The following is a 130,118-nucleotide window of genomic DNA, read 5'->3' on the forward strand; positions in this document are numbered from 1 at the left end:
TCCGTTGCCCTTTGCTGGACACGCTCGAGTCATTCAATGTCCTTTTTGTAGTGAGGGGCCCAAAACTGAACACAGGAATCGAGGGGCGGCCTCACCAGTGCTGAGTACAGGGGTAAGATCCCTTCCCTGTCCCTGCTGGCCACGCTATTGCTGACACAAGCCAGGATGCCATTGGCCTTCTTGGCCACCTGGGCACACTGCTGGCTCCTGTTCAGCCGGCTGTCAATCAGCACCCCCAGGTCCCTCTCTGACTGGCAGCTCTCCAGCCACTCCTCCCCAAGCCTGTAGCGCTGCTGGGGGTTGTTGTGGCCCAAGGGCAGCCCCCGGCATTTGGCCTTATGGAAACTCCTCCAGTTGGCCTCAGCCCGTGGCTCCAGCCTGTCCAGGTCTCTCTGCAGAGCCTCCCTACCCTCGAGCAGATCAACACTCCCACCCAACTGGGTGTCATCTGCAAACTGACTGAGGGTGCACTCGATCCCCTCGTCTAGATCATCAATAAAGATGTTAAACAGGAGTGGCCCCAAAACCGAGCCCTGGGGGAGGTAATGCTCCTAACAAATCTAAAATTCAAGGTTTGATTTTACAGATTAAATTTGAAGTTATGGAAATGAATATGTTTGAAGGAATTATTGGTATGAAGAGAATGACTACTGAATACAAGGAATCTTCGAGCAGGATGCCATCTTTATGTTTAAAATGAAAAATATATAAGGTTACGTCATAATCAAGGCTTTATCTGTTCAGCTGAAATGTGTGAACCTACATGGGCAAAAATGTATGCATTTTTGCATTAAACTGATGAAAACTTTCCAAATTTACCCTCTATATTTTTTCTTTTACAGATACATATCTGTCAAGCTCATGGATACTAAATGCAGTTCTGTCACATTAAAAAAATGTATCTGTGACAAAGATGAGATGACTGTGAACAAGGCCAGTGACACTGAGCTACAGCAGGACAGAATAAAGCAGAAGGTTTGATAATGAGAGATTACACTTTCCAGCTATTCTTGAGGACCAGAGGGAGGGAATTATTTGTTTTATGCTGGCAGCAATTTCCCTAAACCATGTGAGATGGCATACCTCAAGCTGTTGCAAATGTAGGCAGAACAACCACAGGCCATGGCTCTTGGTTGGATCTAGATTCCCTGGGGTATAAAATATATTGAAAAGGCTCCTAAATAGGGGCTGATCACTTAATTTGACTGTTTGAATGGAAGTCCTACATATTCTTCAATCACTAACACTTGTTCACAGCTCCCTTGAAGCTTAATAATCACTTCTGATTTTTTTTTTAAATTAGATTAGCTGCTCACGGTTACAGTTTTACAACTGTAACATATCAAATGTGTTAAGCAGTACTTATGCACTGTCCCCTTTTCTAGGTTCTGTAAAGCTGCAATGAACAAAGGTTATTAAGTTCCTGCTGTGTTTAAGTTTCCTACAGGTCAGTTTTAATAAACTGTTTGTTTCTTCAGAAATGTACAGTGGCCACATTAATCCCGAGTCCTTAAAACTTAAATCAAGGTTTCCCTAAAAATGTTAGAAAAGAGAAATATATTAGCATTCCTTTGTGGATATTTAAATATCCCATGATTTATCCTTTTTCTGTAAGGAAATTGTGGTTAATTGCAATGGTTAAAGATTGTGTTGTATATTTTTCTGAAGCAACAATACTTATAGACTTTTGTGCTTTATAATGTCACTGCAAGAAAAAATCATTCAAGGTTTTCAGTTGTAGTGAACAAGAAACACCTTTATCGAAATACAAAAAACATCTATTCTTATGCAAATTTTGTGTCAGACATATAAATAACCATTTTTGTCATTCCTCTACAGGAGTTGATTGATTCATGCTACTAGTCTAAAATATACATACAAATCACAGCACTAAGAAAAATTTCTTTTCATAATGTCAGATAATGTAAACTTTATTACAAAATACTTCACAATTACATATATTGTATTTCAATTTAAATCCAGTCAGGTGTTCTGTAAGGATAATATGCCTTAGACTGAAGTAAGGCACTTATACTAAAAATGTACTGACTTTATCCACCTAATTATGTTTAGATAGGTAAGAATGTAAATGTGTGTATGTGTGTCTGCTTGTGTGTGTCTTGTACAGACCATTTGCAAATTGCCATAAAGATTAGTCACCTAATTAGTTGCTACTGTATATTTTTTTAAAAAATATCCAGATAGAAGATACATTGGCAAATGTTCAGACCATCTTTATGTTATTCCATCTAATTGTAAACATCAACACATTTAATTATCATGCAAGCATGAACAATTATGTTATTACTTTGTAAACATACATGAAAGGTTATGCATCACTGCCATATATTATAAAATATTAGTAATATCATGAAAGACAACCATACCAAACTTCTTCCCCAGTCTTTGGTTTACTCATCAGTTGAGAAAGCCACAATAATGGGGTTCCTAACACAGAAGATTGTTTCTCTGATGGAGAATATGTATCTATTCTATCGGAAACATTGGGAGGTATTGGCATAATCTTTCCTTTTATATTCTGTTGAAGTTGCCTACACAAGTTTAGACATCCTTGACAATATTTAGTCACACACATGCCACCACAGAAAACAGAAGCAAACAGCCATTCTTCCTCTGAAAAGGTCTTATGAAAGCTAACTTAGACATCTTTAAAGATATAGGTGAGAAATTAATCTAGGATCACTGTGCTTTTTAATTTGTTTGAAAGCAGATAAGGAATAGGGTAACAAAAATGTAATAATTTTATATTATCATTTTTACACATGCTCCTACACATGAAAGACACTAATTTTAGAAAATGTCAAGACAAGGTTGTCTAACACTTTACCATTGTAATAGTCAATTTTGACTTGCATTTAAATTTGCTGAATTTTCAAACTCTGGACTGAAATTTTCATGTCAGCTGTTGGATGCTGAATATTTTTCAAAAATTTGCTAATATTATAAAAGCCTTTTATAAGGAATTCTTAACTCACACTTGCTTTGGAGCAGAAACCTCAATTTTGTCCAGTTAAATACAGTCAAGTTATGAACTTTTAGATATTACAGTTCACCTTGTACTAAGGAATATCACATACTAGATCTTAGTAAGAAGCTTTTAGAATTGAACAATATCATTTCCTGAACACTAGTCATGCTTAGCTCAATAGTGCATGATACTTTGCACTAGGCAACCTTCAACTCTACCCAGCAGCCAACCCATTCTGTCTGATGTACTCCGATTTTATTAAAGAGTCTAGGTCAAGTCTAAAAGTTGTTTAGACATGTCACCAACAAACTGCATCCATTCTGATAAACCTGCTAAGACCACAGAAATCTGCCAACATAACTATATTTTCCACTTAACTGCTCCAGAACTCTTCTGCTGTGAGAAAAATACCCATGAAGTATACTGAGAAAATGGCTGTAACATCAGTTTAAAGACAGTGGCCTACTAATTACCCAATATTTTTCAGATATACTGCTAAAGTTCTGTGCTGGTGATTATGTACAAGATTCGACATGGTTACTATGCAGCTAATTTTTTGCTATTTCTTTTCAGGGAAAAAAAAAAAAATCAGAAATTGTGCATATTGCAGTGCAAGAATGTTAATTTTCTAAGTTAGAAACTCAAAACTTAGGAAACCAAAGAATTAACACAGATTTAGTGTCCTGGTTTCAGCAACATTAATTCAGCCCTCATGCGTATGTTTTAGGCTGTAGTCCTTATTTATCTGTTCTTGTAATAATTTTTTCATATTTTGCCTAACTGAATAGACTACACTATGTTCTGGAAGCATATCAAGGATAAACTGTGAGGGTAGTAATGACCGAAAGAAAACTGATTCATCCATCATGTAACGGGGAAAGTCTGTAGGAGCAGAGTGTCTGGAAATGGTAGGTGAAGAATAAGGGATTTGAATTGTGACAGTGAGAACTGAATCTACCACAAAGTTCTAATGTGATGGCAATCGAGACACTTAAACCAAAATTTTCACATATGGCTGCTAATGGCTGCTAAAAATGGCCACATTTTCTGGGTACCTATTTGAGTCATCCTTGGCAGATACATAGAAGTGCCAAGTGATCACAGCTGTGACTGAAATGAGTTGGATCTATGCTTGTTATTTAAAATGCACTGAAAAATCAGGTCCAAACTCTTTCAAATTAGTGAAATATTAGTGAAAACTTGATCATTTTACTTTCTTTCAAAACCTGAATTTCTTGTACAGACTTCCTAAATACTGGCAGAATTATTTTACGAGTTCTTGAGATTTTAATCATTTTATGGTTTTAATACAGAATTTTTTGTTGTTTTGATGTAACTTACATAGGTATACTTAAATGCCCAGATTCAAATTACGTATATTCCACCAAAATATCTTTACCTAGTGTCAGATTCAGAAATTACATTAATGCTTGCAATACTGTCTTCACTTGCAATTAGCCAATTATCCTCTGAATGAATTTAGCACTGTAATGTTAGACTGACTGTAAACCTTATCTGCTTAAATGAAGTTTCAGATGGGCATAGAGATTCTATTTCCATTGCATTATCCAGGAAGTTCACTTCCTTGCTTGTTTTCACTGTTCCTACACCCACTGGAAATGTGGAGTGTCTTCATCATTTTCAGAAACTTACAGACAGCACCATGCAAGGACATATGTTGAAGACTGAGATAATCAAGCATACATCAAAAAATTCAGTTTCTGACCTCTGGGCTACTTCCAAGCTAGCTTTCATCTGAGACGTGTTTTTATTTTATTTAATTAATTAAATTAACTGACAGTTTATTTCCTGGTGGTAACAAGATCATATTTATAAACAGGATATATCCTGTACATCCTACTTTGCAACAACAGAGTTTTAGTGGGAAAACATGGCTTTTTCTAGCTAGTGGAAGAAATTAGGCTGGAAGGATTGTAGAATCACAGAATGGTTGATGCTGGAAGGTTGTTAGTCCCATCCCTTGGTCAGGCAGGGTGAGCTAGAGCAGGTTGCTCAGGACCATGTCCAGCCAGGTGTTGATTATCTTCACAGATAGAGACTCCACAACCACATCATACTAACACACTTGTATTTAAGTTAGCTTATACTTATACCTACATTTTATTTCCTTCTTGAATTGCCCAAAAGTCCTCCCTACTAAATGGTTATACCATCACAACATAACAGGGATGAATATTCGTCAATTTTCATCGACCTCTAACTTACTTCTAGGACAACTACTTTCAACAATACAAATTGAATGCAAATTAAACACAGTGCCTTCCAAATGTAATAATCCTATCAAATAATAGAAGCAGATCAAAAGATCAAAAACTTATAGAATGAAAATCACAATGATTTTGACTGAATTCAGTCCCGTTTTTACAGCTTTTCCTCCACTGTACAGATTTAAACTGTATAGTCTGCATTTTCTACTGAGGCTGTAAAGATGTAACCAATGCTTAAATTTAATGGCTTTATCTCCATTTAATTCCAAATCATTAAAGTTTTCCATGTTGCAAAGTTTCCATGTTTCACATGGTTGTTCCATCATTGCACAATAGCTGGTGTTTGTGGTCTGAGAATCAGTTTTCTGCAGTTTTGTTGAATATCATCTGTTCTTCCTGATAATCAAACTTTTGAGCACTTAGAATGTATGACCACTTATAAATTCATAGTATCCTTGTTACTGTGATGGCTTGCCAGTTACTTTCTTTTTAAAGTCTAATATATTTTCCAGGTTATTAGTGGAGAAACTCTTTGGCATTCCTCTTCCATTATTGATCTAGGCGGGTTTCCTGAAGGATAATTCTTTCTTTGCTGCTTATTTACCTTTTGCTCAAGAACATATTGAAATTTGGTGATAAACTTCTTCCTATAAATCTGAGAATTATTGAATCCAATGAAATATTGCAAAAGATATTGCAAGAGTTCAGCCGAGGATGGGGGATAATGAAGAGGTAGCAAAGTCTGCTTCTAACTAACACAGGCAATCTCTCTGGACACAAAATTGCCTTTATGCTCAGACTTCTCAGTCAGTAAGAGGTAGTGCAGGACAGGGGGTACACACGTATGAGATGTAGGGGTATGGTTGGGTGCGGATATTATTATAAAGAAAGGTGAGTTTTCAAAGGAAAGGATTTGATCTTGGAAGGGAATGTAGGAAGGGAAAGAGAGGAGAGAAGAGTAGTATCCTGAACTTTAAAGTGTTGGGTAATGGAATTTTCAGTGCTGAAGTGTTGCTCCTGAGTGCAGAATGACCAAACACAAGGAAGAGGAAATCAACATGAAATGGAGCAAGTATTTCTGAAGAATGAGCTTAAGTTTTCTTAGAGATCTTAAGTTACCAACTGCAATATTATGGGAGATTCTGAATGGTTGAAATGCACTGTTGAAACAGAGTGCAGAAAAAGTAAAATAAATCATGTCTAGAATTGGTGGTGTGCATGTTGACATAAGAGGGCAAGACCTGAGCTAGATTTGAATGAATGAAATTGAGAGTGGAGACAGGGGAGAGGTGACACAGTGATAAAAATTTATCCCAACCTGTCCTTACTACAAAGTGTCCCAGTTTTCTATTTTAGCACTGAAAGTGAGATGAAGAGTGCCCCTTTTTTTTTTTTTTTTTTTTTTTTGCCTTTCCTGAATTTCTGGCCAGCTTCCCTTTCCCTGTGCCAGAAAGTTTCCCTGAGAACCCCTGAACACAACACCCCAGTTTTTCGCTTTAAAAATATGATCAGTCTGCAAGGAGATAGAAAGAATCTGCAGATAGCTACTGACTTAACGGTTATTTTGGCATCATTTTCCACATGACCTATCTTGAGAGATATTTTAATTCACATTGTGAGTGATGCTGCTGAATGGAAACCTCGATCTTTAATGATTGATTTTGCAGCACCAGCCAGTCTCATAATTTTGATCTGAGTAACATCTTGGTCCAATGTTTTTCAGATTTGCTATCTTTGCTTTCAGTTACGCCAGTGTAAATAGACTAGTATTCAGTTAAGAGTTTCGATCTACGGAAGTACAATTTATTCTGAATTTTGGTCTACCATATCATGAGGAAAAATATAGGTTCAAAATACATACCAGCTTTCTAGAATGGGGTTAGTCTTTTGGTAACCATCCACCTTCATTAGCTGAATGAATATTTAGTATACCTATATGACAAAAAATTACTAATTTTGAGGCAAAGTGATTCCAAATATCTGTCATAATGGCTAGAAAACTAGAATCTCACCAGAAGTCTCTGGATGTAAATGTAGATTTGATGTTTTAAGGATAGGAGAGGTTGGTCAGAAAGGGGAATAAAATCCTTGATGTTTGACAGAAAAGATAAAACAGATTCTGACTTCTTCATCCCTACTTATCTGAGAATGACTTGGGAATTCCTTTTCAGCCTAAGTCCATTGGGGAGGAAACAGCACAATCTGCATTCTCTTGGATTCTCAAATATTTGCCATACTGCTAGGATGATGGTACTTCTCCGTCTTTTTGGCAACAGAGGAAAAGAACTTTTCTCATCCATTTATATCAGAGAATATATTCCACTACAATTTAAAATGCAGTTTTCCTCCATAATGAGTAAGCCGTAGTACTTAGCTTCCTAAAACAGCCTCTGGATGAAAGTGCAATGTGTTCCAATACAGTTTGCTTTCACATGTGCAATTTGTTTGTGACTCATGAATCCCCATCAATATGCCTTCTGTAGAAGACGTTATAAATGCCATCAATCCTTTATTTGTATTTGAATCACATCTATAAGGCACTGAGATTTCATAAGATACTAAGCAGATTTTGAGAGGACAGCAGTTTTCATCTCCAGAACAACAACAAAAAAAATCATTTATGTGCAAGATTTTAGTGAAAAGTCAATGTGAAAGAGCAACAGAAATTCCTGACAAAGCCTCCCCCCCCTTCAATCCCTCCCACTGCCTCTCCGTTGTCATCCTTCTTAAGTATCACCTCTTCTTTCCATCAGGACTGGCACTCAAGGATACCAGATGGCAGCCTCAAGATTGTAGCACCCTTTAATGTCTGCCCTTTACTGTCTGGCAAAAGTGTTGACATTTCTGCCTTGAATGAGAACTGAAAACATTTAAAAATATATTCAACATGAACAGTCAGTGTCTAAGATGTTGTTTACACATTGCTAATGGGCTTTGACTTTAATAGAATGATCCTTAGGTCTGCACAACCCACAGTCAGGTGTGAACTGGATATTTTCTTCCGTTATTTCCATTACATTGGAGAAATAACCAGCTTTGCTGCCCATGGAATTAAGTGCTGCGCATGCTATTTTCACCAGCAAATATGAAGGTACTGTTGCAAGAATCAACTGAGCTATGAGAGCAAAATCTCCTAGAACAGTCCCCAGGAAGCTCTGCCTCCTCTGGAGGAGGAGTTGTGACATGGGTAGGATCAGGAAGAGATCAGGCTCATAAGTTTAAGGGGCAGAAATAAGAAGTTCATGTGCTATTAAAACACTTGAGCCTCAAGCAGTTACTGAATTTTAATACTCACCATCACGGGTTTTGGCCTTAGTTGTGCACTGATGTTCAGGTGGTAAATGCCTCTTTATCACTGAGAGAAAAATTAATGTATTTTGTTGGTTGAATTGAGCAAAGAAATAATAGGGTGAATTCTTCATTTCTAAGAGCAAGCTTCAGTGAAATCTCTGGAACTCTTTTTTTCTTCAAGACTCAAAATAGGGACCTGAATCCATAAGACTGTATTTTCTCTAAAACATTAAAGGGTCTCAATTTACAGTAGAGCAGAGTTACAAGAAGCTGTTAGTATGTCATGGTATTGAGCACTGGCTGAATGCACCCCTGACACTTTTAAAGAAAGAGCTGCAACTCCTGCAAGTAATTTACAGCACAGTATTATTTCTGAGGGACATTAAAAAAAACCCTGTTTGTCTCCTCTTCATCATAAGCTATTAGATAGCTCTTACTATAAAGTTTTTGAGATGGCATTTCATGTTTTACATGTTTGCAGAGTCGTCTTTTTTGTTGTTAATTTGTCTTTAAATTATTCCCAATTGTTAACAGGCAGAAATTTCCCATTAATAATATATATGGCCCTCTAATCCTCAAATATGTGGAACAATTCAAGACATATGGGTGACAAAATATAGGATGTAATTTACCAACAAATCCCTTGGATTAATGTATACTGCTTAAAGATTTAGCACAGAAGGACTAGACATGTCTGGGAAATAAATACTACTTTCTGCTTGCAAACCCTGTATTTTGACAGGCCACATTGTCCTGAGATAGAACATCAGAAGAAGAATGAATAATTTAATCAGAAATAGATGAGACAAATCGTATAAGGGACAGTAATGTGGATTTCCTTCTTGAAAGCTGGTCTACCCATGCTTCACATGACAGGCCAACTACTCCACACTAAATGGTGAGCTGATCGGAAGCAGGTTTCTTCCTGCTAGTTTCCAAACCAAATATATAAAACATTCAGGTTGCTAGCAAATGCAGTGAGTTGTTCTGTGGATTTAAGGAAGCACACAGCTTTTAGTGCCCTTATTAAAATTCTGTAAGATCATTTTAAGATTACAACCACTACCCAGCTGATCTGAACATTTTAAATCGATTTTTTATTAAATAAAACTATGAAAAAAGTAAGCTTAAAAATATTACATGGATTTACTTTTTTACATCCAAGGCTTTATCTGGAATAACATTCTATACAATTTGTTTATCTGAAAAAATTGAGTACCATTGTACTTCATTCGACATCTCCCTTCTCTTCCTCAACAGCATGAAGAATGGTAGGACAGAATTATTTTTAGAGGCAGTGAGCAAAGTGAAAAAATCTGGGTCTTATTTATGAAAAAATATGTATATTAAGAACTAAATATGAATGGTCTCTTTTGATCAAAAGAAGTGGAACAAGCATGTGGGACACAAATGGCTTATGTCAAGGCATGCTGTTCCTGCATTTCCTTACTATTCTTTCATATTTCAAATGCTGGTTTGTTTCATCTTCACATTAGAACATGCTGAGTGATAGGGTTAGAGAGATCTAGTTTTTAAATTTGCACGTCTAAACCCTGTTTATTGGTATTTTGATGACATCTAGTGGTGACAGAGCTGTTAGCCAATTTTATGTCCTATGCTGATGTAACAGGATCATCTCATTACGAAGAATGCTTGTAAATGTGGGTGCAAGGCTGGCATTTTGTAAGCTGCAGAAGAAAAGGCTCAGCAACACTTCTCTCCTTCCACTGCCTAATCATAGGGAACAGCGAATTTCTGGTACTTTCAAATACACAGAAACTGTTATTCTTGTTGATTATTTTAAGATTTCAAAGTCAGGTTCCACTGGTATTGTCAAGAGTGGTAGCAAAAAAGAAGACTAGAACTGGGGTTAGATGATCCAGAGTGAAACCTTGATAGCCAGCCTCTGCTTCAGTCTCCACCCACTGCCAACAAGATAAAAATATTGTGTACAAATTTGAAGTGCTTGTATGCAATACAGCAATACCTGGTGCTGACAGAAAGCTGCAGAAAACATGGTGGGTTTAGATGTGTCTAAATGAAAGAGAATGAATCTCTGCTGCCCTGGTTGTGAATATCAAACCAGTTTTACATATGTTAGATGGTTGCCTTTGTTAGAATTCACATCCATATCTGTGAAATCAGTCTCAGGCCCAGTGTATGCAATAAAGTAAAAAAAGAAATCAAGCTGTGAGAATTCTCTTTTCTCTCCCTCAGAGAATTAGTGTTGAATAGAGATACTTTGGTTGAACAGCACTATTTTCTACAACACAAACATTTTATATTTAATAAATATTTATGAGGAGTTGGCAGGGGAGGAAGAGGTTATATTTTGTTGATTAGAAAAAACAGTGATTCAATAAATGACATTAAGCTACTGGCTTTTCTGCTTTTGTTTCAGTACTATGAATATGTAGTGAGAGGGTGCGAGTGTGTGAGAGTGTGTGTGTGTGTTTGAAAGAGAAAGAGTGTGTGAGACAGGTGGCAGTGGGGTTGCTATAGCAATTACTTGTCACTAATGATAGGAGGGTAATTACTGCAGCAAATTCCCACATAGCTATTCAGCACACAAGTTAGACTATTTCCCATCCTAAAATATTCTTTCTGTATTTGCAAGATTACCTTTTTCACCAGATGGCTACAGGCTACATTTCTAAAATTTACAATAGTGTAAAACTAGAAGTTCATTAATTATGGTGTCACTAGAATCAGAATTTAGTTACCTCATCCATTTTGAAAGAGGCAGTGAAGTTATGTCCTTTGGAGTCTACTTTGCTCGAGACACAATAAAAAATTTTGCTTTTCGAATGCTTTTTGTAAGTTCAATGTCAAAACCCTATTGAGGTCACCTTCAATGTTGCAGTCGAGTAATCGAGATTAGTGTGTGATTGAGTCTGACTCATCACTTAATTGCACAAGATGTAAATCAGGTTTTTCTGCAGTGAACTAATAAAATTAAACTATTAATAACTGTGCAAACAACTACAAATCAGGCCATGTTTGAAGGAAAATAGACAGGCATTGAGAAAGTCATTGAGAGATTTTCATTGCAACGTGTTCATTAAGATATTTTTCATTTCCTCTCTTTCTATTATTTGTAGCTTAACAGTGGCTTATCTCTTCATGCAAATAAAAAAAAAAATCTACATTGCATTTCATCTTTAGGTTGGTTCATTCTGCAGTGTTTAAAACATTTCTAAAGGAATAAATATAGATGCAAATTCTTTACATCTATATATAATATAGAATGAAAATTTTTGTTTTGTGTAATCATCACTAATAAAATGGTCTCAAATGTGTGTATCTCATTTCCACAAAAACATGATGTTACCTTGGCTACAGTATTTCTTAATGAGTCTCTTTTCCTTAATGATTCTCTTTATCCTTTTACCTGCCTTTTACTATTGAAAATACAGATTATGGACGTTACCTTTTAATTAACTGGTGGCAAATATGTGGTATTACAAGCTGCTTTAGAGCTCATTTTTTCCCCCAGATGGCTAGACTGTAATGATTTGAGGAAATACACAATATTTTCTGTCTTTTCAAGAAGATGAAATAATGGATTTCATAACTACAGGCTGGAAAGATAGCACCTAGGCTTCCTAGGTGGATGAGATTGCCTATTGTGCTATAATTAACAAATGTTTGATGCACTCCAACTTAAGTGTATTTCTTTCTGACTCACTTGTTATAAAATTTAAAAATGTGTATCTCTCTGGTTACCGGTATTAAAAATAGTGCAAATTCGCTTACATAGACTTATTTCACTTTCCATCCTTCAGGCAATTTACTGATAAATCCATTTTTCCCACTTTGGTTGCTCCAACATTGCATTTTATTAATGTAAAAAAAAAAAAAAACAACCCTACTAAACTGTTATTTGGTATACTAATATTGTTAAAAGAAACTCTTATAAAATGTAACTGTTTAGAGTTCTTTTTTAGTACACTTGAGTTATTTGAATTCATAGATAAAAACAGGTTAATATGCTGGAAGTTAAAATCCACTTGCCAGCTGGTGACCTTGTACAGTAATTAAAATAATACTTGCTATAAGAACATGAATAATTGTATGTTTAAATAATGTTTTTCACGATTTCCTTTCCTTTGTTTATGCCTCAGGTGAACATTTCATAAATGGGAAGGTTGATTTATAATCTGCTTCTGATGTGTGAATCAGTAAAGCTTATGAATCGGTTTCTCCTCAAAGACAGAACTTGAATTCCCAAGGATTTAATGAAAAGCACTTCCCTTTTTTTCTCACTAAAAATATATAGCTTGATGGCAATTAAAATTCAGTGCACAGTGTATCCAGTAACCCTGATAATCAGTAAAAACATGTCAGAGAGCAAGATGGTTTCTCCAACTGAATGGAAATCTCAACAAGCAGTTAACCTACAATAGGAAGAAACTCATTACTGGGATAGCTTGCTGCCTTACAGCACTTGAAAAGCTGATTAAAGAAATAATGACATGAAACTATATAAAATCCTGGCAAAAGCAGTAGGGAGGATAATGACAGATATTTCAGCTTGCACCAATACTTATTTTGGCTCAGAAAAACAAAAAAACCCATTGATCAGACCACTACATGTTATGTTAATGTACAAGAATGACAATTTCTTCCCCAAACCCCCACATTGTTTTTATTGTTTCAGCTCTTTGACTCTTGATGACTTGAGTTCAAGTCCCAGACAGACTTCTGATCAGCAGGGTAGAATAGAGAGAGAAAATGTGAAAACTTGGTGAAGTGCTCCACAAGCTCCAGCTTGCAAACCTGACTGAGATTGCAGCCCATCCAGCTCACAAACTCTCACCTAATACAACATGCTGTAAGTTGTGAAAAAATGTGTTTAAGTATAAATAGTCTCTACTGGCTTCAGGAAGTAAAACTGTTCCCTTAGTTTAAGTCAACACATGGCTTGCTGGGGAAGCTGAGAGGCCAATGTCCTAGGCTCACCAGTGATTTCTTCCTGTAAAATGAAAGTTAGCAATAATTGTGTGTATAATATTGTCTGTTCTGTGGTACATAAAGGCTTGCATTGTATGTACATACTGTAGTTGTATAGAAAACATTACAGAGTGAGCCTGCTTTTAGCTTGATGCCTCATACAGTGGTAATTAAGGAGAACAGTCTTTTGATTTGCTACTATTTGCAGTTCTGCAGGAAAAACTGAGTTTAGGCTATATCTTTTGCTGTGCATTGTTGCCATGTTTAATCTTCTGATTCTCTAGGAACAATTACATGCGACACCTATGGGGAATTTAATTGCTTAGCTCCTGCCTCTACAGCAATTGTAATTATGGTGCAGCACTATTTGGAGAAAAAAAAAAAAAAAAAAAAAGGAGAGAAAAAAAAAAGTGTGGTGGTTTTTAGAACATAGCACTGAATAATACTAAGGTTAGATTTATATAACAGCATAGCTCCAAGAATTAGCTTCCAGAATTAACCCTGTGTTTCTTTTGATGAGAGGCCAGACGAAATAAAGCATTGGTTATTGTAAATATCTTCATGCAAAGCTTTCCATTCAAGCCTATCAAATGCATTTATTATCCCAATATATGTGGGAGTTATCACAGCTTCTTTTTTTTCCCCTCCTTCTCCAGCTGAGGAAACTAAGGCAGAGAAATGTGCTGCCTGATTTGTCTTTATGAAAAATCTGAAGGAGAGAAAATTAGTATGTAAGAAATTTCGAATTTCTAGCATTTCCAAGCTCCTTTTACTTTTCATGGATGCAGCTTTGAAAGAAACATAATGGGCAAAAGACATGCCTTTTTAAGTTATAAGACCTTAAAAAATTCTGTGAAATGGAACATAATAAATAAACGAATGAATGTTGCTGCGCACTATTCTGCTGATAATTCCTGTTGAGCAGAATTGAAGCTGTCATTGTCTGAATCATCCTGCACAATCCCAACTAAAGGAAGTTGTAGACAGGATTATCCTATTGCATTCTGAAAGAAATTTTAAAGAGAATCCAAAGAGCACTACTGTATTAGAATTTCTTTTATTCCTGATAGAAAAGAAAGAATGATCACTGCTTCGTTTGCAGTAAGGCATTTCTATTTCTTTCGTCATCTAGATGATTTTCAAAACTGATCTTGATGGCAATTCAGTTAGAAATTAAACTCTCATTGGGAAGTACTCCAGTGGTTTTACAAGTTAACACTCTTTCAGAAGGGGTGTACAGATAAAATAAGGACCCATACTCCATAGAATAGAGCCCATTCTGGCTGAAGAACACATGACACAATAATAACGCTGAGGTTTATTTGTCTCAAAGAAACAATAATCATACACAAGTGAAATTCACTAATATTTGTCCATAAGTTACTTGTTCATCTTCAACATCAGCTATAGTCCCCTTTAAATGACATACAACATGGCCAAACATGTGACCTATAGATAGCAAAAAGGCAACCCACTCCTTTGGGATAATTATACTGTACAAGAAATATATGTTTAAGATAACTACTAGGTTTTTCTCTTTGCAGCCTATCAAACATAAGTTTAGTCATGCCAGAGAAGGTATAATGTTATAATTGCCTGTATGAATCTTTGTAGCATTTAGACAATGTGCTGCAAAAGTGAAGGTGCACAGTACATACTCCTGCAGAACTGCTGCTGTTATTAACCTGAGAAATTTTGTACGAGAAAGAAAGTAACTAAGAGAAATGTGTTTTCTTCAGATAATTATTAACTTCTTTTGATACTGACATCAACAGAACTGACAAGATCTCTTTGAAAGTCAAGATTACCTTTCTGGAAGTTTTGCATTCTTTGTCATTAAAAGAAAAAATACCTACATTGACATTTAAGCTTTTCATATTAAAAAAGCAAGGGAGTTGATGGAAGATCCTTTGAAGGCCAAGGGAACAAATCTCATGCAAGAGCTGCTGTAAGTTTTTCCACACAGTATATCCTTTTTTTTTTTTTTTTTCCATTAGTAACTACATAGAGTTATGACAATAGCTAGTCATTTCACTGAATTAGCAGTTCCATGTGTGAACTATTCATATCCATTCTCCCCAACTTTTATTATGTTGTAAAAAAAAAACCTTATCTGGACTGGTACAAGGTTTTCCACTCAGAACATAATCTGTGTGTTCAAAGCCAATACAATAACCTCCCTGAGAAGTCACTACATGGGAACTGTCATTTGAAGACCTGTATTTTGCCACCATCTGGCCAAACAACATTGGATAAGTCACTTGAAGTCTTTATTCTTTGAATTTCTCATTTGTAAAGTAAAGATATTATCAACCAATATTTGCAGATTGCTTTGTGCGTCTGTGGTAGGTTTAAAGTCATTTTTGTTTTTAGTGTACCTTAAAACCAAGTTCTGACTTTGTTTCCTCCAAATTTACATATCTAACCCTCAACCAACCTCAAACTGCATCCCTTGTTTTATAATGTGAACAGTGCAGGCATAGAACAGAAGAGAAGAGACTCCAAACAGTGAATCTGAATGCACTTTTAAACATGCTTTTCCACTGCAGATATTTGCAAATGAAACCCTGTGATGCAGCACTTAATTCCCACGAGAAGTGCTATTCTTATTATATCTTCTGACTGTATACAAGCTTCTGCTGTGTTACTTGTATTGCCATTTTCAGCAGGGACTCAGAAGAGAGAAAGGATAGAAACTTGGACAGAATTACTAAACTGTAACACAAAGATAATGAACTCTAATGCAACAGGACAGCAAATTAAAAGACTGGGAAGTTGTTAGCCCATGTAAAAATAGGAAGAAAAAGAGCTTTATTCCATACTTTTGAAGCATTCTTCAAAGCTCAGAGAGCCTACTAAACGAAGCAGTCCAGTTAATCTGCCTAGAGCTCCTCAGTTCGGCTCTCTTTACAAAAGAAATCCAACCAGACATTTTTAAGAGCAATTATTTTTTTATGAAAAGGAAATAACTAAGACCTAGAAAGGCACATTAGGGGCTAGAAGACACACCAATCAGGAAATGGTTTAAGATCCCCATTCAGCTCAATTTGTTTTAAAGTATTTCAAACCCCCTGAATACAGCAAATTCTACAAATAGCCAAGTGGCTGGGAGACATAGTGCATATTGCCAAACAGATTTAAATGCAAAACCAAGACTCTTGTCTCCCAAAGCTGTGGAGGGTGATTATAACAGTGTCTAGTCTTAAGGCAAAGCTAGTCTCTACTGTTTTTATGTATTTCCCTACCAGAGGTCTAATGTTCCCTTTCTGTGCATATATACCTAGAGAAGAATAAACCCATACAGAAATTTGGTTGTTCCAGAAATGGCATGGCTTTGACAAAATCGTGCCCCAGTTCACAGTATTATCAACCACAAGCATTCAAGCATCATAAAACACTCCCTGCCCTTTGCTTTGGGATCAAAATTATAATAATTTTAAAAAATGCATTTAATAATATATTTTAGAATTTTATTTACTTTTCATTTCTAAAACTCATGAAAATCTAATTCACATGTTAAATATTATTTGAGAAAGATGAAGTCTATAAATTTATATTTTTATTAAAATAAATCCTCAAATTCCCCTCTATACAAATAATTTTAGGAGCTGAAACATACAGAAATGCACCACGTACCACAAGGCCATGCTAAAACCTGAAAGATGCCAATGTTGGATCCATGGCCTGCAGTTTAGTTTTATTGCTCCAGGAGTTTATGGGTACTGTCAAAAGGTACTGTGAAAGGGTACAAACCTATTGTCATCCTGACCTTTCCAAGTAACTGTCATTGTGCAAATGTTCTAACACTTCTAATTTATGAGTCTCAGTGAATTTTCTTTTTTTCTGGAAAAAATAAACCATCTGAATTTCTTAGTCTGGATAGGAACCTGAGAATTGAAAGAAATGAAGGCAATATTTCCAGATTTTTGTGGACAAAAGCACTACCAGTCAGGAAATCAGATATTCAATTGTGTCTGCAGGTTATAGAAAGCTAAGACATAATCTTTCAGCAGAATGAGACAGACTCGCAAAGTCCTTTGCAAGGCTTGCATGACAGAATAATTCAGAATATTTCTAAGAAGACTATTGATTGCAAGGGCACATTTTCTTTCCACTTACCCACATTTCTGATTTTAAAGGCCTGCACAATAATGGTGAAGCTGAAAAAACACTTAAAGCTGCGTACAGAATCCCTGATATCTGATCAAAGACAAGTTATTTGAGAAATTTCCTAAGCAACCACAACTATTTGAAAGATAAATTAAAACCATCTACTGAGAGATAATATGTGAAATAATGTCTATTATATAAAAACTCATAAACGGACACTAAAACAGAATATGGATATAGTCAAATGGCAAAGACCAGATTTGTTCCTAAGTCACATGGAAACAATTTCAGAGATTTTCAGCAAAGCAGCACTGTGTCAGACATGCAGTGAAAGCAGTCAATTTCCACTTTTCAGCACAAGTTGCACCACACAATGCAAAGAAAAACAGAAGTGTATTAATAAGCATGTAACTGGAAGACAAAGGTGTTTTGATGACTGCAGTCATGCAGAAAAAGATTCTTTCTTGGATCTCATAAAAATGTACAAGACAAAAGTTTTTTTCAGATGACATATTTATGATAGTAGAAACATATTAACACTGAAGAAGGATTAGGAATGATGGTGACCTGGTGGAAAAAAGTATGAATTATGCATCTTTTATGTGTAGGTTCATGTTGCAAATTCAGCAGCCTATTTCTAGAATACTAGCGATCCCTCAGATTGTAAGACAAAAGTTTCTAAATGTAAAACCCAAAGCTGGGTTCTCATGATCTGAAGAAAAAGATTTTAAAAACTTAACTAACTTAATGACATCCAAAAGTTATGATATATCATAGGTATAATACTGAAAATCTTGGGAATCACCTGTATCACATGTAAGATCTCATAAAAATTCAGACCAAGTAAAAGTTGACCATGACTGAATTTTCCATCATGTGACTTGACTATCACTGCTTACCACAATAAAACAAAACTAAGTGTTATAGAATAAAAGCTTTAAGTAGGTGAACACAATTCCTCTCAACAGAAGTGCAGCTATTAAAGATAAAAGAATAAATATTCCACCCAATAGGTAGAACACAGTTGCAAGACACTGATGTGAAAACAGAACCATGGCAAGAATTACAATTGCATGTAGAAGAAATGTTCTGACTTCAGCCTTACAAAGTAATGGTTAAGTGATTCATTCCATGGTCATGACAGCTATTCCTGCAGATCAGTCTGGTCACACTCATTCTTGAGGATTATTCCTGCAAAAAGCACTGAAGCTAAAGAAAACTAAGGCTAATACAGTTTTCCCGTTCTTTTGGGATACTCAAAATACTACCACCTATGTTCCTTCACTGACAAATTTTTACCTAATCGCTAATAGTGAAAATCGTGTACTCAGAGCAAACAAACGCTAAGACAGAAGCCTAGCTGAATGAATTGTTTGGATAATAAAACCCTGGGATTCAATATTTAAACCCTATGAACAAATGTCCAGTGAGACAGAATCACTTCAGCTAAAAATTTGTCTGTCTCCCAGAGTGCGCTACTAAGCGATTTTTGGGGGTATTTATTGCTATTTTTATTTGGCATTACGTTTTGTTTTCATTTGCATTAAATGGTAAGCAAAATGAAGTCTCAACTTCAATGTTCAATTAGTTTTATTTAAGCATTAAGATAATTGACTGTTTCATGGAATCTAGCTTCATTTGAGCCAGATTTTGTAACCTTTTTGTCATTATCTTTTCCTATCCTTCAAAGAATGTTTCAAGAAAAATGTTTATAAAAAACTCTTTTTGTTCGGCTAACCCTGCAAACTAAACATGTTCCATTTATTTTTAAATTAAGTGAAAATTAGCCAGGTGTGATAGATAAGCTTTCTATACACAGGTCTAAATATTGACAAAAGGAGACATGTCACTGGAAAAATCATCAGTCTAGCAATTATCACGTTAGCATGTTAAGTGGAAAAAGATGCGAAACTTCCAAATGTGTCAATACAGATTATTTCATTTCCACCAGCTATCAGCTATACTGTGAACATCAGTGCCTCAATGTATAGTCAGCAGTAGGTCGGCTTTTGCAAGCAAATACTTTAATGTGGCATCCAGAATTGTCATATCTGTGGTGAAATCTTGTATATTCCCTTCAGCAATAGGCTGACAAGCAAATATTAGACATTTCTAGAAGGCCAGACAGTACAGAGAGAGACCCAGAGGAAAGGGACAGGAACAAGCAGTCAGCAAGGATTGTCTTTCTCACAGACGTGGAAGTGACTTTCAGGTCCAAACCTGGGTGAACTGGGAACAGAGAAGGAGCTAGTGACCATTTTCCCAGAGAGAAGATAGCTGCAGAAAAAAAAAAATGTTCTAAAACCCCTTTTAATAGCAGGTCCAAAGACCAGCTGTGATTTTAACAGCTGGTTCTGTGAGACTAAATCCAATCTCCTTCAATACAGTCCTGATCCATTTATAACTCCCTGCCCAAAACTTAAATGGGATTGGTAACTGAGAAAGAAAGCTTTTTCTTCACTTTCTTCCAACCTCTGCTACTCATTTCATATCCGTACATATTAATTATTTCTCACATAAGGAATATATTTGCTATTTTCATAATCTAGTCAACATCACATTACTTGCAAGTCAGTGTAACCTTTTCTATTGCTGCTGTCCATCAAAGAATTTTTCAAGAAGTTAAATTAAGGTGCCTTCATTAATGAGTAGCAGACAACGTGAGGAAGACAGAATAATGATCCATGAAGTTGAACAGGGTGCACGTAAAACATATATTTTTTCTTTACAATGCAAATAATTTCATTCATTCCAAGAGCCCTGAGTGGACTAGTGCCTACACTAGATTTGAAGCTGAAACTCTTTCTCTGGTGAATAATAGCACTGGTAATTTTGTGGCAGCTTATGAGAGCCAGAATCACAGGATAATAGCTCTCAGGATACATTATTTTGGAGGAGGAACTTACAGAAAGTTCTCACTCCAGTGTGACCTAACAGCATGAGATAAATACCCTTGAGACCAATTAAACTTTCTTTCAAGGATCTCATAAGATCTTTAATACATTAAAAAAAAAAAAAAAAAAAAAGCTTACTTTTAAAAAGACAGCATTATATGATGTGTGCTCAAAAGATAAGACATTTTTGGTAATGATTGATCTGGTATGTACCAATATAAGGTTAGCAGCATGGGCAGTGCCTCAAACAAAGCCTGGGGACGTCTATAGAGAGAATCACACCAATTTCAGTGACTTTGGATTCGACCATTACTGAATAACTAAAGGCCACACTGTGCGATTTGTATGGGTGGTTTTGTTAAGAGCTACAGTACACAACTATTGTATTCTGGTGAAATTATGTCCCACCTTTGCAGACTCCTCTAGGAGACACTGTAGAAGGCATGGGAGCAAGATAGAATTTATGTTGCAGCTTGATCACAGAAATCCAGTTACTGAGGTGCTAAATTTGATTATAACAGCATTCATTGTACCATAGCCTAACAGACCTTTTTAGGTGAAGATGAGCAAAATCTTCTTAAATTTATTTTCACTGATTTTTCCCTAGAAGCCTCTTTATGTGATATTTTAAGCATCTTTAGCCTCGGAAGTGCATTGTGCAGCCTGCTGGTGGGATAGTGCAAACATTATTCAAAGTGTGAAACTACTTTTCCACATAAAGAAATCTGCATATGTTAATTTTTTTAAAGTACTGGCAGATTATTAAGACGTATTACCTTCCCATCTATTCCCTTCAAGGATTTTACTATTCTTTGACTTCTAGGCAAGAACTCCCACATAAAACAGTGACAAAAAGATGAAATTCAGATAAATATCACCATTTTCATGTAAAACGCCTCTATGAACAAATAGGTTTTTCCTATTTTCCATGGCAAATAGTTTGCACGGTATTAAATTTAAGATATTGCAATCATACCATTCATTCTTTTTTTCAATGTTCTCACGAGTCCAGGGCTTGCAATCTCCCGAAACAAACAAGAAATATTTCAAGACAAAATTTCAAAAGCTAACGAGAAAGATATTTTAAGATTTCCTTTATGTCTTTTTTTACTTTGCCTTGGTGCTCAGCATCATGCAAAATTTGGCCCCAAGTCATGGAGATTTTAGGCAATAGTTTCCCCATGCTTAAATTTTAAAAGTAGTTGCCATAGCAACTGCCAGACACAGCATATGGTGTGTCTGTTACCTCCAAGATAACAGAGCAATTTCTAAAGAATTTTCTTTACAATATGTTACGAACCTTTGTACTTTTTACCATTTTTCAGAGTGCAGTATAAGGTACTGTTGTTCCCTGACATTCTCTTCAAGTTGAATGCTCATTTTGTAACTCTCTCTTTCATATTAGGCAAATATTTCCCTCTCTTCTTTGTCTTTTTATTCTCCCAATATTCAGCAAAACATGAAAGAATGAAGTGGGGGAAAGGAGACATCTATTAAGTTTTATCTAAAGATTTTACTTAGTTTTGCTGCAATGTTACCTTTCCTTCACAGTGACAATCCAAAAGACAAAAATACAGAAAAAGACAGAAATCTTCTTAAAACTTCAATATATAGGCACTGGGCAGTCAGACATGTTGCAGAACTATATGCAGCCTTCAACCCTTTGACTCCCATACTTGCTCAGCTTCTCACCTCCAATGAACAATTCATACCAGCCTCAAAGAAGAGGAACACAGAGACACACCTGTAACCTCTTGTTTGGTAGGTAGTACATTCTCCTTGAACAGCAAAGACCTATGTTGCAGACCCTCTTCCAAAAGGGCTTGGCTCTACTGTGTGTAGCTCCTGAAAAGAAATCCCCTAGGACAGCTTGCCAGTGGAATGACACTACCAGCAGAGCTCCCAACAGTTAGGCATTTCAGTGCTTGCCTTGCTTTGTAGAATTAACACGTAGATTTGGGAAATAAGGGAAATAGGCCTTTATTCCTTCTTCTGCCCCTTTGTGGTTGTATAGGCTGAGACAGGATTAAAAGAATAGTTACTAGGATACGTAATAATGTTCTGCTCTGTAATTCTCTGTCCCCTGAGTCCTTCATTCTGACAACTTTCTACAGTTAAGGCACCTTCTGCATAAATCTTCTAAAAAATTAAAAAATAAAACTCCACCAAAACAGGATGTATGAGTGCACATTTAATTCTCCCCCTGAGAAGAAGCTGAGGCTTAATGCACAACTACAAGGCGCTGACACTACCCTGATGAAGATAGAAAATAGTGTAAGAACAGAAGAAAATACATAAAAGGGGACTTGGCATATTTGGTTTTTTTTTTCCTTTATTTACTCTTCATTTACCATGGTTACTTCTCAGGGAAGAGGTAATCATTCTGAAATTGGAATTGCATGTGATAATCTTCAGGAAATACTTGGCCAAATGTTTTGCGAAGAAATGCTTATATTTAATTAACAAGTTGCACGGTTCACTGCAGCAATTTGTAGTGTAGATATACTTTTTTTAAATCCTCTTTTGCTGCCTGGGCAAGGGGAGAAAGACACCAAAGAGCACAGCAGCAGGTACTATTTCTGGGCAAGTGTAGCTTTCAGTAAAGGCTGAACGACTGTACTGCGGGAAAAACAGGAGAAATTTTTGCTGCTAAAAAGAGGCTAGTGACAACATTTTTTTCCTAGTAATAGAGTTGAAGTTAACTAATAACTATAGTTACAGGAAAAACAATCGTAGTAACTTCAGGTTTTAGCTGCTAAATGGCATGTAACAGAAAGAGGAGGGTCATATCTGAGTTTCACCTCATCTTAGTCATACATCATCAGTTTATTAGCCTGGAGCATTTAGGATAAGAAAATTACTTATGGTGCCCTGCCTGATTGAAGGATGGTGAGAAAATATGATAAATGCGTTAAATTAATCAGAAATACATTATATTTATTGTATATAATGTAAAAGTTGTGACAAAGTGAAAATTCTATAATGTAGGAAGATACAGTTGTTATACACTATGCCTCACTTTTATTTATGCTGTAGATAATATCATAGTACATATGTAGATCATGACTTAAGGTCACTTCAAAACCCATGAATGTAATGTTTCTATTAAACTGTAATTTCATAGGTTCTTATGGCTTAGTTTTCCTTGCCAGCTCATGGATGGCATTATCTTTTGCAGTAGACATACGCTTGACATTAGGGTCTTCACAAGTCCCTAAAGGAACAGCTGATCTCTCTCCTACTTAGTCACTTCCTTCTTCTGAAACAACCTCTTTCCACTTAATCCTGATTTTTTTCTAGTTCTGCTGTTACAAATCAACCACAGTCTCCACAGACACTGGCTCTCTGTACCAGCCAGCCACCAGGCCACATGGTGTCCAAGAGGGGCTGAAAGAAGTGGGTTCATTCGGTCTTAAGATGAATAAGCAGAGGCGAGATCTTTCTGATCTTATTGCTGCCTTCAGCTACCCACTAGGAGAGTATGGAAGAAGAGAGCCAAACTCCTTCTAGGGTGCACAGTGTTAGGATGAGAGGTGGTGGATATGAATTGCAACATGGGAGATTCCAATTAGATATTAGGAAAAATATTTTAACCATAGTCAAACAGTGGAACAGGTTTCCCAGAGAAGTTGTGGCATCATCACCACTCAAAACTCAATCAGGCAAGGTACCGAGTAACTTATTTAAGTTGGTCCTGCTTTGAGTGGGGCCAGATGACCTCAGGTCTCTTCCAACCTAAATTATGTGGTAATTCTGTGATTCTATTTAACTCCAGTTCAGGAGAGCTCAGCAGGCAGTGGTTGTCATTGAAGAAACTACTCTAACTGAAAATCTGAGTATGCCTGAGAGAATAGGTCCCTCTTATAAGTGAAAAGGTGTGATTTATCCAAAAGTATTTGCCATAGAGGGAGAGGCTGGTATTGTTCTCTTCTGGATGTATTTTTTCTATATTGGCATAGAGCATGTTGAGTTTAGTAGAGTTATTCCTGATGAAAATATAAATAGCAAAGAATCAACTCCTAAACACGAATGCACCAAAAATAAAATAACTGATAAGTTTCCTTTCAGTATGGCTTGTTCTATTTCAGGAAACACAGAACCCAATAAGTTATATTCAAAGCCCCTCTATAATTAAGTGTAAGTGAAATATATTGCTACAGCATATTAGTGACTCCATGTAAACATATTTTCCTCCTGAATGGTTATAAACAGGCACACCATAAGCTCTTTTTTTAGCTTTTTTTCCACATTATAAATTCATTTTTCTCTTTGCAAAATGTCACTTTCTTTCCATCAGGTTAATCCCAGGAGGTCTGGTAACTACAATTACTCCATTTAAATATTCCACATATCTGTCAAGACTCAAAAGAATTCTGTAGTGTCAGTTTAAATATAAATATATATAATTCTAGTTAATAATCATTGCTTCAAGTTCTGTTATGAAAACTGTATTACTCATTCAGAATGTGTGTGATGTTGTGTACATATGCAGCATTTGTGGCAGCATTTTCATTGATTTATTGGTTAAAAAACCAACTAACTGCAACACATCAATGATCTCATGCAGAAAACAATGCTCTTCAAAGGTAAACTCATCTGTTAGTTTTTATTTTAATTACTTAAGGAAGAAGCACCAGAAATTTCTTAGCTTTTTATGCAGAGAAAGCTGAAAATGTATACAATACTGTGAAAGCAAAGGCTAGCAAAAGATATTTGATGTTTTTCATTTTTATATTTCCATCTAAAGAAATTATTTTCATTTACCAGTGACCAGAACTTTCTTTTTTTCTTGTCAGGTGGTAGGAAGGTTTGTGGGAGTTGACAAGTTTCTGCCACCTTATAAATAGCCTGAAGCACTACACAATTAAAAGACAAGCATCTTAATGGCTTAGAAACTAAAATGGTAATGTTGATAAAAAATAGATCACAGTTAATTTTCCTTAAATTCAATGTGCTCATCAGGTCCTTATTTACTTAGCCTGCTAGAAGAGTCTTTGCAATACAGGTAAAAGTGTAACTGTTTTTACAATAAAAGTTTCAAAGTAGCAGAAGGAATATCCTGATGCCCAGCAAACTCAACTAATACCAATGAACAGCATTTCAAAGCTTTTAATCTCCATGACAACCCACCTCAGATTCTTCAATAAGATGCCACTTTACATGCACACAAACATACTCATTTATGCACACCTACCATGTGTTCATAAATATCACCAGTGCTGTGCATCTTAAAACCATATATAATACCATTGATGTCTTTCTCTTGGAAAACTAATTAGTCAGCACTCAGGGAAAACCTTAATTTGTCTCCTTCTGCTTATATTAACTGCTGAATAAACAAAAGACAAAGAGATACACACAAAGTATGGCTCAAACATATAAGAACATACCTTGAGTTTTGGCAAGCATCAGGAGAAATACCTGGTATATAAATAAATCGGAAGAATTACTTCAAAGACCTAACAGCAGAATCACAAATTGCATAGCACAGTTATTCACAGTACTTTTTCTGTCTCAGAAAAGAAATAGTTGACTTAAATATTATAAGCAGAGCACTCGCTAAGCTGTGTGAGTAAGGATCTAATTATTGATATGAGTCATCTACTGATGTAAATATGGCTCACATCTAATATGGGAAAAATCACGACAAATGTTTAAAAAACTGTCCCAAGACCAAAGTTCAATTTAAACCACCCCAGGAAATGAAGCGTTACCAAGATGTGCCCACATAAAGTACACAGATACCTGGTGCCATTTGCCCAGCTTGTAATACGGCATTCACAAAAATTCACTAATTGCAGACCATTACCTTGCCTGTTTTGTGTTTTTAGGACTGGTTCTCTGGACCTGTGCTGACACAGCTGTAACACACCTGCTGGAGGGATGCACCACATCAATGCAGACTGCAGTACTGAAATGACAGAAAAATATATTCTCAGGCCTGGAAGTGAGCCTGGAAAACTTCCACATGCCACACCTGAATAGATCACTGTAGCTGCAACTCACAACCTTCTCCAGCCTGTGGCTTCCAAAGGCAGCGTACCCCTGCCCTCAACCTTCTGGAGCCTCCGCTCCAGCAAATCTGGCCAGCATTTCTAAATAACACGTTTTAACAATCTCTCATATCTAACGTCACTACCCAAGCACAGTAGACTTTATTAGTCAGGGTTAATTGCACATGTTTCAAGTACAATTTGTACCCATTAAGCTACTCTGCAAGGTAATAGCTGACAAACTGAGCAGATCTCTTCTTCCTGCCTTCTCCCAGGGTGTGTCAAAGGTGATGCCTGGCCATCAGTATCAATTTTGGGAAAAGCACTTTTCTCCATACACAAAAAAGAGAAGAAGTCAGAAGCAGCTTTCAGCTGTGGGAATAGCCTTCTCTGTGGCATCCCAGGACATGCTTCACTTTCTCATGAGTCTGCTCATCTCAAAGCCTTTTATCCCAATTAGTATCGCCAGTGAACAGCAGATGACATAACACTCCTGTGAATCTCACTGCCAGCCTGGGAGCACAGGTAAGAAACTCAGCAGAGAGACCTCCGAAATACCACCACATATCTTTTGTGATAGACATGGACAGAAATCCTCAGCATTCTCCTCCTTCTCTGTTCCTTTCTACTGTCCCTGCACTGACCTCTACTACAGAACAGCACTATATGTGGTTTATATAGGAACAAAGGCCGCTTCAGCATACCTGTATTTGCATGGTATGTCACAGGACTTTAAGGTTTAGGAAGGGCTCGAGGGCATGTTGAAGATCATCAGTGTGCTTATGAACGGCTTGGCCCTTAACAGTCTCATAAGGCATTATGGATGCGGGTAATTAGCTCTTATGCTTTGCTAGAAGACACATAACAGAATTGTGTTACAGAAAATGTGAGGGGGCAGGGCAAGGGTGGCATTTTGCAGTCTTGGAATAACGACTGCTACACTATCTGGCTAGTCTGCAGGCATCCTTGAGCAGTAATCTATCAGATATATTAACTCTGCCTATTCCTTTAACTGTTGCTGTTGCCTTAAGTGTCCAGCCAAAAAAAAAAAAAAAGCTTCCTGCAGTCAAAGTATATTTTCCGTAATCTATCATTACTAATAATCCTACCTGTCCCAAAAGCCTCCAGTGTGACCACCCCCCTTCCTATGACTATCAATAGTGAAAACACATTGTGCATTCTAAAATGGCATTGCATTATACTATAAAATAAACATAACTTGCTTAAATTTTGTGGATGAACGCCAAATCAATTTTATTTACAAACTTCAGTACAAGAGTCTTCAGTTCATTTCACTGCAAGCCAACAAAATGAGTCTGTCAAGATGTATTCCTCAAAATCTTTTGCTCTGCCCTGTTATTTCTTCATATAATACTTTCCCTGCTTGAGAAACTTCAGTATTAATTCTTACTGAGAGAGAAACACATCTGCCTGTTAATTAGACATTTATGCTCATTTTAAATCTGGCAAAAGGACAGAAAGTCTAAAAGGCCAAAGTGAAATTCTTTCCCTAAAGAAGACTTAACATCTTTTCTCATAGTAAAAGGGTAGAGTTCCATGGTGACAGAAGTATATACGAGAGTTCACAGGGCAAAGTGAAACCTGTCTTCAAAAAAATGCCTTGAGATGCATCCTCTTCTAGCCTTTCTTCATTGATGGCCAGTTACATCACTTCTAGGTTTTCATTATCCTCCGTTCATTAAAATGACCATCTAAATTACCAAAAGAAAATTTATAATACACATAATCTCCTTTCATTCATGTTGAATGCTACATGCAGCTTCAAAATACTAATGCTTGATTGTACTATCTGTCTAGAATGAACATCTAAATTTCAGACCTAGAGCTTCCCTGAAACACTTTGTTTTGTAAGCTGGTGTTGATGGTGCCAAAAAGAGCTCAGCTACCTTATTTAAGTACTCATTACTCAAGCACAACAAAAGGTAGGAGTTACGTTTTATCTGCATTTCTAAGATAGAGAGAGCCCAAGGTTGGCCTGTCCACCTTTAGAGCAGGAATCGTAGAACAAAAACCTCAAGAGGTTAACTTTATTATTTTCTCACTATTTCTTTAAGGCAGTGTGAAAATCAAACTAAAAAGACAGCAAGTTGCACTTTTCATGGTGGCTGGGTATAGTTCAGAGTAGATTAAGGAAGTCACAAGTCTACAGATACCAATTCTTATTAATCACAATGATATGTTTTACGCTATAGCTACCACATTGGTAACAACTTCATTTTAGATAAAAACCCCTGTGAACAGGTAGCAAAAACTTTCATTGCCACCTGTTTTTCTAATGGCAATCTAATAGAGGGACCACAAGTTTTGCATGGAATTAGCAGAGCTTTCAAGCTAAGACCCAATGCAGGTTGTTAGACCTAGCCATGAAACTCATAGTAAGAGTAAGCACCTTCTTTCTACTGAACGAGTTTAGGTGTTAAACCAATGCTTCACTTTTTAAAAAAATGTTTTATATGTTCATTTTATAACAACTGCATCATGCAGTTAATTCTCAAGTCAAAAATACCATTTGTCTAAGATCCTAATGACATTTACAAGGCCTACAATTAAATAAACAAAAGATACTTTACCATCTCTCAGTGTCTTGTCCCTGTAAAAATTACATACTGTACTTGTACAGAAGTGTATCTTTTCTTCTGTTTAGTTTATTATCTACAGAGAAGTTTTAGGTATCCTTTTATGTCTTGTAGCTGTAGTTTCTAAACTGTATGTAATTACTTTAAGTGAAAAAAGATAACTATAATGGGAATAGCTTTATTGTCATATTTTTACTAGTGGGTGTGAGAAGTGATTTAACTTACAGGTACTGATTATTTAATTGTATTGATATAGAGCATACAGCCTACCATGACTAGTGAATCATTCAGACTGACAAGAGGAGGTGTAAAAACTCTTCTTGCTTCTATTCTGCCACATCCTTCCAGTTTTACAAAGGAAAAAGCTTTATTCATAGCTGGGGGTTAGTAAGCCATTAAAGTTCTTGGTAACAGCTATGAATGCATAAAGCAAACACGTCAAATCCATACAGTATAATTCTGAAATTAATTGGATAGTGAAATAAACTATTCCAAGAGATGACTATATCGTCAGATACACTGTACAGCTGATTCTGAGCCTACATACGGTTTAAAAATAATCTTTGTAAACTTTACAAAATTAAGCTGATATATAAATTGCTTATTATAATGTGTTCCATTTCATTTGTTAGTACGTGACCTTTATTCAACACAATTGTTGCATAAACCCATTTACTTGTTTAGATGTGAAAAGACACCACAAACTATTAAAGTCTTAGCTACATCATTGTGTATGAAAGTAATTGTACTGTGTATTTTTAAACCTATGGCCCTGCAGCAGTAGTTGATTAAAAGAACATTAATTTAGTCTGCAAAATAATTGTGATCTGGATAATACTTGACCAAAAATAGTTAGAAAAATTTAGATAAATTCTCAGTCTGGCTTTCAGCAACCTGCATAGAAAAAGATACCTATAGATAGGCTTGAATATGACTGTTTGAGTCCTACAGTAATATTATACAGGAATAATGGGGCTCAGATTTTAGATATACTACAAAGCACAGGCTTTTGGCTCAAAAAAGTCTGCTTTTCTTTTTCTTCCTCATCAGTTTTGTTGGTTTTTTCACTAAACACAAGACAATGAAAAGCAAGTAAGGGATTCACATAGGTCTCTCAATTTCTTTTCAGTAACAATTTTTGATGAGGATAATTAAAAATAAGATGCAAGTCATCTGCTTCAATAGTTATAATTTTCTATAGTTATAGCCAACAATAAAAAGTTATATTTTTCTCATTGTTTTTCCTATAGTATTTAATATCTATCTTTCTGTTTGTGTGTTTTTTTCACTATGTAGTATACATATCCAAAATTGTTACCTTCTGTTTTCAGTATCATTAATAATTCCTTTATCAGCATAAATGAATATTCTAAGAAGCTGAGTAAAATACCCTGAAAGCATTAAGTAATTTGCCTAGTAACAGAAACATGTGAAAGTGCAAGATGATATTTTCTTTTTATTACTTTTTTTCTTGTTATTACAGAAGAAACAAAAGAAGGTAAGAGCTGAGTTAGAAGACATCCAGCATTGGCAGAAGAGTTCTGAACTAGTGAGTATATTCACTAAACAGGAAAAGAGTTCCTTTTAAGTACTGCCACGTGCTTGTTTTGCCAGAAATGAAGTGGTTTTCTTCAACAAATTACTAAAAATCTGCCTGGCACTTGTAGTCCAAGAACAGCAATGTTGTTGAAGGGAAATCTTTTCTGCTTTTTTCGTTTTCTACAAAAGACAAGCACAATGGGTCTGCCTGCAGGGCAAAAATCTCAGAAAATGAAGAAGTTGGGAATGATTGTACATACAGCATAATTTCAGAAGTGACATGTTAGTAATGGCCCACGGAAAGAAAGCTGGCACATCTGGACAACTTGTTTGTGAAAACAAGTTACATTTTATGAAATAAAAATGAATGAAATTTTTGGCTGGCTAGCTATCTTCAGATAAGGGAGCCAGACTATACTAAGTAATGAAACATGAAAAAATTATTCCGGTTTCACTTGGATGACACTTGAAATGAAAATAATCGTGGTCTAAAGTGAAGTTCGCAGATACTGACAGAAGAATCTTTGTGCTTGTAAATTTAGCACATCTTCTAACAACTGGGATTTCATGATTGCTAATGATTTCCAAGTTGTTTTTCAGAACAGTGCATATCAGTATTTTTATTTAAACATGAACTAAAAATTATAAGTATGGCAATTCACCCTGTTTATAAATTAATAATTACTAAAAAGGATGAGACCACTAGAATTGAACTTACATTTTGAAATGATAGGACTGAAGAGAATCATAAGTACAACTTAGAGACCTGCATAGGGAACGTGAGCATTGATACAGGATGTTGTAAGTCTGATAAAGAATTGTATTAAAATATTGTTATTCAGTATCAAGTTGTAAAAAATATTTTTAGATGAGGTGAAAAATCATAGAATTGTAAAGCTTAAAGAACAGATAATGCAATTATAACAAGATACAGGTGAGCTACTTAAATTATCATATTCCACTTAACAAGTCAGTGATCGTAATCATTTTGCAACTCTATTATAGCAAGCTATGAAGAATAATTTAGAAAATCATTAACTCCATCTAGTGGTGCTTTTCTGTAATTTTCATTTGCAACCCTGCTTCGGTAGGGAACTCTATTCCAAGCTTTGATTTTGTTACACTTCAGGAAACAACAGATAACAACAGCACTCCACTTGATTGATATATGAAATTGAATAAAATATGATATATTTATATATATTACTTTTTATAGTATAGAAGTAAATCAGTTTCAAAACCTATGCTTAAGTGTATAAATTTTAATCTCAGGGAAATCAACTGGTAGTAATGCCCACATCTCTTCAAAGACCAGTGCTCAGAAGATCTTGCAAAGAAAGTCAACATACTTTTTCATGTACTACACCCTGGGAAGCTGATACAGGGAAAAATGAGACAATTTTGGCCATTGCCAGAAGGTGGAAACGAACCTCAGCCTGCCCAGCCACATGGCTCAGGGTTGTCCCACAGAGAACGAGGACAAGGGAGGCAGAATCTCTCTCCTTGGATGTCTTTGGCTTAGATCAACATGAGACTAGTGATGACTGGTATTCTGTAATGACATATGAAATCAAATGGTATTTTTTTGTTTTTATAACTTAGAAGAGGGAGCAATATCACTGCAGCCACCACCTTAGCCATTACAAGTAACCACATTTGCAGCCTCCTGAGATGATATAAAGACTCAGACTTCAGAACACGACCTGCTTCTTCAGTCCCCATGAGTGTACAATTGCATCAAAGTGGCAGCATGGCATGAAGAAATTTACACTGCCACTCCCCGATGACCTACCTTATTCCATAGAAAAAAACAAGGTCAAGTCCCCAGGGCAATATCTGTCATTTTTCAAAAGCATTTAATCCAGATAGTCTTTTTGGATATTCTTGTTTACATAATAACTAAAATGTAAGTCTTCTTGTGAAGTTTGAGAGACTTGAAAAGCAGTATGCACCAAGCTGCCACATGTTTATCCAGGGTCATTGAAAGGAAAATTAAGTCCATAGAGATCAGTATCAAAGAAACTAGAGATAAAAGTGATTTTAACATTGTGAAGGTTTGGCACTTTTGGGAAGTGTGGATATCAAACTAGATTAGTTTTTATTTCTATTTTTACAGCAATACTGTTCAAGCAATATGGTGAACCTCAGGAAGGAGACCCAGTATTCATCTCCGGTTTCCATGACAGGGAAACAAAAATGTCCCAAATACTGTTCTATTCCATATCAAGTCAAATACATAACACTTACCAATTAATGATTTGGAAAGCTATCGATAAATTGTGAACTGGTCAACAGTTATGAGAAAAATATCAATTACTGATAAACATCATTCCATAAGGAGGATGATTGGGGTTCAACTCTAGCTTGATCTGGCTCTCACCACCTTGTCAGTCATAGTCTACACAGCCCTAACACCTAGGACACTGAGTGAAGGATTAGCACTATAGTGAACTGTGCTTTCAAAGGTAAAATTTGAATGTTGAAAGCATTCACTGGTGAAATTATCGAGATTATTTTGAATGACTAAACTTAGCAAACAAAGTGCTCTCCTTAAAGCAGTATAAACAGTACATGTCAATAAAGCAGCTCACCCTTTGCTCATTTTAAGCAACCACAGCTGATTCACAGAATTTGTACAGCTAAGCCCTCTCCTACTCAAACCTATCTTCCTTTGACAAGAGTACTAATGAAAAATCACTGGACTGAAGGAATTCTTAGCTACTAGCACTCATTGTTCAATCCATTGCATGTGTTCAGTACACTGCTTCCATGACAAAGTAGTAGTCTCCATGCTGTCCTTGTCAACAGCTGTGGATGAATAGAGCATCTTTAAATAATTCTTTAGACAACTGAGAGAGACTCAGTAGCTAAACAGTTAAAAAATGCTAGACTTTCATAAGATGCTTATCTCTCAAACATAATTATCCAAACAAAAATTAGAGGAAAAGTCCTTCTTTTCCAGTTTTCAAGTGATGAAGATACAGGATGACTTCAGGTCTTCATATAGGAGCCAACTGCAGCCTAACAAGAAATCAGGCATTTACTATGTATTACATCCTCTACAGCATCTAACTAATAATTTGGTATGAGTAGTTTGATATGAGTAAGAGTTCACTTCTCGTCTGACTGTTCATAAATAAGATGCAGATCAATGCAATAAATGCAGAACTTGAAACAAATACAGTACTATCTTTTTCATGGTAAGCGATACTGCAAACAGAATTCTAAGAAACACAGCTGTATTAATTTATATAAAAGACCAGCATCAGGTACTGGCACTTTTCTATTTGCCTTTTAAATTATACACCAGAGCTGGTCCCCAGTGCACAGTTCTAATACTGTGGTCTATAGCTGCATATTAGAACCTTCTCCTCCTATAACACTCATACATTAGAGAAAGAAAAATGCCGAAACAAAAGAATAGATTTTTTAATAGGAATAATTTTCCATGCTTCTGGTTAAAAAAAATATCAATTTTATAATAAAATTCTTTATTTGTAACTATTTGCATATTTGAAAAGAATAAAGACTGTACTCCCTTGATAGTGATCCAGTAAAAGAATGTATTCAAGGAACTAAATAATCTGCTATTTTTAATCTTTTGTCTAGCTAATATTCAGATCTTGGGCAACTTACAGAATTTGTGAGAAGTCTGGATAATCATGGATTGTTGTAGTGAGTTTTAGCTCTGAATTTCTGCAATGACATAAAATCTATGAGACATCTCAACCAAAGAAGGTCTCCCTTGGTAGGATTTGAGGATAGTAGCTTAAACACAGAATGCTTATGTAAGGGTACCATAGTTGAATTCAAATGCAGAATATATCATAAACATTGAAACAATCAAGATTTCAAGTTGTCTAGCCATTTCAGAGCTGAGAGTTTAACCTTGTTAATAAGAAATAATAAAGAGGTTTAAGATCAATTTTCCTTTCTCTGTAAATACAAAAAAATACATTGGTAATAAATAAAAAAATCAAGATCCATACTCATTTGTCACCAGTGAACAATGCGTTCTTGGCCAGTGTTAGTTCATCTGGAATTTTCCTTACATCTATCCACAAATTTCCTGAGAGCACTGCAGAGGCCCTTCCTCCCCGATTCTTTCTTACAGCAAACAAAATGTAGATAATCGTAACCCAACACCTTCCTGCTTTTTACTTAAGTACCTGAGCAGAGAGTTCACTGAGGACTTCACCATTTTTCTTCTGCTTTTGTCAGACTCCAAACTAATCTTTCACGGTGAAATTTTTATATTAGCATCTAAATCTTTTGAAAAGAGATTAAGTGTTACAAACCAACTAAATTGCAACAGGCATTTTGGATCTTGGAGCTGGAATTTTCATTCATATCTAATTCAAAGGCATTTGTGCAGCTCAGGACAATGATGTAGTCCCTCAGGGTGCACAACAGGTTTCAAGGTTTCACTTGGAAGTGGACCTGTGTTTCTGTCTTATCTAGGTCTGATGAAAACAAAGGGTTTGCAGGGTTCACTGAAGGATGATCTACCATTGCCTGAGAAGCCAAAAATAGCATCTTGATTGTTACAGTTAAACCCAAAGGTCTTTAAAAAACATGTATTAAAAAGAAACAATGCCAGGGCAGCTTCCTTTTTGGTATGAGAAATTTTGTCCCTGTATCTGTAAAAATTATAAGGGTCTTATCCATCTTAGTTGTAAATGATGTTCAGAGTGTCAGTATCAAAGGAAAGGAAAACATAATTGACTGGATATTAGGTGAAAGCAACTCTAAATGACAATCAACTCTCAATGACTATCCAGGGATGTGTTCCCATGCTTTCCAAAACCTGGAGTTCTTTCTGACACCCTCATTAAAGATCAGCAAAACACTAACAAGTCCTCTTTTATTAAGAAAGACCAACTAGTACTCATCACCTCTCCAGTAGAGTTCTCAATGAGCTAAGGAGAGAACAGACAGAAACCTTCAAATAAAAAAAGCCATCATCTGATGTACACATTTGGTTGATTTCGAGATGCTTGAGAAATTTCTGTTTCTGCATCCACTGACTGCTCCCTCATTTGAGTCTTCCTGGATAGCTTAAGGTAATCTGTTTGAGTCTGCGCTGACACGTACTTGTTTAGTTATGACTCAATAAGTAAGCTGACTATATCTGACTGAAGTACTTCGGTTCAACAGATTTCCGTTAAGTTTGCTTACCTCTGCTTATTTATAAAAACTTTAAAATTTCCACAGTAAACTAAACAGAAAGTACCAGCCATTAAGGAATAACCCCTGCCCACCTTTAAAATAAGTATTTTATTTAAATGCTCAAAGAAAATGTTTTATATTCTACTTAATCTTTATAGTTAAGATTCTTGCCTGAGGTGGGTCAGAAACTTCATAAGGCTACCTATCTCCCAAATTATGTAGAATATTTGTATGCTTAAATGAACATCTCAAGAAACCTCAATCTATTTTAAAGATTTAAGAAACACTGTAAGACTTCAACATTAAACAAACTAAGTAGCAGTTCAATATAAAAACATTTTCCCAACTACTTTTTTTTCCTTAAAGTTACTTGCTGTACAAAAAAAAAGATACCATTTTGTTTTGGAATATTTCATAAATCTCTGAACCAAAAGTATTTCTCTTTACAGAAACTAATTCAGAGTGCTGAAGAAGCTATATAAGACCTTCTCCTTAAGGCCTAACAGTGTTCTCTCGTCCTTTAAAAAACAGGATGTAACTTACTCTTTGAAAATATATTGTGACTGGCTGTTTGCATCTTAAATGCTTCACCAAGTATCATCAGCATTATCCACAATCTGCAATTAATGACACTACAAAATCCTTTCTGCAAGGCAAGTATTAACCAGCATTTAAATATAACTATCAAACATAAACATAAACCAACAGCAAATTTACAGCTACAGGCTAAGTTTGTTCATTTGGATTGGGAGATGATAAGCGGAAGCTTTCCTGCTTCTTATTTACAGGATGAAAAAGGAAAAACTTTCTAAGTTTTTTAATGAACCTAAAAATCTCAATAAACAAGCAAGTAAAAAAACATAGATACACAAACTACAGCTGGTCTTCACATGTAGAATGGTAATTATAAGAGCTTTGTCAACGTCAGGAAGTGTAACAGATACAATGGTCTGTAATCACTTTCACCTTGATAATGCAGTTGCTCTCCCAGAGTTCATCTACGCAACACAATTGCCTTGCCCTCAGCAGAGTGCTGATCGTGGATCACAGTGTTCAGATACAGCAAAAGAGAAGCACCATTTCAACTTTTAACCCCGGAAGAAAAAATTATAAGCAATTTAGCTTATGTCCTGTCTGAAAGGCCAAAGAGTGGGATGGAGTGGTATTGCATTTATACAGAGACATTAAGTTCCTGACCCAGAATGAACACAGCAATGCAGGCAGCAGATAAACTCTGCGGGGTGAAGCCACACCATCTCACAGCAGGAGAAATATCACCGCTAACCACTGCTGCTCGCATACCTGCTTATTATCTGAGCAACCTGGTACCAGGAGACCTGAAATTGCTGTTTTGTGAGGAAAATCCTGCTGCCAAGAGGTGGTATGTTTGAGTTCAAAAGACACCGAGAACAGTCAGAAGTCATTTCAGATCAAAACGTTCAGACAAGGACCAGAAAATATAACAGGGGACAACTAGGAAAAAAAACCTTGTGTTTTATGGTAGACAGTGAGCTAGTACTGCTCAAAGGGTTATATGAAAACAAAGGAACCAAGGGAGCCCATGATTAAAAAAATAATTAAAAGAAATTAAGGTAAGCTGTCCACCTTTCTCCTAAAAACAATTAAAGAATAAGGACCTGGTTAGTTATTCTTTTAATTTTATTAACATAAAACCATGCAAATTGAGTAAAAAATGCTGCCATCAAGGTTAGGTCCTAAAAACTTAACAAGCTATTCCAGGACTGAGCATCTCCATATGTGATTTGGAGTTCCAGACAGCCTACCATACTTCAGATGTTTAGAGGAGGATGCTATTGCTTGTCAGAGTTTTACATAAATACAGAAAAATGTTTGAGGCTGTCTCATTTAAAAAAATTAAAAATCCATAAAAACCAGCAGAACAGACAGATACATTCAAATGTTAATTTTTCATTTAGAGCTTTTTCTCCCGTCTGGGTAGGACTACATGAATGACTGATAAAGACTGAAAGAAAACAAAAATGTTCAGCCTTTTTTTGACTGATAATAATAATTAAAAAAATCTAACAGAACATACCAGCTGACCCAAAATGGAATATTCTGTATTTGGAAATTGTCAGCATACAGCAAAGGAAATAATGGTATATATTGATTCGCGGAAAAAAAAGACTCTACAACTTGAATAGAGTTATAAAGCAGGTATGTTTACTCCGGCCAGGGTGCAAGGGTATTTCTCCACAAAGCTTGCACACCCACCGCACATTTTACCAAAAACCTATAGGGTGTGGATATCCATATTCATTGGCGTACGTAACACAAACATACATATGCATGAGTGAGGCTGGGTTAGATCGAAAGGCTGGTGTCAGCGGTTTATGTCATCTTTGCACCTGCGCATTGCCTCCTGGTGGTCATCTTCAGGGGTCTTTGGGAAGAAGGCTCGTAGTCTTTCTCACTTTGTTTTTTTCCCTGGAGCATGCACAGACTATCTTGGCCAATTTCTTGAATAACAAGAGTGTTTTTCAGACGGTTTACTTTTTATCTAAGAGAACCAATAAAACTTCTACCATTCGTATATGGCTACCTTTACTCATTAGCAAAATTCCGACTAGTTAGAGCCACCTGTTACTCAAGGACAAAAGTATAATATTTTGCTGAACATTGTAATCCTTGGTAGATTTTCACAGTGAACTGCTTTGTTTTGATGAACACAGTAGTCCTTGGTAAAATTCTACAGAACAGTCCGGGCAAGCAGGATTCTTAGCAATATTTTTAAATCATTATAACTTGCTATAAATAAGTAAATAAGTTGCTAAGCAGTTCTCTATAAGTAAGTAAATAAATCTCAAAACAAGTAATCATTTCTCTGTATCAATTCCCCCCTTTTCTTTTCCCTAAGCAAATTCTTTTGCCGTCAAAAGGGGTTTACTATATTTTATTACTGATATTTAAGATTTTGGTAGCTAATGGGGAATAGCCTGTAAATATATCCCACCAGTAGTGTTTTCCATCTGACTTCACTCATTTCGTGACTTGATGTATTCTTTCTGCATCATGCTGGACAGTAATTAAATTTCCATGATGCAAAAAGTTTTCTTCCATTCCAATAGGTGTGGGTTGCCAATCTTGGGCTAATTTATAATTAGATCTTAACAACTGATAAACTGTGACAGGAGCAGTATAACTGAAATCACATCCTGTAAGACTAAGGAAATTGCAGATACAGAAGCTCAAGGCTCTCACGGCCCCCGCCCGCCGTCGCCAGACCCCCCCCAGTCGAGTGCCGATATCCAGGATCGCACGTCTCCTCCCGCGGAGGCGAGGCGGCGAGCCCGGCGGAGGAGGCCGAGCGCCGATGCAACGGATGGCGGCGCGGCGCGGGGCGGGCGGGGCGGGGGTGCTGGCTCGGAGCTTCCGGGAGGGCGGCGGATGTTGGTATTTGAATTGTGTGTCGGTTACCGCCGGCGGCGCGGAGCCTGCCCGGGTGAGTAACGCCGCGAGTGGGCTGAGGCTTTGCCCTGCTCTGGCCTTGGCTGGGCCGGGGGGTAAGGAGGCGAGTGCCGCCTTACGAAGGACGAGGAGGGGCGGGTGGGGCGTTCAGTCGCCGAAGGGGCAGCCTAAGTCGCCGCGGCAGGGGAGAGCGGAGTCGGGCGGGGGAGCAGCGTGCGGCGGCTCCCCAGCCCGTGCCGTGGGGAGCAGGCGGTGCCAGTCTCCCGCCGCCCGCCTGGAGGCGGAAGGCAGCGGGGTCGCTCATCTAAGAGGGAGTCTCCCCGCTGCTGGAGGGCGCTAGCGGGAGGCGAGCGGCGTCCCGCGGGGGCTCGCCGAGTGCTGCCGCGGGAGGGAGGCGGGACGGGGGGGCTGCTGCCTCGGAAACTGCCGCGGCCGTTGTGCCCCTCGGAGAGACGCGGGTCGGGTGCCGCGGCTGAACCCGCGGGAGGCTCGGCCGCGGGTGGGCAGCTGAGCGGCGGCGGGGGCTCCTCGGAGCGCGGCGGGAGCTCGCCGCCCTCCGCCCGGGTGGTGGTTGCCGAGGGGCGGGCTGCTGTCGGGACACGGCGTCGTGTTAGAACCCGGGAGGTGAGCGGGAGACCCTGTCATATTAAATTCGGGACCTGCAGCGTAGACGGACGGGATCTGGGAGGGTTCCTTTGTTCGTATGCCAGGGAAAACGCGTACCTGAAACCGTGCCTCTTGAGTTGTTTTGGGTGTTTTCCTATCCTCTCGTTTAGAAAATCTTAACACAATTTACGTTCTGGAGTAGTAAAGAGTTGTAGAACTTAGCAAAACCTAAATATCGGCTCTGAGGAGGATTTCTTTAGCCTATTTAGGCAAAGTAGGTACTTTTTGTTTACGGGTCGTTTCTTATATATAACAGTGGATGCTAACGTGTTCCTGTCTGCAAATGGACACGGAATTGCTTTGTTCCTGTGGGACTGGTGCAGGGACCCTCAACGGTTGTTCTCGTCTATCTTCAAACTTGCAAATTTGAACTCCAGATTCGTTTCCCTGAAGGAGTTTGAGAAAACAGGAAAGGGGGTGGGGGGAGAGTCGCGATTTTTTTTTTTTTCTGTTTTGCTGGAGCCAGGGAAACGTACTCCAGTAAAATGGCTGAAGTGCTTGACTTGCAATAGTTTGGATTAGCCGAAGGTTTGTGCCTGGAGCCTGCACCTGGCGGCCATCTAAACTGTAAACAGCAACGCTCCGGCAGGTCGGAGCGTGCCGGGGTCGCGGCTGGGACGCGGGGGTGCTCGCCCCAGCCCGCTCCCTGCGCCCGTGGCGGGCTGGGGCCGCACGCCAGCGCCCGGGATCCTCGTCTTGCAAAAACTTAACGCGATGCTTTCTTCAGCTTCCGAATAGAATGCAAGTCGAAGATCTACAGATATGTTCCTAAAAGGGTTCTACTTTGCCCTAGAGAAAGAACAGTCCTCTTAGTGCTGCAGTGACGAAACGTGTGTCTGTTTTCCGACCGGGTGGGCGGAGGCATGGTGCGGCACGCGGCGAGGGCTCCCTCCCGCGCCACCCGCGTTAATGGACCTTGGGGATCTGATTTTAGGGGCATGCGATGTCTGAAGGAGATGGGGGTTAGGTTAGTGTTTAAATTACTCTCCACTTCCGAATGTAAAAGACAGTTCTAAATGGTGTAAATTCCCCTGTATGCATGTCACTGTTCTGGATTCCTCACTGTTTGGGGTTTTTTTGGTCTTGCATGAGGATTTTTTGACAAGGTCAGGATCCTGCATTTTCCCCAAACAATGGGAACCGTCTTCACAGTTACATCACTATTCTACCCAGTTAATTTCTCCTCTTCCAAGTTCCTCGTATTAATACAATCTTTATTTGAACAGAAGTTGCTCCTACTTCCTTGGTTGTTGTTGGATCATTATTTTTGATGATGTTTATGCAGATTCTTCTGTACAGTTAAGTCTATACATAACTAGCTGTTGCATTGGACTTATTTTCTCTTTTGGAAATAAAGTATCTTGTTTGATAGTTTGGGGAAATAAAGTTGCTACATGTTTCATTGGTCTGGGAATATTTTTTCTAAACATTTGCATCCTGCTTCCCAAACCCCTCTCTCTCACAATAACACTTGAATTATAATATTTTTTTGTTCTTGATCCTATTTTTACTTTACTGAGGAGGAGGGGGGAAGTTCAATTTAAAACAAAATGTAAAAGCGATATATAATGGTCATTATTAATGCACTAGATATATTTAACACCTCATTTCTTTTTCATGACAGACAGTCGGAAGAACTCAGGATGAGTAAAAACAATAACTTTGACATACAAAGTCCATGTAAGTAAAGTTTTTATTAAATAGTTACAGAAATCTTTAATCTCATGTACAATATCAATTTATTTGGGATTTAAGATCAGGTGAATTTTTAGTAATCAAATTGTGTTGGAACCACTTGTCTCAGGGATTGAATAAGAAATAACTTATAAACTTCCTTGGATTTGTTTGCTCTAATTGGAATATTTAAAAACAGTCATTTCTGCAGATGTTTTAAGAAAATAACCTTGGGAATTCAGCTGTCAAATCACACTTAACTGTGTTTGAGATGTAATGCTTCAGCCTAAGAAAATCTTGAATGATACATCTAGTCTCATCACTCCTGTGACTGTTCTTGATGTTAGAATATTGAAAATGTATCTTATATAACTCTTGAGAATTGAGGGGAAGATATTAAATGTCTGGAAGTATGTTAGTGGGCTAGGAACTGCAGAAATGGGGAAGTCCTCAAGGTTTTAGTTGACTCCAATGTTGTCTCAAATCCTTGAATATTTTGAAACTAGCACTCCTTTAAAAGCACTGGTAGCATATGACTTGATACAGTCAGAGTACCATTCATATGCTTTCACAAAGGTTATCACATAGGTATGCAATGAAACAGTTAAGTTGCTTCATGGGTTCTGCTATGGTGATATCTTTATGCACAGTACTGAGAACAATTAGATTACACTTCACATGCATCTGGACACTGTTGGCCATTTGATAATTATCTTTGGGTGTTTGGGGAAGAACATTTCAGTTGGGAACACAATCAGCTAGTGAATTTAGCTTGGGTGATAGCCCTCTCCTGAATCAGCAGACAGGTGGAACTGGTGAAGTATTTTCTTTTTAGGAACTAGAGAAGGAACAAATAGTAATATTTACTATGGAACTCAACCTTAAGGAGAGAGGGGTATCTACTGTTCTTCATCGAGGAACCTACTTCAAGATGCATGTGATTAAAAGAGATGAAAGTTACTGCTCTACAGCTGATCCATAGTAATTCCGATAAATTCATGGCAACTGTAAACATGATTCTGTATTTTTAGTCTGTGTTCTCTGTGGACGGACAGATGACTGCCCTGAAAAGTATGGAGAAAAAAGGATCTATGGGGAATACAATCTCACTGTTCATTATTACTGTTTGGTAAGTACTTGCTATTGATTTTCAAGCTTGTTTGTTGTCATCAAAAAATAAAAAATGAAAGGGCAACAAGTATTAAATAGTTGTGACATTCTCCATTTTTTTGTTGCTGTAAAGCTTGAACTGTCAGCTTAAACTTGTAGCCTTGAAGGCTTGTAATTGTCAGGTGCATCAGATGAAATAAAAAAATCCCAACAAGCATTTTTAAAGCTAAATTCAGTTCAAAATCCATTTAAATGAATTAGTTATTCCTCCTGACCTATCATAGCAATTAAGGTACATGTTAAGAGAAAGGGAACAGATTTGCACCTACATACTCGCTTCTATAAGAAAAGTGTAGTTTCAAATTTAGAATGTGAAAATTCTACCCTTTGGGGGAAAAGTAGAGAAAAGTTTTCATTCTTCTTATGTCTTGTTAGTTCTTGTCTGGATGTGAGTTATTGTCTGACATTACACAGGACACTGTAACACTTAAGAAATATTACTAATCTGAAAAATAGGACTGTGTACACTACTGATCAGATACAGCTACGGTATCAATATTTAGTGATAAATAAAAATAGATCATTAAAAGCTTATAATCTGAACAAAGTTATAGATATAAACTACGGTTGAGTATCTCTTGTTACCACACTTGACACTTCCCAAGATTCGTATTCTTAAAGATATACTTAAGCTACCATTCAAACTCTAAATTTTGCAGGTCTTTATGAGTACTTCAAAATTTTTTTTTGTTAATAAATACAGTTTGAAATTTTTTCCCATGTTTAAAAAACCAGGCTTGAGAAGTATCAGGAACAGTTGGGGGGGGTTGGTTTGTTTTCTTGACCAGTTCTTTAAAGATCATGTTGATTGCAGATGGCTTAATAGGTTGGATATTGAATCCTTTAAAGACTAGGCAGAGTGGAGGTTTTCTGAAGTTACATTAAGATAGAACTTTTTTTTTTCTTAAATAAAGCAACTGAGAGGAAACTTAGGTCTTTGTGATAATTTTGTTTCATTCATACGGCCACATGAAATGATAGGAAAAAGTCCTTTCCTGGTGGAGCAGAACAGCTAGGCAAGGGCATGCTTGCAACACTGAGCCTTATGATTTACAAGATATTTTACTGTGTTGAGGTTGCTGCAGTCATCTTTTTAGTTTTGGTCCCTGCTTTTTAAAAACAAACAAACAAAACCATGTGATTTTACTTTAATATAGTGAATATTATATAAGAAAAGAGTTCTAGAAAGAGGCCAGTTAGCAGTGCAGTTTCATTTTTCTTTGCCAAATGTCTCACACTTTTAAAAAATACATTCTTAATTGGTTTTGGTATAAAATTTTACATTTGTTTGACTAAAATATTGATAAAACTCAGTGGTGCTCTGTTGAAATTCTGAAATAAGAACTATAAAATGGGATTGTAAAGAATATAGGAGGCATCAAGTTGTGAAACTATTTAGTTACTTGAAGTTTGTGATGTAACTTCCTTACTAAGTAACTCTAAATTATCATCAGGCTCTTCTGACTTACCTGGTTACTCAATTCTGGTTTTAGTTAACTCTCTTCTAAAGTGAACTACTTCTCCCCTTAGGTTACACTTCAGTGCATATACTTCCTACTGTGTTTCATTATCTCCACAACATAAATGTCATTCACATTAACAAAACTTATTTAATTTTACTTCCTCTGAAGCTTTATATGCTGCAAGTAATTGTTTGATAATTATCTAAATAGTCTGTATACTTCAAAATGGACGGTAAAATACACCATCTTGGGCTCTACAGTATGAGAAGGCTTTGATGCTGTGAAATGCTTACCTTCACGTTACTGGTTACTATTCCCTATTGTGTCTTATCAGACAAAAATATATAGAAGTTTTGGATCCAGTTTTTACTCATTAAAATGTTTGCACACAAGCTTTGTTAAACTAAGCTTCTCTCTTACCTGACAAATGCAGTATAGGTAATTTTAAATCTTTGGGTAAGTGGATGTTATAAAATACTTAATTTGTTTTCACAGTTGATGTCAAGTGGCATTTGGCAGAGAGGGGAAGAAAATGAAGGTGTAGATGGATTCTTAATCACAGATATTAGAAAAGAAGTAAATAGAGCTGCAAAACTGGTAAGAATTAAGTCTTTGATACTTACAATGGGGAAAAAAAAGAACTTTTGAGTTGTCTTAGTATTGCTGGTGGGGTTTGTTTTGTTTCTCCAGTGGGCAGTGTGCTCAGCTCATTCAAGGATCTGAATTTTATATTTGATTAACAAGTATATTGAGTTCATGGAAGCCACAAGAAACAATAAAACCTACAAAAATTTGCTAAAATTTTTATTTCCTGGGTATGTTGCAGATAAATGAGTAAGAGCAAATTACATATGCATAATGCCTCATGACATTATGCTGTGCTTCAAGCTGACCTTATATAATTTTATAGATGTAACTAAAGTATAGGTACTGGTAAAATAACTTGTATTTTGGCTTACATGTCACATGCATATAAAACAATACATAATCAAAGTCTGTGAAATAGCTAAGTATCTTCACTCTTTGGAATAGAGCTGAAACACAATAGTCTTGTCACAGTTATAAGCTATTGGCCAATATTCTGTTACACACTTTATAATTTTTCTATTGGTTTAACTCCTGTAATTTTACTTGGATTTTACTTAACAGTCTGTTATTTCTCCAACTAATTATTTTTAGAAATGTAATATCTGTAAGAAAAAGGGTGCCTCGATTGGATGTGTAGCTCCCAAATGCAAACGAAGTTACCATTTTCCTTGTGGAATACAAAAGGAATGTATTTTTCAGTTCATGGAAGACTTCAGGTAAGTTCTGACTTTTATTGCTTTTTCATTTTCATTATATTTAAACAAGAGGTGATTTGTTTTTTTATGGGTTGCCACTGGATAGGCTGTTAATTATAAATGACATCCAAGTTATATGAAAAAAAATACCTGATTTTTGGAAAACATAAAGGCCAAGCAGTTATATTGCATACCTAGTACCTATAAACTAAATTCTTAACACTTTTAAAGATAAAATTTATTGCATCCACAAGTAGTTAAATTGTTTATGAAATTGAGTGTTAAATCCTAAACTGAAATAAACTGCAGAGTGGTTGGATTTGGTCTTTTCTTTGTCTACCTCCTGTGTCTTTGAAATGGCAATGGTTTGGCTGCCTGTCTCTCTCAGCAGTCAAAATACACTGTATGCCATTCTGTCGTGTTTCAAAGCACAAGACTTCTAGATCTTATTAGAGGTGGACTGCAGGGGAAATGTGTTCAATATTAAATGTCTAAACACTTTCTTTTACTATCATCTGTCCAGCATCTTGGCTGTAGTCAAAATACGAGTGTATCTGAGAACAGCTTTATTCTGCCTATTGTGAACTGAGTTTGTAGGATGGTTAGATTGAAGTCTGGCAGACACTTTAACTTCTTAAATAAATGACTTCTATTAAGTAAAGCACATTTGAAAATAATGCATATTCAGAGAGGTTTGTTCTAGAGCTGCAGTTCTTGGCTGTCTTACTATTTTGAAAATGTCTAAGTTATAAAATTTATCATGCTACTTAGACTTTGTAGAATCAATATGCAAACTCAAAATTGTTCCTTCAACATCTTGGTGATGCTGAAATGTAGGAAGAGCTTGGGGTTCTGGGGACAGGAAATTCATTAAGTTTTGAGAGAAAGGGGATATATGATCTCTGTAATGTACAGAGCATCAGTTGGCAGCATGCTTCTTTCCTACTATTGTTCTATTGACTTGTTCTGTTAGATACATAATTTGTTTACATGTGTGTTGTGGTTTAACCCCGATAGGCAGCACAGCACCATACAGCCGTTTGCTCGCTACCTGCAGTGGGATGGGGAGAGAATCGGAAGGGTAACAAGTGAGAGAACTCGTGGGTTGAGATACAGTTTAATAGGTAAAGCAACAGCTGCATGTGCAAGCAAAGCAAAATCAGGAATTCATTTACCACTTCCCATCAGCAGGCAAATGTTCAGCTGTTTCCAGGAAAGCAGGGCTTCGTCATGTATAACAGTTTACTTGGGAAGACAAATGCCATGACTCAACATCTCCCCTTCCTCCTCCTTCCCCCAGTTTTATTGCTGAGCTTGACATCAAGGTATGGCATATCCCCTTGGTGAGTTGGCAGCGGCTGTCCTGGCTGTGTCCCCTCCCAACTTCTTGTACACCCCCAGCCTCCTCACTGGTAGGGTGGTGTGAGAAACAAAGCCTTGATGATGTGTAAGCACTGCTCAGCAATAACAAAAACATCCTTGTGTTATCAACGCTGTTTTCATTGCAAATCCAAAACATACTACCATGCAAGCTACTATGAAGAAAATTGACTCTATCCCAGCCAAAACTAGTATGTGTCTTGCCTTTTTAGCTTGTTGCACAGTGTTTATTCATGGAAAACAGATCGACTAGCAAATTAATTTTGCTATCTTCAAATCTTACGATGAAGGTTCTTAAAATGTTGTTTTGACAAGGGAACCTCAAATTATTATTTTTAGATCTTACTGTTGGGAACATAGACCAGTCCAAAAGTTTCCAGACAAAGAATCTGGAGGAACATCACAGTGTACAATATGCCTGGATTTGGTTGAACAGCTTCCACTGTACACTGTATTGAAAAGTCCTTGCTGTAAAAATGCATGGTTTCATCGAGAATGCTTGCAGGTAACACAGGTTCTCCCTTTCTTTTCTCTTTTCATCCATGGAGATTGCATTTCTGTTGTGTTTAAAAATAATGGAACAATTCTTTAAAATTCTGTAAAATTGCTTAGGGTTAAGTAGGCAATAGGTACAGCAATACATTAGGTTTGAAGTACAATGCTAAAATTACGATTTGGAGACTAGTGTCTTGCAAGAAGGGCTTTTTAAAAAAAAAAAAACTATTGATTTCCCCCATGTCTCTGCACTTCATGCCTTTAGTTATTTTTAGGAACTGAAGTCCAACCTAGGTAGTTGCCACTTTGCAGGTCATTATGTGCAGAATTTAGGTGCTAAAAATGTCATTTATCCATCATGGGTTCTTTTTGTCTAAGTCCAGAGCTAGAAAAAGTTACAAGGTTATTTTTGTAAACTCATTCTAGATCTGGAGAGGCTGACTGAAAAGGATTGTGCTTTTGTTTATAAACCTGATTCTAGCATGTGAGCTCTTGTCCTTTAAAGGAAGAAAATGCTTGCCATTTGCTTCAATATCAAGCGACATTATGATTGATGTCAGCTTTAACATCCATGTCAGAACAATATTTATGAATGTAATGGTTATAGATATTAAGGCATTATTTATTAGCATCCTAATGATGGTAGTAATTCAATAATTGGTTTGGTTTTTTGTTGTGTGTCTTTTTTTTTCTTGATGCAGTATCAAGCTTTGAGTGCTGGGATATTTTTCTTTAGGTGCACAGTATGTAATAACAAGGACAAATTTCAGAAAGAAATGTTGAGAATGGGCATACACATTCCAGAAAAGTAAGTAATTTTTTAACTAATCACACTTTTATAAAAACTTTGATAGGGTGTTAAAACCATTTTTTATTTATTCTATAGAACTGCATCTATTAACACATGAAACCTCAGTTCTGCCTTCAATGGTAGAATTATTTAGTTTGGTAAAGAATAGCCTGTTTCCTGATTTTAGTTATGCATAAAATTGTCAAAGGCCAAATTAGTAATCTCAAACATAAAAGTTACTTTTCAGAGCCTCCTGCTTTAATGCCATGATTCAACCAGGGACCTATTTAAAAGATCAAAACACTTCTTAAATACAGTAATTTTGCATAAACGTAGAGATTGGTGAGAAGACCATTTTCTGTGCCCAGGTTTTTAAATTACCTGAATTTCTGTCCAGACAGTGTTATAATTGACTGATTACTCAGCCATACAGCTTCTGTCTTCTCCCAAGGGATTGCTAAGGATTATGTTTAGTATAACAACTGCTTCTGAAATTCTGACCTGTTTTTCATATGTTGCTACCATTTGATGGGGTCCAGAATAAGACAGAAAGTGATCGGAATGATGCTTCTTTGTTAGAAGTGGTATTCTTTAATAACTATTAGTCTCTTCAGAGACTACTATTAATTCTCTCAAGAGACAGAAGCTCAAGTTTTTGGGGAGTTAAAATACTTAATTAACTTTGCCATACCAGCCTGGAAAATTCTGACTTGCTTTTCATGAGACTGTTTTCAGTGGTGACTTGAGTAGACTGACAAAGCAAATATCCACGTCTGCTGTGAGAGAGTGTCCTGGTTCAGCTAGGATAGGGTTATGTTTCCCCAGCAGAGAAGGGGGAAGCTGTCTCCAGTGCTGTTATAACTATGCTGACATCAGGTCTGGGCACGGAAGCTTTCCTTTGTGGCTTTGGTCGCGGGAAGCATGGGGCTGTCTGTATCCATTGCGGTATTTCTCTGTATATCTTTTGTCTTGTTTACTTTTATTACTGTTTTTTGTTGCTATCACTGCTACTGTTGTTGTTCAGATTAATACAACAGTGTAATAAGCAGATTTCTTCTTATTTTAACCTGGGGTTTGTGCCTCACTTCCAGCCTGACCGGCTGAGGGTGGGAGAGGGGGAACAGCAATGTGGTCTCCGGTCATAGAAGGGCCTAAACCAGCACAGAGAGAAAGCAAAATAATATAAAACAGAGCAAACATGCACCAAGGTCATATGAAAAATAAAGTAACTGTACACAAGAAAATTACTGTGTATTTTATAGTATTATTTTTGTTCCTAGACTTTTTTCTTCCCCCTCTCAGTTGTCTAGTTGTTGCATGGAACATTACATGATTAAAATGCCTTCATGTGGTTATTACATACATCTTTTCCAAAGACAGAGTAACCCATTTAAACGATCAGAAATACAGCTGTAATAACAGATCTTCTGACTTGTTTATAGGGATGCATCTTGGGAACTTGAAGAGAATGCATATCAAGAACTACTGCAGTGTTATCAACACTGTGATATTAAAAGATGCCTCTGCAAGAAAGGAAGAGACTATAATGAACCTGATAGGTATGACACTTTTCCAGGAAGGTGTAACCTAGGATGGAATAGTACTTTGGGGTTTTTTTTCTGTATTTAAATGCTTCAGTACTTTTCAGCATCAGGTTTTAATGTCAAGCCAAGATACCATGTTCAAATAAAATGTTCGTTTTACTCCCTATAATAACATCTCAATACTAATTTTCTCTAATGCTGCAAAAGCCAAGGAAACCAAACCAATTGATTATCAGTTATCATCTTATTCTCATGTGATACAGAGCTGAAGTAGAATTTGTACATCCACATGCAGAATAGCACTTGCCTAAACTAACGTTGTGTAGCTTTCATTCAACGCCTAATTCAACAATTCAGTAATTGTTAGAATACTTAATACCTTTACAAGAAATTCATTAACGTACTAAGCTGAAAATTAACTAGCTGTGTAAAATCAAACTAAAATCAGTCTAGCTGCAAGCTATCCCTCTCTATGTAAGTGGTAGCTAAAATATTGCTGATAGTGAGAGGTTTGAGTGATCATGTAATGTTCACTCTACTATATGTAGTGTTCTTCTCTACTTGCTTGATTTTTGATTAACCAGTTAATTTTCTGTGTTACTTCTTGTTTTATTTGTGTTGCCTCTGAAATTTGTCTTCCACTGGCATGACTGTATTCAAAGCTGTCAGAACCTCTACTTTGAAGACTTGTTTCTGTAGTACTGTGGGAGGTTACTCCCTGTAGGCATTGTTGAGATTTGACCAAACATTGCTTGGTTCATTTATGGTATGTGTGCACCTCAGGATTTACTTTGTCTTTAAGAGTTGTACCTTAAGCTTCCAATATTTGAACTAATATCAGTCACATTGTTCCATTGTATGTTTAAGCAAAATTTAAGAAATCCAGAAAAAAACCTTACATACTTAGACACTTCATTAATGACAGTGTTCTATTCTGAATGTGTAAGAATAATCAGATATGATCCTTTAAAAAATTTACCATTTGGAAAAGCTGAATGAAAAAATACAGAGGATGTTGCTATCTAATAATGTGAGGAGAAAATATGGGCTGCAAGCTATTGATTTAAAGGCAAGGGAGCATACTAACTCACAGCCTCTTTCAATACAAGGAATGTAGAAGCTTTTTTTCCGTGTTGCAGTCAGGAATTGTGAGTACATTTTGTGTGAAGAAAATCTCTTGATTATATACTGTCCTACCAGATTGATACAACCAGGTTTTGTTAGTTTAGGGTCTGGATTACACTTACTGTTGAATATTCTTTGTTTTAACTAGCCTCATTGTTCTGTCTAATTCTAAATTTATAAGTTTTTAATTTTAGTAAATGGGAAATAAAGCGTTGTCATTGTTGTGGCTCCCGTGGAACTCACCTGGCCTGTTCATCTATGAAGTCAGGGGAGCAAAACTGGGAGTGCATGGAATGCAGAAGTATCTTTGCAAAATCAGGTAAAGATACAGATGTGACAATGATTTCTAAAAATGGAAAATTCTAATAATCTATTTTAGAGCAAGCAAATTCACTGTATTAATATAATTTAATCATACAGGAAACTACAGCAAACAGAAGAAGCGTTCTTTGGCTACCTCTGAAAAGACAGATGGGACAACTTGTTTGCTAGAAGAGCCATCTCCAAAGTGCCCTCGGCTGTCACCTGGATCTCAACGCAGTTTTCTTCTCCAGTGTGTAATTTTCTGTTTTCAAGCAGAAACTGATTATAACATAAAATAGTATTTAAAGATGAGGAGGTGATAGATTATTCTGTAGGAGAAGCTTCTTACACTAAATTGCAAGTTGAATAAAATTGGAATAAATTTTAGTGATTTAAGTTTTCCTAGTAAGCCGTGAACTCTGTAAATTTGCTGTTGCTATTTGCATTTGGTGGCATGTAAACCAGTTTTTAGTTTGACAAAATTAGATCATTGTAAAAGGAATATTAACAATTTTAGAGCTAACTTTGTACAAATGGCCAAAGAAAGTTACAGTTGCTTATCATTTTTTTTATGTTAATAGGTGCTAGAAATCTAGCTTAAAAGTATTTATATAAATAATGTTTTCCTCTGCTGTAATAAAAACTTTTCAAGTCTATAAAATCTAATATTTCTAGTTTTTACTTTTTGTATCAGTTGAGACTTCCATCTCATGTATGGAATGCAACTAAAAACAGATTCTAAAACCACCACATAATAAAATACTGAATTATTACTTTAGAATTGTAGTTCAGGCACTGATGGTTTTCATGTAAATGAACATACAAATGAGATTCAGTACTGAAATAGGAGGAAATTATATTGCTGTGTTTATACATTCTTCAGTTGTATCTCCTCTTAAAATACTGTTTTGTCTTATAGATCACCTAAGAGAATGTGCCAGAACAACTCATTGCCCTGCACACACCTAGAACTTCCATCGTCCAACAGAGTGATGATGTCTTTATCTCCACTGATGTCAGACAGAAACTGGTGCCTGAGGAAAAAGTATTTTCCTCTTTTTCTTACGTTGAAGAGTAATTCAGGACATAGCTTTATACCGTATTTCTTACAAAGCATGCTGTGTGTCTGTGTGTGTGTGTATATATAGTAGCTATATATGTATATATTTGTGTGTGTATATATAGTCACTGGAAGAACTGAATTGAGTACACTGTAAAGCTGAAGTCATAACTTGATACAAGGCTTCTGCTCTTTCTAAATGCTAGAGGGGGTTAGGAAAAAAGAATGATATTGAGAATTTTAGGTTAGTTAGTGAGGGGATCAAAACCCAGAAACACCTATTTGTCTTTACTGAATGGCTAGCCATTTTTTTAGAAAAGGGGGAATGAAAAGAGTCCTGATTACTTTCTTCAAATTAGACATGTCCTCAATTTTTGATATTTTTGGATTTGTACCAAAGGAATAGTTCATGATTATGCTAAAATCAGTGGTAAAATAACATGTTTTAATACAGACTATACAGTTTAAAGATACAAAATTCTGTGTCTTGTGAATACTTAATTTATGGATTCTACCTGTAATATGTGCTAAAAATTCAGAGGAGGGAATTAATTACTTCTGGTAGGTAGGGTACTTGAAATTGTTTTGCTTGAAAGTTAGAAAATAAAGAAGGGGTCTTATTTAGATTTGTTGCAGTTCTAATTTAAAAAAAATAACACATTTCTCAAATGTATTTTTGATTATAGTGACAGATTAAATATTAGTGAGTAACTATTCTAATTTGATTGCAAAGTATCTTTAACACAAATATAGTAAACTCATCAATTTCTTACTTGTTTCACATTGTTCAAACGTAGAATGATGGTGTGAGAATTGTTTGGCACTGTTGGTGTAATTGAATTAAGAAAATAACCATTAGTTTTATGCCAATGTAACTATTTCTACCTTTTTTTTAGTTCTTAGAGGTACTTTAAAATTTGCCACTACAGTTAGAATTTGAAAGATCTATACCACATACTTTGATGTAATTTGGGCAAAACCTAAATGTACCAAAGTGTTTAAAGAGGTGTTTTTCTTAATAGGTTTTTAGGATTTCCTGTTTCCTGTATAACTGTTGCTAATTATGAATCATAGATTTAACCTGAAAATACTTGCAATTTTCTTGTAGGCATTTAAGAAAGCAAAGAAGGGAAGCTTCTAATATACTGAAAGAGTTAAATCTACAAGTTAATACAAAAACTTCAAGGCTTCACATCAATGCAGAAAATATCTGGAATAGTGCTTTAAAAGGATTTAGACAGCGCAACTTCAGTCCTACAAACACCATTGAAATAAAGTTCACAAACTTCAAAAATAGGTCAAAGACAGATACTTCTCCTGCATCAAAACACCATTTCTTCCAGTTATTAATGCTTCACCTTCAGAATTCATCACTGTTTGAGGGCTCTTCTGCAAAGAACTTGTCCCTTGATTTTGACGGTAATTAAATGCTTTGTTCAAAAATACATCAGAACTGTTTAAGGTTTTTAAAACTTCAGCCAGCCTGATTGTCAGTTCACAATTATAGTCCTGATGGATAGAAATTGGGTTTTTTTAATTGTTTTTCAATTCTAAAGGGGTGCAGAGTTGTAATAACAAAAAAATGGGTTTAGTTGGAAAAGTTGATGACAAGCAAGAAAAAAAATACAGCCTATAATTAGACTTGGAACTTTTTAATTCATGTATTTGTTCTCTACAAGTGAAGTTCTTTCTTCCAAACTCACTTTTTCAGTTACATATTTCCTTTTCCTCAAATTTCTATAACGTTATCTCTGATAGCATGCTCTGTAGAGATCCAAAGTTGGCTTCTTTGAATTCTTACCCGTCAGAATTAAATGTGCATTGGGTACAAAGTGGAAGAGGATGTTACACCTCCTCCCAAACCTTGATAGTGGCTGAAGAGTTGGAGTAAAAGAATATGGTACTCCTGTGTAAAAAAAAAAAAAAAAAAAAAAAAAAAAAAAAAAAATCTGGTCTTACTGTTTTCAACCAGCAGGAGATGCAAACCTAATTTGTTGCACATCCTAAAATAAGAAGGAATTGAAAAATGAGCATCACATACTATTTTTATGCATGTATAGTAAATTTTCTTTTCTCATTTGCAGCTGTAAAAGAGGATCATTATTTTGAAGCTGGTAAAATGATTGCAGTTTCTCTGGTTCATGGTGGCCCATCTCCTGGTTTCTTTTCCAAAACACTGTTCAGTTGTCTTGTCTATGGTCCAGAGAATGTGAAACCAGCACTGGAAGATGTTGCTGATGTTGATGTAGCGCAAACAATAAAAATGGTAAATAAAACTAAACTTACTGACAGATTCTTGTTTAAGACTATATTTGGAGATTAAAGAAGGGCTTATTGAATATAACTTAACTCTTATCTTCTGATACAGATAAAACATGCAAATAGTCTGTCCAGCCTACAGTCTACAATACACAACTGTTATGAATTCCTTGCTGCTTCTGGATGTTTAAGACCTATAACAGCTTTGTGTGATAAGAATATGCTGGTGAATGACATATTGTTCCATCATGTAATCAAGAGAATTATTTCGCCATTAGAAAGGTTTGTTTTGAGTTTTCAAACTTCCTGGATATTTTCCTCACTGAAATACTAACTAATACATTGCTCAAACTAACTTTCACATGTTCTTACTTATTCTCCATTTAAACCAATGAAATGTACTGTAATTTTCAGTGGATTAAGCAGCAACTGTTAACTAGTTAGTTAAACTGAAAGACTGAAATTACTTCTCTATGTATCTGCTCTGCTCCATTTCCCCTTTGTCACTTTTTCAACTGTATGAAGAGGGCGGCATATTCACAGTTGTAAACTATAGCATGACAGACCTTTGCACTACAGAATTTCTCTATCTTACATTCATTTTTAATTCAGAATTGCTCAGATTTAGAATCTTTTAAATTTTAGAAGTGTTAAACATAAATTTAGAATTTAAATTAATTTTCCAGAGTTCTAGTTAGGGAGTTTGTGTGCCATTAGGAGGGCAATAACGTACGTAAGTGTAAATTGGCCCACTTAAAATGTAAGCATTGCGTTGGTGTTTCCATGAGGTGGCGATGACTTCAAATAGCTGGGAAAGTTGCAGCAGTTGACCATTTTCTGATTGGTCTCTCTGACCTTACTTCAAATTTGCATACTTCATCTGCTCACTAAAAAGTCATTGGATGTTAATTTTTTCCAACAAGTAGAGTTGGATTTACACTTTACACATTTATGGTGTTCTCTTTGACAAATTTGAATCAACTGAGTCTCCAAGAGCTATGAAACTAATTTTGAATGCAGTATTTTTTTAACAAAGTTGAGAGTAATTAGTCTTTCAGTCAAAGCCATCTATGGCATATTTGACCAATCTATACCATATTTTAAAACTAATCAGTTACTACCTTTCACCTTTTAAGTAATGTGTTTATGAGAAAATGTGGGGTTTGTGTGTTTTCTGGAGATGGGTTTAAAGTGTGCAAAAGTCAACAGAACAAGAATTTGCTTGTCAATATCAAGGACTAAGTAAATAGTGAGTTAGTCTCTTTAGCTGTTAATGTTCTACACCACTGACTGTACACTTTCAACATGTTTATTCTGAATTTTTTTTGTTTGGCCTATTGAGATCTAAGAAAACAAGTAAAACTTTAATTCTGATTTAACATGGTGGTTAAATTGTAAAGCTGGTAGCTTGAAATGTTCTTATCCAGTACACAGTAAGTAGTGAATTTTTTTTTCAACCTGCAGAGCTATTTAAAAAAAAAAATATCACAGCATCAGATTAGTGTTGAAAGGGACTTCAGGAAGTCATTTGTTCACCACCCCTTGCTCAAGCCTGGCCACCTAGAACCAGTTGCCCAGGACTGTGTCTAGACAGCTTTTGAGTAAGTCCAAGGATGGAGACTCTAGAACCTCTCTGGGCAACCTGTGCTAGTACTCAGTCACTGTCACAGTAAAAGTGTTACCTGATGTTCAGATGAATCCTCCTGTGTTTCAGTTTGTACCCACTGCCTCTGGTCCTGTTATGGGGCACTGCTGGAATGAGCCTGGTTCCGAATTCTTTGCACACTCCCTTCAGATAGTTCTACACATTGAGATTCTTCAGGCTGAACAGTCCCAGTGCTCTCAGCCTTTCCTTACAGTGTTATGCTCCAGTCCCTTTAAGCATCCTAGTGGTCCTCTGTTTGACTCTCTCCAGTGTGTCTGTATCTTTTGTACTGGGTAGTCTAGGACTGTACATAGCACTCTGTGTGGCTTTACCAGTGCTGAGCAGAGGGAAAGGATCACCTTCCTTGACAGTTCCTAATGCAGCCCGGGATACTCTTGCCTGCATTTGCCACAGGGAGAGATAACGGCATGTAAACACATGCAGACTGCAGAAATCGAGTGAAGGTTGTCTTTTAAGACACCTCATTTCGTGTAGGGACCAGGAATTTAAACTGTGTTTTCTAAAGGGGTGCTTGTAAAAAGGAAATTCATTATGTTCTTACAGAAAAATTAGAAGTAAACCATGCTCATACATCAAGTATCAGGAAATAAAGCTAATTTCTAAATATTGCTGGTATTTCCTTCATCTGCCCAAAAAGCTCTGCAGAAACACTCAGATTGTTAAAATGAGAATTAAACACACTTTCTGAGATTAAAATTAAATGGAACTACTATTTACACAATATTCATAACACTTGGAGAATGCAGATGGGGAAACTTTATGTCCAGTCTTACAGCTTTATAAGATGCAGAGTAGAGTTAAGTTACCTACTGGCTTTCTGATGCATGCTTACTCCTTTTCTTTTTTTTTCCTCCTAGTTTTAGGCAAGGTTTGAAAACTCTTGGTGTGTTAGAGAAAATGCAAATGTATCCAGATGCATTCTCTAGTATATTATGCCACAAACCTGAAAGACTTTCAGCAGAAACTATTTGTGATCTCTTTACAATCCATTCCTCATCAAATGTAAATAAAAGTGGAGCTGTTAATTTTTGGATGGGTTACTTGCAAGATGTAGAAAGTAAGTAATTTCTTTTTCTCTTTTCTCCCTTCCCCCTTCCCTGTTCAGGGTATTTAGCTCTTGGTATACATACAAGGTTTGTTTTTTAAAATTCAGTGGGGTAGATAAAGGAAGGTCTTGAGGTCCCTGTCAGTTTCTAATTGTTCCTTCTTCCTTATTAATCATATTTGCTGAAACTGTTGCCCAATTATAACCAAACTTGAGAGGGGTAAATATCTGAAAGATTGGTACTAGAACTCCTGTGAGGGTTGTTTTTTCAAAAAAACCCAAGCACCTGAATGGTACAGAAAAATCTTTTAATTCCCTCTCCTTAGCTTTCCTGTGAACTTAATTAGATAGTGTATGTCTCACAAAGATAGAAAATGATGGTCTCCTATTGCAGAAGAGTTGTTTATTTCTATACACTTAAAAAATTTTCAGAACTAACCCAAGTGGAGTTTTCTTGCTAAGATTTTTCTTATTTGACATATTAATCTTATGTTTCCTTAACATGCAGGATAATTGTTTGTGGGTAATAGGCAATAAATGACACAACCTAATTCTGCTTTTTTTAGGTGGTGAGTCTGTAGTGACATTGGAGGATATTCTGCTCTTCGTAACAGGCTCTTTTTCTATACCACCTGTTGGTTTTGATCCTGAACCTACTATTAAATTTTTGCATATAAGGTATCCTGTTGGAAAGCGTCTCCTTAATTGCTTAGAGCTCCCTATAACAAAGTCATACAAGCAGTTTAAAAACAAAATGGAGGTCACCATCGGAAACACACTAAGAGTTGAAAGAGAATAATACTTTTGCTGATAAACTGGATGTTGGAAACTTCCATTTTCTGCAGGAACGTCTGCTTGCAAATCGCTACTGTATTTTTGGACAGCACGTTCTCAGCTTTTCCCACTTTTCCCCAAAAGGTATGCTAAAAGTAGTAATTCTGCAAGATGGAAAACAATGTTCAAATGAAAATACACTTTATCTGTTGAATCGTCTTCCTGTTTGAAGTTGGCTTTGAGTCTTTTGCAGAAGTACTTTAAATGTCTACTTTTGCTGTAGACACTTAGGAAATGTTACCAAACTCTGTAACATTCTAGCTTTTTCCCACAGGTAAGTCTGTTGATTGTACTGCATACTTAAGTAACTTATTTATCAAAGTCAAATCAGGTACATTTTGAAGATAACTGATGTAGAGCTTTGTCTCAAGTAAAACTGTGATGCAGTTCTTCAGTTGTTCCATGTATATGTTTTTCAGTAATTGTTTTTAATATTGATGATTCCTACAAACCTATGAAAGCTAAGAAACTTGGGAGTTTTATAGTTATTGAGGTTAGTGCATTAAATATAATTAAGATCTGAAGAAAACCTAGGCAAAATAATAAGATGCAAAAGCAAAATCTGGTTGAACTTGAGTTTCTGTTGTTTAAACAATCTTTGACCTTTTCACACATTTCTGCATTCTACTGTTATACATTAGTTTTTAATTATCCATATAGCCAAAATAGTAAAATCTAGAAGTCTTGAATATGCAGCAATAAGTGGGCTTTCAAAATAAAATATGAGAGTTAGATTTAATGTTGTTGAGTATGAAACTGGAAGAATTTGTTGCTCATTAGAACATGTTGCTTCATCTTCCATGGAAGTCAGTATTTTCTGCACATAGGAATGTGCACTAAAACTATTTGTTAAGCTTAAGGCAGTCTACTGTCAAGCTTGTCAGTGCCTGACAACTTTTCTAGCTTTCAGTCTTAAACTCTTCATGTTCACATGGAGGTGCATTCTGAGCAACTTCAACTGTATAAAATATATTTTAATTCTGCAGTGTTTATATAAATACCATTAAGCTATAAAAGATCAGTAGTGAAATTACTATACTGTAAAACTTTAATGTTACTAAAACTATGAAACTAAAAGGACACGAGTACAGATTTTTTTAAATACATGCAGGTCTCTCTTTTGAAATTACGATGTACCCCCTATCAGCTTGACCATCTATACAATGTTCCAAACAAAGGTTGTGAGAGATATAGATAGATAGATATAGATATACATATAGGTAGATATACATCTGTGTATATGAATATATGTCCACAATGTTCAAAATACTGAAAAGTAATCATACACTTTTTTAATCGAAATAGCTTGGTTTTACTTGAAAATACAAGCAGTTTACTTTATAGCATTTAATTTTGAATGCCTGGGCAAGAAAGTACATTCACAGTTATTTATAAATTGTAAATGGATAGGTGCTTCTAAAAACAAAAAAAAAATCCAAAGTAATCTTGTTTCAGTTTCTGGTTTATGGTTCATTGCAAGTATTCCTCTAATTAATTAATTGTATTACTAAATGCTAATTACATAGCAGTGTACTGCAACTCAAGTACTGTGGAAGTGGCAGTCAAGACTCCCTACATTTGATGCTGTAAAGGGTTAAAGACAAAGACTCAGTTGGGTATTTCAGTTGTACAGTTCATTTTATAATATGCAGGTATTTTGAAATCTTTCTTAAACTGCTACAGCTTCTCTTTCTTTCTTGATCTTGGGAGAGGTTCTAATCTTCTTTAATACAGCCCTATTTCCGTCACTGGGTAACAAAAGCACGTATGCCACTGCTTTTTAAATTTCTTTTTAGAAATTCAAAGTCTAAGTATGTTATTGTGCAAAACTTCGATCAGGCATTTCTCACGACTTTCAAATAGATAAAAAAACCTAATCAAAGTCTTGCCATTAGAAATTAAAGGATATTTGAAATTAAGACGGGGCTAGTGGTATTTTTCTGGTGCTGAGCCAAAAGCATATTAAAGTCCCCTTTAAAATAAATATATGAGCTCTTGGAGAACATCATCTGACTTACTTATAAACTAAGCATTCTCTCATTCTCTCCTGATTTTTTTTTTCTCCAATAATATTCCTTGTTTGTTGTCTTTGTGTAATTTTTGAATGTTATACTGCCAGTAACTTCTTTATATTCTTACCTTTCAGAATGGTCTGTTACCATTATAAGGAATGTGGCTTATTGAAAATTTATTTGCATAATAAGGATTCACGTTGTATGTATTTTTAAAATATAGGAGTGAGTCTCCTGCACATAGTGTTGTGGTGTACCCAGTGCAGTATTCGTTTTTCTTGCCTAGTTAGAGATAAATGCCTTCTATAATACTATTTTTCTGTATGGTCAGTACAGAACTTACAACAAGCAGTGTGGATAATTTTAAAGGATAATTCTTGGACTTCTGGTACCTGCAATGGCAAGGGAAATGGTTTAGAACTTGGAACTAAATTAACTGCATTTTAAAACCTTCAATGGAGAAAGAAGTAATAAGGTAATGTGAATATAATGTTTCAAAAAATGTCTGAGATAAAAATAGGGTTCACACCTTTTACTGCTTATTAGTTTTGAATTCAGCAGTTGATAGTTTTTATATAAAGGTAGAATTAACCTATTTGTCAGCTGTAAGAAATCTTAACTTTAAAAGTATCTGCTGTACAATGCTATATCAAAGCATGAAATTTGTAAAATCCTCTAATATTGCTTGGAAAGATTTTTCTTACACTGAACTTGTTCCCATTTTCTAATACTGATGTGTACAAATTCAGGACAAGTTATCTTTCCTTTCTTGTTGGTTGGTTTGATCAACTCTATCTAGACATTCTAACATAATCCTTGATATATTCAAGTTGTATTCTGAAGAAGTGCTACTGTGGAGAGGAACTTCCTTTCTTCTACTTATTTTCAGCATTTATTTGCATAGACCAATCTTAAATTTACTCTAACATTCATTAAAATTCCATTGAATAAACTGACTTCCAGTCCATCAAAACATAGAAAGGTCTCTTCTGTCTGGAAACCTTAAGAGCAATTTCTGTAGTTATGATGTAGTTATGATTATGTTTTTAATTGCTATAGCAAGTCACTGAAGTGCAATATTAGCAGGTAGTTTTCATTTTACATAAACTTTTAATTTGAGGCACATCTGGAAATTAGGGAAGTTGTTTACTTTCAATATTTCTGTAACCCAAGGAGAATAACTGCATATACGTTAGCTGTTATGTATTAAATACATCTTCGTGGAAGTTACATCTTTCATAAGATTTGTCAGGCCGGCAGGAGAACTAGTGCCGTCCTCTTTGACTGTGTTTGGCCAAAGAACTTCACCCCACAGTTTCTGCATCAAACCCTAAGCTTCCATCTGGAATTAGCACATCAAATAAACTATTTAATTTCTAGAGTGATCATTTTCTAGTAAACAATAATAGATTAGTATTAGTTAGTATGGTCTTCTTAGTAAAGCACATACAACTTTAAAAAAAAAAAACCCTCAAGTATTTTTAGATTTGATATTTGAAAAATGAAGGGATAAGAAATTTCTGTGACTTGCTTTCACTCATGTAAAGGATGCTTACTAGAAAAAGCTGCTAGCATTTTTAACTGGTTTATGAGTGAAATATGCTCAAAAGGAGAATAACTATAAATTTATGTTTAAGGCCTAAATCATCATGTGCTGCAGCTTTGACTTTTCATTAAGATGTTCAGTGTTGTGATTGGAAGACTTGAAGATTTTGAGAGGTGTATTTAAAATGGAGAGAAGAGTATTAGTCATTAATACACGCTCACATTCTGCATGTGCATTTTGAAAATCATATCCAAAAAATTCTCAATCAAATAGAAGGAAATGCAACTCCAAAGGCTATGAAATAATTGTAAATGTTATCTTGATTTTATATTGTATGGTAAAGAATTTTAAAACACAAGCTTTACTGGGTTTTACTTAAAGGAATTGCTAGTTGGATACAAGAAAAAAATAAAATGCAAAAACCTCTGAAACGTCAAACCTTGTATACAGAAAATTGTCAAAATATTGTTTGTAGAAAAGCAATCTTCTGATTTTTGTATTGCATAAACAATGTTTTTTAAACCTATGGTAATTAGAATATTACACAAGGAATTATAATTTTGTAAATAGTTTTAGTTCTAACTTGAACTGCAGGATCAGTGCCTGAAATGTTGCATCTTCAAGCAACATTACCCTTGACAGGTGTAGCATCAGTGTTGAAATACGGGAAATAACTGTCATGTATATGGTCAACGTGCAATAAAGGGTTAAATTTCTGTTGGAATAAAGATGCAACTTTTTTCAGTGTTTTTATTTTAGTGATTTAATGAGTAGCTTCATGTGTGTACCTCTATATACATCGATAGCATGTTTTACCCAGATACCTTTGTATCCAAAACTCGAGTTCAGGTGAGCAGGGTTCCTTCCCACTGTAGGATTTCTGTAAGGGCACAGCTGTAAAGACATGGAGAGCTGAAGGCAGGCTCTGCCTTGGTAGTATGCTACTAGAGGCAGATGCAAGCAAAATTTTACTGTTTTCCTTTTCAGTAACTCACTAAAACTAACTTTGACTGAAACTGACTAACTTTGTAGGTAGCTGCCTGGTTTTGCAGTATCAGTCCTTTTCGTGTAGTTAAACTAAGCACCTCAGAGCTGCCCCTGGTTGCATTTAAGCGATCTTCCATAGAGTGTTTCAGTTATCTCTCGAAAATTGTCTGAGAGTAGAGCAAAAACTTTAATGAGACTTTTTTCTGGGGGAGTAAAAAGGTGGAAAAGAGCACCCCCCTGTTTGAAAGATCTCAACCTCTTCTTTCTGGGGAAAAGAACAAGCCCAAATTTTAAATCATAAGCTGCGCTTAATTACAGCTCCCTCACGAAGGGGGGCTGGTCTTAGGGCTCCCCGGGGCCGCCTTCCCCCCGCGCTGCGGCCCGCCGGGGCGGGGAGAGCTCGGGGCTGGGAGAGGGCCGCGCCGGGCCGAGGCGGCGGGGCGCCGCGCCGGGCGCGGCGGAGGAGGGCGCGCGGGACCCGCCCCCCCGCGCCCGACGGGCCGCCACGTCGTCCGGCGGCTGCGTACGCGGCGGTGGGCGGGGCGCCGGCCGCGCCGGGCTGGCGGGGCAGCAAAATGGCGGCCGGTATCCGGGAGAAGCAGACGGGTAAGCGGCTTCCCGCGGTCTCCGTGGCGGCGGTGCCCTTCCCGGGACAGAGAGGGGGCAAGGGGCCTCGCGCTGCAGCCGGGGGCTCCTGCCCGTCTCCCCCCGGCGGGGCCCCGGGGCGGGACGCGGGCGTCCCAGCGCCGCCCGGCCTCTGCCGGCGGATTCGCGCCCTCTCGCCCAGCTTGGGTCTCCCGGCAACGAGACGGCAGCCTTCTCCCTCCGCCCCCGGCGGCCGCTGGGGCGGCGCTCGGCTGCCTCTGCAGCGGCGGGCTCGGGGGCCTCTGTCCGCAGCTCCCGCCGCGGGGACCCGGCCCCGCTCAGGGCCGCGCGTGTGCCCTGCCCGGGCGGCGGCGGGCTCAGGCCCCATGGACGTGGCTGCAGGTGCCGCCGCGGTGTGGAAATCGTCCCCGGGGAGGGGCTTGCGCCGCGCCCAGCCTCCGTTGCCGTGGGGGCGGGTTGTGGTGTCCCTCTGCTTCGGCTTCCCTCTGCCCGTGGCGAGGATCAACGGGAAATGCTGTTCGGTGGTGCGGAAACAAACCTGCTGTTGTGGTGCTCCTGTTAAGACAAGGCGGGGCCCGCGGAGCCTGTGCTGACCCTCAAGAAGTTGAGAACGTGGGACTAACAGCCACAGTTAATTATGGAGGAGGTTTTCTGTGGGCGAAGGGTTAGTTATTCAGTCCCTCCTTAGACATTGCTACGAGTCCATAATTTTTATTCTCTGCCTTGATGCTGCTTTGTGGAGCCCTGAGCCACCCATTTGAGCATAGTCTTAAAGCGTAGAGCATGTCAGCTCCGTAGTCCTCTACTTCCCTCGCTTGCCGAAGTTTTTTTCAGTAGTTTGAGCTGTAATATTGTCACCATCTCCTTGACAACTGCAGTATCTTTCAGGTGGTATAGAGGATCCCGGGTGCAGTTATTTAACATGAAATGTCTAAAATCGTCTGCCTAAACATCGCAGTCTGCGTCTCTTTGTGGACTTTAAATATTTACTAGTATTCTCCATCTTTTTGTACCAGAAGTCTGCTTTCTTCAATCTCGTTCCTGTGGTCATCTGCCGTTAATACTGCTATTTGATGTTCCTTTTCAATCCTTTAGTCTTTTTTTTGCTACCTTTCTGATGAAGCCTTCTGGTAAAGTCTTTGAGCCCTTACTCTTACAGTTTTATTCTTTTCTATTGTGCTTCACCTTGTTACTTGATTGTTTCAGTCAACCTTTACCACTGAATCCATGTTGTCTTTTATTGGGGACGTTATTTGCAAGGAGATAGATTGAACAACTAAAAGATACTCAGAAGGAGATTTATTACCATTTAGTGTTTGTGTTACCACGTACATGCACCATCTGTTGTGACCTTTATACTGGTTCATAACCAGTCAAAGCATATCATTGTGCAAGCACAGTAAAAACCTGATCCTTGCCCCAGCAAGCATTCAGCCTAAATGTAAGTGAAATGGCAATGTAAATACAAAAAGGAAACCCAGAGACTTGCTGAGTGTTTGTTATGATTGTCACAGCACATCAGTAGTCTGACTGCTGTCTTCTTTAGTAGACAGGGTATGCCAAGCTTTAATTTAAATGGTAAACTCTGCAAAGCAGCTGCTTCAGGTCCAGGAGTACCAAAATACTTAACTGTGGAGCTTGCTCATATGGCTGAAAAGTATGGAAGGTGTCACTGGCAGTGAGGGAGTGAAGACACTAGGAGTAGTCTGTGATCAACTTTGGGGATTGTTCCATGGTGTAAAAAACAAAACAAAACAAAAAACCAAAAAAACCCACCGAAGAATAGAAAAGTATGAAGCAAGTGGAGAAGGCTGAATTCCAGGGAGATCCAGCACTCACTGCTAGCTTGTTTCCTCCCATGGTCAAGTTACTGCTGGTAATGTGATTTGAAAAGGCAGCACACAGGAGGAGGAAGCAGGGAGAGACTGTGAAGGACTTTAGAAACATTGCCTGGGCATGGGCAGATGGTGTTAGGAAAGCCAAAGCTCAACTTTGTAGCTTATACCAAGAGCAATGAGAAGAGCTTCTGCTGTGACCTTAGTAGTGAAAATATGAATAAGGAAAAATGTTAGATCATTGCTATATGGAGCCAGTAATTTAGTGGTGATGGACACACATAAGGCTGAAGTACCCAGTGCTGCCTTTGCCTTGCTCTTCACCAACAAATTCTGGGAGAGGCCTTTGGAGCCAATCATGGAGTGGATCCTCTAGGAAAATATTTCTCATTGTGTGAAGGAGAAGGCAAGCATGGATTTATGTATAGTAAATCATGTCTGAGCAGCATATTTGCCTTCAGGGATAAAATGATTAGATTTGTAGGCAACAGGAGAGTAGAGTATGCCACTTACCTTGTCTTCAGCAAGGCTTTAGACATCGTATTCATGTATCCATGTTAGGATGTTATAGGCTGGAGGGATGGACAACTAGATAAATAAAAAAATGGCTGGATGGTCAGGCTCAGAAGGTTGTGACTTATCATACATACTATACCTGGAGCCTGGTAACAACTGGAGTACTGCATGGGTCTGTCCTGTGATCTGTCCTGTTTAAAATCTCTATCAGTGACCTGAAGGATGTGTGAAAGTGCACTCTCATTAAGTGGGCACGTGACAGCAAACTAGGGGAATTGGTTAATATACTTGATGCAGAGCTGCCACTAAGAGGGACCTATATAGACAAGAGGAATGAGCCAACAGGGACCTTATGAAATACAACAATGGTAAATTCCTGCACCTGGAAAGGAAGAACCCCTTGCAACGTGCAGGTGACTGGCAGACTGGATTGCAGCTGTGCTAAAAAGGCCCACGAGGGCTCTGGGTGGGCAGCAAGCTGAACATCAGCCCTCAGTGTGCCCCACACAGCAGCATCCTGGTCCATATTCACAGGAGCACAGCCAGTAGATTGTGGAGTGTGATTATCTGCCCCCTGCTCAGCCCCAGGAGACTGCATCTAGATACTGTGCCCAGTTTGTGGCTACCAGTACAGGCAAGGTGTTCGTCAGTTGAAGGGAGTTCAGCAAAGGACTACAGAGATGTTCAGGAGCTGGAGCACTTGCTCTGTGAGGTGAGGCAGCAGGTCTGGGTCTTGTTCAGCCTGGAGAAACAGCAGCTTCACGAGGGAACCTAGCAGGACCTAGGCGGGGGGACATTGAGAAGATGGAGTCAGCCTAGTTGGGGTAGTGTATGGCAGGAGGGTTGAGGAACAACAGGCATAAATTGAAATGACATAGGCAAACTGGATATAAGGAAAAACTTTTTCACCACAAGGACAGTCAGTGCCACAGGTTGCACAGGGTGGTTGTGCTATCTCCGTCCCAAAGGTTTTCAAGACTTGACAGGATAAATCCCTGAGCAGCCTGGCCTGGCCTCACAGCTGACCGTGCTTGAGCAGGAGGTCGGACTGGAGAGCTCCTGAGGTCCTTTCCAGCCTGAGCTGTCCTGTAATACTGTAAACTCCAGGGGAACAGCACTGAATGTGCTCACAAGCATCATTCAGCTAAAGAATTAGAAGTTAACCATTTCTGCTGCTCTCCATTTATGAGCTAAGTGGTTTATATTGCCCTGATTTCTGAAAGTTTTTCCTCTTTGCAAAGTTTTGTGATGATTTTGTTTATGAGTTTGAAGAGAACAGCCACTAACTTACATTGATGCAAATACTCTTTTGCTTCTAGTCAAAAATGGGAGAACAGCAGATAGTGTATTGTTTAATCAGATAAATGAGGAAGGACTCCTTACTTAATAGATTTATAAGTCAAAGGTAGGTGAAGGAATCTGCTTTGGTTTCTGTGTTGAATGGGAGGTAAAATGAAAGCTTATTACTGTTTCAGAGAGTTTTCCTGCTGCAGATTGGAGGTATTTTTGTACCCCTTAAAGCAGCAATTTTTTCACATGAGTTCTCAAAATGTTTCAAAATGTGTATCAGTTTTAGTCAGATGAAAAGGTATATTTTGCTTGTGTGTGTACTGTTGTTCCTGTGGTGTAGGAAAAGCAGATCAGGGGAATAAAGCAAACTGGTTCCTAACTTGTACAGGAGGCATCTTCAGGAAGATACTGGAGTTATTTTTAAGGCAAACTGCAACAGAATGTAGCCCATATAACTAAGGAGAAAGATTCTTTCTTCATGTTTTGGGACTTGCTGCTTTTCTTTTTGTAGTATTTTCCAGAGCCCATAAATTCTAGCTGACGTGTGCCACCTGTCAGTCCAATCTGTGTAAAAAGAATGAAAATGTGACTTGTTGCATTTATATTTACTGATGGGTTTTCCTCTCAAATGAAACGTATAATAAAATCCTGGTAATGTGTGTATAGCAGAACTGTAAATAGAGTAAAGCATTATTCTACTTTATCTTCCAGTGGCTTTGAAACGTATGCTGAACTTCAATGTTCCTCCTGTTAAAAACAGCACAGGAGAACCAGTATGGAAGGTAAGAACTATTTGAACAGGAATAGGAGAATTTTACGGTCTTCAAAAAGGTTCAGATTTTAAAATTTTAAGGAAGTTGAGTATCATCTCCATGTTCTTAATTTGTACAAAATATTTTTTCCTGTGTGCAATGAATATACAGAATTGAATATCAGAATTGCTGAGAAAAATACATGTTCGAGATCTTGGCTGCTTGACGACCCAATGACTGATTCCCTAGGCAGTATTTTAATGAGCAGCTGAGGAGGACGTTTTTGAAATACACTTAGGTCTCATTGATAGCTGTTGGCAGAAACTTACATGATGCCTTACAGGTGAACTCACAGAGTTAGAAAGAAGCCCATAGAAAGGGAAGAGCTATTGATAGCCTTAAATTTAGGACAACTGAGCTCAAGCTACCTTTATTAGCTTTAAAAAGTAAATAATTTGTGAAGTTTTTGCTACCGCAAAGCATATATTCTGTCTCTTCATCCATTCTGTTGTCTTTTTGCCAATTCCTTTTTTTCCTCTCTGCTTCTCCTTTTGCTTCCTCCCAAATGCAGTCAGAGAAATTCTGCGCTTGCAATAACAAATTTCTGACAGCAGAGTCCTGTTTGACTGACACTTTTCAGTAGATGGAAGTGATTAATTTATTTTCCTTTATCATTGAGTTATTTTCATTCTTTCTTATTTTTTGTTTTTGTATTAGTAAGCACAAATGGAAGACCATGACAGATTAATGATGTATTATGAATTGGTAAATGTTTAGCACTTTTCAGTTTAGGACAGTACTTCCTCAAACCTGAATTCCTGTATCCACTGTATCCTGTATTCTACTGTATCCACTTTTTACACCACTTTGTAAAAAGATGTGTATCTATTTCAGGTTCTCATTTATGACAGATTTGGCCAAGATATAATCTCACCTTTGCTCTCAGTGAAAGAGCTGAGAGATATGGGGATCACTTTGCATCTGTAAGTAAAAAAAAGTGGGATTTTTTTTTTTCCAAAATAACTTTATTTAATATTCCCTCAGAACTGCAAACAAAACATTGAAAAACATTTGATGAATAACTAGTAAAATAAAGATTATACCCTTTCTTGTTTCTAAAATCAGCTGGTATTATTCAGAATCAGGGAGTGGAAAGGTCATTCCAAACACTGTTCAGTAGGATTTCTTACTAAGTAGAGCGGCCCCTGCTCAAAAATAAGAATTAAGTAAGTGTTTTGGGGAATCTATAATTCCCTCTGTATTCATGTATCTTGAAATTATTTTGGCACAAACTGTTTCATGGGACTGTGCATATTCTCTGCTAGTTGTATTGCACATAGATTTTAATTGTCTCTTGTCAACGATAATCTTTAAGTATTATTTTAAGAGATTTCCCATTTCTCTTTCTCCAGATTACATTTATTTAGTCATTGTCATTCCTTAGCTGTGGTAACAGTCATGGAGGATCTCTGAAAATACTTTTTTTTTTTTTTTAAGTTTATTAACTCTTACTAACTGAAGGCTAGAAATGGAAACACAGTTTAACACATTGATATATCGCCAGAAAAGTGATAGAAACATGTAAGCACCTTGCCTGTCTTTGTTTTAATGAGTAGAAAAAACATGTTTAATAGTATGAGATGTGCAGGGTTTTTTGTTATCATGTCAACAGTTAATATTTGGTATATGAACGTTGTGGATGCAGTATTTTACCTTCCTCTGAATGGATTCATCTATTTTTGAAGACTTGCAAAGTCTTTTCTCAAACTTTGAATAAACTTCAGAGACCTCTATTAACATATTCAACCAAATAATATACAAATATGATTTTGCTATTTTTTCATGTTTTGTTCTTGCTAAAATCTAGATGGGTATATGGAGAAATTGTAGGAAATTAAACATGTCTGTATAAATAAATAATTTCTTTAACTTTTATAATTTTACACAAATCAGAGAAGGAACGCGTTAGAGCTTTATTTTTTCTTCTTTGCAGGCTTTTGCATTCAGATCGGGATGCTATTCCAGATGTTCCAGCTGTTTACTTTGTAATGCCAACAGAAGAAAATATTGACAGAATGTGCCAGGTAACTTCCGTGCTTAATGTTTCAAATGAGCAGACGCAACAGAGGTAGAGTGTGTGAAGTAATCGTGTGCTCACTGGAGCGTGACCATTCTATATCTAGTTCTTGTGCGTGTTTCAACACCTTTGCTAGGATTTTTTTTATAGTTTAGCACATATTTGGCATAAAAATATTACCCAAAAGTTTTACATGCAATTTTTTTTTTTTTTTTTCCTAGAAAAAAAAAGGTTTTGCAGAAAGTAGGTAAATGTGTCTTCTGTGTTTCAGAGAGACAGTTTTGGGAGTGAAAAGACAAGAGGCAGTGGGCACAAATCGAAATACAGACAAAACTCTGCTTTGAGCCAGGGGGTTGGACTAGGCTAATCTCAGTTTTTCACATGCTCTGGGGGGAATTGATGGAAGGTTGACATCTTCACCAAAGGAAGGAAGAAGAGCAAAGGGTACTTTTGGTTGGTGGTAAGGTGTGGAGTAGTAGTTGCTATCTGGTACCTTAACTTTAATTTCCTAGGTTTTTCAGTTCTGTTTTAGGTTTGTTATATCTAGTTATGTAGTCAAAAACTGCGTACAGGGCTGTACAAACTAGCAGTTAAGTACTTCCAAAAATTTAGTCTGACTGTGGATAATTGCAACATCACGTAGTAAAAGCAAGAATGTTTTATATTAGTACTTATTCAGGAAAAAGATTGTGGTTTTCCTTCTTTTAGGATCTTCGAAACCAGCTTTATGAATCTTATTATTTAAACTTTATTTCTGCCATTTCAAGAAGTAAACTGGAAGATATTGCAAATGCTGCCATAGGTGCTAATGCAGTAACTCAAGTGGCTAAGGTAAGAAAACCCCACAGTCTCTAATGTTAAAGATACTACCATTACAGGTGTTACTGCATTCTTACATGACCACATCAGTGCCATACACAGCTTTTCTGACTGAATCATGAACAAAATAAATGTTTAGCTAGATACAATGTCAGGCATAGATTTACTGAGGGGAAAAAAGGGAATCTGTAGTCATCTCACTAATGCAGCTTATTACTGTGCTTCATCTTAGTCAAAAGCCCATGTGCTGCAAGACCTTTGTGCTAAATGATAAGAGGGAAAATACAGTGGTTTCAGAGTATTCCTGATCTCATCAGCTCAGTGAGTGCATCCAGTACATATATAATGGGTTGGAGGTTTTAGCTCCTAAATACATGAAAGGTGCAGGTGAGTGCAGTTGACATTTTAAAAATAGGCAGTGTAATGTAGAGGTGAATGTTTTATACATACACAATATTATTCAGTACTCTCCTATACCTTTATGATTTAAAGGCAGGTGTCAGGTATGTACCCTTTTATTTTTGTTGAACACCTGTACCAAAACCAGCAAATTATTAACTAATTATTTTCATATATACTTAAATACATTCACTTTTTGTCACTCCTGTTAAGGGAGTACTACGGGCATGAGAGAAAGAAACTGTTGTGAAATGAAATGAAAGCTATTAGTATTGTTTAAGCCTTAGGTCTTCAGCAGGACTAAGTAGGTGTAGCACTGTGAAATACTTTCTTAAATCTATTTTTCTGTTGTGATGTCCCATTAACAGTTTATGCTATAGAGAGGTTTGTTTTTTTTCCTGAATGTACAGGTACGTTGCAGAAAAATTAGAATTCATGAGCTATAATCTCTCGTTGTGTAGATACTGCCCTCTTTCCTCTCTCCTGCCTGAGCGTTCAGCACTGTTTATGTTGTAGTCCTTCATATCCTTCATATTAATAAAAATTAAACCCATAATGTCCTCCATATGTGTTTTTTCAGTGATGATTGGCTTCTAAAAATTTGTCCACAGCAATACTTGAAGTTGGACTGTTTTAGCACTTTTTGGTTGTTCTGATGTTTTGTGTTACCACTCAATCCTTACAGAGGCTTTTTAATTCATACATTATATCTTGCATTTCTTTCTTTTAACAGGTAGTTCTGTAAATGGTTCAAAAAGAAGTAGCAATAAATCACAGATAAGTGTTTTTATGCTTCACTCTGGACTGTTCTGACCATTATTCCTTGGTTTCTAGGTGTTTGATCAGTATCTTAATTTTATTACTTTAGAAGATGACATGTTCGTATTGTGTAACCAAAACAAAGAACTTGTTTCATATCGTGGTAAGTAAAAGTTTTATTAAAATTGTACCAGAATGTCTACAGTTGAAATTTAATTCTGAAGTTGTAGCTAATGCCAAGCAATGAGTTTATTTTGCTTTGATCTGCTCAGAATTCAGGATAATCTGTAAGTTGTGTAGTTTAAAGTCATGAAGAAAACAAGTTCTTTGATATTAATTTCAGCATCTTTACTACATGGTATTGTAATATTGAAAAATAATTACGTACTTTTAGATAACAAATTTAATAAAGCAAAACTGCAGTATAGACATGTATGGATAGTAGGGCTTTTTATAGATGGAATAATATAAGAAAAATTTTATATTGTTTACACATGTAAATAAACACTGGGTGCTGCTGTGTTTAGGCACCACTATTTAGTCATCATCACTTCTGCAGTTCCTAAGGAATTGAGTATTTTGTTTCTGTGTGAATGGTCGATTGGGAAGTTTCTGCAAGGAATGCAAAGCAAGAAACATTAACTGATAAGAGTTTCTTGTATCGTCTAGACAGTGACCATGGGTACTTGCTTTTCTTACTCAAGACATGAAAACATGTGGGGGTGTGCAAGGGGAGATGGTTAGGATCAGGGGCCGTAGCAACACAGGGAAGAATCTGGGAAAGGGCGTTCTAGAAAATAAGATTTGCTGATTGCTCTGCAAGCATGTGAGCCAAACATGTCAGCTTCTTCATAAAGTCTCAGAGTTGCAAGTGAAGTCAGCCTCGTGGAACTCTTTTTTTATTTTCTTGGGACTGCTGTTGGACCTGTTTTGGAACCTAGAAGGAACACCAAGTGCCTGCCTTAGGTCAGTTATCTCTACAGCTGTGGTGCTATGGCAGCTCAAGTCAACATATATACTAGTTGTCATAATTGTCCACAGGATTTTCCTCCCTCCTTTGATCTGATTTTTGTGCTCCCTGATCTATTTAATATGCTAAATCAACAGAGAACTATCACTCTACCTCTTCTGCCCCTCTTAGTTAGCTAGCTATTACAGGGTAGATTGTCTTGCTGCTGTACTTTCCCTCATCTTCTCCTCCTTTTACATCAGAAGCAGTAATCTTGGAGCTGCAGAGTGTTTGTTCATTGACTCATGCCATAGAAAATACCATCTTATTTGTGTGATCTACAAATCTGGTGCAAGGGAAGCAGCAGAAGTGTGTAAGTCAGAGGCAAGATAGCCCCTTTTTAGCCACAGCTCCTCATTAATGTAGTCACAGTGTCTACACATGGTGTCACACAGTTAATTCCTGATTTATTTGGATGCACAGAATACTCACTAGTGACCAGATAGAGGTGGAAAGTCTCTGTATGCCTTATATTTAGGCCATAATTTTTTCCTCTATCACCCAATTTTCAGAGTCGTTACCTTTCTTTAAAACTGGATGCATAATAGTGAGTTCTTTCTCACACTGGGGATTGATTCCATTGTCAGAATGAAGGGCATTTTTGCTTGAAAAGCAGACTTTTTTTTTTAACTAAAACGTGCTGTGAAGTGTTCTAGTAATGTTTTGTGATGTGTATGTAGAGACACCTGACCAGCTCTCTTAGGATTCCTGCTAGCTAACAAGAAATTTGAATTAGAAAGATGGAAAATGTTTTGCACTCATCAGAAATTCACTACCCAAAACATGGTTTCACAGTTTGTATAAACCAGTCTAGAAGTGGGCAGTTCCCAGAAGCTGATCAAACGGAAATCTAATTTCCCGTAGAGAGCTATTAGTTTTCCATTAGAGCACTGAGTTGATCCACCTCACTGTGTGAGTTCTAGATCTGACACAAGCAGGCAGTAGGGATGCAGGGGCAAAGAAAAAGTAGTCTTCTTTGCCTTTGGAGAGTAACCCTAGCAGGAAACTACCAGTTTATATATATGTAGTTTCATAATCTACATAAATTAATATAAATCTGATGGTGATGAAAGATGGCTGCTGTTCTTGCAGCAGGACTGCCATGTGTGGCCACACATGTAGCTGAATGGGTGAGCTAAGATCAATAAAAGGCTTTCACCGATAGAAAGGAGATAACATACTCTCTGTCCATGTGGTAATGGACAAGAAGTGATGAGCTTAAATTGCAACTAAAAAGTTTCCAGTCCGATATTAGGAGCACTTGATAACATTAAAGATAGTGAAATATTAGAATGGATTACCTGTAAACATTATGGCATTTTCATGACTGGGAAGCTTTGGGAATTCATTTAGACACAGAAATAATATGAGTTTAACTCGTCTTTGGACAAGAGGACTGACTCAGGCTCCCTCTGGTTCTGTTTTTCTGTGGCTGTGTAGAAGTGTCCTTGTTTTGGCTGAAATAATTGCCTGAGTTAATTTTCTTCCTAGTAGCTGGTATAGTGCTGTGTTTTGGATTTAGTGCGAGAATAAGGTTGGTTAACACACAGCTGTTTTAGTTGTGATTAAGTAGTGCTTATCCTAAGTCAAGGGTTTTTCAGTTTCCCATGCTCAGCCAGCAAGCAGGGGCACAAGGAGCTGGGAGGGAGCATGGCCAGGACAGCTGACCTGAACCAGGTGAAGGGATATTCCATACCACAGGACGTCATGCTCAGTATGTGAATGGGGAGGAGTTGGGCTGTGGGGAGGTTCGCTGCTCGGGCCTCAGTCAGCGAGTGGTGAGCAATTGCATTGTCCATCACTTGTCTTTTCTTGGGTTTTATTTCTCTCTCTCTTTTTATTAGATTCCTTTTCATTACTATTATTATTATTATTAATTTTTATTATCATTGTTAATATTTTAGTTTAGTTATTAAACCATTCTTATGTCAACCAACTGAGAGTGGGGAGGATTGAGCAAGCAGTTGCATGGTGCTTTAGTTGCTGGCTGGGGTTAAACCACAACAAAAAGGAAGAGTAAATGGGTAATATTGGTATAAAGCTGATCATCCTGGCAGCGTGTTTGATGCTATTGGAATGCTTCTTTACCAAATTTGGATCAATTTTGTAAAACAAGAAAATGTAGGAGACCTAGGCTTACTTTTCTGTAATAGATGTATCCCCTGTAAGTGTGTTACAGTGGAGAGAGAGGAGTATATAGAAAACATGATAGAACATTTTGCTGAAAGATTATTAATGGAGTTTCTCAAAGGTTGACCTAAGGAGTAGTAATACTGAGTATTTGTGTTGATTGCAATGGTACAAACAAAAGGAATATGCTCATAAAATGTGCATGCTACACAAAATTAGAAGGCAAACTGAGAGACCATTAGTTGGAGGTAACTATAGAAAGATAGCCCCAGTTAATTTCAGAGCTTTTTATTACAGAAAAATACAGATATTGGAAACAGTCTGCCTTTCTTAATGCTGATATTTCAGAAACTTGAACTCAAAGTAAAAAATTGCTAAGGGGCGCGCTTCTATTGCTGCTGCCATCCTAGCAGTCTAGTAAAAACTTAGACTTACTAAGATAGCTGCTGATAGGAATATAATCCCTCTAAAGTTCTTACAGGACAAAAGCTGGGGAAAAAAAGCACTGTAAAGTCAGAGAATTATGATTATGACTGGCCATGCATAAATTTAGGATGGAAGGCTTTTTAATATTCAGAGCTTTGAAGTTCATTTTTTGAAGAAAGATTATAAGACAGGTAATTATGTGAGAAATTTTTTAAGGTAAAATAAAATGAATTAGGATAGGATTTATGGCATAAATCCTAAGGCAGTGCTTGTCTTGAGAACTGTGGTAAGATTAGGTTTGATGTTTCCTCTTGGCTATTATATACTTGTCAGTGTTAGTTATTTAATAGAAATGTTGCTACGTGTCTCTTGTTCTAACCTAAGTATGTGAGGGAAATCTTTCTATCTGTAGTGTGAAATGTTTTAGAACTTGGGAGTTATCCCTAACCTGGAGACTGAGAGTAAATTTATTTTAAAAACTTTCAAAAGGAAAAGGAATCTCCATTACAAGAGATGGGATTTAGAATCTTTAAATATAGATAATTGCATACTGTAATTCTCTTTAAATTACACAAGTAATTCTTGTGGAGTTTATATCTGAAAAATGGTTTCCAAGTGGATGGCCATTTCTGTTCTGTAACATGGTTTTCTAGGAGGTCTTTTAATAGTGCAATACTAACAATCCAGAACTTACAGTATACATTGTTAGAGATAATTGGAAAAGACTGTGTAGTGTTTGACCTTATACAGTGGGCGGTAATTAAGTTCTCCCAATTTTTTGCTGAAAGACAGAACAAACTGATGGATATGCTAAGACAGGCATTTCTCGATTTGATCTCTTCTGTAACAAAAGCTGTTGGCTATTATCAGCTATTAGGTAAGAAGAGGATTGCTTTCTCAGTATTAAAGTGGCATAAACTACTTTAACCCTATTCTTAATTCTTTTCCACACTGTTTTAGCTATTAACCGACCAGATATAACGGACACAGAAATGGAAACTATAATGGACACTATTGTTGATAGTCTCTTCTGTTTTTTTGTTACACTTGGTAAGTTTTCAAATTCTGGCATATTTTCCTTTTAGAAGAGATCCATGTTCAATGAGATACCTAGAAGTTTAGTGATTTCCTGTAGCAAATTAAAAGCAGAGTTAGATCTGTGGCAGAAATCTTAATGGTTCGCAGGGTGGGTTAATGATCTCGCTCGAATTCCTGCTCTACATCACTGCAAAAGACAGTAAAGACTGTCCTAGGTGGGAGTTTAGTCTTAGTCTTTGGTATCAGTGGGAGAGGAATACTGAAATGCAAAGATTTGGATTCACTGTTTTTACAAAATACCAGTTTGCAATGAAGATCAGTAGTGCTTTTTGTTTGGATTGGTAGCTGTCAAAAAAATACCAAAAAACTACAGAAAAAGAAGAAAGAAAACCCTCACACAGACCTTGCAAAGATCTAACTGAAATAACTCAAGGAGTAGGAAGAGATATTAAATTTACTTTAGTGTGAGTTTTCTTGATGCTTAGCTTATACATTTTTCCTAATGATGACATTTAATCTAAGTTCTCACTGAAGTCAGTCAGTCTGTATTGACATTCCTACAAGGGGAGCTGAGGATTGCTATGGGGCAGTCTGTTCAAGAGACATTCCCTTGCACCTATTGAGTTCCTTCTTTCAAGTGTTAGCATGATACAAATTAAATCTCTTTTACTCAGTCACTTAAATGCTGTGGTATTGGAATTTTCATATTAATACGGATAAGTGAGAAACAGTAGCTAAAGATTTTGAAAACTGAATCCTGAAAGCCAATGGAAAATGTGCTTTTGAAAATATAATAACATTACCCTGCAGTGAGTTGTAAGCGATACATTGTGGTGGTGTTATAGTACTTATTATTACTGTTTTCAAGGGACTTCGAACCTGTTGAAAGTAGCTTTTAATGCTTCTATATGAGATAGTTTGTTCCGTCCACAGTACATTAGCTGTCTTTGTGGTGTACACAATACTTCTTATCAATTCCTGTATGAGGTATTACTTTTGTGAAAATTCATTTATATTTTTATATAACATTTTTTGTTTTATAAAGACTGCAAGAGACAAATTTAACATGTTTGTATTGTCCACTCGAAAAATATAATCTCAGAATGTTACTAAAAATTTGTTTTATGAATAGTGCACTGACTTACAATCTGAAAAGTATAATGCAAGTAGAAGTCAATATGTCTTTTATTAGGAGCTATTCCTATAATCAGATGCTCAAGAGGAACTGCAGCTGAAATGGTGGCAGTGGTAAGAAACTATTTTCTAAAAAAGTATCTTTGTTTAAAAACTTCCCAACACCTTGTTTACTTTTCTCAATACTAGGCAGAGATCTAGTGTCATTGTATCCTTTTTCTTATTAAGAAAATAAAGCTGGAAAGGAGATATACCAGTTTTCCTTTCTGATTTCAGTTCCACAGGTCTCATCTGTAGAAACTGTAATATTATGGAATCAGCTGATGAGAAAATGACACATGAATAATCACTCTTAATCTAGAGTTTATCAAGATTTTCTGACAGGCATTATAATTACAACTATTAAGCTCTATCTACACACAGTTTAAAAAGTGGCTTTCTGGCCTGGGCTTTTCTGTGTGTCTTACTGAGAAATTTTTATCTATTTTGCTGGGAAACCCCATTAAGTACAAGACAATTCTTCTGTATCAAATTAAAATTACACTGAATTTGATCATCAAGTAGGGATGATCTAAACTAAACTGATCAAACTAAATCACAGTTAAAAATCCCTACAGCACTGTCTTCAATAGGAGTCAGTGTGCTTCTTTTCTTCCATCTTCCTCACATCTTTGTCAGTGAAGCCTTAATGCTGATTAAACCTAGAGCATTCAGTGTGCATTCATTCATATTGAGGGTAATAGCATTTTTATGAAACGGTGTGGCAGTGTCTGACAGCTCAGTTTGCTGCTCCTGCTGTGGTTCCCTCTTGGTGTTTACTACTGGTATTTTCTATGTACATGTTTAGGGAGAGGGTGCTGATTGCCTGGGAGAAGATTAGTGGACATAAAAAGAACGTCTTCTGTGTAGTGCTGGATATAGGTATAAATGCTGGAGGGAGAAAATAGAAGGAAGAGATTTCTTTCTTTCTTGTGTACAGTGGACCTAGACTTCCTGTAGCCAAGACATTTATAAACTACAGAAACAGCACAACAGATCTTTAAATGTTGGTCATATAAAGAGGTTAGGGAACCATTGGTTTGTTAAACACTGTTCTGTTTTTTCCTCCCTCAGAAATTAGATAAGAAGCTCAGAGAGAATCTAAGAGATGCCAGAAACAGTCTTTTTACAGGTGACACACTTGGAGCTGGCCAGTTCAGGTATGGTGTTAGTAACAACTATGTATTTTTATTTTTCATATTTCAGTTGTCTTAAATGACTCGTTAGGATAAGTCATCATGGTACTGAAAACTCTATTTGCAAGAATTTGGTTCAAATTCTATATTAGAAGAATTTAGGGAGTTTTCCAATCTCTTAGCATAACTGGTTTGAAAACTTTTATAGCTGGTAAGTGAGCAATCCTAGGACAGTGAGACAGAAATTATTTAATGAACCACGTAATTTTGTTCACTCTCTAAACTCAGCAAGAACCAAGCTCCTGCAAATACACTCAGTTTACAGGACCAGGATATGCAGTTGGATGTCTGAACATACCTGTTAGCAACCTTTAGTCCATTAAAAAGAAAGAAATAACCCATTTTCTCACTTGTAAGCACTGCTAACAGTTGTAGTTATATCAAAAACAAGTGTTTCTCAGCTGATCCCTATATGTACCAGAGGAGGACTGTTTGAGGACTACCACTTGGATATTTAGGTAGTTAAGGACTGTGAAGTAATGACCATTTGAATCCTTTGAGGGGAAAGCGGGGTGAGAAAAGACATTGTGGATGCTTGCATGTATCTAATAATGTGTTCTCAGTAGCCTCCTGCTTATACAGTTGCCTGCAGATAGTTTAATACTCCACAGGCTGCCTTAGCAAAGGGTATTACAGGAGTTTACACTGTACATGAAAAGATGAGGAGATGTATCGGGAAAACTAGATGAATGAAACAGTTGTGATCTCCTAGCTGGATATAAAATAGTCGTATTTTTATCTCAAATTAAGAGTAGAACTTGGATAAAAGACAGAAAAAACATCAAGGGTGGCAAAATGGAATGAGATTAAAAGGTGTTAGGAGAGAGAATAGCTGTGAAATACCGCTTCCCTCATAGGAACTGAATTGTAACCACTGTTTTTCCTTCAGAGGGATTATTTTCCTGATAGCATAGCATCATTACTTTAAAAACTCAAAGGAAAGGGAAACATGGGAACTTTTAACCAGTTAAATTGCTTCAGATCTTTATTTTGGTTTTCAGAATCGGGTGACTAAGAGTATTGAGATTATATATCTGTATGAAAATACTTACTGCATGGAAATCCAAAGCATGGAATTAACATGCTTTTACTGTGTTCAAATACACTGTAATTTAGCCATCACATTTAGTGTAGGTTTAATGTGCTTAAGGGAAATGGTTGCAATAATGTTCTGTCAATTCACAGCCTTCCTAGCTTCGCTATACATTTTTCATGTAGCCATAACCCAAGACATTTTAGGCATGTCTGCATTCTTTTTCCACAAAATTGAGTACTGATGAAATTGCCACAACGCGTCTCAGAAATTAATGTTTTTTTCTTTATAAACTTCATATACAAGCAAAGAGAAAAGTGAAATTAAAGACTCTTGGAAGAGAGATTTTGTATTTGAGGTTTATAATGGGGAATAAGGTCAAATGTTACCCACTCAGACAGTTGTTTGGAACTCAAATGTGTATCCACACACAGAGATATTAATTAATACCTAAAAGGCTAGTTACTGTTTAATGGTTTGACTACTTCTCAATATTTATGCATTGGTAATTTCTCTTAGTACAAAATATGGTAATTTCTCTTAGTACAAAATAAAATAATGTTTTTATCATTACTAAGAGACTGATTCGTGGAATTTCTGGCAGTGATCAACCTCAGGTGCTTTTGGGGAAGGCTGGAGGAACTCTGCATAGTCAGTTTGGCTTTAACTTGAAATACAATGTAAAGGTGGCTGATATCACTCAGGATGTTACATGTTTAAAGTACTAATACAGTGTCATCTTTTCAGCTTCCAAAGGCCCCTATTAGTCCTTGTTGACAGAAACATAGATTTAGCAACTCCTCTACATCATACTTGGACATACCAAGCTTTAGTGCATGATGTTCTGGTAAGAATAAATCTGATTTTGTTACCAAAACTATTTTTTCACTCAGTTTGTTACTAAACACCAAATTCTCTCTTAATCCAAAATCTGTTTTGTCTGTTTTATTTGGAAGTTTTTTAGTAAAAAACAACTTGGAAACTTTCTCTAGAAGGTTTATTTACAATAACTTCTAAAATGGTTAAAAAGTGGAAATCTTGATATTATGAAAAAATAGGTAATTCAGCAGTCCTAGCTTTTTCATCAGTAGTTCATGATCTTTTATGTTATATAAACTGCAGACTCCATTAAGTGCAGTTCGGTTTTGAAAAATAAATGCTGTTAATGAGTTTTTAAACCACTTTAAGTATTAGTTTGAATTTCTAAAAATACCTATTTCTGGTTTTCTCCACAAGGTGGTGTAGGTGTTCAGTATAGAGATACCAAGTGGTACATGACCTTACTGTGAGAAATCTAAAATAGACTTTTTTAATAATTTTTTTGAAATCCTGATAGCTTTAAACAACTTTTATTTCCTCAAGTTTATTTTCTAAAACCAGAGTAGAAGTGTACTTGAATAAAAGCAAATACTATTCACCTAGTATTTATGCATTTCGTACATAGTCATGGAGTAAATAATAAAAGATAATATGAGTAAGAATAATTGCTATCTTGACACTTTTATATGGTAGAGTTAGTTATGCAAATCATTTCAGTATCTAGCTTTGAGAAATATTTTGGTTTTCTTATTGAGACTGTTAGAGGAATATGTAAAATATGCACATGCACATATGTGTTTGTATACAGAGTTGGTTGTGAATTGTATAGTCATAAATACAGTGTTATCCAGAAACTTGCATTGCTACGATGCAAATATTTTAGAAGTAATGGGATGTTTTAGAACACTTTTCTATTGTACGTAAATCATTCCTTATGAAAAGTCCCTTCCCCTTAAGCTTAAGGATGATTTTTACAAATAAACTTTTTTTGGCCTGATTTCTTTAGGAAAGTCATACATGAAAAAACCATGGTTTGCACTGTGTTTTCTCCAATAAGTGTTGAACTGTCTAGAGACTTACAATTAGAAGTACTGAATTTTTACAGATTTCTTTTGAAAATCAGTGAAAGAATAGGGGATGAAAACCCAGATTTGAATTTTTACAGGGATAAACTATTGCATGAGGTCTACACTTATTTTGCCTTGTTACCTGCCAACCACTTAATCAGCAAATGCTCATTTACTGGATAGTAAATCCCTGCAAAGCTCCCAGTACTTGCCTCCTACTCACAGCTGCCAGATAGAGAAGGTAGTGTCAAGTGGCCTCAGGCATGTGTGGGAGTAGGACTTTGGTGTATCAAGATGCAGAGGGGTTAAAGATGTAGTCAAAGTTGAGGACAACTAGTGCTACAAATATGGAGGGGTGTTAAGAGTAGCACTGGAAGATTGATGTGAGGATGTGTATTGCATCAGGCTTTGGTAGTTTCTCTGGAACAACTGGTTAAATGTTGCATCTAATTTTTGACTGAGTCGATAGGATTATGAATTTGTCTAGTGAAATTGTAACCAAGTGGCCTGTGATTCCATGTCAAGGGCAAAACTTTAATTTCAAAACCAGTCAAGTTACTCACCTTAGACAAGCGCGCCAGGTTCTTCACGTACCGATCGTATTTCATGAAATAACCACAGTAGCCTTTTAAAAGGCCATAAATTGTAACCATGAAAGTGTTACCAAGGTGATGATTATGTAAACTGTACTTTCAGTAAAATTGTTTTTCATTTAAGCTCTCAGTTACAATAGTCCAGGAATTTTGTGGGGTGTTGAACTAAATGTTAACCCAGCCACAAAGTTGTGTGCTGCATCCATTTAGATTATAATTGTGACTTCTACACATAAACAGGCTTGTATAAAGAGATTCCCATTTCTAAATAAAAAAACCTTTCAGGAGTGGATACAGAAAAATGGGAGGCATGGATAAAAAGCCTTATCAAGAGAGAATGGGGAGGTGAAAGAAGAACTCTTAATAAGAATAATTTTGGTAAAACAACTTGTAGATGCAAAAACTAACTTGGAAACTCAGGTCACTGCTGAGTTAGATTGAGCCAAAACATAGATCTTCATTAAAAATTACAGCTGAATTTGCAATCTTTTTTTTCTTTTAAGTCTTTATTGAACATATGTACTTGAAAAATACCCTTTTTTTTGCTGAAACATTAAACATGTCTTGTAAGATGAGGTTTGTGCTCATTGACTGCATGTGTTTCCTTTGAGTAGATACTTGGTTTTGTTTCTATTCTGTCATGAATCATTTATAGTATTTCATTTTAAGTGTGAACTCTGCCAAGGGATAACTAGAAACATTTAAAGATTTTATTTGACAGTTTCACTTACAGTGTTCTAGTTCTGTATACTGTAATGAACATAATAAAGTGGAGCTTTATTTTTGGAAAAAATACCTATTCTAAAAGATTCATGGCAGATTCTGTATAGTTGAAGATTTGACTCTATCATTACTTGCCAAGCAAAGAGCACCTTGAAATTTTAAATGTTCTTGAAAAGGGTTAGAATAAAGTCAGCAAGTAGAGTACTTGTTAAAATTTGCTGAAAACCAGAGGGAATATGTATGCTGCAGAAAATAAAGAGCTGTCCTTTGCAAAAGTAATTGGGAAAAGAACCAGAGGACACACAGGGAGCAGTGTGATGGCATGAACTGTGCAATCTAGCAAACAGATGTAGTTTCTAGGTTCATGCATCTGTGGAAGAAGTAAAGCTATACGGAGAAATAGCAGCCTTATTGCAAACTGTTGCTTTATCCTGCACTCACTATTTCACTAGCATACAAAAAATTAGGGAAGAAGTCCTTGTGGTGGATATTCCTGTTGCTGATGTCATGAGCTTCTTTGCAGCTTTGATACATTTGCTGTAGTTGTGTAAGTGAAATTCAGCCTTGGAAACGTTTTTTTGTCTGCAACACAGAAACTTTTATACTTTCACGTTTTGGCCAGTTGTTAGAGCTCAGTTATTGATAAATAATTTATTTTCTATACAGAAAACAGTGTTGAGAGTTCAGTGTCAGAAGATTAGCTGCATGTGAGACAGTCCAATGTCTTTGCTTAACATTTATTGCCTTGTTTGGTGTTTTTTCAGTAAGTGTGAGTAATTCTGGAATTCTTACACTGCCGTTGTTATTATCTAGTTAGTTAGTAAACCATTTCCTGCCCCCTTATGAAAGGGTAATAAATAGCTTTGTTAATATTTTTTTTAGAAAATACTCTAGAACATAATTGGTTGAGTATAACAGTGATTAAATAATTAAAAACTGTCAAATATTTACATAAGATTCCTCTTTTTATAGGATTTCCATTTGAATAGAGTTAACTTGGAAGAATCAACAGGAATGGAAAGTTCTCCAGCAGGTGCTAGACCTAAGAAAAAAAATAAGAAGTCCTATGATTTAACTACATCTGACAAATTCTGGCAAAAACATAAGGGCAGGTAAGCTGTATAGATACAGAGTTTATATTAATTCAGTCAATATAAATTCTAAAGCTTCTTCATATTATGGTAGTTCTATTTTTAAGCTTTGAAAATATTTTTGAAGGGGTTTTTTTTAAGGAATGATCATTGTCAATGTCCATTGTCCATATTAATTGTATATTAGCTTTTTGTTACAGAGCGCAAAATTGTTCTTCTCAAAATTATATGAAAATACTGAAAGCAATGAATATATCTTTGAAAGTTTAAGTAAACTTACAGTAAGATGTTATTATTTTTACTGATTTGATACTGCTGCATGATTTGTATATTGATATTTATGAAAGTGTTTTCATGATCAACTTGATCGTGGAACGTGTCTGGTTCTAGTTTTTCAGTTTGCATTAGGCTCAGTTAAATCAACAGAGTTTTGCCTTAGTCCTTTTCCAGAGGTAGCTGAGTCTGTTCAGCAAGAGCTGGAATCCTACAGAGCCCAAGAAGATGAAGTCAAAAGACTTAAAAGTATCATGGTAAGTTTTATCACCTATATATGCTTTACATAAAGCATAAGAGGGCTTGAAGAGATGCTTAGTCCACTCTTGTCACCCCACACAAAAATTATCAGCACATGCTGAATTTTAGGCATAATACAATCTTAAAAGTAGGACTAGAAGTACCATATTTCATGAGAAGATTCTATTTCTTGTGTTTATTGGTGTTACATTTATATAACTTCCATAATAATTATAAAACACAGTACAGAATTTAATATCATTATGAGAAAATGAGTTCTGAATGTACTGACTGTATTTGCATGTGTGATCTTTGTATTTATTATGACTACTTTTATTCCTCTTCCCAAACCATTCCCCAAAACCCAGGGTATAGAAGGGGAGGATGAAGGAGCGATAAGTATGCTTTCTGATAATACAGCTAAGCTAACTTCAGCTGTCAGGTAAGTAATCAATAATGCATTATTGTTTAATTAATTGGGAACCATTTCTAATTCTTTCTGTAATTTCTCTTTTAATATCCTTTGAAATAAATAGCTTTAAAAGTAGACTGTTCAGCTCAGTGATAAAGTTTAAGTGCTGTATAATTCTGATAAAGTTTAATGCATGTCCTCATCAAGTCCTTACATGTGTAACATCCACAGCATGTGTGTGTGAGCCCTACACATGACTTTGGAGTGTTTTCTCATCAAATCTGAATAATCCAAGTGCATCACAGATTTGCTTACACCCTTCCACCAGAAAAAAACAACTAATTACCTCTGCATTCCTTTCTTTAAAATATTGTTAGTGAAATCCACTGCTTGAAGCATCTACTTGCTTTGCACAGTGTGTAATTAATTACATTTTGATTAATGTAGTTACTGTAACATCTGTGGACAAGATTATAGACGTTAAGAACTCTGCATGGGAAATTTACTCCTGCTTTTGGAGACCTAGCTACCATGGATGACACTCAAAATCTGAGATTTAGACTTGTTTCTCATTGTAAATCTGTTTTTTGATCCACTGATGCCTTGGAGAAGGGAGATGTTCAGTTTACTGCATTTCACTAAGACCCCAGTCAGAAGGAAGAAGCAATGATAATTACTCTCAGGATAGATGGGGTGATATGCCCAGTGTGCTGTGAAATCCATTGGGAGTCTGCATTAGTCATCTTTTTGTGAGTCTGAAAAGTGGTTTTGTATGCCGTGCCCTGGTTAGAATTTGATTGGATATACAGAGGATGTGTGATGGATTAGACAGTTTAAAAAAAGTGAACAAATGTTTCCAGGCTCCCCCTATAAAGTTTTAAAGTTTTATACTTCTCAGGATGCTAGTTTTCAGGTTAAGGCAGCAAGATATGAAAGTGACAAGCATCAAAAGCTTTAAACTGATAGCAAAAAAAAAAAAATCATATGATTAAAGCTTCTTCAGGAAGTTTTACTGTTCAGTTAGCCTCTGTATGACTGTCTTATGTAATCTGGCATTATAAAGGAAAATCTTGTCTCCCTTTAGCAAAGTGTATAACACGGTAAAGTCTGCTATTGCAGTATTTTGACTCTAGGATTATGCTGAGTTCAGATACCTTAACGGTCTTGCATTTAGGCATGTTTCTGCTGGAAGAATTAAACTAGGCTTTGCTATTTCTTTGTCTATCGTGTGAAGGGTATCTTCTTCCTGCTAGTAGATGATGGACAACAAAACACAAAGCCTAGTTTAAGTCTTAGGCTTTACAATATCTAGAAAACTTAAAAATATCTATTAGTAATTAAAAACCAGAGGTTCTAACATAGAGCATTACCTGTCTTTTTTTCTTTCTTTTTTTAAATGCAGTCCTTTACAAACACAGTACTAGTCTCCTTCCAGCTATAAGGTCATTAATGACCAATCATCATAAGTAACATTGATTTTATAATTGCTTAAAGGAGGAAAGAAAGTATGGTTACTTAACTTCATGGTTCTTCAGGACATGCAGTCAGAGTCATTAAGTGCCTTCTCATCCACTTATTAAACTGAGTAAGACACTGACTGACTGGGGTGCTTTTGGATGTGAAAGCATATAGACCCTGAGCAGTCTTTTATACATGTGATGCCCAAGTGCCAGCAGTGCAAATCATGTAGGTCGCAACACCTCAAGTAATAAATTTTCTAAGAAGTAAACTTAACCATTCAGTTTCCTGTTTCACAGAAGAAAATATTTCAGTTATGAATCCTGTATAGAGAATTCATAGTAGATTATTTGTTTAGGTAAGCAGGGCATATATCTGATCTTGATCGCAAGCTTTCAATAGAAATATTAAATTACCCACATTATGTGTATTTTTTTGTCAGTCAATGTAAAAACCTGTTTTACTGCTTTACATGTGGATAACATCCTTCTGTTAATGAGTCATTACATCTATACTTTGTAATTTTTTAGTTCAAATCCTACTGTATTCTATAATTTTAGATTTCAGTAATCTTTAATTTAAAGGTCCCTTCCAACCCAGACTGTTCTATGATTCTATAATTTTTTTTGTACCAACTGTATACAATACATCATTCAACTAACTGTGCAACTCAGCAGGTTAGTTTGTATTTAATCTCTTCAGCTCTCTTCCAGAACTTCTAGAAAAGAAGAGGCTCATTGATCTTCATACAAATGTTGCAACAGCCGTTTTGGAGCATATAAAGGTATGATTGGTCTCCAACTTCAGTTATCTATCAGTAGTGCTCCTTACCTGGAGAAATGTATTTCAGCAGGTGAAGTAAGATAAGAAAGAGAGTCTTCTCAGTTGTGCTACCTTTTACAGAAGTCACTGTATAACATTACTTAGTGGTGAAGGGTGAGTGAGAATTAATTTTGAATGCCTCTGAATGGAAAACAAAGTAAACATATCAAATTTTTTTCTCATCAGAATTTGCTTAGTATACTCTTATCTTTTATTATGATGGCCACAACCTTTATTGTTTATGATAGAAGTGTTCTGTTTACTTTAGAGATGTGTCATGGCAAGTTATGACTTCAGTCTAAGCAATTTTCTGTTCAGTATGTGTTTATCAGAAGGGTGCTCTTTACTGTTCACCAGTGGAAATGATACCTAGAGGAGTGGCAATAATGATGCAAGTTACTAAACTGATTTTTCCAGCAGGGCCTGTGTTAGATGTCTTGTGCATAATTTAAGCTCTTCAGAAGGATGCTTGTCCCCTTTCCTGTTTAAGTTTGCTGCTCTTGTATCAGAGAACTTGCAGACAGTTTCAGTATCAAGACCACAGTTACTACTAGGATGACTTGGAAGGTGCATCTGTTTTCAGAGTATAAGAACAGAAATTGTTGATGAGGCTTTCAGAAACACTGAAATTCTGGTTTTGAAAGTGATTCAAGCACCAAGTGTTACTGAAAATCAATTGTTAGAAAATTTTACCCCATGCTGTTTATAACTCGTGGAAGTTTTGAAGCTAACTTTAACATTTGTAAAGTGCATAAAATCTGTCCTCAGTTACTACAGCTACTGATTTTTTAAAGCTAAATACTATAAATGGATAAAGGATTCATTCTGAGTTACAATGAATAAATTTATATATTTATAAAATTGGGGAAGAGGTATAAGTATGCCTCTCTGTTTGGCTTATTACTGTAGGGCCTAGTTTATGTGCTTTTGCAGTATTAGGCATGTCAGTTTTTATATATGGCTATTTAAAAGCAGTACATTAATACCATTGGAAAAAAATAGAATTTGACAATGTAGATATTTTATTTGATGCCTTGTCTGTAAATTCACTTTTCTAAAAAAGATACTGAGATGGTAATGGCAGGCCTTAGTAGTATTTTATATATTACTTATTGGATGGAAGCCAGGTTGCAGACCAAGATGTGCAATGGTAATAACATCATTTTTGATTGCCAGTGTCCTCTTGGCAATGGACTGGAGTCACGTGCACTTGTTTGTTCTCCATTAGGTGATAGTGACACACTTCTCTGTCATCTAGAGGTGGAAGGAATTGCCTTAGGATCCCTCTGCTGTAGCACTCTACTAGCCCTTAGGCTTTTTCCTCTGACAGGGAACCTGCTATTACAGGGTTCCCAGGGAGTGGTGATCCATTTCTCTATAAATGGTTCTTAATTCTGGTATTGTAAAGTGCCCAGGCTCCTTACCTTCTTATTGTATAGCTCTCAAAGCAGATTGTGAGACAAATGGGCATGCAGTTTCTTTAATATATTGATGATATGTGCATCTGTATCATCTTTTGATTTGGAAAGAATCACTTCATCTCCAGATATTTAGGAAACTATCTTAAACTCAAACTAATGCAGAAGTACATGTTTTTTCTGTTGGAAAAGCCTTTTCACTGACTGAATGTAAAGTTTTTTCCAAATTGCTTTGTCCTGTCCATTTTCTCTCCTCTTTTCACTCTCCAGTGTTACAAAAAGTATCTTTCTGTCTTGAGCTGCGGAATTTTATGCGCAGGATGATATGCTACCTAATGGATTCCTCAAAAATACTCTCAAAAAGGGTAATATCTCAGCCAGTACTTTTAAAAGAAATTCTGATGACACCTTGAGGCTGTGGTTAATACATTTTATATACAGTTAAATAATTAAACCAAATTAGGATAAGAGATAACTTTTTTGGCAAGTGCCCAGGTCATGAGGAGCTAGTGAGGCACCATACTCTTCTTCAGGTTACTATATTTTCACTTTTAAAATAAACTGGAAGCACATTCATACTTTAAAAAAGACTGTTTGATTGTCTATTATGTTTTTTTACTGCATTAAGTATTTGAGCATTTTTCTTCACTACATCTATGAGAATCGGTGCAAAGAATGCTACGAGACCTGCTTTAGATACACTGAGTGAATTTAATTTTTCTTGTAGTCTTATGTTCAGTTTACAGCTGGTTTCCACATTCTCTTGGATCATTTTCTAAGGCACAGCAAGAGGAAACCAGAAATTAATCACATACTTAGGGGATTCTGGCAGTTTTCTGGCATATCTAAGTGTTTAGAGAAATGATGGAAAGAATGCATCACTTTTTTCACTAAGTGAACCATCAAGTGTTTATTGTCAGTGCTTAGAACAAATGCATCCTCGTTTTGCATTGATTGTTTTTTCTCTGAAGAAACTAAAGGACTGTACCCAACAGATAACGGATTTAGGACTAGAATTACAGATATCTTTCTAGCTGATTTAGAGTTTCAAGTAATACTTACCTTTGCATGTCATTCTAATATGAATACTAGGATTACTGGAGTATGTTAAATCGTGGCATATAAAAGGGTGTACACGTACACTTTTCTAAAATTATTAACTGGAGGAGAGGTAGATTAGATAAGATTTTGTCAGAATTCTATACATGTGACTATAAGTGGCAGATTTTTACATGGATTGCTATGTGTTTTAGATTACTTTTGTTTGGTTTAGGGTTGTTTTTAATTCCTACATAATTTTCTTATCATATATCTCGACTTTGCTTGGTCTCAAGGCCTGATACTTTGAATGACTCCATTATTGGGATTGCCAATAGCCTTTCAAATTATCAAATTCAAGTTTCGTAAAGGAATTCCACTATTTTAACTCTTCTGTTTTAAATGATGTTATATTTTTGTCTTACCACGTGAACAGAAACGGTATGTGTTTGTGAAACATATATGTTATGGTGGTCCAGGCTGTTTTTCTGTAGTTCAGAACCAATAATTGAGTAACTTTCCAGTAAACAACAGCTTTTTCTCAGTTCAGTTACAGTGACCTTTCTGGCATTATTCTGTGCAGTTCAGTCAAAGGGCACTGGCGGATCTACCATTTTCATCCTTCTCCCAGAGTTTATCTTCTTCTCAATAGGAGCACACTATAATTACTTGACCAACCTCACTCATTCTGGGGACTGTTATTTGTCATTGTTTTCTGTCATTGTCTTTGAGAAATTCCTCCCTGTAATTTCTTAGAAAATTTATTTTGTCCTGCATGTTCTCTCTCTCTCTAAAATGAAGAACCTTTGTACTGTAAAGAGGGTGGGAGAGCCTCCTACAAGTCCTTGCAAAAATTACCCTCTAAGAGGTTTCATTGGGTCCTGCTTCTACTTCCCTGCTTAAAAAAGGCAAAGCAAGCTCAAGCGTAGCACTTTAACTGCAATAGAGATCCTGTCCCTGCATAGTGAGCCAGAAAGCTTTCTTAAATGAGATTGGTGTGGAACAAGAGCAAGAGGCAGGAAGGGAATAACTGTAAATGTAAATGCATCTTGACTTTATTATTTGTTTTTTACTATTATTTTTCCTTCACCTGCTTGCCAGTTTGGCACCCATAAGAAGCTCTTGTTTGCTCTCTTTTTTTGTTGAATCTACAGGATTGTTTAGCTCCTATTCCCCAGCTTTTCCTCTTGGCATGTCTGTGAGTTTGCCATTGAGTGAGCAAAATTGCACTTACTTAAATTAAATGGGACATCTGCTTCTTATCAGCACTTCTTAAACAAGTTGGCTCTTCGGGAAGTAACTGTCTCATTGATGTGGCATATCTGGGAAATCTGTCAAAAGGTAACTAGTAGTGTTTAAGGCTATTCAGTAATCTGCATAAAATTTGGTTAGGTGTCCATACAATTCCTACTGAACCAGTATTAAGAAGAATATTGTCCTAATTAGCATCTTCGCTAGTAATCTTCATTAGTTATCTAGTGAAAAAGCAGATGAATAGACCCACTGTATTGATCCATCTCTTTAGTTTGTGTTTTTGTCGCATCAGACAGATTTGAAATCTTATGTTGCTGCTTACCTCTGATTTCCCTATTGTGGACGGAAATAAAGGACCTGAAGTTCTAGAATTTTTAGTTTGGTTTTTTTTTTTTTTCCCCCAGAGTGCTAAATTCACACTTCAAAAGTAATTGTCCAAAATTTTTGAAGGGGGCGAGTGTATGTGTACCATTAATGTTTCAGTTTGGGCTCAAAAGTATAGCAAATATATGCAACCAGTGAGTTTCCTTTGCTGCAGTTAGTCTGTTTGGTTTGGCAGTCTTAATCAGTCGTAAAGTTGCTCATGGTTAAGAAGAATTTTACCTAGTTTGTGCTCCAGATAAGTTAACAACTATAAATCTGTTCTTAACAGTTGAAAGTATCTTATGTTTGAATTACATAATTTTATTTAAAAGTTGATACGCAAATATAGTGAATTAGTGAGGGATTTTTTATGTTGTACGTTTTTACATGCCATCTGAATACATTTGTCTTAAACCGATCATCAGCTAAGATAATATGGGCATTGCCAAATTCAAGAATGTATTTATCTAATAAGATAAATTTTTCACATTTCAAGACAGTCTTTTGTTTGTTGGATGCCTTTTCTTTGCAAAAAATATTTTAAAAACACTGAATTTAGCTCCATGTAAGGAGATACAAATGTAGTTAAAAAAGTAAGTGAATGTAATGGAAAGATTAGAAAAATTGTAGTAGTTCCTCTGCAGTTGTTTTGTTTTACAAAATCACAGAATCCTTCAGGTTGAAAAAGACCCTTGGGATCATTGAGTCCAACCCTCAGCCCTACTCTATAAAGTTCTTCCCTACACCATATCCCCCAACATTTCATCTGAACAACCCTTAAACACATCCAGGGATGGTGACTCTACCACCTCCCTGGGCAGCCTATTCCACTGTCTGACCACTCCTGTGAACATTTTTTTCCTTATGTCCAGTCTGAACCTCCCCTGTTGCAGTTTAAAGCCATTCCCTCTTGTTCTGTCGCTAACCTGTGAGAAGAGACCAGCACCAGCCTCTCTACAATGTCCTTTCAGGGAGCTGTAGAGGGCGATGAGGTCTCCCCTCAGCCTTCTCCTCCTCAAACTAAACAGTCCCAGCTCCTTCAATCGCTCCTCATAAGATTTAGTCTCCAGGCCCTTCACCATCTTGGTTGCCCTCCTCTGCACTTGCTCCAGCACCTCGATATCTCTCATATTGAGGTGCCCAAAACTGGACACAACACTCCCGGTGTGGCCTCACCACTGCAGAGTACAGGGGGACCATCACCTCCCTACTTCTGCTGGTCACACCATTTCTAATACAAGCCAGGATGCCGTTGGCTTTCTTAGCCACCTGGGCACACTGCCGGCTCATGTTCAGCTGCTTGTCAGTTAGAACCCCCAGAGCCTTTTCTTCCAGACAGCTCTCCAGCCACACCTCCCCAAGGCTGTAGCCATGCCTGGGGTTGTTGTGGCCCAAGTGCAGGACCTGGCACTTGGCCTTGTTGAAGCTCATCCCGTTAACATTGGCCCACCGATCCAATCTATCCAAGTCTCTCTGTAGAGCCTCCCTATCCTCAGGCAGATTGACACTCCCACTTAACTTGGTGTCATCTGCGAACTTACTGATGATACACTCTATAGAGTTTTATCTCTCTAGAAAGAGTTAAGGAAACTGTAACACAGATAGTCTTCAAGATGCTGTAGATTTGAAGTCACAGAAGATGTCTGATGTGCCGGATACCAAATTGCATCTGAAGTAAGGACTTGGAAAAAGGCTGGTAGCTCAGTTTTATTCAGACTTCAAACTAGTGTAACAACCACTGATAATCACTTTAACTTTCACTAAATACAAGATTAATCCAAGGTTTTACAGCAGTGTAACTATCTAAATTTGGCTGTGACTACTAACATGAGTTCAAGGTAAATATAGCTTGAAAGAAGCTCTAGCCCTTTTTTTTATTTTGTCACTTCATATACCTTATATGCCATAGTCACTGTGACAAACAACAGAAGGCATCCTCCTGCCCCTAAATATAGTGACTGGTCATTTTTGAACACTCTTCATGGTAATTTACTTTATAGGCTGTAATTACAAGCTTCCTTAAAGGCTTTAATAGAAGTTGCTGTTCTGTGAGTAGCTGTTCTTCTCAATGAGTTCAGTAGATGCTGAATGAGAAATAGAAGTTGTTATATAGCTATATGCATCATAATAAGCTGGTTACCAAAGGCTTTTATTATTAAAATATTACTGTCATTTACCTCTTCTTTTATTTTGTGTTCTAATCTCTAACTCATTTTTGATGAACTTACAATATTTAGAAGGTGAAATATCCTGATATCCTTAGGCTATAGAGTACCTTTTTCCTTTTTTCTTCTTTTTCTTCCTTTTTTTTTTCAGGGTGGTGAAATAACTGTTTTTTAAAATTCCATTTCCTTATTTGTGATCTCAGGAATAATTTTAGTAGAATCCAGAAACATGTGAATACCAGATTTGTAAAGTTTTTATGTTGCTGTCATTACCACAACCACTGCACTGGGTTAGAAGGTGCCATAGCAGTTTTTCATGCCTTGGCATTGTCAGGCAAAATTTCCTGAATCTCTTAACCAAAGAAAAGCCGCAGTGATTCTTGCCTTGCTCTGGCAGTATCATTTCAGTCTCCCAATGGGTATGAAGTCATGTCCCTGAAATACTTCCAAGGCAACGGGATGAAGATACTCTCTGCCAGTCTTCTCTTTGAACCAGTAAATACCTGAATTTGTCCAAACACCGGGTTTTAGTTACTGGATATTAAGGTTTTGTAAGCTGAGTAGTTGTAACATTTGTTGTGAGGCTACATTTTAATGTTCAAATGCTCATAATGATCTGTTATGTAACGGAAGTTTTTAAAATAAGTTTTGGAAGGCATTTTTCTATCTTTAAAGTTCACGATAAGATGGTCAAGAAGTGCAAAGCATGGCTGTTTGTGCAGATGTATTGCAGTGCTGTCATCAGTTGCATGCCATGTGATGTCTTCCATAAAGCTTTTGCCTTATTAACTTTGTGCAGTCCCTGTGCCTTCCTCCCTAAAAAAGGGGTTTCATATCTTGGTCCACGTGTCATTGCATAATGAGACACTTTTTTTCTAGTGTTAGCAAGATAATCTAATTATGAAGTCCTCCATCTTCAGTGTGAATGAATTATTGCAAGCCTTTGATATGAGGTAGATAGTACCAACCCAAGTTGGCAGTTGCCAGCTTTTCTCTGGGATGATGCCTTAATGTATTTAGGAATTTTTCACAGTTATGTGCATTGAGTAATTGCCTTGTTGACTGAGAGACTTGAAGTTCGGCGTAAATTAGACATAATATTCACTTGACCATTATTTTTTCCTATTACAGCATAACGCTACATATGATGGCATGTAGTTTTCACCTATGCTGAAACCATAGTTGAAAACAAAGCTCCTCTTCCAGTTTAATATTTCCATATCAGTCATCCCTTGCTTAACTTGCATTAATTAAGTCACTTTTAATATGAGAATTACATAAGCATCTATTTTCTGAGTTAAAAAGCATATTATAATGTGAACAGTAGTTATTTTTACAGAAAATTTATTTAAAAGTAATTTTTTTAACAGTCTTGATAACTTAAACTATATACATTTTAAAAGAGGAAATAAATATCCTTTTACAGTGTTAAGATGTTAACCCTAACACTTACTCTTAAACAGAGTCGAAAGCTGGATGTGTATTTTGAATATGAGGAAAAAATAATGAGCAAATCCACTCTGGATAAATCACTTCTGGACATGATTTCTGACCCAGACGGTGAGTGCTTTGATTCTGAACTTCTTATAAAATTTGTTAAGATATACAACAAATCTGTACCTGCTGGGACTTGAGGATTGGTAAAGAGTTTGTGTGCAACCTGTGCAAGACTTGTAAAGAAAACAGCTTTTTACTGATTTTTAATAGCAGTCTAGGCAGTTTAGTATTTCAGTTGAGTAATATCCAAAATACTGTCAATTTTGCAGCTCCACTAAAATCCTTTCCTAACTGCTTGTTTCTGAAGGTCAAAATATTTTAACTTTTGTGCTTCTCCAGTATTTATTAGTATGAATTGTGTGGTCTGAACAACACTGATTCTTTACAGTCCTACTGAGTGTTTTATAACTCATACATACCTCACAAACAGGACAAAAAAAGGCTTTACATGAAGTTTGGTTAGATCAAGACATTATAATGTAGGTAGCTCTTGTCGGTGTAAGGAAAATGATGGATGGGAGAAGGTGGAGAGAAGGGAAACGAGATGTAAACTGGCCAGTTCAGAGAGACTCACCTCAAGTTTTGCATGCATTGACCCAGCTGTGGCACACCTGTTTTCATCATCTAAGAGCAATGCATCCCAGCTTCTGTTTCATATGTGGTTCATACATAACAAAGCTTTACACACTGGCTGATACTCAAATTCTCTATTATCAGGAATCACTAGGGTTCTTTCTGTAAAAGGTTGAAACCAGAATGGATTCCTAGCCTGTCATAGTATCATAGCATCAGTTCTTGTTTCAACCTCTCACAACCTGAGGTATGTCGCAGTCCTCTGACATATTTCAGTACGATCTGATATCAGTTGGCTGGAACAAAATAACCTGCAGAGAAAGATTGTAAAACTTAAGTTATTACCACTGGCCTGTCTGCAGATTGGCAAGTATATTGACAAACCTCAAGCAAGAGACCCAGGGTTCCTGCTCTTTTCCCAGTATGGTCTTTAAGAAAATGTTTTGTCACTGCATGCTTATGTGTGTAGTCTTATAGCTACATACTGGACATAGTGTCTGCTTGGAGTTTGTATAATGATTCATATTTATAGAAAGAGTATATATAAATCCTGCTGACTTAAAAAAAAATCTTTTATTAGTGTCTGTGCTATAGAATCAAAAGGCAGTAGAAAAAACAGGACACATATGGTAGAAGTCTGAGCTGAAATTTTACTCATATTGGATCAGATCTAGAAATTAACAGATTTTCAGAAAATCTAACGTAAAGCATCAACCTGTAATTCAGTACAGACATTCATTGTTAATATGAAGCTAATAAGAATTGTATAATCTGTACTTTCATTAAGTATCAGTACAAACTGGTCCTTTTCCATATTCGAAATTACTTTTTACCTGAATCCACATTTTCTGTGTGTTTTTTAGATTGCAGTATAAAGCAGGCCTGATGTATCATATCAACATCCCTATTATCAAAGTTCCTGGATTTTACACAAGAGAAGGATTAGATTTCTAAGCTAGAGTTTTTCTTCAGCTACATATTCAGGTGTTCACAGTAACATGTTAGCATTTCATATGTGTTGGCAAGGTTTAAGATAAGTTTATATGACAAAAGGATTTAGGTTAAATCACAACAATTATTTCTGGGCATGCTATCTTGTAGAACTGTCCAGCTTCCTATTGTGTGATTCACTGAGAAATACCAGCAGAAAATATTTAAGATAAAGGGTCAAATCTTCCAGTGTTTTCAGTGGTGAACTACTTGTTTGCATGTAGGGATACTTCTCTTGAGGACAATGGTATCTGCAAAGCTCTTCACAGAAGCACTTGGAGTTTAACACTTAACACTTCCAGGCTTCAGGCTCCCATTTCTTACTGTGTTGTACTAATCTACCACTCAGGGCTATTAGCTGCTTCGCAGTTAGGTGGATATTATTATACCCTGGAGTAGTGATAAAACAGAAGTTACTGGTTTTGCTTTGCTCTAGTAGTTAATCAGCAGCCCTAAAGGCTGCTTGCTGGGTTTTGAGTGGCAAGTAAAATTGTTCTGTTCGAGGCTGACCAAGTTGAGTTTTCTTCAGATCATTTGGCACTCCCCCTCTCTATGCTGTCACAGACTATAGCCTGGAAAAAAAAAGGGAACCTTTTACAGGCAACTCACCTAGGTCTTACAGCTGTTTATCACAGCTATGATTTACATTAGTTGTGTGTCAAGAGTAAAGTACTTTTGCCAAACACAAGTGGTTTTCCTAACGTTTAGTAAAGTGTACACAATACAATAATAGATTTTTTTAAGTGTATTATTTTTTAGTAAGACAGAATATCAGTTATACTCTTGTGTAAGTTAGACCACTTATACTTCTATATACAAACCTTCTAGCTTTGTAGACATGGTAAATAGGCCCAGTGAGGGAAATGCTGTGGAGTGCCAGTGTATTCCAGCTGAAACAGAAACTCAGTCATGAGCAGAGTAATCAAAGTACAACAAGCTACAAACTGGCAAGCTGGAAACCAATTTTCCAAGTCAGTTACAGAAACCAGTCAGTTACACTGTATATTTAGAATGTTTCAGTGCTTTTTTTACCCAAGTGAACTCGAAGTGGATGTCTACCTTCAAAGCTCGATTTTGGGTTAGGTAATACAAAGCTTCTTCAGTTCTTGATCTTCTGGAAAACTGGTATTTGCTAAACGTTAATAATACTTATTTCCCAGAAGAAATTGTACCAAGTCATAAATGTTCATCACGACAGTGCTTACTCTGAACTTCTGCCAAACAAAATATATGCTCACGTATAAACAAAAGTTGAAGATTAGATTAGATGATCCCCTGCTGACATGATCCACATTCCATAGTGGGGAACAAAAAAAAAAACAAAACAGAAAATAAAATCTTTTTTCTTACCCACAAGACAAGTGGATTTTTCTAAATGTGCTTTATGTAAAGGCATCAAGCTTTTTCAGTGAAATACTGGATTACAAATTCAAAATGTTTGTTTTGAGAAATTGTACTTCTGAAATCTGCATTTGAAACTATGATCTTTACTAACAGCGATTCTCTTCTAGAAAAAAGTAGATGGTGTTCAAAATCTGCTGTAGTAGGTTATAGCCATCATTTTGATCTGGCAGAGATGAATTTTGATTGCAATTGATAATGCTTCCCAAGATCTTGTAACAGTGTTTTTCTTCATCAAGTGGTGTGACAGGAGGTGAAATCCTTCCTGAAGGCATGTTAGAAGTTATGGGGTTTTTTACTGACCCAGTTCACATAAGTGCTTTCACAGCCCTCAAGTGTTTCCTCACAGTCAACTGCAGAGCTGTGTAAACAAATTGTAGAGCTAAAAAATAATATGCTGTGACTTTTATGACTTTTCTTTAGTCTTCTCTTTCATGAATTTACTCCCTGCTAATGCTTACAATCCCTGCATAAAATAAGATATAATGCCACTACATAACTTATTTAGTATGTTATTTGAAAAATAATCTTTGTTATGGGCAAAAAGGGGGAAGTGTAAGTAAACTTACAGAAACAGTGAGCCAGTCTAATCCGACTTTTAATAAAATTGCGAAGTGTATTTCTACCATTTTGTACACTGAACAAGGCCATGGTTATAGATAACAATTATTGTCATAACTAGATGTCTGAATGTGCATCTGTATTACTCCTGAAGAGCAAGTAACATAACAGCATAGTTACAATTGTAGTTTTTTAATTTTTTTTTTTTTTCTTCACTGCAGCAGGAACTCCAGAAGACAAAATGCGATTATTTCTTATCTATTACATAAGCTCAACTCAGGCACCTTCAGAGGTATGTATGTTCTTTACAGCTTCCAACACCAAATTCAACCACACAGGATTTTTTCTGTATTGTTTCAGCACAAAGTAGGTATTTCTGCTTTTCTTTGAAGCAAAGTACAAAATGCCCAGGAAATATTAAAACTTTAAATACCTATTGTAGTATTATCAGGGAATCTGCTCACAAAGATTTAGCCACCATTTTAAGGATATGAATGACTAGCAAGGAGGATTATCTTTTGAAATATTTAGTTCAGAGTTACTTCAAGACACATCTTGCCATGCTTTCTGTCACTGTGCTCCACTGCTCAATAGAAGTAGATAAAACAAAATGTTAATATGACTGGGTTTTTTCTATTCGTGTATATTCAAGAATAATTGAGTCTGCTGACTAGCAGATGAATAAAGGAGAAATGCTTCTTGCGACAGTATCTAAATAATTCAGAAAACAATTTCTTAATATTTATTTTGAATTTATGATTATTAGTTTCAAGGAAGACTTTCATTATACAGTAGAAATTCTATGAGGTAGAAAAAATAGGTTAGATTAGGCAAAGAGAAAGTATTCTTATGAATGTATATTATTAACTCCTCTTCATTTTTATTATTGGCTGTTGTGACATTTTACAGAAAACAGGATTCTCTTGGGTTTTTTAAAGATGTCAATATGAAAGACTGTTCCCATACCTGAAAGTGCACAGGGTTTGGTTCCACAAATACTGTTAAGTTTAATGAGAGCTGCTCGTAGCAAATGCATTTTAAGTTACATTTTCGTACTTGATAGGAGATGGGATTAAGACTCATTAAGACTTTTTGACTTTGGTTAATGCTATAACTTTACGCTGCTTATTTAGTATTTAGATAACAGTATTTTGTCTTTCCACATAAAGAGAATTAAGAGTAGTTTAAACCTTTTGCAATTCTCCGTAATTTCAGATTGATTTGGAGCAGTATAAAAAAGCATTGATGGATGCAGGTTGTAATCTTGCTCCTTTGAGCTACATAAAACAATGGAAGTAAGTAATGTCTTTTTTCTCCTATGTGAGGCTATAACTGGGTAATATTACAGAACTCAGTATTGTTATCAAAGAATTATATGTTACTTCTCATACGTCTTAAATTGTCCTTAAATATTTGTTCTGGCAGGTTTTTTTGCTGTCGTTGTTATGGTAATATGTGCAAATTGTATTTTAAAACTAAACTCCAGTAATGCCAGAACACTACTGAACATGACCATAGTAATGTACTTAATGATCCAAGACAGAAGCAACTTACTGAATTAAATTAAAAGTTGTGCTAGTTCAGACTCCACATATTTTTGTTCATACCAAAGGGCTATGCTGCCTATCAGTTATTCTGTTTTACATGGTATCAGAATTGTCTTTGTCTTTCAAGTATCAAATCTAATTCCTTTCAGTTCCTTAACTGCTGTATTTCTAGACAAGAGGGATGCATGTAATAAATAGTTACTTCCTGCAAGAGTTTGAGAAGCAGAACTTTTTCACTTTCAGATGACCTGAGTCGAACATTCTACAGCAGTATGTGCCATGAGATAAGCATTTGATTTCTATCCCTGCTTTCACAGGGCTTTCACTAAGATGGCTTCAGCTCCAACCAGCTATGGAAACGCCACGCCTAAACCTTTGGGGTATGCTCTTGATTAATTTTCTGTAAGCCTTTGGGTTCTTTTAGCTTATTTTAGTAGTACTGAAAATGTGATTAGTGCTGTGCAAGGCCCAGAATAAAACATTTCCCTGTTTATAAAAAGTTTTAAGCTACAGGCAATTACAAGCGTTCATCTCCCCTTAACCATGCATAGGACTTACACACAGGAAAATAAAAGGATCTGTGACTAAATTCACAAAGTAACTTAATATATTGATGTCTGCACCTGCATATTAAATATACTCTCACATGGGAAGAATTTGGCACCAGGACATGGATCTATGACAGCCATTATTTTGAGCCTTATTTAGTCAGTAACTAAAGATAAGAAGAGCCCTGTGCATTCAAAATTGATTCTGGCCAGGGCTTGGAGACTGCCAGAGATGCAAGAACACACTGCTTTTTCATTAGAATGTCCTGGACTAGGTGTCTGCCCGCTTGTTGAAAGGTATAGTCATTTGTTTCAAGACATGAAAAGATGACTGTGCTAAGAATACATATATCCCATACAGGATATGGGACTTGGGTCTTTCCATGCTTGAGAGGATTTGAATCCTCATTACCAACTTTACTTTCAGGAATGCACTATCATGGTTATATGGAAGCTGTGGCACAGTATGGTTAGAGAGAATTCCAGTGCCGTCTCACTTGGAAAAATTACTGGTTGGTTGGTTGGAGACACTGAGCATCTCTGGTAACTCTGGTGATTAGGACACCCGCCCACTTGAAAGGAGCACTCAAATCCTTGTATAACTGACCTTATAAAATGAACTGTTCGATGGATTAAAGACTAGAACTCAAGAATCCTATGGATAGGTGAGGATCTGACTGCTAGATTATAGGTGTATTCCCATATACTTGGTTGCTGTGTGGTTTGAAGAATGTATTTCATGACAGATTGAATGACTTGGTACTCAAGTCCCATCAGTGTTAATGGGAATTGGATGTCATCATAAAGTTTAAGAATGCCAGTTAAAAAAAGAAGGTCTTACACATCATCTTGATTTTGTTTTTCAGTCTGTTTTCACGTGTTATGAATACAGGATCACAGTTTGTAATGGAAGGAGTGAAGAACTTGGTACTGAAGCAACAAGTAAGTTTAAAAAACAATTAAAACCAAAAGTCTATCACATGAGCATTGTGAACATTTAGAAAAAAAACTTTCAGTACCTCTCTCATATTAATAAAATTAGCTGTACAGTAAAAAACAAAACATCATCCTTTGCTGGTGGATAGATCTATCACTTTGTAGCTTTGAGTTTTTAGACAAGTAAGGAATAATGTTCAGATTTTCTTTGAATACCTCCATTTGTAAGGAATTGGATTCTAGTATGTGTGATTTAAGACTGATTTCAGCATTATAAAAAGAACAGCTGTGGAATACTCAGAACAGTCTAGATCTTCATAAACAAAAAACGCCCTCTGTGTCTTTACTTAGAACAGCATGTATTAAATGCATCTGTTCCAGAGTGATTGAAAGGCTGAAAGTGTTCATTCTCTGTTCAGTTACAATTCAAGAGTTTTAGTTTTGCCACGTAAGTAATGTACAGCAACGATAATCTTGAAATGTACTTGAAAATCAAAGTGTGTTTATAACGATACAGCCACCTTCAAATATTCACTTAACTTTAGAAAATATTTCTGAGAATAATGTGCATGCAGATTTCAGTGTACACTCCCAAAAGAAAAGAAAACAACAAAAAAAAACCCACTGGTTGTAGAACTCACTGTAGCTGAGATGTTGAATTGTAGTTCCAGAAACTTGCTTCCCTGTAGAGAACGTATTGTTTTCTCCAATATGCACTTTCATCAGATAGCAATAAATAAATACAGTTTAAAAAATCTCATTCTGTAATGTTTCGACATCAAGATTTCTAAGAAAAAGATAATTCATCATACTATAATTCTTAGTGGAAGAATCCAAATTTAATTTAGAAATACAGCATATCAGAACTAAATAAAATGAAATCTCGCTATGCACATCTTTTTGACAAAGCTAATGTTATGATAGCTGTTGTTTGGTTGGGCATCCTGTTATACACATAATTTATGCATGAAAAGTATCAGCTATCACATAAAAGTTTTTAAAAATTGTGTCTGTGGCTTTTGTAGAGTAGCCAATGAAATTAATTCTGTGGGAATTTCACTGTGACTAAATGTGCTAAGTTGCATTTCACAGTTAGAGATCACTGGTATGTCATGAAATATAGTTGAGGAAACTTAAATTTGCAGCTTGTTACATTTTATAGAGACATCGTCAGATAAACTGTTACTGGTAACAATAGATAATGTAGTCTAAATGAGACTTCCTATTCTTCTTGTATTAAACATTTTGTCATTTCTTTTAAAATGTGTGGCTTTAAAATTCAGTATTCTTGACAGAGTGGCTTGCTTTGTTTTGGGTTCTAAGTGAGTAAGAAGTCACAATGCCGATGTTTTCAGGATTTTTTTTTTTTCTGGCTTTTAATTTGTCCTCCAGGTCTTTTGGTCTAGCCAAATAAAATCCTGTTCTTCCTCATGTTTTTAAGCCTGGTGTAGGTCTGTGGTATTTCCATTAAAGCTAACTTTTTGTTTCTCATTCGGTCATTCCGGGATTTACGTTGTTTTTTTACTAAGTGTTTTTCAGTGTTATTTGTAGCTCATCCTTTGGAATGTCCTTTTTTGATATATTCTGTCAACAAGACACATTTCCAGTTCCGTTGCTATGTAAACTCTTCTTCAGTTTATTATAACTAAAGTGGTTTGACTGTTTAATACTTCAGATCTTTTGTCCAAGCTAACATTTCTCATCTTAAATAAGTAGAAGTCATCTTGAATCTCGCCCCAGTTTATTCCTTTTCAGTTCATCCAAACATTTGTTTGGATGCTTTATTTACCCATTTCTTTGACCACATTAGTTCTTTTTTATAATCGCACCCTTAATTCTCATCTTCAGCTTTAATACCCTTAATTCTCATCTTCAGCTTTAAAATTCTTTCCTTAAACTGCAAAGTATTTTTTTAGCAAGTTTTGATACATCATCACATGTCTGCATATAATACGTAAATACAACTCTGTTCCTATCTTCACACTTTTATTTGCACTTTCTGTTCATCCCCTTCCAAGATGCTCCTCAGGTGTTTGCATTTTCTTTACAGAAAAGTAACTTAGGTGATGATAACAATGCTCAGCCTTTCCAAAATATAAGGGGAAAGCTGTTTAAACTAGGATTTCAAATGCCCTGTAAACCGTTCCATAAATGTGTGCTTGTGAATAATTCTTAGTAAGCATTTCATCATTCCATTAATTTCACGTTTTACAGAATCTACCAGTCACACGTATATTGGACAACCTTATGGAAATGAAGTCAAACCCTGTGAGTATAACTGCCTTCACATGAAAGGAGGTGGAACAAATGAAATCTTGAGGTTGTGATATGTAATATGCCATGGATTTTTTCTTCATGGTAATGGAGTTAAATCTAATCATGCTGTTTCCCAAGAACAGAGCCATTTTCATAACTATTTCATGAGATTTTTTGGCTAAAAATAGTTTCTAAACAATGACAATTTATTATTGGAACTAATGTTTTTGAGGGTTTTGTCTGTTCTGAGTTTCTGTTATTCTTGTGCTGTACTGAGTTTCTGTTGCTCCTAAATTTCTAAAAGTTAAACTGTGGGCTGAAATTTTCTTTACGTCAAGGTGATTTTTTTTTAAGAGCACAATTTCAGAAGTAAAATAGTTACAGAGAAGTATGTTAAAGAAAATTTTGCTTCCCACGTCTTTAAAGCTTTGCTATTTACAGGAAGATATTTTAGTACTCATGCAGTCTTTCAGTTTGCAAAGCAGAGTTGGTTTTGTGTCAGGAAGGTCGTCTGTTTCTGTGAAAATTTACTCAGACTTACATAAGTTACAAACTTTTTAAACACTTAAATTTTAACTAGATAGTCAAGATATTTGCTAGAATTTACGGCTAAAAATAACCATAAGTCTTTCTATACATAGTGTGTAGTCAAAGTAGCCTTTTTTTCTTGCTGTGTACCTCCTTCCTGCAGAACTCATTACATGAAATGAGTGTGCACAAACTTGTTTTGAAAAAAAATCAGGTGTTAAAAGTCATTTAGAAAGCTGTAATATGTATGCCACAGCATATCAGTCTTCCTTTTTTAATGACATCATTGTCAGGCAGAGAGATACAATTGAATTATTTCACACTGGTTACTAGATTAAAACATTCTTCTTAGTCCACTTTCACCTTCAAGTATTAGCTGTATGTAAAGAGATAAATAATGGTAAAATATGAAAATTATTAACATGCAAGTAATCCTGTCTTTTCTTAAACTGTACTTCATAAATGATGTATGTCATGATTGTTAGCAAAAAATTTGCTTTAACAGACAAAGAAATTTACACTGTTTTCAGTGGCATGGATTGTTGTCCCTATTTGCAAGACAGAAATGATGTACAGGGCTAATTTCATCTAGTCAACCAGCAGAGGTCACTCAGAACACTTAATACAGAAAGGTGAAATTAAAAACTACAGATAACTTACAAGTAGGTGAAAAATGAAACATTTTTTTTAAAAAATAAGCACTAGCCTCTTCAAGCTAAAAGTTTAGGAATTGATTTGGAAAAGATTACAAGACATATGGGGGGTTTTTTGCTGACGGGATATTGTCACTTTTCATTTAGTAGAAAACAGCCATGATCACTTTGATAATTTAGAGAAAACATTGATCTGCTCACTTGAAAAAGCAGAGATTGAGCCAGTCTGCCAGTGGCTTCATGTTTCACTGCCATGTCAGGGACTAGAATTCATGGCTCAAAACAAGGAGTCCTACTTTTCAAGTCATGGGAGACCAGGCAAGCTGTAAAGAACGATTCTCCTAACCTTCAGGAGAATTGACAGCAACTTCTTGAGTAAGTTTCAGCTAACAGAAACAAGCCAGAGAGTCATTGTGGAGTATGCTTAGACTTGCTGTACCATCAACAGAAGTGAAATTGTATCTGGAAAAGGTCAATGTGTAAAAATACACCACTGTGGCCTGTATTTATCTTCTGATGTTTGAGATCCTCTTCTATTCCTCAGAATAGGAAACTGTTGCACTGCTGGCAAAATACAAAGGGAGGGGAAAAAGCTTGACATTTTATTTTTTTACAACACAAAAAAAAAATCTCCTTTATAGTTCATTGAACATTACTAGCCACAGTGATTATTGTGTGAAATACGTATACAGATAAAAGTTGTAATGCAAAATTACAACAGATTGTTGAGAAGTCAATTATTACAATGAATGTAAATAAATTAATTTCTGAATATAAAATGCAACAGTATGTGAACTGTACAACTTGTAACCACCAACATTCACAAATATTATTGTCGGTTGAAATTTTAAACCTATTCAGAATGTATATGCTGTGCAAAACTGTAGGGTTGTCTGTAAATCTCTTTCTGTGTTATTTGTCCCTGCTCCTGCTTTTGTCTTAGAAGGATAAATGAGTCTACACCTGTGATTTCCAACTTTTTCGGAAACAGGGACAGAACAGTTCTTACGGACAGTAATACCATCCTGTAATTTTTTTAACTTGTCTAGATTGTTTAACCTGTAGTTACATTTCTTGAAATACTTACTCAGCAACATTCACTGATGACCTTAAAGTAATCCATTACTTGTTTTTTTCATAGTAACATTTATTGGTCAAAGCAGGTTTTTAAGCAGTTGCTTTGGGGCCTCTGTTTTCATAAAGGAATATTCTGCTCATAAATCTAATAACATAGTTGCTTTATTTTGGTATCGTTAAATAGAGATTGATTAAAACCATAAACCTTTCTAACACAAAAAAAAATATTGTCAAGTATATGCAAATTTTAACCCATGAAATTGACCACCACTTGCTATAGAAATATGGAGGGTCTTTTAAGTATCTTCCACAAAGTACTTTGATTCTGTAGTAAGGAAAATCTTTGATAGGTAAACGTTTAATATTTTTATGACAGAGGCCCAAAGGGGTTTAGCCTCTGTCAGTACAGTATGTACATCTGTGTTGACTGAAGAGGTAGATAAATCTTATTTGTAATATATATGAATGGAACTGTATTTTAGTTAATATCATGCCTTTCAGTGAATATGGTATCTTTCAGGTTTAGGATATACTGTATGATTACCTTCCATGCATTACAATTAAAATTCTAAAAATGGGGGATTTCCTTAATCCAAACTAGTCACGTTAGCTTCTACAGAAAAACAAAGACTGAAAGACAAGGGTATTTTCATGGGTCTTTTTCCATTTTAATTTTAAATCTTGAAAAATAGGTTTAAAATTTCAAAACTATAAATTTTATCTTTGAATTGCTTAGGAAAGTCACAAATTCAGTCGTGTCTAAGGAAACCGCTATACGGTTGTTTTTATTGGCAGACTAGCTATTTCTTAAAGCAAATAAAATCTAGTAGGGTTTCTTTCCCTGCACCCTCAGAACTGATTTCAGCAGGAATGGTGTATTTAAACAACAAAAAAAATAAACTAGCTTATCACATTTCTGTTACTTTACCACTTTTTGTATGTCTACTTACACAAGCCCACAGCGAAAAAACACAGCAGTAATACATTCAGGAGGAAATGTTTGTGATGATACTGGTTTTTTAACTCTTGATTTTAGTTCTGGCATTAATCTGTAATTCATTCTAACAAGCAGGGAAGCTGCAGCTCTTTGTCTGAGATAGAGGTTTTTCTAATACCAGTTTTAGTCTAGCAGTATCCATTCCCATCTCTCTCATTACTTCAAAGTTGCTATACCACCTTTATGTACAAGGCTGCCAAAATCATGAATGCTGTCAGACTTTACAAATGCAGTTGAAATTCCCGGTGGAGCATATAAAAGCATTTTACAGAGGTTCAGTGTGAAATGAGATCTAAATTAAATTTTTTTAAAAGCCAGATTTGAGGATAAGAGACATATTTTCTGTAATTACGTTAAAGTCCTTATTATCAAACAGATTTATTTTCTGTGTGTGTAACCACCACATGTATACTAAATATTTTGTAGTATTTGAGATAGTCATGCTTTGTGAGCTCTAAGAAATTCCCCAAATAATGTCTATTATTCAAGAATTATTTCTGCTCTACAGAATCATCAAAACAAGAGACATGTTGCATGTAAGCACCCAGATGAAATCAACTGTAGTCCTGCACACAGTTTATCCACAAACTAAACTTCATAGTACCTGGATGAAAATGTAGTATAGAAACAGAAGAAAGCCAACTAGTTGTCAGAAGGAGTTACTAGGAAGTTTTGTTTTCCATCCATAATAATTGGTAAAAATCCTGCCTGTTGCCAATAAAAATATTGGAAGTACCTCAGTGTTCTGTGTGAAGAAAAAATTTTTTTGTATAGTTTAGACAGACTTTTTAAATCCTTGTGGAACTCATTTCTTTTTCAAGAGCTTAATTTTGGTTTAATAGGAGTCATAAATCATGAAACAAAAAGGATAAGTTACATAACAGTAGCAGATTTTGATCTATCTTGTATTTAGTATTCATTGCCATAGAAGTGCTTTGTTTTATATTAAATCAATAGCAGATTTCTGTAACCTGGAAAATTTTAGCATTTATAACTAACCATGTGATGTTCCTCTAAAGCTGGTGACACCTTAACTTTTCTTTCTGCATACTGCCTTTCTGTTGGGACTTATTATGCAACCAGCATATTTTTTGGAAAGTGTGTAACAGTCGATTTTAGATGAACCAGATACAAAAACCTCAATAGCAGCCTTCATAGCTTTCTGACTGCTGTTTATTCTGTACCAGTTCAGTTATGCACAAATACTATAAATATTAGTGGACAGCACAATTAATTTTTAATTATGTGACTGCTAAATGAGAAATGATGTTGTTTTGAATGGTGTTTAATGTAATAGACACAAGCAGAAATCATAAGCCAGAATTCCCATCTTTTGAGATAAAAACATACTTTTGAATAGGAGACAGATGACTACCGGTATTTTGATCCCAAGATGCTACGAGGCAGTGACAGGTGAGTTTACTATGAGTTTTGCTTGTTTCCTTGTACCCTCTGAAAAGGCTAACTTAAGAAATCTGGGTTTATTTTACCTCTGACTACAAGTACTTAATTTTAATCATTAATTCTAAGTCAAGACAGTTGGTGTTGAAGGAATTCACAACAGGAACTTGGATCAACCAGATAAATTTTTATAACACTACAAAAAAAAAAATCTTTTGTTCCACTGACTGAACATGCTGCTGACACGTACATCGGTTCAGTCACAGGAGTGTGTGCTAATATATAGCAAAAATAAATGTTAGAATTCTCTTTAGCTGTACTGGTTGGTTTCTTTGGAACTTTTTGGATTTTCACTGTCAAATTAAAAGGTCATCGCATAGTGCACCAAAATTTCTTTATCACTTTTTAAACAGTTAAAATTTTACATTGTTACAAAGTTAACAGTGAAAAAAAATCATTAAAAATTGACTGCATTTGTTCTTGTGTAGGCAGGTGCACATTTTACATTCGTGTGCATCTGAAGGGAGGGTATAGTTTATTTTGCGAATAAAAGAGAAGAGGAATTCCACTACAATCTTACAAATCTATATCTCTTGCTTTATGTCATCAACCAATAACTGTAACTGATAATCTCACTTATCCTAGAAATGGAGAAGATACATAATTGACAGTATTTTATGTTTCTTGTTAGTTACAACTTTCATTGTTTTGTTAATTTTTGGAGGATTCTGTGCAAAGGTTTTTTAAAGCCAGCGGGTTTTCACATAAATATGCGTTTTTACCCGCTCCATCTAGCTTTTCTCTTGCTTTAAACAATGTAAAGATAGGCATTTAGAGCAGTTCATCGACGTGCCATTCTGTGTAGCTGTAATAATCATCATAAGGAAAAACAATCTCTGGTATGGGGTTTGTTGGGGTTTTGTAAATAAACTCAAGCTATATTCCTTAAATCATATTTGAGCATGGCAACAAAACTACTCTAGCCATATATGGGTTTATCTAATTCTCCCTTCAAATATTTATATAGATGATAAAAAAACATAGGTTTGACAAAAAGGCTTGACAAAATATTACTAGTTTAAAATAACAATATCAAATAGTATATTAATGGAATGATATTTTAAAAATACTGATTTTTTTTTTTTCCTAACCTACTCCTGTTTTAAGAAATACTGGCACATCTGTTACTTTTTAAATAGAGTAGGAACTGCATTGCTGTAATTCAGTCTTAGCAAAACAGTATCTTCACATTCTGTGTAAAGCCTGTCAAGTATAAACAGACCTTGCCCTCTGGAAGGATGACAAAATATATGTGGATTCGTCATATCATATCCAAATCACAAGAGAATTGGGCTAACTTTTCTCCTTATGGGGAGTCTGTAGTATTCATGACAGATAAAACAACGTATTAGAGAGAGCCATTCCCTCTTAAAACCTGTTTTTCTGATACACTGGAATCTGTGGTCAACTGTTATTTTTTACTCAGAAAGCTTGAAATAAGGGAAAAGGTAAGTTGAAGCAAAAGATGCAATTGCAATGCTTTTAATCTGTTAGAACATAAGAAGTATTTGGCTGCCTAGGGCTGCAGGCCGGTATGGGGCAGAAAGGTAGTGGTAGTGTGTGAGCAAAGGATGAGAGAGCAGACTGACCCTTCAGAACTTTCTCTTTTTCCCTTCCTCCTGAAGGTGCAAGGTGATGCAGGAAAAGAGGTTTCTCCCTCTCTGCCTGCTACCTCCCTGTGGCTAGCACTGTGTCTTCAAATGGAGAAGAGTTTGTACCACCTGAACTGTAACTTAACCTCTTCCTCCTTAAATCATTTTAATCCTAATGTTGTTGCAGAACACATACCTGCTGCCTATGGTAGCTTTTGTGATTTTGAAGCATCACTAAGTATGTGTGCACGCACTGCAAACTGAGGGGCTTACCTAGTTAAGATTCCAGTAGGCAGGATTTGCATCATGAACTGTGCTAATGCTGATGAAATATTTTACTCACTGTATTTGCTCCTAGCTAGCAGCACTATAGTTAGAACTTCTAAACTCTAAATTAAGTGTTGCCATAAAGCTTATGATTCAGACAGCAACCTTAAAACTGATGAAGTTAAACTCCTGTTTGCTCATGTTTTGAGTCCTGTAGATGATTTTCTATAACAAATCATTTAAATAAAATACCTGGAGAATGAATGCAGAAAAGCAATTACTGTTCTATTTTGTATCTTTGTGTAACATTATATAGTATTCCATAAACATGATGTGTACATGATACTTACTTCGTGTATTTATATTAATGTCTAATAAAATTTAAGTTGTAGTTTGTTTGTGTTTCTTTTTATAGTTCAGTTCCAAGAAACAAAAATCCATTCCAGGAGGTAAGTCACGTAGAAATTATTTTTCAATGTTCCTGTGTTTTAAAAAAAATCCTGAAGTACCAGTCATTTTTGAGGATCATGATTAGGAAAACAAGGGGTCATGTTTGCAGAAACCATTTAGCCTAATTATATCTAGTATTAATTATAATTAGCTGTTATTTTGAAAAAGTCTTTTCATCTTCAAAAGACTATGTAAGCATTAACTAATACTGGGGAAAAAAATCTAGAGAATTCTTGTGAAGGTAATTACAGGGATTTATTAATATCCTAATTGGATACTCAGCAATTTAAACCCCCTATTTTCATACCAGACCTTTAGAATGCTCTCTAGATTTAATCCTTTGTTCAGCCTTAAACAGCGGTGTTGACCACTAATTTAAGTGACAGGATTTTAAACAGTCTCTGCAATTAAAGGAGAAAAGCAAAACAACAAATGTTGTCGTTTTATACAAATGCCAATAGCTTTCAGTATTTTTCAACGTAAATATTTGCAAATAATAAAGTCTTACTTCTCTGATCTTACTACCTAGTTTCATAAGCAAAATCTTTGCCTTGGCAATATACATGTCTCAGATTTCTCTTGAAATGTCCTGATTATCCTCCTGAACAAAAGAAATACCATATGATGTCATATATATGACTAGCAGATGGTCATAGCAAAAATGTCAGTAGTAACATAAAGTCTATATAAAATTGGTATAGCGTAGTCAAACAATTTTAGATAGTGAATGTTAACAAAAGTTATGCAACTCCAAAGTCTCCTTTTTCTATTAATTGTTCTCTTTTAAACATAGCCCAGAAAATACTGATGGCCTTTACCTGTAATATTAGATTATTACCGGTAGTAAGCAGGAGGTGGAAAAACAACAGCAAAGTGTATTCCTTTATAACAGAAGTATTTTGTGTCCCAAACTAATTCTTAAACATCCATGGAAAAATTTTTACTGTTGCTATGGACACTGGAGACATCTCTGCACAAAATGTAACATGTTGAAACTGCTTACGTTTCAAGTATTCCTTATTAGAAGATAGTGACATGTTAAAAGCTCTCAGCTTGCTATTCTGCATCCTACTAAAACTCTTCTGTTATCTTTCAGGTAGGAAGCTAGTGATTCTGTGTCCAGTTCTTACTATACTGCAGTGTGATTAGGATTATTTTTGCTGTAGATTTAATGATTTGATATATATTTTACTACTGAATACTAAGAATTTGAATGCGTCTTCTGATTATGTGTGTGTTACCTTTTAGGCGATAGTGTTTGTAGTTGGAGGAGGCAACTATATTGAATATCAAAATCTTATCGACTACATAAAGGTATGTGCACTTCTGTCAGCTGTAGTCTATGACTTACTGCCAGAAACAGTTTTAGCAGGTTTTCTTTAACGTTTAGTATTAAGAAGATTAGGTCTGTGAAATTAGCCTTACCATCCGTCAGGGGGAAAAAAGTATGTAAGAAATCAGTAGAAAGTGTGGATTATTAATTCACACCAATAAAGAGTTACTGTTTCTGGTGAGTTTGCTCATGTTGCACTTTTGAATTGAGTAAATAAATGTCATTCTGCTTTATTTTGTCTTCATACACACTTAACATGGGTTTGAAAATTGTCAGCAGATGTAGCTGACTGAATTAACCTGTCTTCTGTACTGACACACCAAATGTTGTCAGTTCGGCTGTTCATACTGTTTTAGAGTTCTGTTACTAGTTTTTGTCTGCTGTTGTTAAATAAAGCAGCTCTAGCATATCATTGTCTTGAAGGTGAGGAACTACTCATTATTGTCTAGTTTTCATAGATCTTGCAAGAGATACTAAAGTACTTTTACACACGTAACTTAGCAATATAAAATCAGTTCAAAACAAGGCCTATAGATAACAGTATCTTAGTTTACAACAATCTTGAGCCTATTGTCAGTTGTTTCAGAAGCCAGGATAATGCAAATACTATGCAGCCTATCAGAGCAGAGATCAGATTGGCATCAGTAACTGACCATTTATTATTTTCCCACATTTAGAAGGTTTTGCTAATGAGTTAGCTCATTCTTGATGTGCTGCATCATTTGATTCTGCGTAGAAATCATAAGAGGTGTTACATGCACAAAGAAGAAAATGTATAAACAACTATGTAATGCTAGTGTAACAGACTTAATTTCTCTGGTTCCAGCTGGCCAGCCTAGCAGAACACACGTACACCAAAAATCAGTGGATGGAGAAAAGTAACATCATTAGAGTTCTTGAGGGGCAGGGGTGGGATTCAAGCATTTTCCAGGAATAAGAAAGTACAACAGGAACCTTGATAAAATTTTGAAGCAGGTAATAAATTATTTAAGAGCAGCAGCATACCAGTCTTCCTTCCCAATCTTAACCTTGTTCATGCTACAATCGTCCTGTCCTGTGATGGACTGGATTGAGGCTTTTCACAGAAAAGAATAAATATGGAGCCTTAGTCACTGAAAAACACTTCTTCCACAAAACAAGTACGTGAGAGTTTTATGTCCAGGTAAATCTTAAAGAATGCAAAGTCAGAACATGTGTACCAAGTTGTTTTCTCCCTCTAACAAGCAGTCATTTTGGAACAGAGCTGGTCTGGATAGGGGAAAGGATAAGAAGAGGAATGTAAGTTAAAAAGAAATTATTTGGGCTCGGCTTAGCACTTACCACTCTTGATAACTAATTATAGCATTCAGCGGGGCATCTGCCTGTAACAGAGTGCATTGTTAAATTTTGGCTTACTCCTTAGTTTACCCAAAGCCACTTCAGGTGCCATATCAATTCAAAAGATGCCCAGCAACATGCATGTTTGTTACTTCCTACTAAAATAAAACTCTGAATCCCCTAGAGGCTAATACACTTCTCTGATACGTAGCTGCCTGCTGTCAGAGCTGAGGTTTGCTCTCTATGCGTATACATATATATGTGTATACACAGAGCATTTGCATGACAACAAACACTCAGTGCTTCATACAAGGTGGCAGGAAGCTGAAGTTTGAGAAATAAAAAGGCAAATGGGAGGTCACTTGATAAACAGATGGAGAGGACAGAAGGAACTGAAAACTACAGGAACGGTAATGTTAGATCTCTTGGAGAGTCAGAATTAGGACGTAGTTTTTCTTCTGGAACCTGTGGGCAGAGGTTTCTGCATCATCAGTTTTCACAGCTGAAGAGTGCTGTATGCTTCTCCAATCAGACTGCATACTTGGTCAGCGGGAGGTGACCTCCCAAGGGGGAAGACTCCCTCACCGTTATTCCACTTAGCCATTTGCTCTGGAAAAAACAAGAAAGGTTAATGAAAGGCTTAATTCCACCTTCCACCCCCCCAGAGATTTGTCTGCCTTTCCCAGGTGACTTTTACTGGCTTATCTAATAAAATTTGCTTTGCCATGCAGTACACTTCCAGCATCTGTTGTTTCAACAGATGTAGCTTATTAATTATTCTAATATTCGATCAGTCTTCCTCCAGAATATAAAAAGAGAAAAATCAACAGCTCTGTTCTTGCAAGCAGATACCACAAAGATTTTATTCACTGCTTTATTTTTCTAAGCACTATCTGTTTTGCCAGTTTGACTCTGAAAGCACAGAGAAAGTATTTTAAAACTTTCTAAAACAGGAAGCAATGTTCATTCAGCTTTGACATTCTGGGTTTTTTTTGTAGGAGAATTAAGAGGAACCCTCAAATCCAATTATTTGAAGTTCTGTGCTAGAGTGGACTATCTCACATCATCAAAAAGCAAATATTTATGTCAGTAAGGTAGATTGTGCCTTAAAATAAATATATTGGCCAAGTTCAGTTCAACATGCTGAAAATGTGTCATTAAAATTGCAAGCCATAGGGAACCTCTAAGAGGAGGCTAGCATTCTGGTTTGTACAAAATAATTCAGCATGTTCTTTCAGTTCCATTTGGTTCGAAAGGTACTGCTTGATAATCTGAAATTTAAGAACAAGAAATTTAAATGCAGCATATTTTTTCCATCATTAAAAAATACTGGACTTTGAATAGTACTGAGGTTTGGGGTTTTTTTAGATGTTAAGCAGTTTCAACTTGTCTCCAGTAATTATTTAGAGATACAGCTCTTTGTTTGCATGGACTAAGTAATTAACTTCAATTAAAAGCATACATTTACAAAAATTACACTTTTGGAAGAATATATATGACAGACTGGAAGTGTACACTAATGTATTTTAGAGCTGTCTGAAAGACAACAGTCTCGTTTCACAATTATCTATATAGTTTAAAATTTTTTTTTGGTACCAGGCAGAAAAAAATGCTATTGAGTCATACTGCTGGAAATGGAATCTGTCAAAATACTAGTTTAGATCAAAACCAGGCCTGTTTGATCAAGATTTAAAAAACTGGCCTGAAATGTGGGAAGATGCAAGCTCAAGATGCTGATCAGCAATGAGAATAGTTTATTGCCACAAACCACTCAAAATTAATAAAGATGAGGATTTGAACCAGGATTACCATCTCCCCAATTAGCGTGTGACCACCAGCTAAGGACTGTTTGAATCTGATTCCATTACTTTCTGCTGAAACAGCACAATGGTCAATATATATGAAACAAAATCATTTTGTCAAGGCTTGTGTTCCTGTTTTGCTCTTTAATAAGTGAGTTTTACCTAACATGGGAAAATGCAAAATAACAGTGAAACAGATTTCTCAAGCCTATGCTTGACCTTTGGAAGAACCATGGGATTATTAGCCCAACACTGGAAATAAATTCAGTCTGAAATGATGTTACTACTTAAAATAATTTTCACTTCCAAAATGCTAACATAGCACTTTGGTAGCCTTACTCAAGTGAATACTGTTAAACTGCAAACTAGGTTTGTTAAGCATCTGATTGAAATCAACATTTTGTTTCAGACTCTCTTTACAAAAAGAAGTGCTGTTTTTAGCATCATCATCATATGGAAATGAATTACAGGTTGAAGTTTACAGGCTCTAATGCAACATAAACAGTGAATATATTGTTACTATTCTTAACACAGTGCCTGGTTATTTTAGGAGGTAGGGTTTGCTCAAGTAAGGTTGTTTGCCTCCCCAAGTCATTTGTAGATACATCAGAGATCTTAGCATTCTAGTGTCTTTAAATGTGTAAAATGCCCCATTTTTCCCACTTTCTTTCTGCCTCTGGTCTCTCGTTTTCCACTTTAGTTATGTTTTGGATTTTTTTTTTCTGGTGGAATAACTATTCCTTTTTCAACCAAAAGTGTATTCCAACATCATCAAGATTTGTTTTTTTGGTATACAGTTAGTTTAAGCCACTTATGCTGTTTGTTAAACACTTGATTTTTTCCTGTCTTGCCTTTTTTTAGGGTAAACAAGGCAAACATGTCCTGTATGGCTGCAGTGAACTTTTTAATGCTACACAGTTTATAAAACAGGTTGGTACTTTTAATAACCTCTGTAATATTTATTACTTCTGTAACTGTGTGTTCACTTATTTGCCCTTACATCTCTCTATGGATTTTACAAAAAAATCAAACTCATTTGTGAAAGATTAATACACGTTCTTGCTACCTATTTTCACTTGATTGAAATGGACACTGTATTGTTAGTTTTAGTTCACAGGTTACACAGGTAATCAGGTTCTTCATAATTGCTTTTACATAAGTCCTGATGAAAACAATCACTCAGTTCTTAATACTTTCACAAATAGCATGTCTTCCCAGGCTATTCTAGCATCTGCAAGTTAAAAACTGCTATTCACAACAGTGATCTTTAAAAATTTGTCTTAAATTTTGCTATTTATAAATACTGGCCTAGTGGAGGCTTGATGTTGCCCATACCTATACTAAAATCAATTTTTTAGTGCTGTTAAAAACATTATCATCACCATTACTTCTCTATGTCTCCATCCAATACAGATGCAAAATAAAAATTATTCACGGAAATCAGCAAATAGCAGCCATTCAGTAGCTGTCACCACCTATGGTTTTACTTTCTACTAATATGAGAATAAATTTGTTACTCAAAACTATATTTTTAAGAACTAAATTAATTCTTGCTGCACTTGAAGGACACAAATGGTACCTACCAGCTTATAACTCTTCAGTCAGCTTACTGAACTTTTTTGTTGACTTGACTGTGTATGCTGCACCTTTACCTCTGAGATTTATTCAGATCTTATGATTTGAAGCTCCATTAAATATTCTATTACCAGCATAATTCTGGTTGCAAGACAGAAGTATTTACTGTGTGAACTGGATATTAGTTTGACTGAAAGAATAAGATTAGCAACCTAATAGTTTTCTGTCTCTTCATGTTTAGCTCTCCCTACTTGGCCAGAAATAAGACTGAAACACCATTACCTGCATGGCAGTGTGACGACAGAGAATTATTACAACATTCAGATATCTTCGTATCTATAGTTTTGTCATCATATTAAAACTTAAACCCATTTCATTAATATGATAACCTTTAAAAAAGATCTGTAATTACTATGGTGTATATCAACGTTTCAGAAATAAACCTTAAAACCTGCTATATTTTTGGTGGGGGTCAGTTTCACATTATTACATTCTAAATTCAGTATTAGCTACGGTATATGACAGAGCTGGCTGAAAAGCATAGCATTTTCAAGTTCTTGTATATAGTTTCTGTTACAGTAAACAAAGCAGTAGCTTGAAGAAAAGGTCGAGTCTGTCTTTAGGAGATGTGTTCTTCCTGAAAGCCAGATTATTTAACAGAAATGAAAAGGACAAAACTGCCTTTTAGAACCACAGACAAACAGCCTCAGTGCAAGAGAACTACTACTTCTAGTAGGAGTTATTTTATTTTTATTTTACCTTTTCTCTTATCCTTTATTTTACCAAAATCATTATACTTGTACTTAAATTTGTGCGGTCTTTGCTTGATGGTCCAAAGATGAAGATACCTTCAGTACAAGTTTCTGATACAGTAATTTAGCTTTTCTCTTAAGGTTAAGAGAAAATTCCTTTCTTACAGAGTCACAAACGATGAAACATTTAATAATTTTCCTCTGTACTTTTTATTGTAACTGCTTTTGCTGTTATGTTTGAGAAAAAGCCAAGTCATACTCACAGAACAGCTTTTAACTGTTTTATAAGCGCATATGTAAAATAGAGTTTTTAACAATTGCGTTAGGTAGGGGTAGTTTAGTAGTTTAAAGAATCTCATGATAGAATTAAGTTTTGCCAGTAATGACATCTCCGGAGAGTGTGTATGGGAATTGAGAGAATGTAACAAAATTTCTTTATAGATACATGTCTCTAGAAATGTCCTCTCTGGAAATAGCACTGCTACTGGTGAAGCAATGATATGTCTTCAAAAGGAGGCCTAACATATTCAAAAAGTAAGAAGAAAACACTTCTTGTGGGTTTATTAACAAACTGTGAGATTGTAAGAATTACTGGCTTACTGTAAATTTTTTCAGCAGTGTTTCTTGCACTATTCTTCAATGTTGAATGTTAATTTTGCTCTAAAAGCAATACTTTTTCCCCAGCTAGATTTTTTTCAGAACATCTAAACAAGAAATGCAGTTGATCTATTCTTTAGAAGTAACACAGTCTAGATTATACATATATATATTATCGTATTATTTAATTAGCTGAATGTTGTAAGCTACTCCACAGTACTACTATAAACTTCTAACTTTACAAAGTCAATAAATACATTTATTGTCCTGTTAATTGCAGTTTTTGTAAGTGAGCAAAAAGTGAGCATTTGTAAGTGACCAAAAACTCTTCCATACTCGTCAGCAAGGACTCATTGTGTCAAATAGAGTTTGTTATTCTAATTCCCTACATATACTATATTTGTTACTAAAACAAGGTCAAAGTGCATTTGGAAAAGAAAATTACATTTAAGGTGTTTATTGCTTCCTGTGGAAGTTTGTTCTAGGAGCTTGAAATAATCCATCCCCAAGAAAACTGTGCTTCCTGTGCAGTTTTAACCTTGCAACTGATAACTTCTGAAAAATCTGCTGACTGCTTTTTGTCTAGATCTTGTGGCAGCCTGTGGTATGATGGACCCTGCTCAGTTAAACCAGGAGCACTCCTAAATCACAGCAACAACATGGGATTTGATTTTTTAAAAAATGAATAAATACAATTTTAGTACTTCAAACATTCTTCTCTTTCCTCTCCAAACTAGCTTTCTGGATTTGTTGCATTAGTAGTCCTAAAGCTCTCTGTTACCGTTAAAATCTTAGATTTACCACTCTGTCTCTGTAACAACCCAAGATACAGCGTGCTGGGTTTTGTTACGTGGCCCTTTCCCTCAATATTTCCTGGGAAATTAGGGATGGAGAAGGTTGTACATGAAGCCTCCATAGTTAATCTAGAAGCAAGCAACGTTAAAAGTAAGCTTGGCTCATCAGCAAGTTTATTCAGTTTATAGCCAGTCACCATACCCTTCAGATCCTCAAAGGTCTGTGCTTAAAGGAGAGGTTATGCCTGGCTCAGCAAGTCTTTTAAGTAAAATAGTACCAGCAGCGTTCATGTTGCTAATAAATATTTTAAGTGACTGCATGGGGGACCAGGGGCTTGTCAAGCCTCTTCTTTGTTAATTAACCTCGGGCAGGGCTGGCTGGCAGGGCAGTGCCAACGGCAGCACCAGCCTCCAGTACTGCGGCTCCAGCTTCCATGTCTGAGGACTGGCAATTCTTCATTGGGATCCGCCTTCCCATTTAGGTAAGTAAAAGCAACACAGGGCAGAGTTTCAAGGGCTGTACTTGTTCTCAGGAAGAAAATAAGCAGTCTGGTCTCCAGCTGTGGAAAACTAGGACATCTATCTTTCAGGATGTATAGACAGATCTTACAAATGGTTACATGTCACTTAAGAATTAATTCACAGTTTGAAATGATAACTCTTTGCTTGCTTTCTTAATTTGAAAGTTTTAGAATATTTAAATTGATATTTTGTGAATTAATGATGAATGTGGTGCCTTTGTTTTTTCAGAAATAGATACCATATAAGGGAGAGATAAGAGCCAAAGATGATGGATTATGACACAGAATGTTTCACAAGCAAGCACATAATTTTTTGCTTGTATATTAGCAAAGCTAAATGCTGTATTGTCAGTTTTTCTAGCACTGAAATAAACCCTGTCTTTTTTATATGTGAATGAAGTGAAACACCACTGGTGCAATATTTTCTCCAGATTCCATTACCAATATGTTCCAGTCCTCTAGGAGGACCTCTTTTACTTCATTTTCCTGGGATTGTAAACTACTGAGCTCCAGCTGGGTTTTGAATTCACCCTTAAACTAAAACATCAATCCACTTCCCATAGGTAATTAATCAGCCATGGACCCTGTTCATTCAGATGTAGTTTGAATTGGTAACTCACAGGAAAAGATACCTACTCCTAAACATCATAGTCTGTTGAGCTGCAATACCGAGGCCATTTTTTTCTTCCCAGTGAAAAAAACCTGTGGCTAGCCAGCCTTCCCTCACCGTAACCAGCTCTGATGAGTTCTTTGAAAGAAAACAATGTGAGGATAAGCCCTACGACACAGGGAAGGTGACTATAAATCTACCTTCTGTGGTTTTTATATCTCCATCACCTCTATCATGTGAGGGATATGTGGTACTTTGAAGAAGAGGGAGGAAAAACAAACAACTGGAAATCCTCTAGGACTTGCTGGGAAATTGCACAAGTCTTTTTGCTAGCCACACCACCAGCTTTCTCATAATTCTGCAGACCATGTTCCTCCACAGGGGAGAAGTCTGTTCGATTAACCTTGTCTTGCATAAGGCAAGAAAAAGCAGTGTTACTATCAGCTCAGGGCTCTCAAGGAGGAAAGTGAGTTCTCATGTCTTTAGTCACACTCACTCCTCCCTGGAAAACGAATTTCTGCAGGCTCAGGGCCCAACATGAAAATGGGTGAACCCAAAAGAGGTCACTCTTCTCCAGAATTTTTTTTTTTTTTAATCATAAAATCTCTTGCTTATTAGTTAGAATTAAGTTTCTGTCTTTTTTTTTCCTTACATCTCCCTTTCAATTCACTGCAATACCAATGATCAAAAGCATAGTCCCCATACTTTAGGAATAGGATCCAGCTTAGTCAAACAGTCAGTGAAAACCTGATGAAAACTGATGTAGTTTTGTAATTGTGGCAGTCAACCCATGAACACCAAATTTTGATGTTTTCCAAATTCTTTTTCCTCCTTTAGGTGTCATTAGTAATTTCTTCTGCTGTTCTCCTGGCCTGGCCTCCCTATGTGCAGTCCCTATCTGGTCAGGATCTGGGCTTCAAGCGCCAAGCCCACCAGTATCCTAGCCAGGCTTTCTACAAAGCCTGACAGTTCTTAAAGTCCATTCGTCAACACTGGCGTGAACCCTAAATTACATAAGGGCTTTAGAAACCTGTTCCAGTGTCCCAGCAGAGACAAGGATTTAGCCCCAAAATGCTTGTATTGATATCTCAAAGGAAACAGCTAGCTCCCTCCCAAACCCACAGAAATATTTGTACATCTAAAGTTTCTGAAGCAAAAACACATCAGAGTTAGAAGAATCTTTTGGCACAAGATGACCTTGCTTTCTGTTACCTATTTCTAATAAACACTCATTTTGGGAATGAAAACACTGCTAAGAAAATAAATGCAACTCTTGCTGACTTAGATCCAGAAAGGATGAAACCTGGACTGCATTCTTTGGAAATTTTCACAGTTAGAAATCAAGGACAAATGTCTCTATCGTTGCATTAATACGACACATTTTTATGCTGTTCAGATACAGAACTTTTTTTTCACAATTACAATAGAAAAGCTAAATGACTGCAAAGGATAGTCACTGAAAGGCAATCTTACTCTAGTCTCCTCCTTCCTTAAGATTATTACATTAAAGGGATTCCATTATGTTCAAGTGTTTTTACTGATTCCCCAGAATTTATTCCTACTATACACAGTATTCCAGTTTTTTCTGAACATGCCTAGTGCTCCCAACTGCAAGAAGGTGCTTCTGCAGCTGCATCCTAAAGAAATCTGTAAGTGAGCAGCCACTGTGTCCAAGTCCAACTTCTCAAACAGGTTTGTTGGTTTTGGTTTTTTCCCTCTTCACAATGGAGAGGGATGGCAGGACTGATTGCAGTTTGCAGATGCATCTTGATTACCATCTTAGTTTCCCTTGCTCACTGAAGAACAATTTTGACTGCATCTGCGACCTCGTGACTGCAAGAGCTGCAAGCCTCGGCACTGCACAGCCCGGAGCTCAGCTCTGCAGGCTCACAGACTGTCTGTGGTAAGGACACCATGGCTGCTTGAACCCCAGCACATCCAAAGCCCGAGGAGCAGTGTTCAGCAAGGCCCCATCCCGTGGCCTAAGCCAGACAGCACACAAAGTGTTGCTGCCTGCGTGGGGAACTTGGCTGCTTTCAGTAAGGGCCAGGTGAGACTATGAAAGAGGCAGGTCCGGATGAGCCACCCTCCTCCCAGCTGAAAGCCCAGATCAGAAGGTGTTGGGATGACACAAGCAGGAGGAAGGGTTCATGGGGTGGCAGGGCTTGGGTCTAACTTACTTGGTTTATGGAAAGCTCTGGAGCAGTCAAATATTAAATGGCTTGTTGTTTAGCATGACCACACGTAAGGACGGGTAATCAAAGCCTGTCTTAAAAAGGGAAAAGGAGAATCGGGTCCTTGCCAAGGCATCAAGGTGTGGAGTTCACTCAGACAGCAGTGTGGGAAAGGGGAGGGATCATAAAAGAACTCCAGCATAAGTACAAAAGGGAAATTGTCACCTAAAATAAAAGACAAGGACAGAAAGTAATGCATCAGCCAGCAAGGCTGTGGAGGCACTGGGTTCAGGCTCCCATGCTCTTTCCACAGTAGCCATGTGTAGGGAACCCAGCAATAGCAGTAGGCTCCATCCCAGGGGTGGTCCAAGGATAGGGTCCATCTCTCTCCCTTCCTCGTCTCCCTTCCACAGGACGATGGCCAGGAGAAGAGCAGGACACTGAGCCATGAACCTCTAGTGACCATGTATGGTTGGTAACATCCATCACCAAAAAGAGCCAGGAGGGAGACTCCAGTATCCAAAATATCACATCCTGCTGAGTCAGGGATGAGACTGGGGAGACACTGACATTCTTCATTAGAAGAATCATCTACCAAGGAACTAGAGAATAAATTCACATATTTAGGCACATACCAGGAAAATGAATGCTGCCTACGCAAATGCAGATCTTCTGACAACAGAAACTATAAGCACCAAGGAAACACAGTTCAAATGACTACAAGTTGCTTTGGGATCTTTCACATTGTTTGGTGCACAGCTACAGTTCCACTGTATAAAACTTTGTGGATATACAAAAGATTTAGTGGTTTGGCAATCAATCACCGAAAAAATGTGGAGATTAAAAACATTAGGTTGATCTTGCTGTTCTTTCTATTTACTGGAAAGCCTGAATTCAAAGGAAACAAAGCCTTAACAAAGCCCAGTTATCAGACAGAAGTTGGCTATAAACTAAAATAATCTTTTGCTGCAATACCACTACAGCTATTTTGTCAGGAAGCACAATAAAACAGCTTATGGCAAGGGTCTGCCTTGCAGTGCATACAATCCGGTTCCCAAGTCTTTTGGGGAGACTGGTGCTCCTACAAGAATTTGCAACTCTGTGTGGATCAAATTGTTGAAAAATAATGAAAGACCAACAGTCAAGGAATATCTACCTGCATTATCTTACTACTAGTTTGTGTGTTCTTTTATTTATTCCCAAATTCATCAAAAATCATCAGAAATGTCAGTACTTTTTGTACAACAATGGCAGACATACAGCATATGTTTGCATGTACATAAGGGTAGAAGCAATTTTCATGATTAAACACAAAATATGGTTTTAGGAATCTTAACATTTTCCATATCACACAGTTATAATTAATTAGATGAATGTATTGACTTCCCTATGCAAGTACTTTTATAGTATTTGATACATGAAAGGTCTGAACATGTCTAAATTTAAGAAGTCAGTAGGCCAGCTGTTTTGAAATGGGAAAACAGTTGACATGATGATGTGAATTAAAATTATTGCTAATTAAATGACATCAGGTTACACAGTTTACATTAAACCTGGCTGGTAAGTGGACATAATGAGCCATACTTGAATGCAATTAACTTGAAATAGATTTTTTTATTTTTATAAAAGTGTTTTTCATAACTTGGCGTTCCCTTTTCCTTTTCCCACTGTGATTAGAATTTAACTCTCTGAAAGTTCATCTGGCAGCGGAAATATTATTTCCAGTTTGCCTACAGATACAGTCATTTCTCAAGGGCTGGTTCATAGCAGATGCTTTTGTAGACAGTCTTTAAACTTTGCCATTTCAGAGGCAAACACGCTTGATCAAAGGATGAATAAAAAAGAAAGGCTGCAGGAGATTCCTTCTCTGCTGACTACCTCCAAAGGGTCCTCTCAGGTTACGGGCTCTCTGAATCTCAAAGCTACCTTTAGTTTCTATTTTTATCTTCTAAATTTTTAGACCTTTAGACCTAAAAGCCACTACAAAGCTTCCTTGTAGGATAAGCATACTTCATCTTATTTCACACACTACTTTTAAGGAGAGATGGGAGCTGTGAATGAAAGCCAACGCTGTAGCAATTAAGTACCCAATTAAGCAATTAAGTACCAAATTGATCTGGTCATCTCCTCCATAGGGCAGTGTTCTCACTCCGTGGACCACAGAAGTGGGTATGTTTGTAGGAGAAACAAATGGCACTTGCTTTGAGGGCTCCGGGTGAAGAGTAGAACCTAGGAAGCGGCAGACATTTAGCATGATGGTACAAAGAGGAAAGGGAAAAGGCACCACAGCCATGCGCATGAGCACCCTCCTTTTTCACAGAGTGAGGCGAGAGCATCAGTGCAACTGAAGGAATGGGAAGTAAGAAGGAAGCCATATGCACGGCAGGAAAGAAATGGCTCAGAGGGATAAACAGCCACCATTTGAGTTAGATTAGCTCTTAATTGGAGTCTCTTAAAAGAAAAGATGTAAAAGAAAGTGCAGGCACGCATGCATACAGAAATATCCTTGTTGAAGGAAAGTTTTTCCTACTGCAAAAGGGCCCTATTCTACTGAAATGGAATACAAGCTATTTAACAAGACTTAAGAAAAAAGAAAAAAGAGCATCTGAGAACAATGTATCTATTATAGCCTTGTTTTCCAGCAGATGTTTTGAGGTGACACAGAACAGCTTAGTGGCTGGGTGTTCTGTTTTAAAGACCATGCTGTGAGTCGTTCCGGAACAGAGCTATTTTGGCTATACAGGGCTTTTAAATTACCATTTTTAAAGTATACTTAAGCTGGTAAACTATGTGTAGCTAAAGACTTTTGTTTGAGGAAGAAGGGCAGGAGGCCAAGAAAGGTACCTCCAAAAGAAAAATGGGCTTTATTAAATCAAAGTGCACAAACAGTACTAGTCTTATCTGTTTTTCATACATCGCTCTGCAGCCCTAGTAAAATAACGTATTTCACTTGAATTCAAAACTAACATTTCTAGCACGTAGAAAAAGAGCTTTTGCTTTGCGAAAATATTTTTGCAACAATCAGGTGTCCGAATGCACTTCCCAAAGAACCAACACGAGGTGAATAATGATGCTATAAACTATGTTTGACCTTTAAACAGCTTTCATTTTGAAACGGGCTTTTGCTGAAGCAATGACACTATCCATAATGAAAAATTAAACAAAGTTATTCAGCATGAACTTAAGTTTCCAGAAGTTTGAATAAATGAACCACTATTTAAGTAGACAGAAATTCAAGAATTTCCCCAGTCTCATTAATTCTTCCTATCTGGCAAAAGGCCTGGTAAAAGCCGCATGGCCTGTCTGCAGGTACCTCGGCAGCACTTGGGCTATACGTGGTCACTGTCCTCCTGGTACCCATGGCCTATGCAGGTCTGTGGGCAGCAAAACACATTATTTTACTCATACCCCACTGTAAATGTATTGCTGCCAAGCCTCTATATGTGACCAGCACCTTTCACATAAATACAACTGAAGTATTTCCAGTGCTTGCCTTGCCCATCACTGCCTGGAAAACCCTTACCCTAAAAACCACTTGTCCTAATGCTGCTCCACCGTCAATGCTTTTGCAGGATGAAGTTAAAGTAACATAATTTCAAATCTCTCTTCAGCACTAGCAGCAGTGGAATATTCAAATACATACACTAAAATTTAAAAAGCAGATATGTGTTTATGAAGAAAATTGCTTGTGGCCAGCAATATTTGCTGTCGTATGATTATTTCTGCCCACAGTAAATGCTTGGAAAAGAGCGCTTTCATTTTGAGGTTGAACACACAAAGCTGTGTCATGTTCAAGCAGTGCTCTTGCCAAAAGAGGCCCATCCAGAAGTTGCAGAGCTGCCTGTGAAGATGCTTCGTTTATCTGAAATCCTGAATTAATACCACGAGTTTCTAGAACGCATTGGACTTCTAGTGAAAATTCCAAACATTTGAGAATACTGAGCTGAGCTACAACTATGTAAAATCCCACAAATAACAACCACAACACAAGTCATGGGAGAAAGATAATTTTCTATAGTTCTTGTCTGGAGGGGAAGCAGTCCTGGCACAAACAGGGTATGGCCCAGCTGTGTATCCCCTTGGACTCCCCACGCTCCTGAGGAGATTCCACTTCCATCAGCCTCTTTGGGAAGCACCCATTCACCTACTGTAACAAGTTGACATGCAGGAGGCCACCATGTTCTGCCATTTAGTTGGCCAGAAACTACGCAACTGCATAAATTGCTGCAGCTATTAAAACCTTTGATGGTCAGTTTAATTATTTCCATCAGTAATGAAGAAATCACAGATACCAGCCCTGCCAAAATAAAAAACCCCATGAATTATTGGTATCTTTATAAATAGTTCACTAAGAACACTTTAACAACCTTAAATGTTTAACAGTAACATAGAGTACTTAAAACTGTTTTCAACCAGATCTGTTGCATGTTTATATTCACTGTCACCAGGTATCATGTACTCTAAAGGTTCGTAAATTGAGGTCAAAGTTAGGCTTGTGCAAACTACTTTGATTTTACTAAAACACGCACATTCTTTATACAAAGACAGATTTTCAAAAATGCTCATTAACATCTTAATTCTGCTGCAACTGAAATCAGCAGAATGGAGGAAACAGCAACAGTCATAGTAGCAAGACCAGGCAACCCATCCAGCCTGGCACCTTCAGCATGGTCAGTACCAGCAGCTTCAGAGACAAAATTTCTCTGAAGCCCAGAACCTGATTCTAATGCAGATTTCCATTCACAATCAACTGATGGCAACAAAGTAGTCCAAGCTATCAGTATTTCATGATGTAATCTAAAACCTTGTTGTTACAATTAATGTATTTGAGCAATTGATCTCATTGACACTTTGCAGATATGATATCTGTGCCCTAGCTTACTTGATTTTTTTTTTAAATTGCACGTTCAATGATCGCACGTTCAATGTTTACAGCCCAACTTGAGCCCTTCTTGAAAATTCCCAATATACATGCATAAAACACAAACATTTTCTCCAGGTAAAACCACAATGCCAACTGTGAGTTCAGAAACACTGAGGACAGTACAATATATATCTCTGTCTGAGAGACAAGGTAGTGGGAGATAAACACAACAAAATCCCAATCACCTTTCTTGCTTCCGCATGGTGGAATAAAAGACCAGAAATAATAGGAGTCTTCTAAATATCAAACACTGACAGCTGTGGGAAACTTAAGCCAACCCAAAATTTAAAAGAATGGCTGCCACTGCTAATGGGTCCTTGAGGTATTGTTCACCACCATGACAGACAGAAAAGAGATGCAATATAAATGCAAGTAAATATTTAGTGCCTTTTTATTTTCCCAAAAGTGAAAACTGCATATGCTTGTTAAACCTAACTGTGGCTTTTATCATTTGAGCATTTATTACACTACTTCTAGGAAGCCAAGGAGACATACTAAAATTATTTGACTATTAATACTAATGGTATTGCCTATTGCTGACTTGCTAATTTTCTCCCAACAAATGACTCTAAGTTCTCTTTTCTGCTTTGATTTCTTTTCTCTGATCACTCCCTGGACATTTTTCACACACAGATTTTCTTTCTCACTTACAAACCTCCACTTTGGATTCACTAAAATACTACAGGACATAGTTAAATGTCAGAGGATTAAAATCCATTTAAACCAGCTGATTAAAATCCATTTAAACCAGAAAAGCAAGAATCTGGAGGGCTGAGGGAAGACACTGAACTGTTCTCAACTGACCTGATAGCAAGTGTCTCGCCTGAGAAGTCCTACAGATTTCAGGTAGAAAATCCTCCCCCCACCCTCCAAAATCAGCCTCCATTTTTATTTAAATCTCTACTAGTATCTTAAACAATTCAGTCACATGATATAGGAACAGTTAGATATGACAATCTTAAAATACACCCTCTACCTTCAAATACATCTCTCAAGCAAGCAGAGGCAACTGCATTTTCCTGCATTGTCCTCACATTGAAAAGGCCAAGTGATTAACTTTGAAGTTGCACTTTAAAACCTTGAACAAAAGCAAGCAGGCAAAAGTAAAATTCTAGTGGCAACAACAGTTTTGTTTCTTGCTGACCCTCACATAATTCTGCTCCTTACACTGGGTCAATAATGCCCTCTGGGCTTTACAAGCTGCATCCCTGGCACTCCACAACTGTGATGGTGCAACAAAAATTCGTCTTTATCCAAGATGTCAATTGCCCTTCCTGTTTGTTTGCTTTGCATGCAAAAGCTTATGGCACATCCAAAAAATTTAAAGTAAGGCTAATATTCACAAATTCAGAATTGGAAGATAAAAGGTTCACAGTCTAGATTGAAAAGTTATAATTAAAAAACCACTGAAACAAAATTATTTGACATTTCCGCAGAACTTTCAGAATTTCTACATAGTGCCACAAAACTGAGAGTCAGATTACTGTTAGTACCCATGGCTTTGTTTAGGAGCCTTTCAGAGCCTTTTATGTATGTGGAAATTGTTCTAACAACAAAGTAATTTCAACCATAACTGCTTAACCATTATCAGTGAGAAGAAAGTCTACTCAACACTACTAATATTTGCCAAAACTAACAGATTAAGTCCATGTATTCATCTGGAAGTTCTATATCGAGCTATTTTGGAGAAATGATGAGCCAAAAGAGTTCGGAAAGTGTTCAAGCGGTGAGTTAATCTTATTTTTCTGAAGCAGGAAAATTTCCCAAATGCCTTTTCTAATTTGTCTCAATTTTCTTAAAATAAAATAAAAAGGAACCCTAGTGAAAGATTACAGATGTACCAGATTAATTATTTTGGTCATGGTTAGGCCAGTGAATATGAAAAGTGAAAAGCCAATTTTAAACATGGAGGTAAGGTCAGTCTCTGCAAAGTGAATGTGGAAGAAAAACATAAGTAAATTTATTTAGAAGCCTAAAATACTTTTATGCAGAAGTTTTTCATACCTATACCCCAAACTACAGGAGAGAGAAAAGAAGATTAATTTCCTAGCAGGTAAGCAAGTAGAAATATTACAAGAATCAGGTACTCTCTCCATCTAGTCTGCAAAGAACTTGAGCTTACAGGAAATTCAGGCTGGGGAAAGAGGAGAAATGAAAGGACTTCAGTTTTCAGAGGGAGGAAATAAATCTCTTCCTCTTCTAGAGGCATACAGACTCTGGGTTTTTTGGTTGGCCCCATGGCAAGGAAGATTAATCCCAGAGTAAGTATAGAACAAATAATTCCAAACGTAACAAAGAAGGAAAGGTGAAATTCAGTGGGCAGAACAAATCTGAGAAAAAATTCATATGGAGGACAAAAGGGACAGATCTGGGCACTAAGGAGCAAATTGAATTGTTTAGTTAACAAGCATCAGAAAAGATCCCCTCCATAACATCTGACAAAGAGGTGTTAAACTTGGATCACACTTAAATTAAAGCAAAAGTGGCTTGTGGACTAAGATTGGGGGAAAAAAAAAAATATTATTAGATGTTTTGCAAACTAAATAACATTCCTAAATTTCATTTGAAAATACTGAGTAGATATTTACCACAATAGAGGACAGAGTTCTGCTCAGCTCTTGCTGGAGAACCAGTTATTATTGAGGCTGTCAGGTGAGAATTATTCTTCACAACTTGTTTGAATAGGATAGAGTTTGTCAGTAATTTAATAACAATAATAATCTTGGACCAATATAATTTAAAAATTCGAAGAAACTGTCACTGCGAAATGAGACAAAGATCAAATAAACAAACAGTGCAATGAAATAAGGATGAGGGCCACCTACATTTTTCCTGAAATGTTATGTTTTTTCAGTGTCAAATTTTTTTCTGGCTGGTCATGAATTTTGAATTATCCGTATCCTAAAAAAGCACTATTTTGTATTAAAGCTCAGTAAGCATAACAGTAAGTTTTTAACAACATGCACACTGAACATTGCAGTCATGACCAGTCAGTGAAGTTACTTGCCATTATGAGAGATATTAAAACCAGAATATAAAAAATAGCTTAATTTGCACAAACTGGTTTTCTACAATCCCACCTAAATATTTTAATGAG

General features: G+C 36.5%; 2 protein-coding genes across 5 annotated transcripts; both read left to right on the forward strand.

The window, feature by feature from the left end:
* The first annotated feature begins 39,166 nt into the window (after positions 1-39,166).
* On the forward strand, positions 39,167-62,225 carry G2E3 (G2/M-phase specific E3 ubiquitin protein ligase). 3 transcript variants are annotated; one of them, XM_074909824.1, is made up of 16 exons: positions 39,167-39,226; positions 41,483-41,538; positions 42,564-42,661; positions 44,661-44,762; positions 45,345-45,469; positions 47,168-47,333; positions 48,025-48,131; positions 49,556-49,672; positions 50,977-51,101; positions 51,203-51,335; positions 52,005-52,130; positions 53,254-53,564; positions 54,230-54,411; positions 54,514-54,686; positions 56,928-57,127; positions 57,682-62,225. In XM_074909824.1, exons 2-16 carry the CDS (start codon positions 41,502-41,504, stop codon positions 57,912-57,914), a joined length of 2,235 nt encoding a protein of 744 aa, XP_074765925.1. In that variant the 5' UTR covers positions 39,167-39,226; positions 41,483-41,501; the 3' UTR covers positions 57,915-62,225. The 3 variants fall into 3 exon arrangements, with proteins under 3 accessions (XP_074765925.1, XP_074765926.1, XP_074765927.1); XM_074909825.1 differs by having other exon boundaries at positions 39,174-39,226; positions 41,487-41,538; XM_074909826.1 differs by lacking the exon at positions 39,167-39,226 and having other exon boundaries at positions 41,465-41,538.
* Positions 62,226-63,028: 803 nt separating this feature from the next.
* SCFD1 (sec1 family domain containing 1) lies at positions 63,029-119,680 on the forward strand. 2 transcript variants are annotated; one of them, XM_074909828.1, is made up of 25 exons: positions 63,029-63,100; positions 67,453-67,523; positions 68,388-68,476; positions 69,487-69,577; positions 70,279-70,401; positions 71,623-71,710; positions 76,073-76,162; positions 77,343-77,398; positions 78,398-78,483; positions 80,300-80,399; positions 83,727-83,866; positions 84,285-84,375; positions 84,727-84,800; positions 86,931-87,012; positions 94,752-94,848; positions 98,535-98,602; positions 99,526-99,605; positions 100,175-100,237; positions 101,272-101,347; positions 103,556-103,609; positions 108,213-108,265; positions 110,588-110,621; positions 111,871-111,936; positions 115,936-116,004; positions 116,891-119,680. In XM_074909828.1, exons 1-25 carry the CDS (start codon positions 63,070-63,072, stop codon positions 116,912-116,914), a joined length of 1,896 nt encoding a protein of 631 aa, XP_074765929.1. In that variant the 5' UTR covers positions 63,029-63,069; the 3' UTR covers positions 116,915-119,680. The 2 variants fall into 2 exon arrangements, with proteins under 2 accessions (XP_074765929.1, XP_074765928.1); XM_074909827.1 differs by having other exon boundaries at positions 98,532-98,602; positions 116,891-119,679.
* The last annotated feature ends 10,438 nt before the right edge of the window (positions 119,681-130,118 follow it).

Source organism: Athene noctua, chromosome 6 (genome assembly GCF_965140245.1).
Source record: "Athene noctua chromosome 6, bAthNoc1.hap1.1, whole genome shotgun sequence".
NCBI lineage: Eukaryota > Metazoa > Chordata > Aves > Strigiformes > Strigidae > Athene > Athene noctua.

Coding starts and splice junctions, on each gene's coding strand:
- G2E3 (XM_074909824.1), top strand. CDS start 41,502: ATGAGTAAAAACAATAACTTTGACATACAAAGTCCAT. Junction 48,132..49,555: donor GGCATACACATTCCAGAAAA/GTAAGTAATTTT, acceptor ACTTGTTTATAG/GGATGCATCTTGGGAACTTG. Junction 54,412..54,513: donor TAGCGCAAACAATAAAAATG/GTAAATAAAACT, acceptor CTTCTGATACAG/ATAAAACATGCAAATAGTCT.
- SCFD1 (XM_074909827.1), top strand. CDS start 63,070: ATGGCGGCCGGTATCCGGGAGAAGCAGACGG. Junction 63,101..67,452: donor TATCCGGGAGAAGCAGACGG/GTAAGCGGCTTC, acceptor TTTATCTTCCAG/TGGCTTTGAAACGTATGCTG. Junction 76,163..77,342: donor CTGTTTTTTTGTTACACTTG/GTAAGTTTTCAA, acceptor GTCTTTTATTAG/GAGCTATTCCTATAATCAGA.